Below are 142,231 nucleotides of genomic sequence, written 5' to 3'. Positions count from 1 at the left end.
GCAAAGTGTACCAGGAGTCAATGTGACAAGATGGCCGCCGGCCCGAAGCAGTGGCACCGTGGTCGGGTGAGTTCAGTAGAGCTCGTGAGTTGTTAGTGAGTCCATTGTCCAAGGGCGCAGCCTGTGGCAGTATGTCACGGGTGAACGCTTTGCGCGAGTGCACTGTTTGTCTCCTCAGTGGCGATCGCAAGGTGGCACGCAGTAGCCAAAGTTGCATAGTTTGAGGTGCTCGTGCTCTACGCGAGAGGCGGGGTAGGAGCCGTCAGCGTGACGCTCATTGCGCATGCGCACTTGTGTCTGGCTGAGTGTCAAATGCTGCCATGTTAGGAGTGTGTGGCCCTGCGGAACTGTCAGTAAACATTATGGCTGTCTCGATAGCACAGTTGCGAGGGGTAGTGGGAGGTACACACACAGAGGCTCGATTGCTTTGATTGCAAGCAGATTCGCCGCACTTACTGACCTTGCATTGTCCATGCTGTAGTGTCTGTAATTCCTTTGCTGCATCGGAGAGCTTGAGCTTTGTTTCATGGAGCTGGAGGGAGAGCTCGAAGTTTTTTATGCATAGGCGAGTGACGTGTTCAAGCTCGACAAGGCACTTGCGCGTGGTTTCTTGTAACATCGTTGACAGAGACGAGCATGTACGGATGAGATGAGTCCGGACTAATGTGTCATGGGGGGTGGGGAGTGGGGGGAAGGGGGGGGTGTTGCTTGACGGAGCAGTTGAGCGTGCAAGCCGATGTAGAACTGTATTTTTGCCTAGAGTGTACCGGGTAGATGAGTCCAGAGCGTCGACCAGGTCAGCAATCAAGTCCTCCTGGTTGTGCAGGTGGGTGATGAGGCACAGAAACCTGGTTGACTTGTCGAGTTTGTAACAGTCGAACACTTCATCCACAATGTTGAACCAGGTTGTAGCTCTGTCGGGATTAAATGGTGGCAGCGTCGGTAAGCGTTGTAGAATGTTCGGAAGAACAGGTTGAGTTGAGTTCGTCGGGGCACTGCCTGAATTGAGCTGTTAATGCTGTAGTATTCCAGGAGGGTGTGCCTCCAGTGGGTGTGGTAATGATGGCTGCTCAGGTTGCAGCGTGTAGGTGACATGTTGTGGTTGAGCGTGATCCGTCATGACGCGGAAGGTCGACGTGGGTGAGACACCGTAATGTGTCGATTGCGGTTGCGGAAGCTCAACACATTGTGGGCGTGTTTGGATTGACATGGTGCAGAAGACAAACGCGGATGAGGCACAAAGATGTGCTGAGAACGGTAGCCTAAGCTCAACTGGAGCCGGCGTTGGGCAACAGGTGAGAAAAAGTTCAAAGTTTGAGAACGCATGTTAGTCCGCGGAAAGCTTGACATATGATCTGAGCCGGGGCCACCTGTGTTGGCTGTGGAGGTGCGGGCTGTCCAGAAGCACAGTGTGGGAAATGATGTCGAATGTGGGACGGAGTGTGTGAAGGTTCACTGTTCATAGTCACTCCACTCAAAACGGTTTGCGGATAAGGTGAATGTCATGGCACAAAACACTGAGGCGTAGCAGTGGGACGGAGGTGGAGGTCAGGCACAGATAACAAGTTATTGTTCCTGTTGCAGGCTGAGGTGTCGAAGTAGGAAGGCATGTGCTGATGCTGAACCGAGGCAGGCACGGGCGTGGTCGGATGCTGAGGAGGTTGACCTGTGAATGAAGCTGTTCCAGCCACGTGGCAGGTATCTGTGTGGTACTGCACGGGTTGAGGCATGGCAAATCGTTGTCCTGGCAGTAGTAGGTTGTCTGACAAACCATTTGCAGAAATCGGCATTGGTCCCGCACTGCACGGAGATGTATGAAAGGTAACTGCATGGTAGATGAGGGAGGGCACATGTGGTGGGAACAAAGGCGTTTGATAGCCAGAGTCATGCACACTCCTAACCTCAATTATTGTTGCAGGCTTGAAAACGTCCGGCGAAATCGGCGGACTCATCGAGTGAGAGGCATCGTGTTGCAGTCCTGGCGGGTGTACATCACCCGCAACACGATATGTGTTGATCACAAAATCCGGCGTTAGGCGCTGGGCTGAAGTCATTGTTTGAATTCTGTGTTGATGTAATACATGCGAAAATAACCGACGTGGAGGTCGCGGACACAGTAAAACGGCGAAAACAGAAGATGTTACAACTCGGGGTCACCAGTGTGGAGGATTACCAGGTTGGTTGTACCAATAAGCACACCCATTTAGCAATAGTTCATTTCTTAACCTTAACACATACAAGGATCACAATGAACTGACTTGAACATGGATGAACAGCCAAAGATAATGCTTAGAGTCCAAAGATGAATGCATATCGATGTTGGTGTCTATTTCATAGGAGCCGCAACTGTCTCCTCTCCCATCAGACTTCAGGTAACATATGTTGTAATTTATGTATACATACGTATAAATTTCTGTGTTTCTGATATCACAGAAATGCTCACAGTGCTCACTGTTCACTAAAAATAATTATTACTAATTAATACTGCCGCCGCTCCAGTGTGGGCAATTTCGCTGGATAACTTAGTTATGTATTCCAGCACTGGTTCTAGTAAATTGGTTATACATACACATTTGCTATATGCAAATGGATTGCAAATTGAGCCCTGCCTATGCAAAATTAAGTTACTTTCATCTAAATAAATGCACTTCACTCCAGATTTTGGACATCTTTAGTGCTGTAATTTCGACTATAATCACTATGACTTGAAGAACATATACGTGATGATGCAAGTACATTACGACACAATAATGCTTGCATGTACAGGTTTCCTGTATCTAATCTGACCAAAACAATTAAAATAACTCTACACAATAACAAAAAGCAATGTTACAATGAAAATGATAATTCAACACTAGAATACTGCATGCAGAGGCAAAAAAACTGACTCAGTCAGAGTGACTAAAAATCTGGCCTCTCTGCCTAGACTCACTGGTCATGTGTGGTTGCCTATTTTAGAAGAAGGCATTTGTCCAAAAAGCTCATGTTTAGCAGCCTTTTTATTGTTCCTGTCTGTGACTCAACATCGCCTCTATATGGTGAGTGGTAATCTGTCCTTTTCGTGATATTGTCATCTTTCCATCCTGTATTTTCCATTGTTTTATTCTGACTGGAAGTCTTTACGTTGCACTTCAACTGTTGAATCAGTTACACGTGCAAGAAACTCCGCATATTCGTGAGCCTGAGATCACTAACTGTCTCCCCTAGTGTGTGCAGTGATAATGTAGAAATGTGAGGAGACATCATGCTCTATATTTTATATCTCTTTCGTAAATTATTTCAGGCAGATGCCAGCTTGGCTCCTACCTTAAGCCTCTCCTCTCCTCTCCTCAGGAGTGTTTTGCAGTTGCTTTAGGATTGTGGATACACTCCATGTACTATCCGTCATCCCGACATGTGTATGTCAATAGTTTTTCATGAATATCTTTTGGTTGCCATTCTCGATGTTAATTACTATCATAATCTTGTTATGTAGTGCCTCGGGGCAATGCCTTTGGACTTCACCTTGTGATGTGTGGGTACCAGAATAGAGCTACAATCTGTCCAAGCCACTAAATGACGTGTTGTACAGCTTCGGTTACACTGATGGGTTAATAGGTCTATCCTACTTTATAGCCCACGACAGATTACATTATATACCTGTTTTGCTTTGACAATGGCAATTGAATGAGAGACATTTATTATAATGATTCCTTAGTTGTTTTGATTGCTTATATTCTTGTGCACACCCTTTTTGCTCCTTGAGCTCAAAAGCACTGCCAAGCGATGATTTCCAAAGAACAAATGCTATCACGCCTGCTGATATCTGGAACTGATGTGCCTTACATTTCATCTGCACATACAGGACGAGAGAGCATGCACAGTGGGATGTTTTTCACTCAACACTAACTTAAATTATGTTTTCAACTCTCATGAACATCCTTTGTTAACCTAAGAGGGTAAAAGTTGAACGCATTATTCCAAAGAATCCTACGTTACACCACACCTCAAAAAACATCCTCATACATCAGTATTCTACTTATATGTACACACTAATGGAAAAGAAATTGTAAAACACCAAAAAAATAATTAATGAAGATTAACGAAAATTTGGAAATACATTTGTCTATGTAACATTGCAAGATCACAGGTTAATTTAATATGCATGACAAACCATTGCACATATGAAATGTGGTACATTAATAACCATTGTAACTGCGAGATGTTCATTGCAAGCATGCAGTGACAACATCGGCATCCATGGATGGTCTCCCCAACCTCTGAAAATTGTAGAGCTCTGCCGATTTGCCTTCTGACAGCCTTGCCCTCCGTGACCAGCCACTAACTGTACTTCCGTTGACAGCAGATGCTCCATAGACTTTGCACAAGTGTTTGCGAATATTCCCCATGGTTTCTTTCTCTGCAGTGAGAAATTCAATGACAGCACATTACTTGTAACATACATCACCTACAGATGCCATTTTGAAAGTGTCCTGCAGCTACACTACCTGTTGGAAGTGATGGAAGCTTGGTATGCTCGCTCATTTAGGAGACTTCAAATAATACATAAGTAATGTTTCATATTCATAGCATTGTTTTTGGCTGAGAAACAAAACCTGGTGCATTACATTCTGGGCAACCCTCAGCTAGGATAAGCTGGTGTATTGCCACAGTTATGTGCACTGGAGGAAGAGCAGTCTGTCTGACATTTGGTCTAGTCCTAATTTTTGCTGTAACAGTAATTACTGAATGTTTTTTATTGATTGTGAAGTGTAGGTTCTCACAAATTTGAGCAACTGTAGTAAGACAGAAGTGCCCTGTTTGCTCACAGATTAGCTATTGTCTGGATGTAGATGGTAAATAGCTATCAAAAGAAGAGTGTGAGGAGGCAGTAGCAACCTGGAGTTTAGAGCTAATGGTCATCTGGGGAAATCCTTCCTGTGAGAGGAAGAGAGCAGAGTGAATGTCTCACTCTGGAGCAAGACGTGCACTTTTTTAAAATTTGTTGGTGGATTATATCCATGTGCCATACCAGGACACAAACCCAGAGCCTTACAATATGTGCACAACTGTGACTGACAGACCGCCCTCACAGATTCACTAGTCAGAACTTCCCTCCTGTGATGCACACTTGCTAGTCTAGCACTCCTGGATGGAGGTTACCACAGAGAAATGTCTTGTCCACAGCCTAGGGGTTGTTTCAGATTGAATCTTTTACATTGCAGTGAAGTGTTTATTTATTCACTCCGGGATCATCTCACAATGTAAAATGTAAACCTCGCATTCAGAAGGACGATGGTTCAATCCCATGTCCAGCCATCCTGATTTAGGTTTTCTGTGATTTCCCTAAATCGCTCCAGGCAAATGCCGGGATGGTTCCTTTGAAAGGGCATGGCCGACTTCCTTCCCCATCCTTCCCTAACCCTATGAGACCGATAACCTTGCTGTTTGGTCTCTTCCCCCAAACAACCAACCAACCAACTAAAATGTAGACGTGTGACTAGGGCCTCCCATCAGGTAGACCGTTCGTCGGGTGCAAGTATTTAGATTTGACGCCACTTCTGTGACTTGAATGTCAATGGGGATGAACTGATGATGATTAGGACGAAACAACAGCCAGTCCCTGAGCGGAGAAAATCTCTGACCCAGCCAGGAATCGAACCCAGGCCTTTAGGATTGACATTCTGTCATGCTGACCCCTCAGCTACTGGGGGTGGACATCTCACAATGACAAACCGTTTGTTATCATAATTCAGTGAAAATAAATAGCTCAAGTACACGGATGGGGAAAAAAATTGCAACACCAAGGAGGAGTTGTGCGACATAAACAAAGGGGGTTAGGTGTGTTTCTACATCTGAGACATGATGTCTATTCAAATTTAGTGCCAGACACACAAGAGTGGTGTTAGTAGTGCCACTATGAAGATAAATAACAGGTTTGCTTTAAATACAAGTTGTAATGGTCATAAGCATTAGTTGCCTTTGGAATTAGATGCGGTGAGTTCATGTTAGCCAAAAAGGCCTTGAAGGTGACAAAGACACAGTTGTCAATACTTCACCAAGTTTGTGCGATGTCAAGTAATAGGGCTACGAGAATCTGGATGTGCCTTCTGCAGTAATGCAGAAAGACCTGGTAGGAATGCAGCCACTGTACACAATTGCTGCCAGCGGCCATCATGAGAATGTATGGTCACTAGAAGATCGGGCTATGGAGTGCCACGTGGGACTACTGAGAGAGAAGACCACCATGTCAAACATATGGCTTTCTCACATCATACTACACCTGTGGCAACAATTTGAGCAGCAGTTGGCACCACAGTGACACAAGGAATTGTTGCAAATCAGTTACTTCTAGGACAGTTCCAAGCCAGATTCCCTGTCCCCAAACCATCGCCATTTGCAACTCCATTGGTGTTGAGAGAGAGCTCCATGGAAGACTGGATGTTGTGTTTTCTGATAAAATTTGGTTCTGCCTCAGTGCCAGTGATGGCTGTGTGTTGAGTAGAATGAAGACAGTTCATGATGATGGTGATGATGATGATGATTGGTTTGTGGGGTGCTCAACTGCGTGGTTATCAGTGCCCATACAAATTCCCAACCTTTACTCAGTGTCACGAAAGAGCTCATCAGGAGACTGGATGTTGTGTTTTCTGATAAAATTTGGTTCTGCCCCAGTGCCAGTGATGGCTGTGTGTTAAGTAGAATGAGGCCAGTTGATGATGATGATCATGATGATTGGTTTGAGGGGTGCTCAACTGCGCGGTTATCAGTGCCCGTACAAATTCCCAACATTTACTTAGTCCGATTTGACCACTTTCATGAATGATGATGACATGATGAGGACTACACAGACATCCAGTCATCTCGAGGCATGTGAGGCCAGTTGAGTGACTGCAACCAACCTGTCTCCATGTTAGACACACTGGATCAATCTCTAGAGTTGTAGTTTGGGGTTTGATTTCTTTTGGCAGAAGTAGCACTTGCGTGGTTATCACAAGCACCATGACTGCAAAACTATGCATCAGTCTGGTGATTCGACCAGTTGTCCTGCCGTTCATGAACAGCACTCCACGGGATATTTTCTAACAGGATAACACTCACCCTCATACTGCTGCTGTAACTCAACCCCGATGGTCTACAGAAGTCGACGTGTTGTCTTGGGCCACTCAATCACCAGATCTACCTCCAATTGACTGCATAAGGGACATAATCAGAGCACAACCCCAACATCATCCACAAACAGAAGCGACCATCCCTGCATTGACCGACCAAATGGAACAGGCATGGAACTCCATCCTACAAACTGACATCCGGAACCTGTAAAACATAATGCATATAACAGGATGGAAATTATGTGGAAAAATAGGGTGTATAGATAAAACACCATTCTTTTATGTGTGTAATTCTCATTATGTTCAATAAAGGATTGCTGAAGAAAAATGCAGTACATTACTTTCTGGACAACCCTTGTACTTGTGCAGGATGCAAAAAAATGACTTTTTGCAGGTGAATTCCAGTATTTATTAAACACTGCTCATTGCTTTCTGCAATTTCTTGGAATATACAGTGCAGTCCACAGTGTGACTATGCTGGGAGGTAAGAGTTTACTTTACTATGCTCCTTACATCTTTTAGAATATATTGCATATTCGAAATATGTACACCAGTCATGATAGTGAAGATTACCCTCAGGTCATGACTGTGAAGAAAGTCTTCTGCCTGCTATTATCTGACTCATTAATTAAAACTATGTCACTGAGACAGCCTCTTGCTTTTCCGTTAAAGCACACACAGAGTTTTCTAATATTGAATATTCATAGCAGGAAGTTGAATAAACGCCTGTCTTCCAACTGCTACTAACCCTTGCCGTATTTAATCACTTACAGATACTTGTGGTGAATAGGTGTACTGGAAAAAGCATAAAGGTCCTTGTGCATTTTCAACTTCACTGCATAATGGATAGTCCATTAAATTTTGGGCATGCAGCCATGCAAATAAAATTTCCTCCACTGATATTTTACATGGGTTAGTTCTGTTATTGTCAGAGAAAGAATTCGTTTTACTCATCGGAAGTTGGTCATTGTTTCTGAACACCTATATCATCTGCATTTGAATGTAGTAGCTGTTTTATCTCCTGACTCATGGGACTGGATTGATGGCATGACATGGGCTAAGTCTGACTGGGTTCGCGAAGTGGCTACAAAAAGACAGATTGCGAAGTACAGCCGATTGGACCAGCCTTCACAGGTGGACTCTGTCATTCAATGTCCTCTCATAAATTTGATGGGTAAGGATCTGGATGAAGCTACGTTATCTGTCTTAAGTAAAGGGCTAAACTTTGCCCCTATTCCAAAGACTTTGCTGACATCATCTTTCATCAGCACCATTGAAGAAGCAGTCCGACTGATATCAGAGGATTCTGCTGAAGAAATCAGATGTGAAACCTATCAAGCAATTACGAAACATTGTCCACAAAGAAGTAATCTTTCCAAGGAAGAGAGATGTGTGATACGAAAGCTGCGTGAGGATACTGACACAGTTGTTCTGCGTGCTCATAAGGGTAATGCTACTGTCCTTTCGCCTCAGGAAGCCTACAAGGAAAAGATATGTGGTCTACTTAGTTCTGGTGCATACCGGAAGGTTAACACAGACCTACCAACAACATCTACATCTACATCTACATCTACATTTATACTCCGCAAGCCACCCAACGGTGTGTGGCGGAGGGCACTTTACGTGCCACTGTCATTACCTCCCTTTCCTGTTCCAGTCGCGTATGGTTCACGGGAAGAACGACTGTCTGAAAGCCTCCGTGCGCGCTCTAAACTCTCTAATTTTACATTTGTGATCTCCTCGGGAGGTATAAGTAGGGGGAAGCAATATATTCGATACCTCATCCAGAAACGCACCCTCTCGAAACCTGGTGAGCAAGCTACACCGCGATGCAGAGCACCTCTCTTGCAGAGTCTGCCACTTGAGTTTATTAAACATCTCCATAACGCTATCACGGTTACCAAATAACCCTGTGACGAAACGCGCCGCTCTTCTTTGGATCTTCTCTATCTCCTCCGTCAGACCGATCTGGTACGGATCCCACACTGATGAGCAATACTCAAGTATAGGTCGAACGAGTGTTTTATAAGCCACCTCCTTTGTTTGTGGACTACATTTTCTAAGCACTCTCCCAATGAATCTCAACCTGATACCCGCCTTACCAACAATTAATTTTATATGATCATTCCACTTCAAATCGTTCCGCACGCATACTCCCAGATATTTTACAGAAGTAACTGCTACCAGTGTTTGTTCCGCTATCATATAATCATACAATAAAGGATCCAAGGTGACAATAAAGAATGCTGCCTTGCTGAACGCTTCATCACTACCAAAGGAAGTCATAACAAGTTTAAAAGTTCGAGATGCAGTACCACTGAGATTTTATGGGCTTCATAAAGTTCACAAGATGGATAAGGATGAGCGTCTAGAGGACTTGTCTATGAGGCCTATAACGAGTACCTTTAAAGAAATCTTTATCTCTTATTGGCCACCATTTGGTAAGAACATTACGGCCTGATTTGAACATGTGCTTTCATCATCTTGTATTCAGTTTAATGGTGAATTTTATGAGCAGATTGATGGCGTTGCTATGGGAAGCCTCCTCTCCCTTCTGGTATCTAATTTATTCATGGAAAACTTTGAGGACAAGGCACTGGACTCCGCATGTTTTAAACCAACCGTGTTTTGGAGGTACGTGGGCAACACATTTGTGGTGTGGCCACATGGGATGGATGAATTACATTGATTTCTTGAGCATTTGAATTCTATCCATGCTAGTATCAAATTTACTATGAAAATAGAAAAAGATGGCTGCCTCCTCTTTTTGGATGTTGTCAGTCGCCGTACAGTTGATGGCACAATAGGATATGGCGTATATCGGAAACCAACACACACAAATCTATATCCACATACCAGTAACTGCCATCACCCTTCACAGACCTTGCATGCACTGTATATCCGATAAAGATAATTTGCAAGAAGAGCTCACATACCTCGGGACCATTTTTAAAGTGAATGGATTTTCTCCACAACAAATTCATAGCGCATTTAATGCAAAACCTAGAATGTAAGTATGTGATGGAGATCAAGTGCATTTTTGCCCTATATGTGTGCTCTTTCCTTGAAGATAGGCCGTATTCTTGAGAAACGCTGTGTTAAGATGATCTTCTGGCTACCCACGATGACTGCAGCTTCACTTGGCTCTGTAAAGGATGATTTACTGCTTCATAAAGTGGGTGTGTATCAGATTCCTTGTGCAAATTGTGAGAAGTCATACACAGATCAAACAACACACACTGTTCATGAGAGATGTGTGAAGCATTGAAGACACACATGCTTATCACAGCCAGACAAGTCAGCTGTAGCTAAACATTGTACTGATACAGGGCATTCCATGAATTACAGTGATGTGAAGATTTTAACATCCACCTCTTCCTTTTGGGAGTCTGTCTTCAAGGAAGCTACAGAGATTAGATTAGCTAATAATTTAATAAATATAATTGTTCTAATTTGGACAAAGTATGGAATCTGGCTCTTGGGGTAAGTAAACTACAGAGAAGTCATCGTGGTATCACGGACTCCGAACATACACTGATAAGCGAATCAAATGTCTGTGCACCTCCGCCACAGGCGGCGCATGTGTAAGCATGTTTCTTTGCTGCTGACAAGCATTTGTGACTCACATGTGCAGGGCTGCCATGGTGGAGCACATAAGGCCATGCTTGGCATCTTGTCGTCAGTCTTGTGACTCACTCTGAGGATGGCTGGATGATATGTGGCTGAAATATCACTGGAGGAAATTTTATTTTGGCAGCTGCATGCCCAAAATTTAATGGACTATAAAGGACCTTACTTGATGGCTCACCATGTGAAAGTGGAACAAATGTGCAACCAAAGCAAACATTAAATCTCTAAGATGAGAGAAGGCATGCACTGACTATCATCAGGTATTTATGAGTGGGATGAACTATTTCTGTTTGTCTTATTGAAGTGTGTTTGAAGGGAGGTGTCAGCTATAACTGCCTCTTTTATGTGTTCTCCATAACAACTTCTGACAATGGAAGCTTCAGTAGAAATATCATCAATGTAGGGAAAGACAGATTACTACTTATTATAAAGAAGACACATTAAGTTGCAGAAAGGCACAATTACAAGTCACTTGCATAAAGCTTTTGACTACAGCCTTTCATTAGTAAATGAGAGACACACAAAGCATTCATATACACAAGCAAGTACACCTCATGCACAAATGACTGCCAACTCCAGCATTGGCATTCCAGCCTGAGATGCTGGAGATGTGTTCAAGAGGTGTGCTTGCTTGTGTATATGAATGGTTTACGTGTCTCTTGTTTACTGATGAAAGGCTGTAGTCAAAAGCTTTATGCAAGTGACTTGTAATTGTGCCTTTCTGCAACTTAATGTGTCTTCTTTATAATAAGTAGTAATCTGTCTTTTCCTACATTGTCCATAATAACTTCTTTATCAAATATCAACAATTTACATAGGCATGTGGAAATTAGAAACACAATACAGGATACTGAAAATTATGTCCACCAAAACTGTCATCTATGTTCTTTTGTCCTGAAATTCTTGTCCCACATCTGTCTTAAAGTGCTACAGACTGGCACTGATTGTGAATCATGTAATAAGTCATGCAGAATAACATTTAAAATGAACAAATAAAAGTTGCAGCATTTTTAAGAACAGTGACTCCCAAGGTAATGTGTTTGTAATGGGTGAGCTGCTTGGTGGCTCAGATTGTCAGTCATGACTACAGAAAATTATGTATAGACAAATGTGAAAAATATGCAGCAAAAAATATAGAATATGCCACCAATCCAGTTATTAACAACACCAGACAGTGAAATATGCTGTAGTCAGGTGAGCTCGATCAAGGTTCTGCTCGCAAATGCTTCTCCTGCTAATCAGTGGTCAACAATCCATGTGATACTGACATCTATATTCCTATAAAATGTAATAAAAGCAGTTAATGTACATACTTGATAATGTATTTACATATCAACTGTGCAAACTTCAATTGTATTTGTGTGTTTTTTAAATGGTTTGTTTCATATTTAAAAAAATCACATGTAATTCTCGTACCTCTGTGACTACTGACAGTGGCCACACCTACTAGATGCAGTTTATTGTGGAGTCTATTTCCACTCACATAGATGGTGTACTGTGGAAACCATACATCTTCACATTATTCCGTGTTAAACATCACAATAATGTTGCACTGTAAGAACGAAAGGGAAACATGCAAAAAAGTTGGTTAAATTATCAAGTAAGAAGAAATCTTAATATGATTTAATGTAAAAAGGCCAATGTATACTTATGAAAGGGCCCTGTAAATATTGCTAAACACAAGGTTTTTGCATACGATGGAATCCCAGCACAATTGTTCAAACCAAATGTAAAGAATGCTGTGAAAGCCTTGCACTCAATATTTCTGAAAATATGGAGAATCCAACAGTGGCCAAAAGGCTGGGAAACTTCTGTATTCGTTCAGGGTGTAAATAAGGGAATTTATATCGAGTGTTCAACCCACCAAACAGTCACACTTATCTCACATGCTAGCAGCGCTGTGTTTAAGATCTTACAAAATAGACTCTGCCAGTATACAGATCAAGAGCCACCTGAAGAGCATGCTGGATTTCATACAGAAACAGGGCTCAGAGATCCATTTGCAAGCATTCAGTGGATTATGGAGAAGGCAAGAGAATTCTAGAGAGATGTGAACTTTTTTTTTTTTTTTTTTTTTTTTTTTTTTTTTTTTTTTTTTTTTTTTTTTTTTTTTTTGCTAAAGCATTTGACTGCAATTAACTATGGTAAGTACTCAAAAACATAGGAGTACCAGATCACCTCATTTATCTCATATGGAATTTATACTCTGACCAAGAAGCCACAGTCAGAACTATATATGGAACAATGAAATGGGTCAAGATTCAGAAAGAAATACAGCAAGGTTGAATATTGTTTACGTCTACATCTAAATCTAAATCTATATCAATATTCAACAATCCACATTATGGCATTTGCTGGAGGGTACCTTGTACCACTACTAGTCATTTTCTTTCCTGTTCAACTCGCAAATAGAACAAGCAAAAAATGACTGTCTGTATGCCTCCATGTGAGTCCTAATTCCTTGCATCTTATATCCACAGTCCTTATGCAGCATGTATTTTGGAGGCAACACAATTGTTCTGCAGTCAGTTTCAGATGCCAGTTCTCTAAATTTTCTCAATACTGTTACTCAAAAAGAATGTCACCATCCCTCCAGGCATTCCTATTTGAGTTCTCAAAACATCTCGATAACACTTGCGTGTTGTTTGAATCTAACGGTAAGAAATCTAGTAGTCCATCTCTGATTTTCTTCGGTATCTTCCTTCAATCTGACCAGGTGCAGATTGCAAACACTGAAACAGTACTCAAGAATATGTTGCACTAGTATCTTATATGCAGCCTCCTTAACAGATGAACCACACTTTCCCAAAATTCTGCCAATAAACTGAAACTGACCTTTCACCTTTCCTACCGCAGTCCTCACATGCTCATTCCATTTCATATTGCTTTGCAACATTAAGCCTAGATATTTAATCAGTGTAACTGTGTCAAGTAGAACATTACTAATGCTGTACTCAAATATTACAACTGTTTACTTCCTGCTCATTGGCATTAACTTACATTTTTCTATTTTTAGAGGTAGCTGCCATTTAAAACACCAACTAGAAATTTTGTCTAAGCCATCTTGTATCCTCTTACAGTCATTCAATGATGACACCTTACTGTACACCACACATCATCAGCAAGCAACTGCAGATTGCTGCCCACACTGTCTGTGTATCTATATGGAGAACAGCAACAGTTCTATCACACACCCCTGGGGCACTTCTGACAATATCCTTGTCTCTGATGAACATTTGCCGCCAAGGACTGCATACTGGGTTTTATAACATAAGAAATCAAACCACTCACATATCTGTGAACCTACTCCACATGCTCATACCTTGTTTAACAGCCTGCAATGGGGCACCGTGGCAAACACTTTCCAGAAATCTAGAAATATGGAATCTGACTGTTGTTCGTCATCCATAGTTAGCAGTAAATCATGTCAGAAAGGGGCAAGCTGAGATTTGCACGAGTGATGCTTTCCAAAATCATGCTGATATGTGAACATAAGCTTCTCAGCCTCAAGGAAATGTATTACATTCGAACTGAGAATATGTTCAAGGACTCTGCAGCAGTCCGATGTTAGCTATATTGGTCTGTAATTTTGCAGGTCTGTTCTTTTGCCATTCTCATACACAGAGTCACCTGGACTTTTTTCCAGTCATTTGGTACTTTGTGCTGGGCAAGAGATTCACAATACATGTAACCTAAATAAGGGGCCAATGCAGTAAGTACTCTTTGAAAAACTGAATTGGGATTCCTTCCAGTCTTGGTGACTTATTTGTTTTCAGCTACTTCAGTTGTATCTCTATGCCAGTGACCCTATTACTATGTTGTCCATACAGGAGTCTGTTTGATGGTCAAACAACAGTATGGTTGTAAAATTCTCCTGTGTGAACAATTTCTTAAATGTCAAATTCAAAACTTCGGCTTTCATTTTGCTATTATCAACTACCACACCAGACTGGTTAACAAGTAACTGGATGGAAGCCTTAGACCCACTTAGCAATTAGCGATTTTACATAGTACCAGAATTTTCTCAGGTTCTCTGCCAGATCTTCTGCTAAGGTATGGTGGCGGTAATTATTGTATGCATCACACACTGATCTTTTAACAGATGGACGAATCTCTACTAACCTTTGCTCTTCATCATTTGCGCATTCTTTTCTGTACCAAGAGTGGAACAGCCTTTGCTTTGTCAACATTTTCGATACCTTGTTATTAAACCAGGGTGGGCCTTTTCCATCCTCAATCTACTTACTAGGCACATAGTTCTTGAGACTGAGGTTTAAAATCTCCTTAAATTTTGCCCTTAATTCCTTTACATCTGTCTTACTGGATCTACGTGATGACAATTCACAATTCTAACTGAGATGGTACAAACTGCTTATCTGCTCTTATTAGCAGAAACTCTATCCTAGCCTTTTTGACTGATTTATTAACTTTTATAATCATAGTTGCTATAGTAACATGATGATTGCTAATCCCCATTTCTATACTGACATTGTCAATAATATCTGGCCTATTTGTTGCTACAAGGTGTAAGATATTTCTGTAGTGTGTGGTCTGCCAAGCTAGCTCCTCAAGCCAGTTCTCAGAAGACATGTTCAAAAGTATTTTGCATGACTGTCTGTCTGCTCCCCCCCCCCCCCCCCTCCCTGCAATGAATAGACATCCCAGTCTATACTTGCAGCAGATTAAACTTGCCCGAACTAGTACTGCAAGATCTGGGTATTTATGTGCTGCTGACCATAGACTTTCTTTGAATGTCTCTAGAACTGTCACAACAGAATCAGGTGACCAGTAAGAACATCAAGCAATTAACTCGGATTCACCTACACTTGTTATCCACAACCAGGTAAATTCACTGTCACACTCAACTTTGACCTCAATAGAGATAATATTTTTGTCAACTGCAATGAAGACTCCCCCTCCTGTGGCCTCTAATCTGTCTTTCCCATATGCATTCCATCTTGTTTATTCCGTCTGTATGCAGAGCACCACAGATACCATCCTGGAGGCAGAAAGTGAAGGAGGTTTGAAGATCCTCTTACTGAACATGAAAGAAGAAAGTGCAAAGGCTGGTCTAATGCTGAGTGTCAACAAAACAAGAATTGATACAAACGAAAATGACACAACTGCAGAGATTTTATTGGTCTCATACAGATACAATTTTATGTGTGTAGGTTGAAGTAGCAAGTGAAAATTTGTACCAAGGTCAGGGTTTGAATTTACACTAGACTGGGGGCGGCAGTGAGAATTTGGGTCAAGGAGGGAGCCTGCCAGGATAACCCGTGCAGTTGTGTGAACCGTTCTACCAGGGTGGCTCAGTGGCCTCGTAAGCAGGAGACCTGAGTTCGATTCCCAGGCTTGGTAAAAATTTTTACTCACTGCTTCAGTGCATATAAATAAAGCAAGAATTATTGCAACTACACTTATCACTTCATGTCATAAAAGAGGAGAAACAGTGGAGGTAGTTTCTATGTTCAATTATCTCCCAGATTTCTCCTGTTTCTTCTGATGGTGACTGCATCCACAAAATCAAGAGACGCTTGTTGCTTGGTAGAAAGGCAATGTCCAGTCCTGACAATGTTTGAATTGAATTGAATTGAATTTTATTTGATCCTGTAAGATTACATTGTGTACAGTAAATTTACGTGTAATATAGGACATGTCAAAGTATTAACATTCATTATCACTTATTTTTCTAAACCTTTAGCTTACATTTTTACATCATTGCTAATGAATAACAATATCTACAAATTTAATGGCATAAGTATTCTGCAACACTGTAAAACTCTTTTTCAATGAGATAGTCTTTAAGTTTCTTTCGAAAGTCATTGTGAAGTACACTATCATGCAGGTTTTTAGGCAGACTTCTTAGTAGTCTGATATCAGAGTACTGGGGTCCTTTTTCTAGCATTGCCAGTTGGTGGGGTATACTCTGTACTTCATTCTTCCTTCTTTTATTGTGGGTGTGTACACTAGCATTTGTAATCCAGTCCTCACTACCTTTTGTGATGTACATTATTGTTTTGTATATATACAATGATGAAAAAGTTAAGATACCTAAATTCTTGAAACTGTTTCTGCACATTTCAGAGGTCTTTCTTCTTAAAATGGTCCTAATTGCTTTTTTTTGTAATGTGAACACTCGTTTTGTCTCTTGTTTGTTTGAGTTTCCTCACACAGTCATTCCATACTGTAAGTATGGTTCGAAAAGTCCATGATACACTGTACACAGAAGGTTCTTGTCTTAATACTGTGATAGCTGCATCATTAAGAATATGACAGAGCTCAGTTTCTTACAGACATTATTAATATGTTTTTTTTTCCATTTCAGTTCATTATCCACAAGAATACCTAAGAATCTAGCCAATTCTACTTCTTCCAGCCTTGTTCCATCACTCTCCAAATCCATGTCTACAGCCTTTTCCTTGTTTTTAAACACTGCATACATAGTCTTTTTTAGATTTGTAACCAGTTCATTTTACAACAGCCATTGAGCTGTGACATTTGCAGATATGTATGCTCTTCTCTCAAGCTGTTCTATATTTTGGTCACTATTTAGTATTGTCATGTCATCAGCATACAATATTTTCTTTTCTTCCTCCTCAACACCTATATCATTAACAAACACCTTAAATAACAATGGCCCCATTACCGAACCCTGCGGCACTCCGTATTTGATGGATTTGGTTTCTGATTGTTATGAGTTTCCTAATGATACATACTGCTTGTGGTTGCGCAAGTATGATTTTATCCATTCACCTGGTTGCCCTCGAATGCCATAGTTGCTTAATTTTTTTATCAGCATTTCATGGTCAATGGTGTCAAATGCCTTTGAAAGATCCAGAAACATTGCAGAGACAATCTTTTTCTCGTCTAAGGACTGTAAAATGTATTCTGTTAGACTGGCAATTGCTGATTCTGTAGATTTACCCTTTCTGAAACCATGTTGTGAGGGTATGAGAATGTTATGTTTGTCCAAATAGTTAACTTATCTGGTATACATAAGCATTTCTAGGATTTTTGAGAAACCTTATATCAGTGAAACTGGTCTGTAGTTGTTGGGATCACCCTTATACCCTTTCTTGTACACTGGCACTATCTTCGTTATCTTCAGTTCTTCTGGAAAAACTGCATCTCTGAAAGAACGGTTTGCTATGTTCAGCAGTGGTGTTATTATCTCCTCACTTACCAGCTTTATTACATGATTTGATATTTCGTCATCACCAGGTGATTTCTTGGACTTCAGTTTCTGTATAGTTTTCCGCAATTCATCTTCCGTGACTGGTCTTAAGAAAATAGTACTGCATGATCTTTTTGCTACCTTAATGCCCTTCTGTCTTTGACTATTTCTTTCGAATTTTAAGTTTTCTACTACACTGATATAGTTATTATTCAGTATGAAGGAATAGAGACATAGCTTTAACAACAAAGATCTGTATAGTAAGGGCTATGATCCTCTGTGTTGTGATGGATGACAGACCTGGACTATAAGATAGGCTGAATGGCATAGTTTAAACCCCTTTCAGTTGTGGTATTGTGGGGGGGGGACTGCTTAGCATTCCATGGACCACAAAGAGAACAAATAGATCAGTATTACAGCAAATAAAATCAGACTGCTCCCTGGAAGGTCTGATAGTGAAACAAATACTGACTACCTTGGGCACATCATGAGAAGACATGATCTGCTGGAAAATATGTTGGGGAAGATCGAAGGCATGAGGAAAAGAGGGCAGCAAAGGATGAGATGGATTGACTGTGCCATGTAAGTAGTGGATTGTGACCTGGAAGGTCTGTATGGGCTAGTGCAGGACAGAGGACATTGGCATGCTTTAGTTCATGGAGTTATGGAGATCCTGAATCAACTAAACAAATAGCAAGACAGAGAGAGAGAGACATCCTGTTGAAATAATTCAGTAGATTAATACCCAAAGAATACAACTTACTACTAAAAGTTATTCGAACCTTTAAAGAAATTAGTATCTATGTCTTGCCAATAATTTCAGTGTTGCCAAAATGTCTTAAGAAGAGCAAAATAAAGGAAGAGAGTAGGATTGTCATATATAGTCCCAAAGACAAGGAAGTCCCTTGAGACAATGCACGAATGCATTTAAAGACACAAATGGGGAAGGAAACATGCAGTATCATTTCCCAAGAAACACTCTGTAACTTATCTCAAACAGCTTACAGAAACCATACAAACATAAATCGGGATGGTCGTTCTTGACTTCGCAGTGCCACTCAGGTCAGTTGGCTAACACGCAGTGTACAGATAACAAGCAGGACACCGCCACAAGTAATTTAATCAGTTTCAATTTTTGTCATCAAGTAGGTTAACTGTTAGTACAAACTAATGAAAAAGAAATATTTCTTACACACAGTACAGAGTAAAGAAATATTTTCTCTCTAAACAATGCAGTCGTGACAGCATCGCTATGAGGAAATTCTGTTCACAATACTCACCACAAATTGACATCACAGCATCCATTAACATTAAGACATTAGCCAAAGCTGACAGCTAGTAGTGCAGAATCCTCCTTTATGGCACAATATTCCATGACCAATTATGCTGAGTGAAGGAACTGATTTCTTAATACACAGAGTTCTGTGTCATGATGTGAAACACACTGAAACAAAATATTTCATTTCAATTTTGCATATCCATTTATTGAAATCATTTAACAGATTATTGTCACCAGTAATCATGATATGGGTCAAATTATTATTATTATTATTATTATTATTATTATTATTTCTTTCCTTTCTCAGACATAATGTGTGGTTAAAAATGGAAAGGGATGTGTACCTTGATCAAGCGTGACTTCCTTTTAACTGTACAGTATATGTTACATTGCATTTAGGAACTTTCGGGTAATTGAACATGTATCAATAATTACAGATTTCTATAGTTGTATATATACGTTTGGATGTAGATGTATTGCGTTGAAGTACTTGTGGATATTGTATGGTATGCCTCCTGTAGTTGATAGTATAATTGGTATAATGTCAACTTTATCCTGATGCCACATGTCCTTGACTTCCTCAGCCAGTTGGATGCATTTTTCTAATTTTTTCTCCTGTTATCTTCTGTATATTTGTTGTATTGGGTATGGATATTTCGATTAGTTGTGTAAATGTCTTCTTTTTATTGGTGGGTATGATGTCAGGTTTGTTATGTGGTGTTGTTTTATCTGTTATAATGGTTCTTTTCCAATATAATTTGTATTCATCGTTCTCCAGTACATTTTGTGGTGCATACTTGTATGTGGGAATGTGCTGTTTTATTAGTTTATGTTGTATGGCAAGTTGTTGATGTGTTATTTTTGCTACATTGTCATATCCTCTGGTGTATTCCGTATTTGCTAGTATTGTACATCTGCTTGTGATGTGATCTACTGTTTCTATTTGTTGTTTGCAAAGTGTGCATTTATCTGTTGTGGTATTGGGATCTTTAATAATATGCTTACTGTAATATCTGGTGTTTATTGTTTGATCCTATATTGCAATCATGAATCCTTTGTCTCACTGTATATATTGCCTTTTCTTAGCCATGTGTTGGGTGCGTCTTGATCGATGTGTGGCTGTGTTAGATTATACGGGTGCTTGCCATGAAGTGTTTTCTTTTCCCAATTTACTTTCTTCGTATCTGTTGATGTTATGTGATCTAAAAGGTTGTAGAAGTGGTTATGAAATTGCAAGAAATTGCAATGGTGTAGCCGATGTATGTATATGAGTGATTGGTTTGTGTATTTTGCTAGTTTCTGCTCGTTCTATAAGGAATTTTCTTAAATTGTCTACCTGTCCATAATGTAGGTTTTTTTATGTTGATAAATCCCCTTCCTCCTTCATTTCTGCTTAATGTGAATCTTTCTGTTGCTGAATGTATGTGATGTATTCTATATTTGTGGCATTGTGATCATGTAAGTGTATTGAGTGCTTCTAGGTCTGTGTTACTCCATTACACTACTCCAAATGAGTAGGTCAATTTTGGTATAGCATAAGTATTTATAGCTTTATTATTATTATCTTCTTTCCTTTCTCAGACGTTAGGTCTGGTAAAAAATGGAAAGTGATGCGGACCTTGATCAAGCGTGACTTCCTTTTAACTGTACGGTATGTGTTACATTGCATTTAGGAACTTTCGGGTAATTGAACATGTATCAATAATTACAGATTTCTATAGTTGTGTATATACGTTTGGATGTAGCTGTATTGCGTTGATGTACTTGTGGATATTGTGTGGTATGACTCCTGTAGTTGATAGTATAATTGGTATAATGTCAACTTACCCTGATGCCACATGTCCTTGACTTCCTCAGCCAGTTGGATGTATTTTTCAATTTTTTCTCCTGTTTTCTTCTGTATATTTGTTGTATTGGGTATGGATATTTCGATTACTTGTGTTAATTTCTTCTTTTTATTGGTGAGTATGATGTTAGGTTTGTTATGTGGTGTTGTTTTATCTGTTATAATGGCTCTGTTCCAGTATAATTTGTATCCATCATTCTCCAGTACATTTTGTGGTGCATAATTGTATGTGGGAATGTGTTGTTTTATTAGTTTATGTTGTATGGCAAGTTGTTGATGTGTTATTTTTGCTACATTGTCATGTCTTCTGGGGTATTCTCTGTTTGCTAGTATTGTACATCCACTTGTGATGTGATCTACTGTTTCTATTTGTTGTTTGCAAAGTCTGAATTTATCTGTTGTGGTATTGGGATCTTTAATAATATGCTTGCTGTAATATCTGGTCTTTATTGTTTGATCCTGTATTGCAATCATGAATCCTTCCATTTCACTGTATATATTGCCTTTTCTTAGCCATGTGTTGGATGCGTCTATTGTGTGAGCTAGCTGAAACCGCTGTTGCAGCGCTCTCTCTTAGATCACACAACAACGAACTTCAGGACAGCAATGAAGCCCCCACTAACGCTTCACTACCGTGCGAGCCAGGCTCACAGATGCTCGTAAGCATGTCGCCCAGCTGTCACACATGACCACGCCCCCCAACCCCTGCACTGCTTTCTTGCACCTGACACTGATGCTGCATCTCGTTTCTGTGGTGTCACCGCCAGACACCACACTTGCTAGGTGGTAGCTTTTAAATCAGTCGCGTTCCAATAGTACATGTCGGACCCGCGTGTCGCCACTGTCAGTGATCGCAGACCGAGCGCCACCACAAGGCAGGTCTCGAGAGACTTACTAGCACTCGCCCCAGTTGTACGGACGACTTAGCTAGCGATGCAACACTGACGAAGCCTCGTTTATTTGCAGAGAAGATAGTTAGAATAGCCTTCAGCTAAGTCAATGGCTACGACCTAGCAAGGTGCCATAGCAATTGATAGTTATCGTATGAAGCATGTCTCATCAAGAACGATGTATAGAAATGATGGATTAAAGTTAAGTATTCCAGCAGCTACGTACTTTTTTTTATAGCATTCATTACGTATCCTGTTTCAGACCTCACGCCATCCTGCGTGAGCTTATAGCATGCATTTCGGCCTTCCCTAGCTATATAACAGTTTCTACAGCTGGGCAGATGCTGTGCCCATGACACTATCAAGTACCCCACCGAGCTCCACGACAAGGACTACCAGTCGATCACCGCCACTGCTGCTGATCCACCGGCCGGGGACACACAGGCACGTGCATTACAGGTTGGTCATACTGCATCAGGTGTGGGTCCATCATCCCCATCAGTGTATGTGATCAACAACGGTACTGTCAACAGGATCAATACTACAAAAGGTCCACCAGTACATGCAAAGACTAGGTGTTCAAATCTGGAAAAACTTAAACATGCCAAATCCATTATTCAGGAACTTTTGGATAGTAAGACTATTTGCCATTTCTTCTAGTAATTGGTCGTCAACCATTCATTTAGTACCCAAGAAGGATGACACTTTCCACCTCTGCGGTGACTGTCAGGTGCTTAACACCAGAACAATTCTAGACAATCATCCCATTCCAAATATTCAAGACTTTGCTTCCCAACTGCACGGGGCACAAATTTTCAGTGTAATCGACTGTCATAAGGCACACCACCACCAACTGCCAATGGCACCAGAGGATGTTGGGAAAACCGCTATCATCACCCCGTTCAGGCTTTTTGAGTATTTGTTTATGCCGTTCAGCCTTAAAAATGCTGCACAGATGTGGCAACATTTCATCGACTCATTGATTGAAAAACTGGACTTTGGATATGCGTACCTGGATGACTTGTTAATTTTTTCTTCCTCCCTCAGAACTTCATTTAAATACAGTGCTCCAACTATTAAAAGCAAACAGTGTCTCAGTGAACATTGCCAAGTCACAACTCCACTGCACTAGTGTCACTTTTCTGGGCCACGGGGTTTCTGCCGACGGCATCCGCCCCCTACCTGAACGGGTCATGGCCATTAGTACGGGGCCTTTGCTCAGAAGATTTTCAGGGCCTCCACCGCATCCTTAGAATGGTAAATTACTACCGCAAACACATCCCCCATGCTGCCAACATACAAACCCCACTGACGGATGCTTTCGCAGGAAAAAACATGTCAGGGTCTCAGGCGGTCATGTGGACTCCAGATATGTGTCGCGCATTTGATAACCTAATGTCAGCCTTACAGATGGCTGTTACACTCGCTCACCCCATTCCTGATGCCCCCATCTTGCTTACTATAGATGTGAGTGATACAGCAGTGGGGGCAGTACGTCAGCAATTTGTGGGTTCTGTTGTACAGCCGCTCAGATCTTTCTGCCACAAACTGTCCGCTTCCCAATGCAAATGGTCGACCTTCAACTGGAAACTGTTTGTTATTTACGCTGCTACCAAATATTTGCAGGACAATATCGAAGGTTGCCATCTCGTGGTATTTACTGACCATGAGCCAGTGGTATACACTTTCCGTAACCCAGGCAAGGACTCATCCCTGAGATGTTTTTGACATATGGACCTCATATGTCAGTTTATGAATGACATGCATTGCTCCATACCGAGTGAGGTGGCGCAGTGGTTAGCACACTGGACTCGCATTCGGGAGGACGACGGTTCAATCCCGTCTCCAGCCATCCTGATTTAGGTTTTCCGTGATTTCCCTAAATCGTTTCAGGCAAATGCCGGGATGGTTCCTTTGAAAGGGCACGGCCGATATCCTTCCCCATCCTTCCCTAACCCGAGCTTGCGCTCCGTCTCTAATGACCTCATTGTCGACGGGACGTTAAACACAACTAACCTAACCTAACCTAACCATGCATTGCTCCGAAGGGCAGACAATGTCATTGCTGATTTTCTCTCTCATGCGTCAGTTTTATCTTCACAACTAGACCTCAGTGAAGTCCCTAATTTGCAAACAGAGGATACTGAACTCACTGCATTGTGCTCCGATGTTAAAACAGGACTCAAACTAGAGTTACAGACACTTCCTGGGTTTTCATCACCCATCTGGTGCAACATTTCAACAGGGTGCATATGTCTGGTGATTCCTGCACCTCTCTGCTGGGACATTTTTAATAGCATCCACGACTTGGCACACCCTGGCATTCGCGCCACCGCACGTCTGGTATCAGAACATTTCATTTGGCCTGGGATGATAAAACAATGTCGCAGTTGGACGAGAGCGTGTGTGGCTTGTCAGTGCACAAAAGCAGGACGTCATGCATAACCCCCCACGGAAGAAGATTCCAGCACATACACATCGATATTGTCCGGCCCTTACCCCCGTCGGGCCCCTTCCATTACATACTGTCCACCATTGACAGGTTTACCCACTGGGTAGAGTTAATTCCTCTCACTACTATCACAGCCGACACAGTGGACCGAGCCCTTTTATTAATGTGGATCTCGTGCTTCAGCTGCCCAGTTTCTATCGCCATTGACCAGAGCCACCAGTTCGAGTCCGCCCTCTTCTGACAGCTTTGCGAACTGTGTGGGGTGAAACGATTTAGGACTGCAGCATACCACCCCCAGAGCGATGGGCTCATCAAACACTGGCACCGAATGCTTAAAGCTTCCCTGATGTGCCACAGAGGTGAGTGGTCTGGCGCCTTACCACAGGTAATGTTAGGCATTCAGGCCGTGTACAAAGAGGACCTCGGTGTGTCCCTGGCAGAAGTACTGTATGGAGAGCTCCTCACACCCCCACCAGAGCTAGTCAAGCCTTCACTTCCTCCAGATCAAATCTGCAACTCGACATTTGTCGGACATGTCAAGGAGCCAATCACTAACATTTGCGTGCCTCCACCTCGACCACACTCGCCCCCCTCCTGTATTTCTGCATAAGGACTTGGCGTCGTGCACTCACATCGTGGTGCACGATGACACCATCCGACCGACACTCAGACCTCCATACTCGGGCCCGCACAGAGTCATATCGCAGCGTACCGACACGTTCGAAGTGCTCATTAACATCACACCTCAAACAGTATCTGTCTGCCACCTCAAATCAGTGTGGTCTCTGGGAGAACTGCCCGATACCCCACCCAGTCAGCCTCCACCCCCTGCTACACCCACCTCACAAGACGGTCTGCGGATGAGTGGCGCCCATTCCCGCACTTGTGACATTACCCACTCCCAGTCGTGTGACGGTGCTACAGGTGCATGTGACATTCCCATACAGAGTGATGCGTGTGATGACTCCCACTCTAACAGGCAGCCCCCCACCTCTCCCCTGTTAGGATTTAGTGACGTGCCGGAGGGCAGCCTCGGAATGTGTGATGTCGCTGACGACGACTTGTGTGGAGATTCTGTCAACCCGTATACGGGAGTGGTAGTGAATGTCAACACAGATTTTATTTGCAGCTCTAAAGTGTTTTTTTGTTATGCAGCCAGATAATGTGTGTGTCTTCTGTGAATGAGCCAGCTCCCCCAATGACAACTTAACTCACATACATCTTGTCCAGTCTGTCCCCTTGCCTGTTGGTACTGACCCATCAACGGTAAAAGTCCTGCGTACCACAACAGGCATTCAGGTACGCTACCCCGGCTCCTCACAACCCACCATCCCCTTCCCGGATCCCTCGACTGCTTTACGAGGATTCGCCCAGTCAGGCAGGACCATCCAGCCCCCTCGATGGCTCGAAGACTACAGTTACTAATGTAATGTCATGTAAGGTATGGTTTTGGTTTAAACACCCTCTCCCTCCCCCCTGGGTGTTTCCTTGACATGCATGCCCCAATATTTATGTTTTGTGTGCCACATTCTGGGGGGAGGGGGGGGGGGGGGGGCTACTGTGGTGACTATCGACCAAGTCACATGTAATATCTTTGTTTTGGTAAGCTCTTTGTGACAAGTCTGCAGCCGCGCGTGAAACACTACACAAGTGCACCGAGAATCAAGAATGTATGTAACTGTATATGTGTGCTTCCGAGTAGTAAAATAGTGCTTATTACAGGTGGTATAGTGTGCATCGTTGGATCTGGCAATCCTACAACACTAAACCCATACATATATAGTGTAAATACAGTAGTGGATAGAAACATGAAACATTTAATTTAATACTCTATACTGGCAGATTAACTAATTTTTGTGTATACATAAAAATGAATAAATTACACTACACTATTCATATCATATCATAGTCACTGTCATAAGCAGCACTTTATGTCACTGCAGGTTATGAACAATGAACTTCTGTAGTAACCTGATGCATCAGCCAATCAGTATACCCTTGACACATGGCTATTTGTAACTTGAATTATAAGTGTAGGCCTAATGACATTCTGAAAAATCATGTAATCACTTACACTGTAAAAATCTTAATTTTATTACCGTTTTTTAAGCTCATTTTTAAAACTGCCCAACTTTGGTATCCTTTTAATTCTTAAAGGAAGAGCTCTAAAAGGAATTTTGGGATGATATAGTGCTCTCTTGTGGTACTGGGTTTTCTTACATACTTCTGTATGAAAGTCAAACCTATACAGTGAATGGTGTAATGCACCTCTTTCTCCGAGGGCAAATATTAATTATTATCAGTAGTAGTATATTAAGCTACAAATTATCATTTTAAACCTGTGTGGTCTCCCTGGTGTGCCTAGTCGACCACAAGTCCCTGTCACACTGTTCACTCTAACAACAGAGTACATACAGGGTTGAAGACATGGAGAAAGAAATGTATCATCGCAATTTGAATTTAGAGTAATATTAGTTTCTTACCTTTATTGGCCGTTGTTGCACGCTCGTGGTCCAGTGATGAATCTCGCCATCCGCTGTTTGTTACATCAATTTGAGGTCCATGGTGTGTATTCTGCTGCGTAAGAACTCACACATATTTAAACTTCCAACTTTTATTTTATAAATGCTGACCATGATGATATTCAATAATTTTCAATGTAACAGCTTTTCAATACATCATTTCATTCCCTCTATCCTTGACGTTCTCAAAGCAAGCGTATTACAAGACGTCTCAACACCAACTGCCCATTGTCTACACCCGCCTACCACCGGTTCCTCCTCACAGAGCTTACAAACTGTGCAGCATTGCCAACCTTGGTTGTATATCAATATTTTACACATCGCACGTATACATATAAGAAAAACATAGTACAAAAAAATGAAAAGTGTTTATAATATATTTCTGTAGCAATATACCTCATGATTGTCCTCATATTAATAGTTTTGTAACAAAATAATAATATGTTCATATTTACGTATTTAAAGTTCACTTGCTCCTTCAAGTTGATTGTCGGCACTGCACACCTCGCCAGCCAGTGGCATCAGTAGTTTCAGTAGTCCGTTACATTACAATGGGCAACCATGACTGTACATATTTACTCAGAATAGTGACTACAGCACTAACCTTTCTTATCCTTGCAGACCATGATAAGAGGAAAATTGCTGCATATTAAAGTAATTAATGCTCATTAAGTCCTTAACTAGTACTGACAACCTAACAAGAAGCTCTTCCATGCTTAGTTTCAGTAACCACTCAAAATAAATATCTGAAATACGTAAATGCATGACCAGCCTCACTGTGTTTGTAGTGATCAGCAATCGCACGAAACTGTTCCCTGCCCAAGATAACATGCTGAGTCCTTCCTACCAAAGCTGCCAAAGCTGATCTACATCTACATCTTTACTCTGCACACCACTGTGAGGTGCATGGCAGAGGGTATGTCCCTTTGTACCAGTTCTCAGGCCAGGCAAATGTTGGGATGGTTCCTCTGAAAGGGCACGGCCAACTTCCTTCCCTAAACCGATGAGACCGATGACCACGCTGTCTGGTCTCCTTCCCCAAACAACCAACCAGTTTTCAGGGTTCCTTCCGGTTCCATTCACATACGATGTACAGAAGAATGGCTGTTTGAATACCTCTGTGCATGCTGTAATTATTCTAATCTTATCCTCATGATCCCTCTGTGAGCGATACATAAGGAATGTAGTATACTCCTACAGTCATCATTTAAAGCCAATTCTTGAAACTTTGTTAATGGACTTTCTCAGAATAGTTTACATCTCTCTTCAAGAGTTTCTTCAGCATCTCTGTGACACTTTCCATGGATCAAACACACCTGTGATCATTCATGCTGCCCTTCTCTGTTTACATTTAATATATCCTGTTACTCTTATTTGGTGTGGGTTCCACACACTTGAGCAGTATTCCTGAACTGGTTGCATGAACAATTTGTAAGCAATCTCCTTTGTAGACTGATTGCACTTCCCTAGTATTCTACCAATAAACCAAAGTCTACCACCCTCTTTACTCATGATTGAGTCTATGTGATCATTCCATTTCATATCCTTACAAAGTGTTACATCCAAGTATTTGTATGAGCTGGCTGATTCTGACAGTGACTCATTGATATTATAGTCATCGAATACTACATTTTTTCATTTTTGAAGTTGCAAAGTTTTACATCTCTGAACATTTAGAGAAAGCTGCCAATCTCTGGACTACATTGAAATCTTATCAAGATGTGACTGCATATTTATGCAGCTTCTTTCTGATAGTACTTCATTATAGATAGCTGCATCATCTGCAAAAAGCCTCATGTTACTATGACTACATCTGCAAGGTCATTAAAGTACATCATGAACAGCAAGGGTCCCAACACACTTCCTTGGGGCACACCTGAAGTTACTTATGCTGTGTCTTACCTACCAAAAAGTCCTCAATCCAGTCACAAATTTCACTTCATACTCCCATACAATCACACTTTTGACAATAATTGTAGCTGTGGTTTCTCAGATCAATGCTTTTCGGAAATCAAGAAATACTGCATCTACCTAATTGCCTAGGTCTGAAGCTTTCATTATGTCATGCACGGAAAGTAAGAGTTGGGTTTCGCATGATCCGTGTTTTCGGAATCTGTGCTGCTCGTCATGGAGGAGGTCATTTTTTTCAGGATATCTCATTAAGTTTGAGCTCAGAATATGTTCTAAGATTCTATAACAAATAAATGTCCAGGATATTGCTTAGCAGTTTTGTGGATCGCTTCCACTTCCATTCTTGTAGATGGGTGTGACCTGTGTTTTCTTTCAACTATTGGGCACGGTTTTTTTGTTCAATAGATCTACTATAGATTATAGGCTAAATCTGCCGCAAATTCAGTGCAGGCTTTCCATTGGGCACTGGAGCTTTGTTGAATTTTTACGATTTCAGCTGTTTCTCACCACCACTGGAACTAATACAGATTTCACTCATCTTTTCAGTGGTACAAGAATTCAACTACAGCAATTCTTCTGGAACGTCCTTTGTAAAGGAATATTTGAAAATGGAATGAAGCATTTCAGCTTTTACTTTGCTACCCTCAATTTCAGTTCCTCTCGCATTCGCTAGGGATTGGTCACCAACTTCATTGCCACTAACAGCCATAACATACAACCAGAATTATTTGGGTTTTGTGAGAGAGAATTGGACAATAACCTGCTGTGGTTGCCATTGAAGGTTTCATGCATTGCTTTCTTGACATCTATATAGGTTTCATTGAGCATCTCTCTGTCTATAGCCCTATGTTTTATTTTAAACCTATTGTTGTGGATTGGCAAGACAGCCAACCCACTAGGAGGAAGCCAAAAGGCACGCGTTTAAGCTCATGCAGACTGGCGTGAGGTCTGGAACAGGACACGGAAATGAGACTAGTAAAAAAGGTACGTATCTTCTGGAATACTTTAATCCATAATTGATGAACATCGCTCTTGACGTCGTAGCAAATGACGTAGCTGAAGGCTATGCTAACTATCGTCTCGGCAAATGAGAGCGTAATTTGTCAGTGAACCATCGCTAGCAAAGTCGGCTGTACAACTGGGGTGAGTGCTAGGAAGTGTCTCTAGACCTGCCATGTGGCGGCGCGTCTGCAATCACTGATAGTGGTGACATGCGGGTCCGACGTATACTAACGGACCACGGCCGATTTAAAGGCTACCACCTAGCAAGTGTGGTGTCTGGCAGTGACACCACACTATTATGTAGTGGTCCCTGTTTTTTTTAAGATGTTTCTTTACAGTGACTGTATACCATCGAAGATCCCTCCTATTATGAACTGTTCTATTGGACATGTATCTATCTAGGGCATGGTCAACTATTCTTTTAAACTTGAGCCACGGTTCTACATGCCCCTGCCCTGTGCCGAAAATTTGTTTCCACACTGAGATATGACGCTACCAATTTTTTAAATCTAATGTACTGAACATATATTTCTGCTTGTTTTAGTTGTCCTTTGTACTTTGATAATCACTGTTGCTACAAGTGTGTCATGGCTACTGATATCAGTTTCAATGTGGACGTCCTCAAAGAGATCATTTCTCTTTGTTGCCATTAGATTCAATATACGTCCATCATGAGTGGGATTCCTGTCTGTTCTAGGTAGTTTTCAGAGAAGCCATTTAGTAATATTTCACAGGATCTCTTATCACATCCTCCACTAATAAAACTGTAATTCTCCCAGTTGATTGAATTTTCAGGCTTTCCCAATAAATCTATTGCAAATACTCTTCTCTGGTTTGCCACTGGATCGTGTTATGAAAATCGCACAATACTTCATCAATATAACTGTTTGACATCTCCAGGTGCTGGGTAACTTCTGTTGTCACTGCTACAAGGCATGACCAATGATAATTACATGGTGGCATCAAAATTTATCAGGCCAGGAACAGGCAATAAGCAGACACGAAAAAGCTCATAGTTGTAGGAAAGCAGCACCCATAGTGTCCCTTGATGGAAGCCACAGAAAGGCCTTCTGCACATACTTTGGGCAGTGGGTGTGCTGCCATATGTTCCTGTGGTTGGGAGCTGAATTAAATCTCAGCACTATGCCACATCAAGCCATGAATCAGAAGTTCTTGCTTCTCCTTTCCTTATTTAATGGCAGCCAGTGCTGGATTCAGTTTGAAAATTGAATCCCAGTGATGAGATTGCCCACTGTATGAATATATGTAGCCTCCTTAAAAACACAGTCTCAGAAAGATGACCCTGACGATAAAACTTCGGTCTTCTCGCAAAATGTGATGCCCCATGTCAACGCAATGTTCTGCAACAGCTGATCTATTAGCTTGGTCTAGACGTGTCTGATGATTGTGTTCAACACAATATTCTTGTATGGTTTGGCATGTCTGTCCAATATAAGATTTTCCACACTGTCATTGGGTCTTATACACAGCACATTTCCTAAGGCCAAGTCCATCTTTGACTAAAAACACACTTGCTATCATGCCTCTTGAAGATTCTTTCTATTCTTGAAGATTATCATCAGTTGTGCCTAGTGGCAGTGACTACAGCATCTACCCAGCACCTGAAGATGTCAAACAGCTATACAGACTAAATACAGGGTGTACTTTACGTACACTCTGTATTGTGGAATTTACACAATATGATCTGTTGGAAAACCCAAGAAGAGTATTTCCCAATTGATTGTAGGATGATTAAAGTCTCTACCGATGATTATAGTGTGACAGGTGAAGTAACATACAAGCAACCTAAGGTTTTCTCTAAAGTTTTTGGTTAAATCATGAGATGAGTGTGGTGGGCAATAGAAGGATACGGATACAATTTTATGTCCACCCCTGATACGAGTCTCATCCAAACAGTCTCACATACAGCTTTAGTTTCTATCTTGGTGGATATGAGTTTCTTGTCTACTGCAACAAATACACCACCTCTATTTCTGATTAGCCTATTCTTTTGATATACAATTACATTTTCCCCAAAAATCTCACTGCTGTCAATTTTAGGCTTCAACCACCTTTCTCTACCTAGTATTATGTGAGTGTCACTACTTTTCAGGAGCAGTTCTGTTCTAGCTCTGGCACTTTGTTGCATCGGCAGTTGACCACTAGGATTTTAATACTCTCACCTGTGCGAGGCCTTCTTTCAATCTTACACTGATACTCCTGGGCTTCCTGCAACTATTGTTATTTGGATTGGATGAATAGTAGGCTAACCTAAAAAACCCTTGTGTGGACCCCACACACAGTCAGACACCTGGATAGCCCACCTGACCCATTTAGGAGAACCTTAAATTTGGCAACCCTATGGCGCAACTCCAGGAAGTCACAGCCTAGCTTGTCACAGAACCTATGAAGTCTCTGGTTCAGTCCTTCCCCTCGACTCAGAACCAAAGGGCCACAATCAGTTCTGTGATAATGCTGCAAATTGTGAGCTTCACTGAAACTCTCTACACAAGGGTGGTTGGCTCAGTGTTTTCTGCCAGTCATTCAAGTACAACCTTGAGGCCCAGATGACAGGAATCATTTGTTCCAATGTGTCCACAATCTGAGTTAATAATATAGTATTAAAGGCTGGCTTGTAAAACATTAATAACCGACAGGAAGTAGCTAATACATTTAATAACTATTTTATAAATGTAACAGAGAAACTACTACAACAGACCTCTAATAGAAAACAGCATACAGAAACAGGGAAAAAAGTCTCAAGCAGATCAATGTTTCTGTACCCAACAAATGTAGAAGAAGTACAGGTTGCAATAAAAAGTCTCAAAATGAAACACTCTGCAGGTGTAGATGATATACCTGATTTCATTATAAAGAAGTGTCGGGACTTGATTACTGAGCCCTTAACCCACCTATGTAACCTATCTTTTGCTACAGGAACTTTTCCTTCATGTTTGAAAATAGCAAAAGTAAAGCCATTATACAAGAAAGGAAACAAAGATGATATTTCCAACTACAGACCACTGGCACTTCTGTCTGTTTTCTCAAAAATATTAGAAAGGCTTTTCAATAAGAGGCTAACAGAATTCTTAGAGGATAGTAGCATTCCGTCAGAATCTCAACATGGATTTAGAGCAAACCGTTTGACCGAATCAGCAGTTCACTCCTTTCTATTAGAGGTACTGATAGCATTAGACAACAAAAAACATACCATGGGCATATTTTTAGATATTTCAAAGGCATTGGACACCATAAATCATGACAAATTGCTACACAAGCTAGAAAATTTTGGCATTAGGGGAACAGCTAACAACTGGCTCAGCTCTTATGTTAAGAACAAGGAACAATATGTGGAAATGGCATTAGGAAATATAATTGCAAGTTACTGACTGTTAAATATGGACTGCCACAAGGATCAGTAATGGGTCCCGTTCTGTTCTTACTCTGTGTAAATGATCTAAACATAAGCAATGATGGCAGTAAAATATTTCAATTTGCTGATGATACAAGTGTTCTAATTACAGGAAACTCTGAAGAAACTCTTGTAAAAAATGTAAAAGAAGCCACTGACAGGCTAACATGTTACTTTGATGACAGTGACTTAATAATAAACACTGAAAAAACTGTAGCTATGGATATACACACAGCACAAACAAAAAATTTGATATCACCCAACCTAGAGCTATATGGACAGACAATTGCCAAAGCAGCCTGTAATCATCTGCAAGGCAACTTGAAATGGAAAGCACATGTTGAGCGAATGAACAAAAAATTAAGTACTTATTGTTTTGTGTTACATACATTAAAAAATTGCACCAGCTACAATACCCTTCAGTGTGTATCTTATGCAGTTATCCACTCTCACCTCTGGTATGGGATTATGTTCTGGGCAAATTCTGGAGATGCCATCAAAACATTCAAAATTTAAAAAAAAAATTAATAATAATGGAAGGGGTAGATAATTGCAAATCATGTAGACCATTGTTTCAAAAAAGGATGATCGTGCTACTTCGTTGCATATATATACTTGAAAATATAATGTATTTAAAGCAAAACTTACATTCAAAAAGACCACTCATCACTCAAAATCACACAATACACAGCTATGATACAAGACAAAACTGGGATGTACATGTTCAAAGCGCCAACAAAAAGTTATTTCAAAACGGGCTTATCCATCCTAGTATCAAACTATAAAATGCCTTACCAGATACCATTAAACACATACAAAACATCGGTCACTTCAAATCTAAATTGAAGTCCTACTTGGTTGATCACTGCTTTTACACAGTAAATGAATACCTACAGAACTAAATTTTTTCTGTGTTAACCCAATGTAGTCTCATCCAGAAGAACATTTGTATTTTATCTCTCTGTATATGGCATAACAACATTTATTTAAGTATTCATCATTAATTGATAATATTAATGTATGTTATTATGTACAAATTAATGATATGGTTATAATAGAGGGAAACATTCCACGTAGGAAAAATATAGCTAAAAACAAAGATGATGTGACTTACCAAATGAAAGTGCTGGCAGGTCGACAGACACACAAACAAACACAAACATACACACAAAATTCTAGCTTTCGCAACCAATCGTTGCTTCATCAGGAAAGAGGGAAGGAGAGGGAAAGATGAAAGGATGTGGGTTTTAAGGGAGAGGGTAAGGAGTCATTCCAATCCCGGGAGCGGAAAGACTTACCTTAGGGGGAAAAAAGGACGGGTATACACTCGCACACACACACACACACACACACACACACACACATACACACACACATATATATATATATATATATATATAAATATAAAAAATAGAGGGAAACATTCCACGCAGGAAAAATATATCCAAAAACAAAGATGATGTGACTTACCATACGAAAGCGCTGGCAGGTCGATAGACACACAAACAAACACAAACATACACACAAAATTCTAGCTTTCGCAACCAACGGCCGCTTCAACAGGAAAGAGGGAAGGAGAGGGTGTCTGTGTATGTGTGGCCGGATGCGGGGGGGAAGGAGGGACAGGTGTGCACTCGCACGCACGCCCGTATCCGGCCACACATACACAGACACCCTCTCCTTCCCTCTTTCCTGTTGAAGCGGCCGTTGGTTGCGAAAGCTAGAATTTTGTGTGTATGTTTGTGTTTGTTTGTGTGTCTATCGACCTGCCAGCGCTTTCGTATGGTAAGTCACATCATCTTTGTTTTTGGATATATTTTTCCTGCGTGGAATGTTTCCCTCTATTATAGATACATATATATATGTCTGTGTATGTGTGGTTGGATATGGGTGTGTGTGCGAGTGTATACCCGTCCTTTTTTCCCCCTAAGGTAAGTCTTTCCGCTCCCGGGATTGGAATGACTCCTTACCCTCTCCCTTAAAACCCACATCCTTTCATCTTTCCCTCTCCTTCCCTCTTTCCTGATGAAGCAACCATTGCTTGCGAAAGCTAGAATTTTGTGTGTATCTTTGTGTTTGTTTGTGTGTCTGTCGACCTGCCAGCACTTTCATTTGGTAAGTCACATCATCTTTGTTTTTAGATGTATTATGTATAAAGGTATATTATAAGCAAAATTGTTAATATTGACATACAAATCCAAATATCTTTTGCACATTGTGCAGCTGTAGATGAAAATGGTTCAATAAATCAATCAATCTGCAATTGTTTGCATCCTGTGTCATCAATACCTGCTGGAATAGCCTATTTAGCACGTTGAACAAGGCCTCCAGTCATACACACTGAGTGCACTTGGTGTCTTCTCCAGTCTCTCCCTGCCATTTCCCCAAGATCGGTCACTCTATGTTTGAGCCGCCGATGATTAATAGCCCCCTATTCTTGCGTCCTTGACACCAGACAAAACAGGATTCCCTGAAACAGGTGAAGGGCAAGGGCACCCCACTGGCTCAGCTTCAGTTTCAGTGAAAAACAGCACCTCAAACTTGTTGGTGAGGGGGATCGGTATAACCTGAGTCCTCCTTGGTTCCCATCCACTCTGTAAAGGATGCCTAGGTCTACCATTGAAACACTACTTGCAGTGAAGTGGATGAATGATGACAGATCCCATACTTTCGCCAGAGGAGATAGGCTCTGTAGGAAACGATAGTACCTTTGTCACTGGTACCACAGGTACATGACTCTTGGGACCTCTTCCAACACATTAATCACAGCAGCTGCCAAATACTTTACTGCATTCAGGCTGATTTCTATCTACTTATGCACATCAACTGACTCATCCCTTCTGCAAGAACAGCATGCACAGTGGGGTTGCATTATTGCTGACATACAATGTATTACAGAACAGCGGGCAAATAACTTTAAACTAAGCCTGATGGTTATCATTTGATTTGTTGAGGATTTGTTGAGCTATATCATTACTAATTCCTTATAAGAATTGAAGGAAATGCACAAAACGAGATTCCTATTAAGCCAACAGAAAAACCTGTGGTAAAATTACTAGTTTCCTACTTTTTGGGGTTAGTTATAGTGGTTAATGAACTCGATAATAGAGTTACCTGGAGTTGATATGGCTACACTATCCAGCGCATTCCTCTGTTTTCGATTGTTGTTCTGGTCTTCAGTCCTGAGACTGGTTTGATGCAGCTCTCCATTCTACTCTATCCTGTGCAAGCTTCTTCATCTCCCAGTACCTACTGCAACCTATATCCTTCTGCATCTGCTTAGTGTATTCATCTCTTGGTCTCCCTCTACGATTTTTACCCTCCATGCTGCTCTCCAATACTAAATTAGTAATCCCTTGATGCCTCAGAACATGCCTCTGCCAACCGATCCCTACTTCCAGTCAAGTTGTGCCACAAACTCCTCCTCTCCCCAATTCTATTCAATACCTCCTCATTAGTTATGTGATCTACCAATCTAATCCTCAGCATTCTTCTGTAGCACTACATTTCCAAAGCTTCTATTCTCTTATTGTCCAAACTATTTATTGTCCATGTTTCACTTCCATACATGGCTACACTCCATACAAATACTTTCAGAAACGACTTCCTGACACTTAAATCTATTCTCGATGTCAACAAATTTCTCTTCTTCAGAAACGCATTCCTTGCCACTGCGTCTACTTTTTATATCCTCTCTACTTCGACCATCATCAGCTGTTTTGCTCCCCAAATAGCAAAACTCCTTTACTACTTTAAGTGTCTCATTTCCTAATCTAATACCCACAGCTCACCCGATTTAATTCGACTACATTCCATTATCCTCGTTTTGCTTTTGTTGATGTTAATCTTATACCCTCCTTTCAAGACACTGTACATTCCGTTCAACTGCTCTTCCAGGTCCTTTGCTTGTCTCTGTCAGAATTACAATGTCATCGGCGAACCTCAAAGTTTTTATTTCTTCTCCGTGGATTTTAATACGTATTCCGAATTTTTCTTTTGTTTCTTTAACTGCTTGCCCAATATACAAATTGAATAACATGGGGGAGAGGCTACAACCCTGTCTCACTCCCTTCCCAACCACTGCTTCCCTTTCATGTCCCTCGACTCTTATAACTGCTATCTGGTTTCTGTACAAATTGTAAATAGCCTTTCGCTCCCTGTATTTTACCCCTGCCACCTTCAGAATTTGAAAGAGAGTATTCCAGTCAAGATTGTCAAAAGCTTTCTCTAAGTCTACAAATGCTAGAAACGTAGGTTTGCCTTTCCTTAATCTATCTTCTAAGAAAGTCGTAGGGTCGGTATTGCCTCACGTGTTCCAACATTTCTACGGAATCCAAACTGATCTTCCCCGAGGTCGGCTTCTACCAGTTTTTCCATTCGTCTGTAAAGAATTCGCGTTAGTATTTTGCAGCTGTGCTTATGATTCGATTACGTGTAGGAAATAACTTTGAAACTGTGTGTTCTCGTCTTTAAGTTTACTGAAATATATAACGAGAAATGATTACTGTTGACTAAACTGCTTTATAAACACCATTTGAGGTGCCTCGTCGCACCGTAGGAGTTCCGTAGTATGTGTATTTCCTCCACTGGTGTAAGTTTGTCTTTTTATTTGTGATCATTTGGTATGTCATGAAGCAGTTCCACACACTTCAAAACTGCCACGTAAATATTTGGATACGGCCTACGGCCATGTGATTGGCCGCTGTTGATCATGGTACATAGAACGCCGATCTCTTGTCTCGTCTCACATAAAGTATACTGTACAGCGAAAATATGGTTACATAGCATGTCATTAAAAGTTCTTTATTCCACATAGTGATTTATCTGTTGTCAGTTTTGTCTTCTAATAGCATGTAAAGTTAACATATTATTGTCGCACTTACTCGTGATATGACATGCTTTAGTGTATTCTTGATCTTTATTTTATTGCTTGCTTGTTTTTTACTTCGTGACAAGTGTCGATGGTTAAGTGAAGTGAAGTTCTAAGTTCCATGATGAACAAGAGACAATCAGCCAGAGAAAGCAGACGTCCTGTCATGGTGGGAATGTTTATGTGTACATTGACGCGATCTTGAATTTTGCAGAAATACATGTGTCGTAATAATAATAAAAAATAAAATTACAAGCTGACGCTGATAGTCACATATACACTTATCTCAACGTTGTAAACCCGAGAAATAGTTCGTGATTATTCGTAAAGGGATTTTATCAACATCGTGCATTTTTGGTCAACGTAACGTCGAAAATATACTGTTTTGATCTTGGCTCAACGCGCTCCAAAGTAATCGTAATCGTCAATTATGGTGGTTGAATTAGTGTTGACAGTTTCGATGTATAGGACAGCTAGCTGATATGTGATTGTTATATTTACCAGTACAAACAATTCTAGTTTCACTATGCATCTAAGTATTTTAGATAGGCCTCCGTTTTCTTTAACCATCACAAATTACGCGTATTGTGGTGCAATTAACTGGTGCAATAATGATTTAAATAATGAGTTCTTAACTGAAGTAGCGGTTATAATACTGCATATGGCTGTTGTACTGTGTTGTGTCATGTGAAGAACAAACAGGTTTGTACTCATTTTTATATTGGAGATAATATGTAAAGTCAAAATCTTCTATTCAACCGAGCAAATATATATACTCTGTGCATGACATAAGTGTTTTTAGAGGACGACAAGGCCTATATTACTCCAAACTGCTGTTGCTTTTTCGAATATATAACTCAATCATTGCTTTACCGCTACATAATTGAGTCATGGCACTAACTTGTTAAACAATTTCAGTAAACGCCACGATAGATAGGCCCAGTGCATTTCGCGTGTCTGCCCAAATTGTGAGTACTAAGAAATTACATCTTTAATGCAGTATATTTTTTTTTTTTTTTTTTTTTTTTTCAAAATTAGTGTCCATCCATACAACAGGTGTGTGTGTGTGTGTGTGTGTGTGTGTGTGTGTGTGTGTGTGTGTTAGATCTTTATATGAAGATTACATCTTTAATGCAGTATTTTTTTTGTTCAAAATTAGTGTCCATCCATACAACAGGTGTGTGTGTGTGTGTGTGTGTGTGTGTGTGTGTGTGTGTGTGTGTGTGTGTGTGTGTGTGTGTGTGTGTTAGATCTTTATATGAAGATGCAGGTAATTAACTCTGAATTGTGTGCATATATAATTAAAGAAGTATTTTATAGTGTTCAGAACGTATAGACTATTCCCATTATAGAAAATAATTATTTCAAATAAGTGTTATGTTATGAAGGTTTTTCCAGCCCTGTCTATTTTTTTATTGTGCTTTCGGCAAAGATAGGCATAAAATACTAATTTGCTTCTCACAGTAGTACAAGAAATTAGATTCAGGTAGTTTAAAGTAATTGGTTTGTTTCCAGGAAACTAGAATTGCAGCAGCTATGGAACATGAAGCAATTGGTTGGGTGAAAAAAGAAGTGATGCAATTGGAACCTAGCTCCGCGGTAAGCAATTTTCATGAGTTTCTCCTCTATACAGTTTCCGGCATTACCAAAGCGACTGATTCTACCCACATGCTTTGACGCATGACGTCAGCAGTATTGCTGAAACGGCCACTTCTAGCGTATACAAAATGACGACAGTAACAGCTCTACATACACACGCCAACAAACACGAACAAAAATACAAATGATACAGTAATGTCTCACTCCAAAAATAAAGTGAAACTAATGGAACAACCACGGAAAATGGAGTGTTTAGGGCGGGAATGAGCTAAATATACAACAATAAAAGACCACCGCTACATCCCAAAACAAAATATTAAAAAAATTTCATTTACAGCATTCAGCTACACCAACAAAACTATAGGAATCGGACACTTCCCTTGACCTGTATAGCTCAATCATAGCTACCGTACCAAAAAACCACCTACAACTCCAAAAACCAGAACCAAAACCCCAACAACTTGAAAACCCAAATACCGCATATTCACTACACCTTTTAAAACACAACTGACCAAAACATCACTGTTACTGTAGGAAAAAAACCAAAGCAAAAATTACTTACCAACAAAAGTTTCCCTCCCACAATACCACCTAGATGCATGCACGCATATGCACTGAGGAAACCACATGTACTTGTCACTGGCCCAAACCTCCAGAGCTCTCGTCTATGTTATGTTGTTGCCACAAACGTGACATCTAACATATTCAACAGGAAGACCAAACATCTGCAGAAGCTATATGACAGACATCATATCATCTCATCTCCATCTCCGACTGTAATGATACTCTTGTGAGCTTCACTGTCATATCCATGCCTTAAAAAAGGGCGGGGGGGGGGGGGGGGCAATCACAAAAATTACACTTCTTCCCACATAACAAACACCAGACTAATCAGACCTAACAAAAACATCAAACACTCGCACAAAAAAAATTCTTAATAACTCACTGAAAATGCTTCCATAACCCACATTATCACACCAACTACCTAAGCTCAAAATTGTGGTAGCATGATTACAACCAAAACTCAAATGAATCTGATACCAGATGTTAAACTCAGCACGCCCATGTCCACAATAGGGTGCACCATCAAGTACAACAACACGACATGCAAACACAACCAACTCAAAAACTGAGCCTAGTTAATCCCACACGACACCACTATTATGTCACAGTTCAAACCGGACAGATGGAATAGGACACTTCTGTTTGACCCGAGTAGCTTCCTATAAGTTACTGCAACATGCTGTCTTAGGTAACTCAGTTCAAATTATGCTGGCCTATGAGTAAAAAGCTGAGCTGAGATGGGCTGAAGGGGAGGGGGGGGGGGGGAGAGGTGTGCAGAATTGATTGTTTTGAAGTACACTTTGTTTGAGATAGCACTCTCTTGTGTTAAATTACAGCAGGAAGGAGTCTTAAATAATTTCTAAGTTGTATCGAGAGATTTCTTCTATGTCTTTGGTATGTAGGGTAATTGCCACAGATTCTAATGTGATATGATAGATTGCTACTCTGCCTGGGGAGGGGGTGCTGAGAGGCAGACACACACATTTAAGAGAATACTTAAGTATCAGAGTCCTAATTCATATTGTTTTTATTCGATCTTCCATTTCAAGTAGTCTGAAATGTTAGATGTCCCATGTACCATATCTTTTCTTCAAAAGTGTGGTGCATTGACCGCTTATGTTAATAGTCATAAATGCTGAAATGTAGGAAAATGATGAATGTTTTGGCTGGCTGCACCAGCAAAGGAGTTTTTGTGGTGGCGTAAGGAAGACAGCGTAGGAAGACTGATTTGCAGGGACAAGTGGTTTGAAAAATTAAGGTGTCAAGTTTGCTAATTGTTTTTTAACCTGTCTTTTTTATCATCATTTTTGTGTTTGTCTCTGTGCCCTTCTGTAGGCAATATGGATTAGAATTTGGCTATCTTGGTCGATTCCAGATGATATTGAGTTTAGTGGTATTTGGGGAGTTTTGTGATGTCGGTTTTTTTCATCGTTTTGTGTGGTTTTGTATGGGGGTTGACAGAAATGACATGATATGCGAGCAAAAAATATGTTCTAAAATTCTTCAACAGATTGACGTCAGAGATATAGGTCTATAGTTTTGTGCATCTGCTTGACGACCCTTCTTGAAGACTGGGACTACCTGTGCTCTTTTCCAATCATTCTCTCCTACTGACTGTATTTGTTTGAATTGCTTTGGTGGCGGTGACCAGAGTGACACCACTGACAAGATTGTTGTTTTGTTCGGGGTAATAATGAAACACCCACGTTTCATCTTGCATGACAATAGAGTCCAATAACTTCTCCTTGTTGCCTCCACCCACACATTGTTGAAGAAACTTCCGAGCACAGTCAAGGCGTTGCTCCGTGTGTCCATCAGTCAGCATCTGGGGGACCCAGCAAACACACGCCTTGCAATAACCCAACGTTTCTGTCAAAGTTCTTTCATTTGTGCTGTGGGAAGCTTTAGGAATGCATTCAACAAGTTCACGGACAGTGACCCTCTGATTTCTGAGCAGCTCACTGTTGATCTTCTGGACGATCACATCTGAAAACGGTGGTCTTCCACTCCATTCTTCATCGTGAACTTCCGTGCGACCCTCTGCGAAAGCCCTGCACCATTTTTGGGCAAACATGCACTCTTCACCATGTCAGTTGCTGATGATTCTCCATGGGCGGTAACTTCCTTGTGTGGAGAAACTGGATTACTGCTTGAACCTCGCACTTGGTCCATCTCTGACGGCTGCCAAGCCAACACTGCGACATAGTGAATTGCGGACAGATGGGCCCGAGAGTGGGGAACCACTGTGCACGGCACTATTGTCGGATTTTGCCTAGCACCTTCCCTTATGGCTGTAGCTCATTGGGAACCACACTTTCGGTACATCCCCCGTAATACCAATTTTGTTTCAGAATTAGTGTTTTATATGTTTTCATTTATACCTTTTTTTTGTGCTTGGGTCTACAGTAGATTTCAGTTTAGCTAAGTTAAATCTAGGTATAACAATATCAAGTTTTTAGCGTTTTTGGGTTGTATTATATGAGCAGTGTGTCCTCAACCAAACTGCTGCACTTTACATGGATGTCATGTTAGTACTTATTGGTTTATAAACTATTTTGGGGTCGACAGAAGCGTCCAATCCCACGCGTCGGCTTTGACCCGTGACGTAAGGGTGTTGTCGTGTGTGACGTCATGACGGCGCGGAGTTTGGTTTGAGTGTGGCTGTCTCCAGTTCTGTTTTATCTTATTTTCTTTAATTTTCTGATCTGTTCGTTCTATCTCGTGAGATTTTTTTAAAATTTAAAAACACTTATTACTTATTTTAATTATCTGTTTCCTCCAATTTCTATTTTAGTTTATTATATTTATCTTTCTGATCTGTTCGTTTTATCCCGTGAGATTTTATTTTTAAAAAAGACAAAAAACACTAATCAGCTACTGAAGCATCTTTATCTTCTATGGGTTGCAGGGGAGGTGGGTGGGTATTCATGCATGGCTGTCTTCACTTACACAATGTAGCTACGCAAGGCGTCTAAATTTGTTTATATTTAGTTTGCCCCCCACCCAAAACACCCCATTTCCCGCGCTTGTCCGTTTAGTGTCATTAGGCTTATTGTGGAAAGTGTGTGTGTTTGTTTTTGTTTCCGCCATATTTGTGACGTCATGGGTCAAAGCAGTCGGGCGGGATCGGACGCTTCCGTATTTCCCTATTTTGAACATCTGTATGTTGTGCGGTTACTGTGTGTGTGTGTGTGTGAGAGAGAGAGAGAGAGAGAGAGAGAGAGAGAGAGAGAGACATAGATATAATTGCTGTATTGGATTTAGGTGAGCTGCTTTTGTCCACCATTTTGATGACATCATAAATTAAAACTGAAGTCCTTTTACGAACAATGGAGGAGTATTCCCCAATTTTCTGCAGCTGTGAGTGCTATTCTGAAGCACAGAAAAGCTTTGCTGTTATATTTGTTACAAAAGTAGAGTGTATTATTAACCACAAAGAAGACACATCAAGTTGCAGACAGGCACAATTAAAAGACATGTAAAGCGTTTGGCCTTCATCAGCAAAAGAGAGACACACACAATTCACAGACACAAGCAGGCACATCTCATGCACACATGACCACATCTCACACACATGACCACATCTCAGGCCCGAGATGATGGAGTTGGGGTTTGTGTGTGCAGGAGGTGCGCTTGCTTGTGTGTGTGAATGGTATGTGTCTCTCTTTTGTTGATGAAGGCCAAAAGCTTTATGTGTCTTTTAATTGTGCCTATATGCAGCTTGGCATGTCTTCCTTACAGTGAGTAGCAATCTGTCTTTTCCTATGTTGTTGATATTCCTATCTGGAGTTTCCCTTGTTTAATAGTGTGTGTTATCTGTGTGTCTAGATTTTATCCAGTATGGCAGACTATACGAGTGTCAGCCAGGCTGTATTTTGGGACTGGTGTGTGATTAACATGGCAGTTATAATCGATATAACACTCTAATTTGTGTTTAGCTGTTCCATGTTCCTTGTAAATGTTTTGTATGAGTAAACAATAGTTATTCTGAAAAACAGAATACAGTTGCTGTTTATCACCTGGTGTAAAACACACAAACTGCACTTCAGTAGCACAAACCGCAATAATTAGTAGTGTGTGCTAGTTTCATTTGCATGTAATCACTAATAATTGATAATAGTATCTGCATGCCACCTTGTAGCTTACAGACTATGTTTTTATTTGGTTATACATTTTTCCAAATGCCAGATGCTAATGTAGTGAATTAAGCAGTTTATGCTTGTGTGTAATATACACTCACTGCTGATATTTCTTTGTGATTACATGTGACAAGGGGGTTACTATTTTGAAAGAAATAGAGTTTATTTAACATTGTCTGTGAGTAACATGTTTTGAGGGAAAACAAAATATTGATCATACGTCATGTTTCTGAAAGCGTATATTGGTTACCTCACTGCATCATGTGGTAATTTGGTGCAGGGGTTACCACCATTTTCTTTTAAATTGATATGTCCACTGTAGAGCTCTTAGTAAATTCTGAGAAAGAAAATTCCCTTGTGTTATTGATGCTATCCCATTTGACCAGTTGCAGTGGGGTTTAATTAAGCAGACATGTCAGAAATCAAAATGAGCAGATTGTGGTACGAGGGTTGACCGAAAAGTAATGCCTCCATCTTCATAACTCTTCAACAATTGGCGGCATTGGTATGCCGCAGGTACTGGCTTGTTCCGTAGCCTCTTCTCTACAGCTCCAGTTGGCAGGAAGCTTTAGCATTGAGCAGTTGTGTTGTTACAGTGTAAAGTATGGAACCCTGCACTGACAGTCGGTCAGTGCAATTTAAGCAATGTGCAGTCATTGAATTCTTGTCAGCAGAAGGTGTCACCTAAAGGAGATTCAACAGAGAATGAAAGCAGTTTATGGCGGTTGTGTTGATGTGAGTACTGTGCATCGTTAGGCGTCACCTACATTCTTGTAACACGAGAGGAGTTCCTGGCAAATTTCAGATCTGTGCACTTTCATTTCAGGAATCAGCATCTGGGGCACCTGTTGTGCACAGATCTTCCAATAAGCAAGCAAAGCAATAATGTGACCCACACGTTCTTTTGAAATGCCGATTGTGCTTGCAGTTTCTCTCTGAGTGATACGACGATCGTCCTGAACCAATCTGTCAACATTTTGCTTGGGGAACTCGGGTGGTTGCTGTCACAGGATGGTCCAACTCTTTGTTTATCAAGCAGGTCAGATGTTCCTGCCTCAACATCTTTAAACTTACTCGCCCAACGATGCACAGTACTGGGATCAACACAATCACCATAAACTGCTTTTATTTTCTGATGAATCTCCTTTGGGTTAACACCTTCTGCTGTCAAGAATTCAGTGACTGCACTTTGCTTAAATCACATTGACGAACTGTCTGCCCAGGGTTCCATACTTTACACTGTAACAACACAACTGGCTTCCCGCCAACAGGAGCTGTAGAGAAGAGGCTACGGAATAAACCAGTACCTGCTGCATATCAATGCTGCCAACAGTTGAAGAGTTATAAAGGCGGAGGCATTACTTTTCAGTCAACCCTTGTAAAAGTAAGAATTGCAGTAGGACTGTCAAGCAAATTTATTTGCAGGTTAATGTTGGCACTGTATGTGATCTTTGATTAGAAAATGGTGATGTAAGTAGATGGCTAGTCTTAAGCAAGCAGTTAGATAACACATGACAGAAGTCTTTGTTTAAAACGATGGAAAGTTCTGATTGGAATATCAACAATGGTATGAAAAGTATAAATTGCTACTCATCATGAAGGTGGCATGTTGATTTACAGATGCCAGAATGAAAAGACTGTTACATATTAAGCTATTCTCCCATCTGAGTTACCTGAAACTGTTTTCCCATTGACTAGGCAGAGCTGGGGTACTGTGGAATTTAGGTGCTGTGGAGGAAAAACATTCTGGATGGCACTTGGTCTGCTCTTAACTTCTGCTTCTGTAGTAATTTCAGAGATTTGTGCAATCACTATGTAACCTTGTTTGTTGGAGAAAGAGAGTAGGATAAATGTTTCAGCAATAATTTATTTATTCACTGGTCTCCATTGGCCAAACAGGAAGAAATTGCAACATTTGTTCCTGGAGACACATGGATGCTTGTCATTTAAAAAACATAAGAAAATCCACATTTGCCCTGTATGTAGCTGAAAGTGGACATCAAGTGACAGACATACCTTGTGACAAACAAATACTCCAACTGGCAACAAAGGAAAAAGAATAAACTTACTTGAAGAATTGGGCCTACAATGAAATAAATGTCTTCAAAGGACATTGTAAGTAAGGTTCCAGTATCACTGTGTAAACCAATTACTGATTATTATGACAGCTGTTTTGGAAGATTTTCTTTTTCAAGGATATCTAAATTGTTGTGATGTATATATAACATCTGGTGTGACTATATCTGTGGACTGTTCTCATTATACTTCACGTGAAGTTCTAAAATATCAATTTCACATTGATTTTGTGCTGTTTTATACAGTGTGGTGTAATATTTTGTTATAATACTGTAGATATTTCCTGTACATTTTTGGCAGTGCACACCAATAATATGTGAACTGTCAAGAAATTACTACAGCACCAGGGAGGGGTGTGCCATCTCCATCTCTGCGCCATCATCAGCAGGCAGGTTCCAGCGTGGAGGAAATGGGGCTTGACCCACCGGCGATGAAGGTCGGGGCCGGTACAGGTGGTCCAAACGGAACAGCAGGCTGTGACAACAGACCTGACGCCTGAGACGGATCGGCACCTGGCACAGGGAAGCTGGAACCCTATGTTGCTGCACATGGAGGATACAGCCAATGGGATGGGGGCACCTCCCAGCAGGTGGTGATGGGCCTGAGGCAGTGGCCGGTGGGAGCAGGTTGCAGCGATGGGGGCCACACCTGCAAACTGGTAGCTTCCAGCAGAGAGTGGAGCCGCAACTGATCAAAGTGTCCCATCATGATCCTGTTGGCCATACGGATGTCACAAAGACAGCATCCCCGGCAGTGGACAACAGTGGTCAGTATCCACTTGGTCTGGTGACCAATCCTCACACCCATACCGACAATCCTGGCATGAAGCGGCAGAATGAACCCGACTACAGCGGGTGCGGCACAGGCTACAGAAGGTGGAGGAGTGCGCGTGGCTGGTCCCCCGTAGGCATGAAGCAAAAGTTGGTCAGCAAACAGAGATGAGTGTCATCCGGCGAAGAATCTGTGACAGCCTTTTTCATTTGGGACTTCAATGTATGCACTAGTCATTCCACATTGGCCCTTGATTGAGGGTGGAACTGCGGACGTGTGCCATGATGGGAACAAAACAATTGGAAAGTGTGTGAGAAACGAACTGGGCCCCATTATCAGAAACTAAGGTGCAAGGCAACCACTCAATACAAAAAACCCTCAAAAGCATATTAATTGTGACCTACGCCAAAGTTGACACACACCAGAGACTGTAAGGAAACAGGGAAAGTACATTCACAACCAAGAGCCAATAGGAATTTGAGAAGGGACCCACAAACTCTACACAAATGCGTTCCCATGGCTGGCATGGAGCGGACTAGGGGAACAGAGACACTGTGGGAACTGCCTGTTCTCGGGCACACTACTGACAAGTTGTGACAAAACGGACAATTTTACTGCCAATCCCTGGCCAAAAACGTGTCTTTTAGCTGACAGTTTAAAGTGTGAAACTTCCCAATCGTCCTGGTGGAGAAGGCATAGAACCTCACACTGTAACACGGCGGGAATGATTGTTCTGGGAGAGAGGGGTTCTGTGGACAATAGCAAAACATTCATAAACAGAGAGGTGATACTGTAAGGAAAAATAGTTGAGCAAGGGGTCTGAAGCCCGACCCGGTGGTTTATCTGGCCAGCCCCGATGAACAAACTGAACCACCTGATGGAGAACCAGGTCAGCAGCAACAGCAGCTGGTATGTACGTGCTCGTAATTGGGGCACACTCAACCACAGCCTGTGTTTCAGTACCAAGATGGAAGCAAAGCAATTCTTCATGATCAAAGTTGGGATCAGGACTGAAAGGAAGGTGGGCCAAAGCATCCGTATTGGCATGTTTAGACATGTGCACATTGACGTGTTTAGACATAGTTCGAGAATGCATTTCGTAATTGTAGTGAGACAAGAAGAGTGCCCAGCATTGTAGACAGTGTGTGGGCTTTTCAGGGAAAGAAATCTGAGGGTTAAACAAGGAAACCAAGTATTTATGGTCAGTAATAAGGTGAACCTTGGAGCCATAAAAAAAAAAATTCTGAAAAGCATAGACTAGGTACGAGCCTCTTTTTCCACTTGAGACTAATGCTGCTAGGCCAGAATGATACATTTAGTGGCAATAGCAACAGGTCATTCAGAGCCATTGGCATATCGGTGCGTTTGGAGGCTGTACTGTAAGGCAGCCGTCGTCAGAACTATGTGCTGGTCTGGAGAGAACGTAGCTAAACAAGGGGTCGAGAGTAGTTTGGATTACAACATTTGAAAAGCACCTTTGTAGTCTGGGCTCCAGCAAAAAGTTACATTCTTGCATAACAAGGCATGAAGTGGATGGGTCAATGTGGCTGCCACTGGCAGGAATTTGTGGTAGTAAACTATCTTCCCTAGGGTGTAGAAACCTATGACAGTAATATCACCCAGATAATTAATGCAACCCAGGAGAGGCGTGGTCAATTGGTGCCTGACCGGACGCAAGATGAACTATATTGGTGATAAAAAATCAAAACGCCTGAAATGCATCCATCCCGAATGTGTTCTCAACACCCGAATCAGCAACCACCAAAGATATAATGGAATGAACCACTGACTTGTAATAGGCAGATGCCACAAACTGTCCCAACAACACAATGTTCTGTTTACTGTAACTGAACAACTTATGTGTGACCAGTGTCAATGGCGGTGAGCCTAAACTCACATAGGTTTGAGAATTCAATAACATCACTGCAGCATCTGCATCGACCTGCAGCCGGAGTACTTGGCAACAAGTGTTTAACTCGATAAACAACTTGGGAGAACTCACAAGCATTGGAGTTACAAGTTTCTGTCCGTGTTCCTGTTCTGAGCAACCTTCAGCGACAGCACATGTAGGCAATGTGGAATTTATTCTGGCACACATTACAGTAGCCCAGCACTCAGGGCATGCCGAATGTTCATGCTGGACAAAACATAAAGGACAATACAGAAACAGAGAATGCTGATGCTGGCACTGTGGCGGCCTCGGTTTGCTCGGCGCTGGGCCCACATGTTTACCACTACAACTGCTACTTCCTCATGCAAGCTATCTGTCATCCTAATGGCCGCGTCTTTTGATGTTACTGCCACATCCCTCCATGCGTCAATTTAGTTACCAGCTACCTGAGAAACTTCAAAATATTGTGCTATTTGCAAAACTTCTGCCAACAGAGAGTTTTCTGGCGCACCTCCCTGTCTGGAGCTAAACAGATAATTGCATCACGCACCATAGATTGCGCACAAGAGTATTATGGTATTGCTAATGAATTAACACTTACAGATAAGGCTGTGAAGTTCAGCCGCCCTCACACTATATGACAGGTGTGGCTTCCTGCTGTATCAGTAGAATTCAACTCATGCTACTGTGATGTGCTTTCATTTCTGGTGGTATTTGGACAATAAACTGGACATGTGATCAAAAATAAGAGTTGCCATTTCTTGTAAAGGGGCAAGCTGTTGCAGTACATGATACACCTTAGGTGGGATCTGTGAGAGAAATAAGACTTTTCATAAATTTGAGGCTGTCACACCGTAAGCCAAAAACTGCTGTCTGAGTCTTTTTTTCATAAGCTTCCCAACCCTCGACTGAATCATCATACGGAGGAAAAGTGTGGATAGACTGGTGGAACCATACCCTGTCTGTTAATGGAAGCTGACAAGGTGGTCAGAGCCAAAGTAAGCCGTTCAGTGTGGGCTGATAGCATGGTGCACATAATGACTAACCTGCTTAAACCTGGTGCTCTTCACTGGACCTGCACATTTACCACTGCCACTGTCAGTTCCTTGTGCAAGCTATCTGTCATCCTAGCGGGCACATCTTGTGACACTACTGCTACATTGCCCCATACCTCAATTTGGTCACCTGCTGCCAGAGAAACTTCAAGAGATTGTGCTATTTGCAAAACGTCTGCCAATGGAGGGGGGAGGGGCTGTTTCACAGACAAAAACCTGGTGGACTTCGTTGGCCAGAGCTAAACAGATAATTGTGTCATGTACCATAGAGTTTGCCTAATAGTCATTATGGGCGTTAGTGATAAATTGACACTTACGGCTAAGGCAGTGAACTTTTGTTGCCCTGTATAACAGGTCGGGTTTCTTGTGCAGTGTTATGTGGCTTTATGCTTAATTACAGACTTACTATTTTATCAGTTGATTTGTTTTCACCACGTAACGCCCACTGTTTATGTCCCTCTTCGTTGCTGAGTGATGTATCACTTTTCGTTCTGACGCCACAACTCTTCCTTTCCTATATCTTTACAACTTTTTATCTATACAAATGATGAACTATGGGTTTTGCCATTTAACAACTTTTTAATAACTGTGGAAGTATTACAGGCATCGGATCCCACCTAATGTGTCACCCGCCTATATGTTTTACGTGAACCTTTCAAGGCTCTATCGATCTGTTTACAAAGAGATAGGAGAATATCTCTTCCTTTGACGTGTCCCCCATGGCTCGCGGTAGTTTGCAGCATTTGTTTTATTCCTCGCCCACTTGCCGCAACGTCGAGCTTTCGTGGTGATCGTTGGGCAATGTCCCCCACGTTATCTGCAACATAAATAAACTTTCTTCCCACAGTATTTCTGAAAACCCAAAAACAAACTTAAAGAACATGGTAATAATAACTGTTCTTACAATTATTTGTATAAGTCTTGGTTGATTTAATGAGGGGTAGGACAGGCCTAATCCTTGTGACACCACAATTGCAACATCGGTAGCATTCAAGGTGTGCCACTACAATGTATGTTCGTTTGCGATGGTAACTGAACAATAAACTGCAGGTGTGATCAAAAGTAAGAGCTGCCAGTTCTTGTAAAGGAGCAGGCTGACACAGTAAATGATACACCCAAGGTGGAATCCACGAGAGGAATAAGGCTTTGCAAAAATTCAAATCTGTCACACTGAAAGCCAAAAAAAATACAGTCTGAGTCTTTCTTATGTAAGCTCCCCAATCCTTGACCAAATCATCGCACAGAAGAAAAGTGGGTGGGTAGACCAGTGGAATTGTATCCTATCTGTCAATGGAAGCCGACAAGGTGGTCAGTGCTGAAGTCAGCCATTCAGTCAGGGACGGTAGCACGGTGTCCATAATGTCTACACCTGATGAAACTACACTTAAAGACTGCACACGCGGGAACTGTTCAAATCTCGTTGCCAGTCGTGAGTAACTGAGTAATAGATGAAACCAATCCAGGTATCACAAATATGACTCTATTCATAAACCTCTGAACAGTAAGAATAGCAAGCCTCTCGTGACTCCACACATACCAAGATGAAACAATCCTACAGAAGGCGCAGCTTAAGTGATACACAGAACAACTTATGTGAGTGATACAAACTAAAACATAGTGAGGCTAGGTGAGCATTGCTCTGCATGTATATAGATGGTGTGGCAGAGACCGTGCCTGGTGCAGGTATCCTACAGGTGGCCTCTAGTGTTCGGCCTGCTCCGATACAGTTGGCAGTGGATTTAAGTACACACATGTAGCGGCCTGCCAGAGTCGCCGTGCGGTTCTAGGCGCTTCAATCCGGAACCGAGTGACCGCTACGGTCGCAGGTTTGAATCCTGCCTCGGGCATGGATGTATGTGATGTCCTTAGGTTAGTTAGGTTTAAGTACTTCTAAGTTCTAGGGGACTGATGACCTCAGCAGTTAAGTCCCATAGTGCTCAGAGCCATTTGAACCAACACATGTAGCGACACTACGCTCCGTCCACACACACACACACACACACACACACACACACACACACACACACACACACTAGTAGCAGGATACAGCAAGAATATAGAAAGCTTGTTCTGTCACCTCTTCTATTTCATTATGGTTTCCACCAATCCACCTCGTAAATCACATCGTTATAACACATACAGGGTGTATCATAATTAATAGTGTAAAAGCGTATAGTCAAAAGTACGCAATACTAGATGCTAAAAAAGTCTCAGTAAACATGCAGTAAAATGCAGACCTTAAGAGCTAAGAGTGCTTCATCATCAATACTCTGAAACAAATATTTTCTACTGAAAGCTCTTTTCTTTCCATATTTTCTGAGGAGCTACTATGGACCAAAACAAGAAAAATAGTCCAGTAAACATGCACTCTTAAAGTGCATACCTAAGGAGCTGTATGAGCACTTCTATTAAACAAGTGGTCATGGCTCTTAAGGTACTGGTATGCATTTTAGAGCCCATGTTAACTGAAATGTTTTTGCTTGTAATATTGTGTACATTCAACTCGTGATGTTTACACCATTAATTATGGTACGTCCTGTACAGAAAGGTATAAACAGCTTTGAGCACTTCTGTATCTACACTCATGCTCATAAATTAAGGATAATTGCAGAATGTGGTGCCACACAATGTGACACTACACAAAACTGTCACTAATAGCATAGACACATAGGGAACACACATGACACAAATGTGTAAGTCCACGGTATTGGTGATAAGTTAAGAAAACTGTCCCGAAACACATGTGCTACAAAATGCCACTGTTTCCTGCGCATGTATCCTGACATCAATACGTGATATGATCACCATGCACACGTATACAGGCCGCACAATGGGTTGTCATACTCTGGATCAGGTGGTCAAGCGGGTGCTGGGGTATAGCCTCCCATTCTTGCACCAGTGCCTGTTGGAACTCCTGAAGTGTCCTAGGGGTTTGAAGACGTGCAGCGATACATCGATCGAGAGCATTCCAGATGGGGTTTAGGTCTGGAGAACAGGCAGGCCACTCCATTCGCCTGATATGTTCTGTTTCAAGGTACTCCTCCACGATCGCAGCTCGGTGGGGCGTGCGTTATCATCCCTCAGAAGGAAGGTGGGACGCAGTGCACCCGTGAAAAGGTGGAAAATGACGTCCCGATACACCTCACCTGTTACAGTTCCTCTGTAAAAGACGTTCAAGGGTGTATGTGCACCAATCATAATCCCACCCCACATCATCAAACCATGACCTCCATACAGGTCCCTTTCAAGGACATTAAGAGGTTGGTATCTGGTTCCTGGTTCACGGCAGATGAAAACCTGGCGAGAATCACTGTTCAGACTATACCGGGACTCGTCCGTGAACATAACGTGGGACTGCTGTTCCAACGACCATGTACTGTGTTCTTGACACCAGGCTTTACGGGCTCTCCTGTGAACAGGAGTCAGTGGAATGCACCTTGCAGGTCTCCAAGTGAATAATCCACGTCTGTTCAGTCATCTGTAGACTGTGCGTCTGGAGACAGCTGTTCCAGTGGCTGCGAGGCTACCTGCAGTACTCCGTGGCCGTCTGCGGGCACTGATGGTGAGGTATCAGTCTTTTTGTGATGTTGTACACTTCGGACGTTCCATACTGTTGTGCCTGGACACGTTTCCTGTCTGCTGGAATTGTTGCTATAATCTTGAGATCACACTTCGTGGCACACGGAGGGCCCGTGCTACAACCTGCTGTGTTTGACCAGCCTCCAGCCGCCCTAGTATTCTACCCCTCATAACGTCATCAATATGTGTTCTTTGAGCCATTTTCAACACACAGTCACTGTTAGCATGCCTGAAAATGTCTGCACATTTACTCGGTGCACTATACTCTGACATGCGCCAACACACCTCCGTGTCCCCCCAGGGGGACCCCAAGCTAATGTGGCCCTCCTTCCTTTCCGGGCTGCATACCTTCCTTTTCCGCATCCTTCCCTCTCCCCCATCTTCGCCCCTCCTCCCCTCACCTTTGGCTCTTTCCTTCCCTTTCTCCCCCTCTGGGAGTATGGTTTGTGCCTACGTCCGGAGACGGACGCTCGTAAATGTACCGCATTTTTCGCCTTCTCTGCTTGTATGTCTTCATCCTTCCTTTGTCCTTCTCTTTTCCTTACCTCTTCTCTTTACCCTTTTCTCTGCTGCGGCGTTTGAGACCTCTTCTCTTTCCTTTCCCTTTCTTTGTTTTTCCCTTTCTCTTTCTTCCTCCCTGTGCGTGTCTGAAGGCCGACCCACGCATTTTTGTGCGTAGCCGGTGATGGGGTAACGCGTAATTCCCCGCCCCGGGTAGACAGGTAGGACACGTACGTACCCCCTGGTAACGGCCAGGCCCAGGGAGGGGTGATTACCCGAGCTGATACCTTCCGCAAGTGCCGATTGGTCCCTCCGTCCGTTTGTCGGGAGTTGTGACCTGAGCTGTGAACAATCACCTAAGGCGGGATTGCCCTCAGAGAGGACCCCCACAAGGGAGGAGCGCGCCATCGGAGACGCCGGTAATCATGGGGGATTCTTCTGCAATGGTTTCCTCACCTTCCACTATGTCTGCTCATAAGCGTAAGTTCAGTGAGTCTCAGCCACAGACAGTTCTTCCATCATTGCCACAGTTCCTTGTTGTTTCTCGGTCTGACGAAGGTCACGACTTCTCCACGGTCAACCCTTTCATTATTCAGAAAGGTGTCGATGCAATTGCAGGTCCTGTAAAGTCTTGTTCCAGATTACGGAATGGCACCTTGTTGTTAGAAACAGTCAGTGCCCTCCAGGCACAAAAATTGCTGCGTACTTCTCTGCTCCACCCCTTCCCTGTCCGGGTTGAAGTGCACCGCACTTTAAATTCCTCGCATGGAGTCGTTTATACACGCTCCCTCGATGGATTGTCTGACGAAGAAATTCAGCACTACCTGTTTGACCAGGGCGTAACGGCTGTTCATAGAGTTACGAAAAGGGTTGACACGAACATCATTCCAACCCGCACTGTCTTCTCGACATTCGACAAAGTTCAACTCCCATCAAAAATAAAAGCAGGCTATGAGATAATTTCCGTTCCCCCTTACGTCCCAAACCCTACGCGTTGCTATCGGTGTCAGTGGTTCAATCACACCAGCCAGTCCTGTTCCAATCCGGCCAAATGTGTTACGTGTGGCAATGATGCCCATGAGGGTGCTTGTCCACCTCCATCCCCTCGCTGCATCAACTGTATGGGTGACCACACTGCTTCCTCTCGAGATTGCCCCTTTTTTAAGGACAAAAAGCTCATCCAGGAAATCAGAGTGAAGGAAAAGGTGTCGACCTTTGCTGCTCGAAAATTATTCGCCAGTCGACAGCCCACTGTGCCTCAGACAGGAAAATACAGCACTGTCCTTGCTTCTTCTCAGCCAACAAGAGAGGCGGCCACGCAGACTTGCGACCTCACCTTTAGTGCCACGGTCGTCAGATCGGCTAGCGCAAAGATCGCCCGTTCAACCTCACCACTTTCTCCTGCCCACTCTCTGGCTCACCCTTCGTCGGGTTCTGCTAAATCTCGAGCCCAAAAGTCAGACACCAAGACTTCGAAAAAAGAGCATACTCGTGAAGAGTTTTCACGTACCGCAACTTCCCAACCATTGGTTCCTCCCTCATCTAAACATCATACTTCCAAGAAGGCTACAAAGAAACCCAGTTCATCTCCTTCTCCACCAAGGCGTGTCTCATCTACAGCACCACCTGGTGGAAATCGCCCTCGGCCGTCTTCTGTGTCGCCGAGGCGCACTGCTGGCGGCCGATCAACCGGCCGATCGCTGGTGGCAGGAGCTGCTCCTGAACAACCTATGGATCAGGATCTTCTGCCTTCGGCTGAATGCCATTCCATGCTGTCGGTCGCAAGCTCTGAGCAGTCGTTGAGTTGACAGCGACCTTGGTCACATTCCTCCATTTTCTGTTCACCCTATGTCCATTATCCACTGGAATATCCGCGGCATTCGAGCCAATCGGGATGAATTGTCGATCCTCTTACGATCCTACTCGCCGGTCATCTTCTGTCTTCAGGAAACAAAGCTGCGTCCCCATGACCGCTTTGTTCTCCCTCATTTTCAGTCCATCCGATATGATCTCCCCTCTGTTGAAGGCACTCCAGCACATGGAGGACTCATGATTCTTCTCCATGATACTCTCCATTATCACCCAATCCCCTTAAACACTTCCTTCCAAGCTGTCGCCGTCCGTCTTTCCCTTTCCAGATACACGTTCTCTCTTTATACTGTATACATTCCATCGTCCACACCAATGGCACGAGCTGATCTCCTTCATCTTCTTGGTCAGCTTCCACCCCCCTATTTGCTGGTTGGGGACTTCAATGCCCACCACCCGCTTTGGGGATCTCCACATCCTTGTCCACGTGGCTCACTATTGCTAGACGTCTTCCACCAAGCGGATCTAGTCTGCCTCAACACTGGGGTCCCCACATTTTTGTCTGCCTCCACAACAAATTTATCTCATTTGGACCTTGCGGTCGGTACTGTTCCGCTAGCTCGGTGCTTCGAATGGTTCGCCCTTGATGATACACACTCGAGTGACCACTTTTGTGTGTCCTTCGACTGCAGCCGCAACTGCCACATATGCGCCCGTGACGCTGGAAGTTTGCCCAAGCTGATTGGACACTTTTTTCGTCTCTAGCGACATTCGATGACCGTCACTTTCCCAGCGTTGACGATGAGGTCACACATATTACCAACATTATTCTTACAGCTGCGGAACGTTCAATACCACGCACCTCCGAATTGCCCCGGTGCCCCCCAGTTCCTTGGTGGAACGAGGCATGCCGTGACACAATACGTGAGCGGCGACGTGCTCTCCGCATTTTCCGCCACCATCCTACTTTGGCCAACTGTATCCGCTATAAGCAGTTCCATGCGCGATGCCATCGTGTCATCCGCGATAGCAAGAAGGCAAGCTGGAAATTCTTTATTAGCTCATTTAACACCTTCACTCCCTCCTCGGAAGTTTGGAGTCGGCTTCAACGGTTCTCAGGCGCGCCTAGTTTCTCCCCGGTTTCTGAACTCACTGTCGCGCATGATACGTTAGTGGACCCCGTCGCAATTTCTATCTCGTTGGGTCAGCACTTTGCTGAGATTTCAAGCTCTTCAAATTACCCGCCAGCGTTTCTCCCGAAGAAACGTGCAGCAGAAGTGCGACCTCTTGCTTTCTCCTCTCAAAATCGCGAAAGCTACAATACTGTTTTCTCCATGCGGAACTCCAACATGCACTCTCTTCTTCTGGCTCCTCTGCCCCAGGACCGGATGGAATCCACGTCCAAATGTTGCTGCATTTATCAACCCATAGTCTGCGTTACCTCCTTCGCCTTTATAATTTGGTCCGACAGTACTTTTCCCAGACGATGGCGGGAAGCTATCGTCGTTCCTGTTCCGAAACTTGGAAAGGACAAACATCTCCCCTCTAGCTATCGCCCCATTTCTCTCACGAGTAGTGTCTGTAAGGTTTTGGAGCGTACGGTGAATTACCGTTTAGCATGGTGGCTGGAATCCCGCAGTCTTTTAACACCTGCCCAATGCGGATTCCGAAAGCATCGTTCTGCAGTTGACCATCTTGTTGCTCTCTCCACTTATGTTGTGGTTGTTGTTGTGGTCTTCTGTCATGAGACTGGTTTGATGCAGCTCTCCATGCTACTCTATCCTGAGCAAGCTTCTTCATCTCCCAGTACCTACTGCAACCTACATCCTTCTGAATCTGCTTAGTGTATTGATCTCTTGGTCTCCCTCTACGATTTTTACCCTCCACGCTGCCCTCCAATGCTAAATTTGTGATCCCTTGATGCCTCAAAACATGTCCTACCAACCGATCCCTTCTTCTAGTCCAGTTGTGCCACAAACTTCTCTTCTCCCCAATCCTATTCAACACCTCCTCATTAGTTACGTGATCTACCCACCTTATCTTCAGCATTCTTCTGTAGCACCACATTTTGAAAGCTTTTATTCTCTTCTTGTCCAAACTGGTTATCGTCGATGTTTCACTTCCATACATGGCTACACTCCATACAAATACTTTCAGAAACGACTTCCTGACACTTAAATCTATACTCGATGTTAACAAATTTGTCTTCTTCAGAAACGCTTTCCTTGCCATTGCCAGTCTACATTTTATATCCTCTCTACTTCGACCATCATCAGTTATTTTGCTCCCTAAATAGCAAAACTCCTTTACCACAATAAGTGTCTCATTTCCTAATCTAATCCCCTCAGCATCACCCGATTTAATTCGACTACATTCCATTATCCTCATTTTGCTTTTGTTGATGTTCATCTTATATCCTCCTTTCAAGACACTGTCCATTCCGTTCAACTGCTCTTCCAAGTCCTTTGCTGTCTCTGACAGAATTACAATGTCATTGACGAACCTCAAAGTTTTTACTTCTTCTCCATGAATTTTAATACCTAATCTGAATTTTTCTTTTGTTTCCTTTACTGCTTGCTCAATATACAGATTGAATAACATCGGGGAGAGGCTACAACCCTGTCTCTCTCCGTCCCAACCACTGCTTCCCTTTCATGCCCCTCGACTCTTATAACTGCCATCTGGATTCTTATATCATGAACAATTTTCTCCGGAAACGCCAAACAGTAGCAATATATTTTGATCTGGAGAGAGCATACGATACCTGTTGGAGGACAGCCGTCCTCCGCCCACTGTTCTCTTGGGGGCTTTCGAGGTCGGCTGCCCCTTTTTCTTCGCGAATTTATGGCAGAGCGCACATTTAGGGTGCGGGTGAACACTACTCTCTCCCGTACTTTCTCCCAAGAAAACGGGGTACCCCAGGGCTCCGTGCTGAGTGTTGTACTGTTTGCCATTGCCATAAATCCAATTATGGATTGTCTCCTTCCTGATGTCTCGGGCTCCTTCTTTGTGGACGATTTTGTGATCTACTACAGCTCTCAACGGACCAGCCTTCTTGAACGACGTCTTCAAGGATGTCTCGATCGCCTCCACTCTTGGAGCATCGAAACCGGCTTCCGTTTTTCTCCCAGTAAGACCGTTTGTGTTAATTTTTGGTGACGTAAGGAGTTTCTTGCGCTCTTCATACATCTAGGTCCTGTCAACCTTCCGTTTTCAGACGTCGCTAAATTCTTGGGTCTTATGTTTGACAGAAAACTGTGCTGGTCCTCCCACGTTTCCTATCTTTCGGCTCACTGTCTGCGATCCCTCTACACCCTCCGTGTCCTGAATGGTACCTCCTGGGGAGCGGACCGAGTGGTCCTGCTCCGCCTCTATCGCACCTTAGTGTGCTCGAAATTGGACTATGGAAGCATAGTCTACTCCTCTCCACGGCCGTCTATTCTTCGGCGTCTCGACTCTATCCACCACCGTGGATTACGTTTAGTGTCTGGAGCTTTTTACACCAGCCCTGTGGAAAGCCTTTATGCTGAGACTGCTAAACCTCCGCTGTCCAATCGGCAAGCAGACCTTCTGAGTCGTTATGCTAGCCATCTGTCTTCCATGCCTGCTAATCCAGCCCATGACATTTTTTTCGACGCCTCCTTTGATGTAGGGTATGCAGGCCGCCCCTCCTCCCTACTACCACTGGGAGTCCGCTTCCGTCAACTGCTCCATTCAACTTTCCTACAACCTTCTTGACAACTTGGGGTACAGCACCGCCTTGGCTCTGTCCCCGGATCTGCCTGCTCCGTGACCTTTGTCGATTTCCGAAGGATGGTACCCCTTCACTTGTTTATCATTGGGCATTTGCTGCTCTATGTGCACAAATGACGGACGCCACATTTCTTTACACCGACGGCTCGAAAACATCGTTAAGTGTAGGGAGTGCCTATATTGTTGGCGACACCCCAAATCACTTTCGGCTTCCCGACCAGTGTTCGGTTTATACTGCGGAGCCTTACGCTGTTCTCCAGGCTGTCCATTACATCCGCCGCCATCAGCGGATACAATACGTTATCTGCTCAGATTCCCTCAGCTCTCTCCTCAGTCTCCAAGCTCTTTATCCTGTGCACCCTCTGGTCCACCGGATTCAGGACTGTCTGCGCTTGCTCCACCGGGGGGGCGTCTCGGTGGTGTTCCTCTGGCTCCCGGGACACGTTGGTATCTGTGGAAATGAGGCGGCCGATATTGCAGCCAAGGCTGCAGTCTCTCTTCTTCGGCCAGCTATTCAATCGATTCCCTTCGCCGATCTACGGAGCGTTTTATGTCGTCGTGTTGTTCATTTATGGCAAGCGCATTGGTCGACACTTCCCCATAATAAATTGCGGGACGTGAAAGCTCTTCCTTGTGCTTGGACCTCTTCCTCCCGAACGCGTCATCGGGAGGAGGTAATTTTAACTAGACTCCGGATAGGGCACTGTCTTTTTAGCCATCGACATCTTTTAAGCGGCGATCCTCCCCCACTCTGTCCCCACTACTCTCAGCTGTGGACGGTAAGACACCTTTTAATTGAGTGCCCCTATTTTAATCCGTTACGCTCCCGTCTACAGATATCGCCTGATATATCGTCGATTTTAGCGGATGACACGCGCTCAGCCGACCGCGTTCTCAAATTTATTAGTGCTAGTGAAATGACATCAGTCATTTGAAGCTTTTTTTGGGGACAACCAACCCCTTTCTGTAGTGGATTTTTAAGCCTTCCTTCTGCTTTTAGTTTCTCCAATTTTATGACTTTCGTTCCCATTGCTGCTGGTTTCCATTTTCGGTTTTTTACAGTTTCCTAAGTCACGGACCGGGCGCTAATGACCATAGCAGTTTTGCGCCCTAAAACCAAAAAAAAAAAAAAAAAAAAAACGCCTCTGTGTATGTGGACAGCTGCCACCGTGCGACGACCACAGGTCAAATGCACCACATGGTCAGACCCCGAGGTGATTTAAACCCGCAAACTGCCCACGAGAGCATTGTTTCACCATGTAGCAGCATTATCCTTAATTTATGAGCATGAGTGTCTATCTACGTCTATACTCTTCAATCCACCATGAGGTGTATGGCAGAGGGTAGGTCCCATTGTACCAGTTATTAGGATTGCTTCCTGTTCCATTCATGTATGGAGCTTTGAAAGAATGATTATCTGAATGCCTTTCTACATGCAGTAATTATTCTAATTTTATCTTCATGGTCCCTGTGTGAGCGATACATTGGGAGTTGTTGTATATTCCTAGAGTAATCATTTAAAGCTGGTTCTTGAAACTTTGTCAATAGCCTTTCTCAGGATAGTTTACATTTGTCTTCAAGAGTCTTCCAGTTCAGTTCCTTCAGTATCTCTCTGACACACTCTCACAAACCTGTGACCATTTGTGGTGCCCTTCTCTGTACATATTAAATATCCCATGTTAGGCCTATCTGGTACAGGTCCCACACACTTGAGCAGTATTCTAGAACCAGTTGTAAGCAGCCTCCTTTGTAGATTGATTGCACTTCCCCTGTGTTCTACCAATGAACCAAAGTCTACCACCTGCTTTACCCATGACTGAACCTATGCAATCATTCCATTTCATATCCCTACGAAATGATACACCCAGGTGTTTGTAAGATTCCAGCAAGTGGCTCATTGATATTACAGTCATAGGATACTACATTTTTTTTCACTTTGTGAAGTGCACAAATTTACATTTCTGTACATTTAAAGTAAGTTGCCAATCTCTATACCACTTTGAAATCTTATTGATATCTGACTGAATATTTATGCAGCTTCTCTCAGATAGTACTTAATTAGATGTAACTGCATCATCTGCAAAAAGCCTGAAGTTACTATTAATATTGTCTGCAAGGTCATTAATATACAACATGAACACCAAGGGTCCGAACACATTTCCCTAGGGCACACCTGAAACTACTTGTACATCTGACGACAACTCTCTATCCGAGATAACACGTTGTTTATGATATCTTACTTTTGCTGTTTCAGGAAGACCCCGCAGTATTCTCAGTGTCTGACGTCAGTATAAAGAAAGTTACAGATCAAAAATTTGGACTGGTTGCAGCTGAGAATAACATAACAACCACATCAGTGTCCTTTTTAGATGTGGGTTGATAAAAAGGTCATTGGCTAATCATAAATCTAATAGGCACATTCAAGTGAAAGAAACATGAATTGTGAGTTTTTTAAAACTAGACAGGCACTAGTAGTAATCTAGTATCCATGCTCTATTCCAGAAGTACCTAGCTTTAGCGGTGTGGGCGGTGGTAATGGACGAGCAGGCGAGGAACAACCAGACATCACTGCTTCTGTTAAAGAACTGGTTTCTACATAAAATTTGAGATAACTGGTTTGCGTTCCACACTTATTTTCTATTTCCTCTACCTACTCAGTCACTTCAGACTTCACTTGAATTAAATTATTACATAAAATTTCAGTAATTAATGATTGATTCTTGCATGCTACCTCACACGAATCTTTTGTTTTAAAATTTCATCTCTCAGTAAATAGATGGCTTCAGCTTGTTCTTTTCTCATGTTAGTCATAGCATTAGTGGTGTCAACACTGAAACAATGCACCTTTTTACAAGCTACATATAAACCCTCTGTGATGTGATTTTGTTACTTGGTAGGATCCAAGCATATAATGAACCTTGTGATGTTTTTGTTATTCAGTGTGTTGATTATACAATACAGTGACTAATGGGTACAGAGCATTTAAAATATTTCTTTTACAGAAGCAGTGATACCTGGTTGTTCCTTGGCTTCTTGTCCATTATCACCGCCCACATCACTAAGGTCAGGTACATATTTCCCTAGCACTCCAGACTACTGTGATCACATATCATTCCTAATACAACAGTTTCCAAAACAATTAGCACACAGTTAATTTCCCCTAGATCTAAGCTTATCTTACCTATAGTACCCTCCGTCCAAAATTGGTTCTCGAAAGCTGCTTGTAATTCATGAAATATAAATCCCAAGTGTGCTGCAACACCTCTTATAAATAATCTACAGCAAATATAATTTTTCATTCCTCAGTCCATCCTTTTGGGAATACATCCTGGAATGACTTCAAAAATATTACAGGATGCAAATGCCCAGCTAAACTGTAGGGAACAAAATTGTGTAGTTTTAATTCCTCTACCTCTAAGGTGGTATCTTTAACTACAATAATTTAATTTAAAATGTGTTTCCTAACTTGATTCAGTTGCTTTCTAATCCCTTGTTTAGTTAGACATGTAATGTTTTCTAGAGAAGGTATAGCAGGTTCCAATATCTTTACCCTTCTGTTAATTCTTATTGTGTTCCTTGAGTTTTACTAAAATTGGTTCCTACACAGGATTTGAGCTCATCAGTTTGCATTACACACTTATTTTCTATTTCCTCTACCTACTCAGTCACTCCAGACTTCATTTGACGTAAATTATTAGATAAATTTTCAGTTACTACTGATTGATTCTTGCATGCTGCCTCACATGAATCTTTTGTTTTAAAATTTCATCTCTGAGTGAACAGATGTCTTCAGCTTGTTCTTCTCTCAAATCAGCTATAGCATTAGTGGTGTCAACACTGAAACTATGCACTTTCTTACAAGCTACATATAAATCCTCTGTCTCTTTCCTTACGTTTTACAAAATTATCTTGAGTTTTATTTATTACCTCCAGCCCAGTCATTTCAACCTCATGTTGTAATTGACTAATATCAGTTTTAATATCTTTTCTTAATTGACTATTTTCTAATTTTATTTCTTAATTCACTAGTACGAAATTGTATATCAATTTTAATTCCATATAATTAACTTATCTTCTAATTTAACAAATTTAGATTTTAATTCATTATAATCATAATTGAATTTATCAAGATTAGCTCTCATTTCTGATATTAATTTTCAGTTGTAAGCTTGTGATTAGTCATATTTGAACAAATACGCTATACCCAACTTGGTATTTTTTCATTTCATGACTCACTACCATATGTACTAGATTCCTCGTCATTTCATCCCACACGTACCTTGTCAATTACAGTTTTGTTACTGTAACTTTCTACAGTTCATGATCTTTTTAGAAAACTTTCTATTTTGTCAAACAAAGTGAACAAATCCTCCTTGTAATCTCCTTCACAGTCTGTCATATACATGTGGCCTCCTCGATTGCAAAACAGCCGAACAAGTTATTGGAAGATCCCTCGCACATAGGGTTCAGAGTGTGAAGCCACCACTTGCTTCTGGCAACAAGTGTCAGTGCCTCACTTGACAAGAATTAGAGCAAGTACTGTGTCCTCTCATGGTAGGTTCTGAATACACCAGAGACAGCACGACGTTGTTTGGACAGCCTCAACAAAGCTAGCTAGTGTTCTCACTGTGTGCTCTGCAAGGGCGACAGTCCCGCCGCCTCGAAGTCAGCACCGTTGAACCACACACCTTTATCTGGGCAGCTGGCACTGTGAACTCCACTCCAAACTTGCTAAGAGTTCCAGTGGATGCAGTGAGAGAGGAACTGAGCCACACTTGATGTAGATATGAGCTTGCGACGGATTTTTTACGTGCGTGCGTGCGATGCACCAATTGCGACGGATTATTACGTTGATGCTGCAATGCAATTTCTTTTATAATTTTTGTTCACCTACCTCTTTGCAGCGGTAGATCTTCGCACGTAAACTCCTGACTGCAACTACTTACGAGATCACAGAAAAGCAGTGTTGAGGAAACTGTAACCTCATAGCTACACGCCGGAGGCCGCTATAAGTAAAATTTGCTGAAAATTGTCTATGTATTTTAAAGAAATGATTCGGAAAGGGGATGTCACTCATACTTTAAACATGAAGTTCAAATTTAAACCTTCAATAGATCTTTATTGCCGTTAAGCAAGATCATCAGCCCACATTACGAAATTACTAAAGTTTCTGCTCACAGTTATCACCATACCTAAAAACAGCCAGAACTTTTACGTTCCCAAATTCCGAAACCAATTACTTGTAACACAGTCAATGATCAGCCAATTACTTCTGCACACGATATTCAGTGGTTGTCTTTAGTAAAAGTTTATGCTTGTCATAAAATACTCAGTAAGAATATACTCAGTACCGCCACGCTATATAATTCAAAGTTCACTCGCAATTTTTGTCAGAACGAATTATCACAACACTCTAAAGTTTTCATAAACAGTTTCTGGTCACTACCAGATACCATTAACACTGGACCATAACACGGAAGTCATCCCAAGACTTCATCTTACACATAATGCGAAAAGTCACATCCAGCATAACCGCCTCCAATCGAAGCTAGCTCGCGACACCCCTCTCACTCTCCCACACTCAAAACTATATCTCCTCACTAGGCAGCCAACCATCTTGCTTCTCATTGGCTGTCAGCACTTACAACCAATGAGAACTCACTTTTAGGACGCGGCTCGCGCCAAAATCTAGCAAGCACCAATCACTTCTCTAGGCTCATTGACGTCATCAAATTAAGTAACACAAAACTCTCTAATTAAATAAACAAAACAAAATGAACTATAAGCTTTACTCTATATCTGGAAATTTATTATGTAGTCGCGAATGTTCTGGCTTTCTTATACATAAGCATACATACTTGGACATCCGACATTCACTAGTAGGGGAACCACTAGTGGATTCGTTCCCACGTTACAGAGTTGGAACACTTGCCAGTTCCTGTAGAGAATTACATGAATGATTTTTAATAATGCTGAACGTCCCACATACTCTCACGCACGCATTCTCATTCACACGTACCCTAACACATAATACACATATTTACTTAGAATTCTTGGAATTATTATTATAGAAAAGTCACAGAAGTTTTCTGAAACTAAAAACTTTCCAAATTTATATATGTACACTGAAAGTGTTATCAGATCATTGTACATAGTCACTGAAGGTGAACTATTACATCACTTTATTTATTTAAATTCTTGACTGTCGGAAAATTACGTTTTTTTTATGGAATTTTACTAACTTCCAAAATACTACTATTTTTGATCTCAGACTTTGACATATTATTTGTTTTCACAACAGAAGGTTGTACATCAAATATGACGTTCCTCAGGTTATTCCTTTATTAGTTATTAATATTTTTAGTTTCATATAATGTAAGTGGCCTGCCAGCGCTACTCCACTGCTTTCACACGCGCAGCTGCAACAGGTGGTCGTGACGTCAGTCTGATGGACACAACTCGTCCGTTTCTGACCGTATAATACTCTACCGGCTTACAGTGCAGCCCACATACATTCTGAAGCAAAGCTTTTAATAGACAAATGGGCGATCGCGCACTAGTTGCGACGCCACAAGCTGAGTAGCACATCCACTGTCTCACATACAGGTTGAAGTCCTCATACTGCCACTGATCACCTCGCTCGTCCATTACAATTTGTGATATCAATCTAATGCCAGTAAGATCCTGGCAGGATTGCTAGTGTGGCATTTCTGGTGTTTGTGGGCTGTGTTTAATTAACTGCATGTCAGTTCCCTCACTCCTATTTCCTGTGTACTCAAAAAATAATTCAGTTCTGATCCAGGTCCGTCAATATGGAGCCTAATATTCAAAATCTACAATGGATACACAACGGAAATGCACTGGGCCCAACAATGTTCCAGGCCTTGATCCCATCTCAAAAATGAGTTTCCTCCAGGCCTACAAAATAGTTGTCAACTCCGGCTATCATTCTTCATTTGAAGTGAATGTTCGTCCATCAAGAAAAATTTTCAGTTTTCAGAAGAGATGGAAGTTGGACGGAGCTGTATCAGGTGAATAAGGCGGGTGTGGCCACAATTCACACCTTAATTCGTATAATTTTGCCTTGGCCGCAACATGCAGTTTTGATCCCATGTAAGAGACATGGCACCCGTCTTGCAGATATTTTTTTTTTCATTTCTAATTATTCAGTTAAAATGTGATAAACCTTTTCGGATGACATCTGGCAAGCATGAGCAATTTCACTCACTTTCAATTGGTGCTCCTCCATGACCATTTTGTGCACTTTTGCAATGGTTTCTGGAGTAGTGACAATCTTGGCTGACCACTGCGCGGATCTTCATCTGAGCTCTCCCGCCCAAATTTAAATTCATTTGTCCCCTTGGCAACAGTTGAATATGAAGGAGCAGAGTCCCCCAGTGTATTCAGGAAATTGCCATGAATGTCCTTTGCTTTCATACCTTTCTTTACGAAGTACTTAATCACTGCTCGAATCTCGATTTTTTTTTTTTTTTTTTTTTTTTTTTTTTTTTTTTTTTTTTTTTTTTCCCCCATCTTCACAAAACACTATGCGGGAACAACAGAGGCATGTCACCACCAAGAGCACTGATGTAGCACGTGTTTACAGGCAACAGTCTAATGAGTATCACATGAAGAACTTGTTGTGCTAGTGCTGTCCTCTTGTGGTGATTCAGATGCTTGAATATCTGACTTCATTGTTGGATAAAAGTCTGAGCTATGGCAAAAGAGTTTCTAGTACTCCAGTTCATGTAATATTCTTCACATTAAATAGAAGTTTGCAGAATTATTGCCCTTCATCAGTCACACTTGGCTAACTTCAATCTACCAATGACAACCACAAAATATTGTTGGGTAAAACATAAATTTGTCTATATTCTGAAACTTTTCCATATATGTACGAGGTCTGTTCAAAAAGTTATGGGACTTTGTACACAGAATTTTTCTGTGCTTACCATTTACTACTTATTGTGTATGCCCCCCTTTGAAATACTTTCCTCTGGAATTGATACACTGCTCCCAGATCCATTTCCACTTTTGCAAGCAGTCTTGCTGGATCGTGCAGAACGTCATCTCTGAATTTCCTTTTACCTTGTCTATCATTGCAATTCTTCGTCCTTTCATTGGGGTTTTCAACTTTGTAAATAAGAAAAGCCCACAGCGACCAGTTCGGGAACGTTTGGAGGATGAGGCAGCACAGTGATTTTATTTTTTGTGCAATAGTCACACACCAACACGAATGAATGTGCATGTGTGTTATCGAGATGTAAGAGCCATGAATTGTCTCACCACATTTCAGGTTGTTTCCTTCTCACATTTTCTCACAGGCTCAGCAACACACCTTAGTAGTACCATCAATTAACAGTTTTCCCCAGTGGCACAAATTCATGATGAACTAATCCTTCAAAGTCAAAGAAAACTATCAGCAGGACTTTCAAATTTGACGTGACCTTGTGAGCTTTTTTTTGGTCTCGGAGAACCTTCCTGGACCCAGTGTGAAGACTGAATCTTGGTCTCAACATTATAATCATAGATCCACATCTCATCAAAAGTTATGATTCTGGTAAGGAAAATCTCAATCTCATTTGCACGATACAAAAGCTGTTCACAGATTGTGAGGTGAAGATCTTTCTGGTCTTGACTCATGATCCGTGCGACGAACTTGGCAGCAACATGATGTATTCCAAGATGCTGTGTCAGGCTTCCATGACATGATCCAACTGATATATCACATTCTTATGCAATCTCTCAGACGTTCAGTCTTCGACTGGCACAATTTTGTTGATGCTCCTCACGAGTGTCGTCGGTAGATGTTGAAGGGCGGCCAGACAGAACTTCTGTCTGGGCATTTTTAAACCATTTGTCACACTGATTATGGCTGAAGCACTCATCACCATAGGATTCCTGCATCATTTGGTGTGTGTCTGTAAAGGTTTTCTTGAGTTTCGCGTAAAATTTAATGCAGATGTGTTGCTCCTCTAACTCTGCCTTCTCAAAATTCACAAACTGTGCAACACAATGTTCTACTCAATACTCCACTGAACAATAACTAACATACATACAGCAATGAAACTTCCAGCAGTTACACATTAAACACAGGCATATGCAGGGCCGCCAACCGCATTTCACTCCAACACACCATTGGTGCTAAATTATAAATGTGCCTGAATTTTTTGAACAGACCTTGTGTAATGCACTGTGCATTCCCTAACTATTTTCAGATATTCAGATCGTTTTAACATTCAGTTAAGTAGATAATGTAGCCTGTGTCAACATAGAACAATACATCAGACTGTCAGGTATACAATATAATGCCTTCACAAATGAAGATGAAGTAAATATTCCAGAATTCGAATTGAGAACAGCTGCCAACATGAGTAACGTAGAAGTAAATATCCTCGGAGTAGGAAGCAACTTAAATGACTTAATAAAAGCAAGTCTTCTTATCCAGACTGTATACCAGTTAGGTTCCTTTTGGAGTATGCTAATGCATTAGCTCCATACTTAACAATCATATACAACCGTTCGCTCGACGAAAGATCTGTTCCCAAAGACTGGAAAGTTGCACAGGTTACACCAGTATTCCAGAAAGGTAGTGGGAGTAATCCACTAAACTACAGGCCCATATCGTTAACATCAATATACAGCAGGATTTTAGAACATATATTGTGTTCGAACATTGTGAATTACCTCGAAGAAAATGGTTTATTGACACACAGTCAACATGGGTTTAGAAAACATTGTTCCTGTGAAACACAACTAGCTCTTTATTCACATGAAGTGTTGAGTGCTGTTGACAAGGGATTTCAGACCGATTCCATATTTCTGGATTTCCGGAAGGCTTTTGACACTATACCACACAAGCGGTTCATAGTGAAATTGCGTGCTTATGGAATATCGTCTCAGTTATGTGACTGGATTTGTGATTTCCTGTCAGAGAGGTCACAGTTCATAGTAGTTGATGGAAAGTCATTGAGTAAAACAGAAGTGATTTCTGGCATTCTCCAAAGTAGTGTTATAGGCCCTTTGCTGTTCCTTATCTATATAAATGATTTTGGAGACAATCTGTGCAGCCGTCTTCAGTTGTTTGCAGATGATGCTGTCATTTATTGACTAGTAAAGTCATCAGAAGATCAAAACAAACTGCAAAACGATTTAGAAAAGATATCTGAATGTTGCGAAAAGTGGCAGTTGGCCCTAAATAACGAAAAGTGTGACGTCATCCACATGAGTGCTAAAAGGAACTCGTTAAACTTTGGACACACGATAAATCAGTCTAATCTAAAAGCCGTAAAATCAACTAAATACCTAGGAATTACAATTACGAACAACTTAAATTGGAAGGAACACACAGAAAATGTTGTGGGGAAGGCTAACCAAAGACTGCGTTTTATTGGCAGGACACTTAGAAAATGTAACAGACCCACTAAGGAGACTGCCTACACTACGTTTCTCCATCCTCTTTTAGAATACTGCTGTGCGGTGTGGGATCCTTACCAGGTAGGACTGATGGAGTACATCGAAAAAGTTCAAGGAAAGGCAGCACGTTTTGTATTATCGCGAAATATGGGAGAGTGTGTCACAGAAATGATACAAAATTTTGGCTGGAAATCATTAAAAGAAAGGTGTTTTTTGTTGCGACTGGATCTTCTGACAAAATTCTAATCACCAACTTTCTTCTCCCAATGCGAAAATATTTTGTTGACACCAACCTACGTAGGGAGGAACAATCACCACAATAAAATAAGGGAAATCAGAGCTCGTATGGAAAGATACAGGTGTTCATTCTTTCCACGCGCTATACGAGATTGGAATAATAGAGAATTGTGAAGGTGGTTCGATGAACCCTCTGCCAGGCACTTGAATGTGATTTGCAGAGTATCCATGTAGATGTAGATGTAGATAATGACTACAGGTAAAGCATTTCTTCAATGCCGGCAGTGGTGTCCAGATGCACCTTAGCTGCCAATCCATTGTTGTCTTGCTGCCACTGCATATTCTTCTAACAAGGGAACCTCCCCATCGCACCCCCCTCAGATTTAGTTATAAGTTGGCACAGTGGATAGGCCTTGTAAAACTGAACACATATCAATCGAGGAAACAGGAAGAAGTTGTGTGGAACTATGAAAAAATAAGCAAAATATACAAACTGAGTAGTCCATGTGCTAGATAGGCAACAATAAGGAAAGCGCAAGTGCAGGAGTGCCGTGGTCCTGTGGTTAGCGCCAGCAGCTGCGCAACGATGGGTCCTTGGTTCAAACCTTCCCTCAGGTGAAAAGTTTTAACTTTTTTTTCAGTTTATGTGACAAACGCTTATGTTTTCATCACTTTTTTGGGAGTGATTGTCACATCCACGAGAAAACCTAAATTGGGCAAGGTAGAAGAATCTTTTTACCCATTCGCCAAGTGTACAAGTTAGGTTGGTCGACAACATATTGCTGTCATGTGACGCACATGCCGTCACCAGTGTTGTATAGAATATATCAGACGTGTTTTCCTGTGGAGGAATCGGTTGACCTATGACCTTGCGATCAAATGTTTTCGGTTCCCATTGGAGAGGCACGTCCTTTCGTCTACTAATCTTACAGTTTTGTGGTGCGGTCGCAAAACACAGACACTAAACTTATTACAGTGAACAGAGACGTCAATGAACGAACGCACAGATCATAACTTTACGAAAATAGAGAAAGTAAACTTTTCAGCCGAGGGAAGACTTGAACCATGGACCTCTCATTCCGCAGCTGCTCACGCTAACCACGGGACCATGACGCTCCTGAGCTCACACTCTCCTTGATGTTGCCTAACTTGCACATGGACTACTCAGTTTGTATATTTTGCTTATTTTTTCATAGTTCCACACAACTTCTTCCTGTTTTCTCGATTGTTCTGTGTTCAGTTTTTCATAGCCTATCCACTGTGTCAGCTTATAACTGAATCTGAGGGGGGTGCGATGGGGAGGTTCCCTTGTAAGTGTGCCAGACTACTGCATGGTAGGATTTTATTCTTACTGTGACAGTTTTCAAAACAGTTAGAACACAGTTAATTCCCCACTTGTAACATAATTCTGTCACTCAGCAACATTTGCTTCTCATCTCCCTAGCCTTATTAATTAGGAGAGGCAATGAAACAGGTATGTGAATGACCATTACAGGCATACAATTAGAACCTCTCCGATTCACACACCATACTGATATGGGGTTTTTAACAACAACCAAGTATTGTCACTGCTAGTTACACCTGTTGATGAACACTTCTCAGTTTTCACTGCTGTAACACAAAATAGTTGCTGTAGTGAGTCTTAATTTTGAATGTTATTTGTAGGTCAGTGTTCCAGGCCTGATAGTCTCCCTCCACTTATGTCACTGTGTAATTCCAGAAATACATGAGGTGGACACTTTCAGAGCGGCACATTTTTGAAACTTCCTGGCAGATTAAAACTGGCGCCGGACCGAGACTCAAAGTCGGGACCTTTGCCTTTCGCGGGCAAGTGCTCTACCACTTGAGCTACCCAAGCACGACTCACGACCTGTCCTCACAGTTTCAATTCTGCTAGTTGTACAAGGTTCGCAGAAGAGCTTCTGTGACATTTGGAAGGTAGGAGACGAAGTACTGGCAGAATTGAAGCTGTGAGGCTGGGTTGTGAGTGTGACGCTGGGTTGTGAGTTGTGCTTGGGTAGCTCAAGTGGTAGAGCTCTTGCCCTAGAAAGGCAAAGGTCCTGAGTTCAAGTCTTGGTCTGGCACATAGTTTTAATCTGCCAGGAAGTTTCCTATCAGTGCAGACTCCACTGCAGAGTGAAAATTTCATTCTTGTCACATTTTTATTTGTAAGCCGTAGCATTCTTGTCTATTTCTACTTAGCATGACTGCTTCAGCTTTCTCTTGGCTACACTTTAGTGTTCCACTACTACCAATTTGTGGTTTCACTGTATGCAATGAGGCTCTTAGATCCAGGTTCACCTAATGTGCTCTAGTGAGTTTGGGGAAAAGTGAATGTAGGAAGTCTATTTGTATGTACTTTACAATATGGTTGTAATAAAAACAGTATATGTCATTTGTAACTATTAGCTAAATGCCTGTATGCTTTCACTACTGCTTACATGTCTGCACTGAGGAGTAAAGTGGATAGGGAGAAAGCATTTCCAAAATGTTTAAAGACTCCATAGAATAAGTCATTAGAGAAATAGTAGGGTAAGATATTTTTTTGACTGGATAGTGTTGTTGTTGGTGATGATGGTGATAAATTGCTCAGGTTTATAGCTTCCTGTGTAAAATGTTAGCTCAACACAGATATCCTTCCAAGAAACCACACTTTGAAGCATGTGTATCAAGCCATCTTGTCACACAAACTGAGGTTTATATTGGTGCTCTGAGGATTCTTGCAGTGTATCCGTACAATTACTGTTGTGTGGTGGTTCCATCTTAACCCTCTGTTTAATGGGTTTTCTTTAGGAAACCAATTCTATTGAAAAAAAAAAAATATCTGTGGGTAACCGGCTGATCATAGAAATTTTGATTTAAAAATGTCTTAGATTTGTTGGTGTATGACAATGAACTGAAAATATTGATTAATTATTAATCAGTCACTTACAGGGATATGGAAACATAATCTCTGCTGTCGCTAAGCATCATTCTATTTACCTTAAAAATTTAACTAGATATGAACTAAGAGGCAGAAATAATTCACTCTTTCAGCTGTTGTCACGCATGTTTACGCCCACTCAGACTTCAGCAACATAATTGTGCTAACCACAGCCTAGCTCAATCCAGCCAGACCGTGTCTGTGCCAGATGGCAACATCGTGCTTATAACACTATACATAAAAATATGGTTTGTTGCCAGATAGCAACACCACATAATACATGATTAAGTGTCTGTGGCTATGGACCTTTTAGTATTTTACATTTGTGATTATTTCCAGTGGTATTTTGCCAGTGATTTACTTTAAAAGTAGAGGGCTATTTCCTCATATTGCCATTTCTGTATTTTGAAAGACAGCTCAGCCACTCTTTAAACCAGGTGTTGATCCTTTGCAGGTCTTCTTACATTCTGCTAAAATTTCCTCACTTTGCAACTTCCCTTGGAATAGAAAAGTTTTCAAGGGTCTTTTGACATTATTTAATGGTTCATATGATGTTGCAGAATGATAATGAATTGACAGTAATTTTGATCTTTGCATCAGCCATTTGGCATCTGATGATCTCTCCAAGTTGAGGATGGCTTACTCGGTTCTGTTTACTGGGATATCTTCAGTTCAGTGACAGACCTGTTCCAGTTTTCGAGAAGCTTGCATTTTGTTCACTAGATGACAGTGCAGAAATGTACTGAATTGTGAATTGTGGTTTATTTGTCTCATAATGTACATAATCTAAATCTGTTGATTCAGTTACAGGAGCCACATCAAATTGTGATAAAATTTCCCCATAAACAAAGAACAGCTGATGTTAACTGACAGCATCATAATAATAATACAATTTTGTTATACATACATGCATACATACAATAATATCTAACACTTAATTGCCCCTTGCTCAAATGATCATTTCACCCTCTGTGAATTCTTCTGTTGAATAGTAGCATTTCTCCCACAGAATATGCTGTAGCTTTGTTTTTCAAATTTCTCTGGCCGGCCGGAGTGGTCGTGTGGTTCTAGGCACTACAGTCTGGAGCCGAGCGACCCTACGGTCGCAGGTTCGAATCCTGCCTCGGGCATGGATGTGTGTCATGTCCTTAGGTTAGTTAGGTTTAACTAGCTCTAAGTTTTAGGCGACTGATGACCTCAGAAGTTAAGTCCCATAGTGCTCAGAGCCATTTGAATCATTTTTCAAAATTCTGGCTTCATATTAAATATGTTTTTGCCCATTAATTTGTTGTATATTGTCATCACCATATGCTGTGGTGTATGTGCATATAATTTCAACTTGTGTGTGGGTAGCATAAAATTATTTTTGTTTCTTGTGTTATGTGTATGGTTAAAATAATTCTCCTCAAATAACTTTTGCCTGTTGTGTAGGAAGATTATAATTTCATAGATGTATATGGAGAGAACAGTGAAGATTTGCAGTTTCTGAAATAATGGGCAACAAGACTCTGCTGTGCAGTACACATGTATTGGACAATTTTCGTTTGCAGTTTCAGTATTCAAGATTCCCCCAGAAAAATATCCCATACCTAATGACAGATTTGAAGTTCCACACATTTCGAATGTTTGGTTTTGAAATGTAACAATTGGGTTTTGCAATATTAAGTGTCTACCCATTTAACTGGAACAAGTTTTCTAAGGTATCCAGTGTCCTTATTACAGAACTCAGAATTTTTTTCTGCATCATCATCTTCAATTAAAACAGAAGTATCATCTGCAAGCAGAACTGATGGGGAATTTATATTTAAAGGTAAGTCATTTACATAGAATAGGAACACGATTGGCCCCAAAATGGACTCTTGAGGCACACCTTGTGATACTGTATTCCATTTAGATTAATAATCCACTGCATCTGAGGCAATAGTTTCCCTTTGTTTTCTGTTGTGTAACTATGACGTTAGCCAATTTAGAAAATAGTCCTTAACCTCATATTTGTCTAATTTGTAGATAAGCCACACATGGTTCATGGAGTCAAATGCTTTTGTGAGATCATAGAAGATACCTGCAACTACACTCCTCTGACTCAGTGATTTGCCCATCTTTTTAATAAAGTTAGTCACTGCATCCAGAGTGTTTTTTCCTGGTTGAAATCCAAAGTGGTTACTTGTAATAACATCATATTTTACAGTAAAATTTTTGATCTGTTTTGCAGCTACTTTCTGTTGCAATTTTGTCAGGGCTGGATGAATAAAAATATGCTGATAGTTTCCCATGTCTTTCCTCGACCCTTTCTTGAACAAAGGTCTGACTTTGGCATACTTAAAAACATCGTAAAATCATTCCTGTTCAAAAGACTGGTTGAATATTTTAGATAGGGGAGGTGCTATTATGCCACATATTGTTTTAATCACTTTAGTGGGTATCCGATCCCACTCAGCAGTTTTTTATGCCTTCTAGAGTCAGGAAATGTGGTGTCATCTGAGCTACTACTAAGCATGGACTCCTGGTGGTCATGGATGCATGAAGAGAGCTTATATTAACACATTTTGCTGTAAAATCCATATTGGTTCCTGCAAGCAGGATACTTTCTTTTCAAGAAGATAATCTGACATGAGCATGAAATGTGTTGGGTTATTTCACAACAGATGACCATTAGCAATGTAGGTCAGTAGTTGTATGCACCAGTGAGACTAACATTTTTTAAAATGGTAGCCACTAGCACCGTTTTCTGACTTCTTTGAATGCTTCGTTGGCCCAGTTACCTGCGTGTTCCTTTGAGTAATCTATACAGAAGTGAACTAGTGTGCAATCACACTGAATGGCATTTCCTCTATTGCATTAACTTTTTTTCAATTTTATACTTTCTTGTATCTATATCTGTCATTTAGACTTATGATGCAACCTATAGTAAAGTGAATGTAGTGTCAGTTATGGACAAAGCTTATTACCAAGACTGGCAGGGCTGGTATTTTATGCCTTGAGCTGCAGAACCGTGTAAACAGATAGTCTCAAACTGCAATGACAGTCACTAAATGGTTGTACATAACTGGGAACTGATAAGATTCTGAGCAGTAGTTAGTGATGTGTAGAAACATCATAAGAAGACCCATGTCTACAGGGTGTCTCAAACCTTTTGGGTCAGATTGGAACAGTGGGTCCACAATCAACTGTATTGAGACTGGAACCAATGGTTGGAAATGGATATTTATTGTGTTGTGGGCATATACAGTGTACACTGCAAAACAATATCTTAGCTCGTTGTAATTGTTCAAAGTGATGGCCAGCAGTGTCAACACATGCACGGTAATGGCACGTAAAATTCTGCCGCACTCTCTCAAAGATCCCTGGTGTCTCTTGTACTAGGAGACATACAGCTTGGATCCTAATAAGCAGGTGTTCATCTATTTCTACAGTGCTTTCATACACCAACATCTTGATATAGCCCCAGAAGAAAAAGTTTAGAGATGTGAGAACTGGTGATCACGCTGGCTGTGGGACAGGGTTGCCCCTTCGAATCCAGTGGTGAAGGTACACATTGTTCAGGTGCTCAGAGACATTAATATCGATGTGAGCCAGTGCACCACCATATTGAAACCACATCCCTTCACAGGTAGCAAAGGGTACAGTCTCAATGAACTGTGGCAACAAATCTCACTGCAACAACAGGAAAGTTTGGGCCAGTCAAGTGGAAAGGCAACAAACTAGGTCCTATTAGGTGATGTTGGACAGTGCCCACCCATACATTGACAGAAAATCATTGCTGGTGGCCACTGATGTGGGTGGCGTGGGGATTGTCCTCACTTCAGACGTGGCTGTTGTGATCGGTGGAAACACCATGATGGGTCAATAAGTCCTCATCTGTGAACAACTCAAACTGTATGAAGTTTGGAACTACAGCACTGCGGGGACTAATCCATTGACAGAAGTGAACACGGGGCTCAAAATGTGTTGGTTCCAGTGCTTGTGCACGTTATTTATGATAGGGGTGTAATACCTGTTCACCGGTACTCTCCACACTTTATCCTTCAAAGTGTGTGTTTCGCAGGCAAGATGACAGATGCTTGTTGCTGGGTGGTCAGCTATGTGATCCAACAACATCTTTGGTAAGTCTGGTGTTTAGACATCTCTTTGGCAGGAACCGTGACTGGTTTCCCTGTGGCGTGAATAACCATGTCTTCATAAGTTGATATCCATGGAAATAAACTTCTTCCAATTAGGATGATGTCTATTGGGAAAATGTTCTGTGTACACTCATGCTGCTGTATGGGCACTACATCTTGCCGCACCATACATTAAATGCCTTTTGCCAACTTTCATGACAAGTAACATTCCATCTTTGACTACGAGTATGCACTGAACACAGTAAAGCACTTAACTGTCAACAAATCTTGAGCTAACTGATGCAAGAGACAACTGACACCAGGAATAGTGGTGTGCACGTGCGTGTGTGTGCGCGCGCGTGCGTGTGTGCGTGTGTGTGTGTGTGTGTGTGTGTGTGTGTGTGCGCGCGTGTGCGCGCATGGGGCACAGGTTAATGCACTAGTGTGATGCATGTGGTCGTCGTTACACGTCATGAACCAAGTTGTGTACAGTATGTTTATTTGGTGATCAGAGGTGTACGCTGTTTCTCACCCATTACCTGTTCCAGTATACAACTCACCCAATATGTTTGCGAGATTGTGGCAGAACTGAATGCGCCATTGTCATCTATGCGTTGACACTGGCGGTCATCACTTTGAACAGTTACGATGTTGTTGTTATGTGGTGTGTGCTGTGTATGTCTGAAGCACAATAAATATGCATTTCCAACCATTGGTTCCCTATCTCAGTATAATCAATTATGGACCCACTATCACCTGTTTCATTTTGATCCAAAAGGTTTGAAACACCCTGTATATGCAGTGCAGTACAATGGCCTTCTCTTTATTAACATCTTCTAATGCATCACTGTGTGAGTGGTGACTGACAGAATTTGATGTGTAAACTTACTTTGTATATAACTAAAACTCCTTTTTCTTCAGTTCTATATACAGTGTTATGAGTTTAACTTTATTGAACAGTTGTACTACAAAATTTTCAACTCGTATTTCACAGATATCTGTCATGAGATGAGAAACACTTCACCCTCACATTAGTGTTTTTGGGATTTACTGTATGTGGCTTAGTAAATGAAATATCAGTCTCTCACACACACACACACACACACACACACACACACACACACACACACACACACACACACACAAAGAGGCAGAGCTGGGAAAATTGCAATGGTAATATTACATGACATGCGCAAAAAAGGCTAATCAGATGCAATTCGTGATTGTAATTTTTTTATTGATTCATTAAGACAACTACATGAAATTTAGCCAAGATTAGTATGTTAACCAAGCTCAATCTGATGGAATATTTTAATATTATACAAATATATTTTTCTTTGAGGAAGCAGTCGACACAAGAAAGCTAACTAGCCATGTTATTAGGAAAAAATCAATAAATATATAAGCTTTATGGAATTTTCAAAATCTTAAAGGTAGAAATAACAACAAATTAAGTCAGTTTTTAATATCAAAATTTGTGGCAGACATGATTCTTCCAAAAATTTATAAGTTGATTTTTTTGTTTTATTTTCAGCTCCTAGAAGAGCCATCAGGAATCGCAACTTCAAGTGGTGATGTAAAAATGGATCCAGAACTAAAAGTAGAAGTGACTGCTAGTGAATGGAATGTAAGTATTTAATTAAAAATTGTAGTCAATGTCAGTGAAAATGAGGTATCTAGATAACTACAAAACAAACCATATATGCTAAAGTCGAAGAGTGGAAAATCCAGGATGGAATGTACCAATAGAACAAAAAGGATAGTCGCTACTAACCATATAGCGGAGATGCTGAGTTGCAGAAAGGTGCATTAAAAAGACTGTCAGGAAGTTAGATTTCAGCCAACATGGTCTTTGTCAAAAATAGAAACACACACACACACACACACACACACACACACACACACACACGCAAATGCGAGACTGCGGTTGTGTGTGTGTGTGTGTGTGTGTGTGTGTGTGTGTGTGTGTGTGTGTGTGTGCGTGCGCGCGCGTGCGCGCGCGTGCGCGCGCGTGCGCGCGCGTGCGCGCGCGTGCAAATTAGTCAGTAACATATGTCTAATCTAAAACCATGCTGCATTCCAGGTTTTCCAAGACTAAGGCTTTTCCTTTTATCACTGGCTTAGCTTCCTTCTCTGCATACACCAACTGTATTCCTTCTGTCCAATAGTCAACTGTATCTCACCTTTCCTGAACCGCATACCAATATCTATACAGAGAAACTGAATTCTGTGTAATACTGATATGTGTGCTGTAAGAAGTAGTGGTCAGTTCCTGTTGTGGGAAACTTTTTACCTACCACTATATGTGTGAGCGTTACATATACCCTGACGTAAACACTGCAAATAATTGTAGTGGCCCATTGAATTGTGCTATTTTTCATTGCAATTGTCATATTCCATGGACCCAATGGAAAGTGGTCTTCGGAATGTGAAAGGAAGTCAAGAATGTACATTTATTTTAATTTAAATTCAAGACAATGAAATGACTTTAAAATAATGCAGTACAGTGCTAATTCTAAATATACATTAACGTAAAACTTTAAATTTAAGAATTTCTGTGACCATATTCTTTAATGGTCTAGGAGAAGTTGCCCAATAGAAAGATTTTTAATTCTGTCATAAGCTCTGATAGGCTGCTGACTACACGTGTACCAATGTATCTGACTCCTTTCTGTGTTAATGGCAAACCTGTAGGAGATCTTTGCAGTGGTTGTTTTTTGTCCTAGTGTTTATTATTGTGTCACTATTTCTTGTGAAATGACAAAGAACAGTAATGAATATATTAATTGTGGAGTAGTTGTCAGTTACCAAGTTGTTTGAAAAGGTTTCTGTAGGATTTTCTTGAATTAACATGAGAGATAATTCTTATAATGTGCTACTGTTTTCTGAGGATACTGTCCTTGTAACTGGAATTTCCCCAAAAATGATTCTATAACTCATTAATGAATGGAATGTGCAGAATAAACTTAATTTTTAACTTTCCTGTAGCAGTAATCATGCATAATGTGAACATAGTTGAATGAAGAAACTTTCTACAATTGAGATTTTCATTTTTCTGGAACTTAATACTTTCTACTTCTTGTAGTTCATTGCTTGAGTAATGCATTTTTTAGCTTGTGGAACCTGTGAGAAGTACTGAATTGTATATACTGAGATTTCTCACAATTCAGTGATAATTCATTGGCCTTGAACCATCTGTTGATGTTTTTGAATATCTCATTAGATGCCTTTTTAAGTTAGGGGCTGATACTATTACTTATTCCTATACTTTTATCATCTGCAAAGGGTACAAAATTTGTATTTTCTGGAACTGCAAGTGGAAGATCATTTATGTATTTGAGGAATAACAGAGGAACCAGTTTAAAAACTTTTGATACTCCATGTCTGACGGCTTCAAATTCTGAGTGCCTATTGTTATGTGATTGAGACGACATGGAAGCACATTGCTCTCTGTCATTCATATAAGACAAAAACCATGAACCTTCTGTGTCTACTAAAATATATGGAGGAAGGTCAATAAATAAGTTGCAAATGTCTACTTATCTCATACTGTGTTTAAATTATGTGCACACATTTTGCCAGCATATATGCATTCTTTTCATAGAGCCGGTGTTTCTTTGTATGATAGCCAGTGCAAGATGATGGATGCTGCATTAGAGTACACCAGTAGAAAAGCATGCACTCGTGTAGTTTTTGTGGTCCAAAGAACTGTTGACAGAAGTGCATCACAAAATGTGTCCTAAGCATGGTGACAACTGTTTATCATGGAAACTTCTGATCAGTTGCATCCAGGAGTTTGCCACTCCTTGTTAAAGAATCATAGATTGGGTGTGTCTTCATTATCCTGTGACGGTGGCAGCAGAAACCACAGTGCAATATGTGGGACACATCATTCGTAATGATCAGCATGTGACGATCAAAAGTGTAACGTGTGCTGTAGGCTGTTCACATGGAGCTGCTTACATCATCACACATGACCAGTTGAGATTTGTGTACTTCCAGTCTCATAGGTGACCCAAGTGTGTCTCAAGAACAGCTGCCACTTAGAAGTAAATATCCTCAGAGTAGTGAAGCAGCTTAAATAACTTAATAAAAGTAAGTCTTCCGGTCCAGACTGTATACCAGTTAGGTCCTGTCAGTGTGTGCGGATGCAATAGCTCCATACTTAACAGCCATATTGAGTTGCTTGCTCACTCGATGAAAGATCCATACCCAGAGACTGGAAAGTTGCACAGATCATGCCAATATTCAAGAAAGGTAGTCAGAGAAATCCACTAAATTACATGCCCATATCATTAACATCAATATGCAGCAGGATTTTTGAACACACATTATGTTCGAACATTATGAATTACTGTGAACAAAATGGTCTATTGACACACATTCAACACGGATTTAGAAAACATCGTTCTTGTGAAACCCATCTAGCTCTTCACACACACGAAGTGTTGAGGGCTGTTCATAAGAGATTTCATAATGATGCCATATTTGTAGACTTGCAGAAGGCTTTTGACACTGAACCACACAAGCAGCTTTTAGTGAAATTGCGTGCCTATGAAATATCATCTCAATTATGCGACTGGATACGTGATTTCCTCTCGGAGAAGTCACAGTTCAAAGCAGTTGATGAAAAGTCATTGAGTAAAACAGAAGTGATTTCTGAGATTCCCCAAGGTAGTGTGATAGGCCCTTCGCTGTTCCTAACCTATGTAAATGATTTAGGAAACAATCTGAGCAGCTGTCTTAGGCTGTCTGCAGATGATGCTGTCATGTATGGTCTAGTAAAGTCATCAGAAGATCAAAACAAATCACAAAATGATTTAGAAAATATGCGAAAATTGGCAATTGACCTTACATAAGGAAAAGTGTGACGACACCTACATGAGTTCTAAAAGGAATTTGTTAAACTTCAGTTACACGATAAATCAGTCAAATCTAAAGACCTCAAATTCAACTAAATACCTAAGAATTACAATTATGAACAACTTAAATTGGAACGAACACATAGACAATGTTGTGAGGAAGGCAAACCGAAGACTGCGTCCACATCTACTAAAGAGACTGTCTATACTGTGCTTGTCCGTCCTCTTTTGAAGTACTGCTGCACAGTCTGGGATCCTTACCAGTACATCGTGAATGTTCAGAGAAGAGCAGCTCCTTTTTTATTAATGCGAAATAGGGGTATGCCCTGTTCAAGAGTGGAATAAGGAAGAATTATTGCGAAGCCTCTGCCAGGCACTTAAGTGTGATTTGTGGAGTTTCCATGTAGATATGGGAATGAACAGAATGGGTCTCTTTTTGCAGCATCTCATTCAGTACTTTGAGGAAGAAGAGGACTTTGTGGAATGAATTGCTACAGAGGACAAGGCTTCAGCTCACCACCTTCACCTGGGAACAAAACAGCCATCCACAGACTGGAAAGATTCCACTTCCCCAACAACAAAAACTCCAAGACCATTTCATCAGCCTGAAAAATGATGCTCATCATTTTTTGGGACAAGGGAGTGGACAAACTGATGAAATTCGAGCCTTGCAGGAGACTGTGAATGCCAAGTTTTTTTTTTTTTTTTTACAGCATTGTGTGGAATCTCTGATAAGCAACTAGCCACAAACAGCCTGGGCCACTGACAAAAGGGGTGATTCCTCTGAATGACAATGCCTGCCCTCACACAACAAGACATACGCAGAAGCTGTGTCGTTGGAAATACTTGGAATATCTGCCGTACAGTCCGGACTTAGTCCCTAGTGACTTTCATCTGTTTGGGCTCCTAAACTCTTGTTTTGGTGAGTGATGTTCTGAAAGTGAAGAAGCTGTAGCTGATGACACTACATGTTGGCAGCAACAGCAACAAAAGGCTTCTTTGCTTTTGGCTAACAAGGGACTTTTGGCCAAATATACAGGGTGAATATGCAGAAAAGTGAAATAAATTTCAAGAAGTAACATCGATTATTATTGCTTCTATTCTATTGTGAAACTTATGTATTGACTTACCTTTGTAATATTTTAACTTTTGCATTAGGATCTCATGGTCACCACAGTCAAAAGCCATAGTCAACTTAACAAAACATTGTCGAGGGTATGGCAGTGAATTCTGATTGATTCTAGTATGTCACCTGTCAAGGTAAATCTAACCTGTTCAGTTGACAGCCCTTTCTGAAGTCCAAACTGTTTGCTGCTGAGTGCGTTTTCCAGTACTATGTGTGTATTGAGTCTGTTGTATGTTATCTTCTAAAATATGCTTGAAAATGCTGGCGAAAGTGCACAAAATGGTCACAGAGGAGCACCGATTTAAAGTGCGTGAAATTGCTCACTCTTGCCAGATGTCATCTGAAAGGCTATATCACACTTTAACTGAAGAATTAGAAATGAAAAAATTATCTAAAAGGTGGGTGCCACGACTCCTGAAGCTGGATCAAAGATGTGTGCCGTTGTCACGGCAAAATTACATGAACCAAGATATGAATTGTTGCCACACCTGCCTTATTCACCTGATACGGCTCCATCAGACCTCCCTCTTCCCAAAACAAAATTTTTCTTGCTGGACGAAGATTCACTTCAAACAAAGAATTGATAGCCGGAATTGACAACTATTTTGCACGCCTGGAGAAATGGGATCAAGGCACTGGAACATCATTGGACCAAGTGTATTAATCTACAAGGAGACTACATTTAAAAATTTTAAAAAAGTTTCAGTGATGTAAGTACTTTTTTTCTACTCCATTCTGAGAACTTTTCAAACCACCCTCGTACATGAGGAGTCCAGCATTGGTAGAAATTTGCCATTTTGGATCACACACACACACACACACACACACACACACACACACACACACACACACACACCAAAGTGTTGGTGTCAGTCGTATTTCTGCTGGATGGTTGCAGTTGGTGCATACATCTAAGGAGGTTGGATGCTATAATTTGGTAGAGAGCTATCTTTGTATGAGGTATGTAGTGACTGCATGACTATTACCTGCAGAATCACAATGACTAAAATTAGTTTCACAAAGTGTGATTTATTTTTCTGGTTGGGTTGTTACAGGTTTATCCACTTGCTGTTGATGCACTTTCCAACTGTGATTTACGGAGCATTAAGAAAGAGGTATGAAGCTGCTAAATGTGAAGTTCTGTTAATATTTTGCTTGTGCTGGTAATGTTATTGGCTGTTATATAGTTCCAAACTACTTACAGGGATCAGTGAATTGTCAGTGGATGGACAGAGCTGCAGTACTCCCCACACCATATCCAGAATTAAGTAAATGGGCAGTAATGTGCTGGAAATTGTGATGATGAATGTTACAATAATGAATATTACATGATTTTAATGATAAACAGGAACGGAGAAAGGCAATCACACATATCTAGTCACATGTCTGTAGCATGTAGAAACACGTAACAAACCTAGAGCCATTTTTATCATTTTTAGCTGCTTGTCTGGTTCCAGAAAGCTCTGTTTCTGGCATAAGTACCCACTCTTATGCACACTAACACATAAATAAATCAACATCTCACCACCGAGCAAGGTGACACAGTGTTTAGCACACTGGACTCACATTTGGGAGGACGGCAGTTCAAACCCGTGTTCGGCCATCATGATTTAGGTTTTCCGTGATTTCCCTAAATTGCTTCAGGTAAATGCCAGGATGGTTCCTTTGAAAGGGCATATCCAAATTCCTTCCCTATCCTTCCTTAATCCGATGGTGCTGATGACTTCGCTGTTTGGTACCACCCCCAAACCAGCCATCCAACCAACCTCTGGCCACGTTCCTTCACAGGAGACATGAATCATGTCTGCTATCCAACTGAAGAGGTTCAAATTTCTTTTTACTATCCAGTATTTAGTGGACTTGACTTTCAACTGTATTTCTATTTCTGTACCAAGGTAAAGCTATTAGCTCAGAGAAAGCTTTGTTGATGTACCAAGAAAAGGGATTGTACAGAAAGTTTACAGTGCATTTTCTTCGGAGTGAGTTATCTTGCCAACTATGTTGAATGAATTCGTTTTTGTGCATGAGCTGATACTAGTTCAAAATAAATGGTAATTTTACATGACTGGGCATCAAGATATATATAATAAAGCTTCAAAATTTATGGAAAGTTCTATTTGAGAATTATGAGCTGTTTAGGAATAAAGGAGACGACTCACCAAAATGCAGAAGCACTACATAGTCTATACGCATAGAACCAAAAGGTACAGAGCTTTTTCTAGCTTTTGGAATGAACTTCCTTTTGAAACTTGTAGGAAAAACAGAAACACCCTCTCTCTCTCTCTCTCTCTCTCTCTCTCTCTCTCTCTCTCTCTCTCTCTGTATTGGGTAGGGGTGGGGGTGGGGCAGCAGGACTGCAAGTTACCTTAGGTTTATGTCAGGAGGGAGGTTACGGGAGTGAAGGAAGTACAGCTCCCATCTGTGCAGCTAAGAAAAGCTGATGGCTGCTGGTGGTGGGAAGGATACAGATGGCATGGGTTGTGAAGCACTCACTGAAATCTCACATGTTGTGCTCTACTGCATGTTGTGCCACTGGGTGGTCCACCTTGTTTCTGGCAAGAGTTTGGCAGTGGTCATTCATTCTAGTTGACAGCTGGTTGGTTGACACACCAATGTAAAACACTGTGCAGTGGCTGGAGTAGAGCTGATATGTAACGTGGCTGCTTTCACAAATGACCCGGACTCTGATGGGGCAGGGTAAGTCTAGATTGGGCAGGTCTTGTATCTGGGTCTTCCACAGGGATATGATCCCTGTGGTTGGGGATTGGGGGTGGGAGTGGCATAGGGATGGGCTACGGTGTTGTGGAGGTTGGGCGGGCGGCAGAACACCATTTTGGGAGGTGGTGGAAGTATTTTGGTGTGGATGTCCCTCATTTCAGGGCATGCTAATAGATAATCAAAGCCCTGAAGAAGAATATGGTTCAACTCTTCCAGTTCTAGGTGGTATTGGGTGACAAGGGGGGTGCTTTCTTGTGGTTGGTTTTTGAGATGGATTTGAGGATTAGGTGTGTGTGTGTGGGGGGATATGGAATGGGAGATCTTTTTGTGAATTAGGTCTGGAGGGTATTGACTGCTTGCAAATGCCTTTGTGAGGCCTTCAGTATACTGGGTGAGAGGTTTCTGATTGCATTGCACTAGATGTGTTTGTCACGGGTGGCCAGGCTGTATGGGAGGGATGTTTTGGAGTGGAAGGAGTGGCAGCTGTCAGAGTGCAGGTACTGTTGCTGATTGGTGGGTTTGATGTGGAACAAGGTGGGGATGGAGTCATCTGAGAGGAGGAGATCAATATTTAGGAAGGTGGCATGATGGTTGGTGGAGGCCCAGGTGAGGTGGATGGAAGAGAAGGTGTTGAGGTTGTGGAGGAATGAGGATAAGGTGTCTTAGCCTTGGGTCCAGACTAAAAAGATGTCATCAACAAACCTGAACCAGACCTGAGGTTTAGGGTTTTGGGAAGCTAGGAATGTTTCCTCTAGTGGCCCATGAAGAAGTTGGCATAGGAGGATGACATGTGGGTGCCCATGGCTGTGCCACAAATTTGCTCGGATAATACCCATGGCCCTACCACAATTGAACACTACTTCTGCCTAAGCTATGCAGATTCCAAACCTACCACTTCGTTCCTCGTACACTCATAACTACTGCACCTTTGAAGGAAAGGCATACAAGCAAATTCATATGGTACAGTCAAGGGCACCTGTGTGCACCTCCCTATGCCAACCTCTTCATGAGCCACCTAGGGGAAACATTCCTGACTTCTGAAAACCCAGAACCTGCATCTCCTGGTCTGGTTCAGGTTTATTGATGACATCTTTATAACCAGGACCCAAGGCCAGGACACCTTATCCTCATTCCTCCACAACCTCAACAACTTATCTCCAATCCACCTCACCTGGTCCTCCTCCACCCATCTTGCCACCTTCCTAAATATCAATCTCCTCCTCTCAGATGGCTCCATCCACACCTTGTTCCACATCAGACCCACCAATCAGCAACAGTACCTGCATTCTGACAACTGCCACTCCTTCCATTCCAAAAAATCCCTCCCATACAGCCTGGCCACCTGCGGTAGACACATCTGCAGTGATCAGAATTTCTTTGCCCAGTATGGTTAAGGCCTCACAAAGGCCTTTGTGAGCAGGCAGTACACTCAAGACCTAAATCGTAAATAGATGTCTTGTCCCATAACATCACACACACCTGATCCTCACAACCATCCGAAGAACCAACCACGAAGAAGTGCTCCCCTTGTCACCCAATACCACCTGGGAATGGAACAACCGAACCATGTTTTTCATCAGGGCTTTGATTATCTGTCATCATGCCCTAAAATGAGGGAAATCCTACCTAAGATACTTCCAACACCTCCCAAAGTGGTGTTCTGCCACCCACCCAACCTCCACAACATCATAGTCCATCCGTATGCCACTCCCACCCCCAATACCCAACCGCAGGGATCATACCCCTGTGGAAGACCCAGATGCAAGACCTGCACAATCTACCCCACCCAACACCAGATATTCCAGACCTGTTGTAGGCTTATCCTACCCCATCAGAGTCATGGTCAAATGTGAAAGCAGCCATGTTAAATACCAGCTCTGTTGCAACCACTGCACAGCATTGCATTGCATTGTTTTGGTATGACAACCAACCAGCTGTCAGCTAAAATGAATGGCCACCACGAACCTGTTGCCATAAACAAGGTGGTGCACCCAGTGGCGCAGTGTGCAGCAGAGCACAACATGCGAGATTTCAGCAGGTGCTTCGCAACTCATGCCATCTGCATCCTCCCCACCACCACCAACTTTTTTGAGCTGCACAGATGGGAGCTATCCTTACAGCACATCCATCGCTCCTGTAATCCCCAGGCCTAAATCTTATATGTTAAACTTGTTTGCCTCCTTCTGTTCCAGGTTAATTTCAAACATTTTTCATTTCTTCTTCACCAGGAGGGAAGCACATTCATGTTTAATGTGTAAAACACCTGTAAAGGGTTTTTTTCCTGTGCCATCCCCTTGTAATTACATGTATGGTAGCAATTTTAACCACTGGCATACCATGGCACAAAAATTTATTTTAACAGTTTGTATCATAAACATGTGTTTTTGCTGTAGAGAGTGAGCCAGAACTCCGCTGACAAACGTTCAGAAGTTGTTAAGGGACACTTTCAGAGTTTTTTGGTATAAGGGACCCATGGCCTCTGGAGGCTCATTACAGAGTCATTGGATTTCTCTTTTATTCACATCCCAGTTAGCTTTGTATCTTGTATTACACTGAAAATAGTGCACAACAGTGCAAATGTCAGCAATATGCATTTTGTGTCTTATGGGGAAACAAACTTGTTCCATTCACTCACAGTAATTGCTCTTGACAACAATAATGCCCACATTACTCTTCACCCTCAAGCTTGCATTCAGTATTGCGCATCTCCGTCTTCAGTTTGTTTTTCTGGCAATGTTACTTGTACCTCAACAGTGATACACAGTACTATGAGTAGGTTTACTGATGAAGACTTGACCAATGTGCACTCTGTGTTCAGTTCCACTGAATGCAGTGGGAGAGTGGCACAGTGATGCCTATACCAAGTTCTTCCTGCAGTAATGACAGTGCTTTTGTGTCTATGCTTAGACTACTACAAGAAACTGGATGTGTTATACATTTTGGTGATTGGCTATTACAGTTCTTTTGCATTGTTATCATGGTATTTGAACAGAAGTGAAGATAGCTGTGGTAATAAACTGAATGAATCATAATTATATTACACTGAGGTGAAAAAGGTCATGGGACAGTGATAATATCTGTACAAGAGGTATAAAAGTGTAGTGCGTTGGTGGAGCTGTCATTTGTACTTCAGGTGATTCATGTGAAAAGGTTTCCGACGTGATTATGGCCCCACAACAGGAATTAACAGACTTTGTATGTGGAATGGTAGTTGGAGCTATATGCCTGGGACTTTCAGTTTCAGAAATCATTACAGAATTTAATATTGTGATATCCACAGTGTCAAGAGTGCGTCGAGAGTACCATATTTTAGGCATTACCCCTCACCGTGGATAACACAGTGGCTTACACCCTTCACTTAATGAATGAGAGCAGCATCATTTGCATAGAATTGTCAGTGCTAATAGGCAAACAACTCTGTTAACATCACAGAAATCAATCAAAGTATCTGTTAGGACAGTGTGATGAAATTTGACATTAATGGGCTGTGACAACCGACGACTGCCACAAATGCTGTTGGTAACAGCACGTCATCACCTGCAGCACCTCCCCTGGCCTCATGACCATATTGGTTGGAACCTGCACAACTGGAAATTTGTGGCTTGGTCAGATATGTGCCGATTTCAGTTGGTAAGAGCTGATGGTAGGTTGAGTGTGGTGCAGACCCCATTGAAGCCATGGGTGTACCGTATTTACTCGAATCTAAGCCGCACCTGAAAAATGAGACTCAAAAACAAGGGGGGGGGGGGGGGGAAATTTCCCGAATCTAAGCCACACCTGAAATTTGAGACTCAAAATTCATGGGGAGAGAGAAGTTTTAGGCTGCACCTGCAAATCGAAACAAAGTTGGTCCATTTAATATGAGACACAATTTAGGTCGAATGAATGACGATACAGCTACAGCAGTTTGGATCAAGTCGTAAGCTTAGCAGTTAAGCTTTACCAGGTAGCCATTGCTATGCATCAGGCTCTCCGTCCGTATTTATACGGGTACCCTTCCTTTTTTGCATGCTTCGTCTGGTTTGAGTTGATTGCTTATTTTTCTGTGATCTGATAAGTGCCGTTTTCTTTGTTATAGGTGTTTACGTCACTCTAAGCTGAAAATGCATTACTGTACTGTGTCATGCACTGTTTGTCGCATTCTGATAATGAGTGTTTACGGCCTGTCGCCGCTCGTGGCATGGCTTGCTTTTGTGCGCGCTACCGTGGCTTACAATAAAAAAAAGAGAGGAATTGTCTCATAAGCGAAACAATGGCAAGAGACTGCTATTTGTTGTTACTTACCCTGCTGCTTTCTTTGATAATCATCAACAAGAACCAAATAATAGACTGCGTGTGATAGAAGATGATAGAAGATGTTCTGAGTGAGAGTTTAGCGAAAAATTTTCTGTGTTTGAAAATCTTTGCAGACGCCTCTTTAGTACATTACATTCTGCACAGAAATTAGAGTCAACTTAGATTCAAAAATCTAGTCAATTGCCGTGCTTCAGTTCTGACTGTATCACTATTAAACATAAGAATAATACGAATATAAACGTGACATGATATGTATATTCTTCCGCGTGTGCTGTTGTCTCACTCTAGTTTCGTAGTTTATTAGGCACACAGGATTTAAAAGAGTGCAGCAAACACGAAAGAATACATGGCAAAATGCTTATATTTGTATTATTCTTATGGTGATGAGAATACTGAATGTGATTCACAGTTCATAAAATTTCTTACTAGCAACCATCTCTTCTGACAGCTAGGAAAAAATTCAGAACGTACAGCTGGCCATATTGACAAATATCCCAAACAGTCTCGCCAGTTGGATTTTTGTAGTACATTGAAATGCTGCTACATTCGAAGACGAACAATACAGAATTTGTATCTACTTCATTGGAAATGCAGTGGTCGAAACTCGGGGCGGAGAAAAAAAAACACTTCTTCCACCTTTTTTTTTTAATTTATTTGCTGACGCAGAGGTTTTGGTGCCAGAATTTATCTTTGTGCCTGAAAGTATTCGATGGCAGAAGTTACACTTGTGGCGGCACCTACCAACATTTTTCAGAACTTCTGCTTACTTTGCACTCGATTCTAAGCTGCAGGCAGTTTTTTGAAATACGAAAACCGGAAAAAAAGTGCGGCTTACATTCGAGTAAGTACGGTTAGTTGTCAACAAGGCACTGTGAAACCTGATGGTGGCTCCATAATTGTGTGGGCTATGTTTACACGGAATGGACTGGATCCTCTGGTCCAATTGGACCAGTGTTCAGGTACTTGGAGACCATTTGCAGCCGTTCATGGAGTTTGTGCTCCCTAATGATTTTACCACCCAGATCACCTGGCATTAATCCTATCAAACATTTATGGGATGTAATTGAGAGGTCAGTTTGTGCACAAAATCCTTCACCTGCAACACTCAACTTATGGATGGCTGTAGGGGCTGCATGACTCAGTATTTATGCAGGAGACATCCAGGGACTTTCTGCATCCATATCATGTTGAGTAGCTGCACTAAGTTGGGCAAAAGGAGGTCCGACACAATATTAGGAGGTATCCCATGACTTTTGTCACTTTAGTGTAATACTCTGTAATGAGCAATTGGAGACCGTGAGTCTGTTGTACCAAAACACTCAGAAGGTATCCTTGAACAACCTCTGAAATTTTGTTGATGGAGTTCTGGGTCACTTTCTATTTAATGTGACAGTGCTCTGAAACAGGAAATTTCCGTAGTCTGTAAATTTTCACACAAAAAGTATCTAGCCCTTTAGCTTAAGTTTACCATATTTGCAATACAGCATCAGATTAGTAGTACAGCCTGTGATGCAGAAACTGATCTTGCATCATTGTAGTTCATATTTTGTAGCATCATGAATTCAGCCCAGTGGAATCACAAAACTCATTCCTCTCTATGTCCTCATTAGCTTTCACATTCCATGTGAGGATGCCTTAAGAATGTACAAAGATTTTAGACAAAAGAACAGGCTGTCCTCAGGTAAAGATGAAGAATTACTGAAAAGAAGTTGTAATAATGCTGGAATCATATCTTTATATTGTTTTTTCCTATGATAATTGTGTCTCATCCTCTTCCCATGAAATGAGAGTGTAGTACAAGGATAGTAAAAAAGTTCTTGGAATGAAATAAAAAGGAACTACTTACATAAGTAAAACTATTCTATTGGTAAATGAATTCTACTTGTACACTAATGCTCATGGTCAAGTTACATTCCATTCACTTAATCCAATCTCAAAAATTAGATTCTTCCAGGTCTGCAAAATATCCATGAACTTTGGCTGTCAATTCTTTGTTTGAAGAGAATCTTCATCCACAAGAAAATTTGGAGCTTGGGAGAAATGGAAGTCTGATAGAGCCAAATCAGCCAAATAAGGTGGGTGTGGCAAGGGTTCATATCTTACAAGGAGAGGTCCTCAAGGGTGGGATTTACTTTTTGAAACAATCTGTATGGTTGTGAAGATTAGGGTGCCAAGTATCACACACTGTAGCCATTCATCGCAGTGAGCCCTCGTTTCTGAGTAATCAACAAAAAATATTTCATAATTTCCTGTGAGGCCCTAGGACTTTAAAAACTGTAGCGTCACAGATTGGCAGTCTAGGATAATGGGTAATATGATTAAAATTATGTGAATTAGAAATATAAATAGAAACATTACATTAAAACTAGTTACCTGAGTAAAAATCATTCTGATAAAGATAAAAAAATAAAAAATTTCAAAGCATTTGATGAGATTCGAACCCATAATCTTCTGCAAATGAGGAAACCACCTTAACCATTATACTACACCACTAGTCTTTGCAAAGGCTCCTATTTTATTAAATTATGAATTTTTTTTGTTTTTTTTTGTTTTTGGATTGCTCTCAAACTAGGGTCCATCAGGGTAAATGAAAGCAGGGTGTGATACCTTGGACCTTAACCTACATCACTGTATAGATGGTTTCCAAAAGTGGATCCTACCCTTGGGGATCTCTCATTGTCAGTTCATGTTCTTTTGCTGTGGCAACGAGATTTGTGTAAGTTCTGTTTTGATGAAAAGTGACTTTCTTCCTTGCAAACTTTGTTTTTTCCCCCCCATATCTGTTGTTGCAGTTGGCTAGGAGGTTAGCATAGTAGTGTCCTCCAATTGTTTAACCACTGAGAATATAATCTGTGTGCAGGACCTCTTTTGCATCTCAGAAACTGATACCATTGCTTTTCCAGCCAACTGTATTGCCTTTTCTGTCTTTGGTCATGGTTCATCAGCATGTTTTGTCTCTGAATCCAAGTTTCATCTGTGGTTATAGACTGTTGGAAAAAATCTTTTTGCTTGCACTGAAAATAGGTCAAACATTGTTTGAACATTTGCATTGTGATGCATTTCTCATCATGTGTTGATAGTTGGGACACCCATCTAGCACATAAATTTCTCATATCCAGTTCCACTGTAAAAATATGATATGCCTATTCAGATGACATCCATAGAGCTTCAGCAGTTTCTCGCAATTTCAGTTGGTGATCTTGCATAGTGGCTCATCTTGGCTGACCACTACACAGATTATCATCCAAGCTCTCCCAATAAAATTTAAACTAATTTGTCCACTTGGTAATAGTTGAATATTGAGGAGCAGAGTCCCCCAATGTGTTCTGAAAATCGGCGTGAATTTCCCTTGCTTACTTACCTTTCTTTACAATGTACTTAAATCACTTTCTCATTTTCTTCTGTGTGGGCTTTACAGCATCAATAAATTTGAAGAACAACATTTTTTCAACAGACTGTATATAAGTTTCTTTATTTTTCATACTACTGGTTTTGGGCATTGTCCATTCTCAAATGTGTGTCTAGTAACACACACAGCTACATTGTCATCATTAATTTTAAATTAATGATGATGATATGTTACTAGAGACACACTTGAGAATGGATAATGCCTGAAACTGATAATGTGAAAAATTGAAAGTTCTTCACAGTCTGGTGGAAAAATGTCATTCTTCAAACATAATCATGGCTTGAATTTTGATTTCTTTCCATCTTCACAAACTACTAAACAAGCACAACAGCAGAGAGATGTCTGCATCACAGATCTCTACCCAGGGCACTGATGTGTCACCTGTTTACACATAAAAGATGACCTTTTGGTATGTGGGAACTTCGTTGCACTGGCCCTGACATCTGGTGGTGATTCCATGAAATTTTCGAACTGCCTTCATGACGCATGAGGGAATGTGCTTATAGCTTCAATTACCTCCATTTACTTTGCTTTTTCCAGGTTCCTGAAGAGCCATTAGCAGTCTGAGAGTTCACTAGCTGCATTAAAGAGGAACCAGACCTAGATTTAGGGATCGACACAACTGACAGTAATGTAAGTATTCACATATATGTCAAAATCCTTCTCATATTGTAGTTGTGGCAGTTAATGGTTATTGTGTGAACAATTTTTGTAAATTACATGTGCCTCCTGGATAGTTTCAAGTGGCAAGCATGGCTAGCAACCTGGACAGTGACGGCTGTGGGCTGGTGCTAGTCAGTAGTCCTCAGTAACCATAAGCTTCATGCATACTTTGGAGACAACCATACAGAGCTGTGGGTCATTAAGTTTCCCAGGAGCGGAGATTTCCTCTTAAGCTGCAAAAGGATTAAGAGCTCTACAAGAAATCTCGACCTAAAGATCTTCAAAAGTGTGATGGGGTGGATGGCTCTTGAAACAAATCTGTGGTTTGTGAGCCTCTGTGGCACCTAGCACATCTACATCTACATGATTACTCTGCAATTCACATTTAACTGCCTGTCAGAGGGTTCATCGAACCACCTTTAAGCTACTTCTCTACCATTCCAGTCTTGAATAAAATGCAGGAAAAATTAACACTTCAATCTTTCCATGTCAGCTCTGATTTGTTTTATTTTATTCTGATGATAATTTCTCCCTATGTAGGTAGGCACTCACAAAGTATTTCCACACTCTGAGAAGAAAATTGGTGATTGAAATTTCATGATAAGTTGCTGCTGCAGCGAAAACTGCCTTTCTTATAATGACTACCATCCTACTTCAAGTATCATATCTGTGGCACTCTTTCCTCTACTTTGCAATAGTAAAAAACAAGCAGCCCTTCTATGAACTTTTTCAGTGTATCTGATGTGGATCCCACACCACACAGTAGTACTCCAGAATAGAGCAGACATGTGTTGTGTAAGCAGTCTCTTTAGTAGACCTGTTAAGTTTCTAAGTGTTCCGTCAATAAATTGCAGTCTTTGGTTTGCTTTCCACATGACATGATCTGTGTGATTGTACCAATTTAAGTTATTCGTAATTGTATTCCCTAAATATTTAGTTGAGTTTACAGCCTTTACCTTTGTGTAATTTATCATGTAACAGAAATGTAGTGAGTTCTTTTTAGTGCTCATGTGGATGACGTCACAATTTTCATGATTTAGACTTAGTTGCCACTTTTTGCTCTATGCAGATATCTTGTCTAAATCATTTTACACTTCATTTTGATCGTCTGATGACTTTACATAGTGGTAAATGACAGCAATGCACACAATCTAAGAGAACTACTCAAGATTGTCTCCAAAATTTTTTATGTAGATCAGGAACAACAGAGGACCTTGGGGAATGCCAGATATTACTTCTGTTTTACTTGATAACTTTCCATCAATTATTACAAATTCTGACTTTTCTGACAAGAAATCACAAATCCAGTCACACAACCAAGACAACTTTCTATAGACACACGATTTAATTAGAAGTCCCTCGTGAGGAGCAGTGTTGGAAGCCAGTCCCTCATGAGGATGTTTCAAAAGCCTTCTGGAAATCAAAACATATAGAAACAATTTGATATCTCCTGTTGGTAGCATTCATTACTTTGTGAGAATAAAGAGCTAGTTGTGTTTCAGAAGAGCAAGATTTACTGAATCCGTGTTGACTATTTCTCAATAAATCGTTTTTTTTTTTTCAAGATGATTCACAATGTTTGAACACTGTATTATCAAGTGGAGTGCGCAGCATAGTGGACCACATGGCCAAATCAGAACGGAATTTTCAAATGGTGAATTGCATAAATAGGACGACAGAAGAAATTACAAAAACACCATAAACAGCAGTCTACATTGTGGAAGGTGCACAATACAACAGTAGTAGTTTAAGATGACTGAATGTTTTGCGACAAAGTGCTGCAGTATAACTGTTGAATGAAACAGTCATATTTCTGGTGTGTGGAATAAAGGGTGATGATTCAATCTGAATTGTGTTAGAGCTGTTCCTTATGTGTGTGGCCAAAATGTTACAATTAAACTATTAAAAAATACCCATCATGAATGCAACTGGAGATAATGTTAAATGCAGTGACATGCCTTCTTCAGGACATTGACGAAAAAATAGAAGAAAGATCAATAGGAAAAAGAGGCCTGATGCTACGAAGAATCTGAAAAATGTTTGGAACTAATGTTACGCAAGCCACTAGAAGATACAGATAAATGTGAGGCTTTAGAAACTGACAGTCAAGTAGGAACTTCTGAACTGGATAGAGAGCTACAAAAACAAGACCAAACTGAAGCACCAGCAGATACAAAGTGAACAAATCCACATGAGCACAGATTTAAGTCAGCAACATTGTTTAAAAGAAAACAGTATATACAAGCAGAGGATGATAGTCTAACCAAAGTAGAGGAAGAAATGTATACTATGAAGATCTTATTAGCACCAAATTCATGTGTGGATGGCATATTAGGTACAGGCTGGATATGGAATATAGAGTAGAGATCAGTTTTAGTGACAATGCCGGAAGTATTGAGGGGGCAAAAGAGAACATATGCTTAGGTATAAAGAGAAGAAAACTATAGAGAACACAGAAGCATTTATAAGAATGTATTGCACTATGCTAGGAAAGGGCCAGGGGAACCAGGAACAAATGGATTGTGTGTCATACTGCAGCAGCTAGAAGAGGAAGAAATACCCACTGAGGAAGAGGAAACTGCCCAGAAAATCACACAGAGCAATACCAAAACCAAATACCATAACAGGAAAATGAACAGAGAAAAGGTATGGTGAGGAAGGAAGAAGGAAGTGAAGATGAAATGGGAAAGCCAAGTGAGATGGAGTACTTAGTTATTTCATAACCTTGACACAGGTGCAGTGAGAGAAGAAATCAAATGCATGAGGAAGAACAGTAGAAAGAAGAAGAAAGACAGACTGCAAGCTTAATAGTGCTGCAGAGACAGCCGGGATACAGTTGTATGTCAAAAAACACTTTACAAGTATAACTTAGTTTCCCACTGTTCAAAATGCTTTCTCTGAGCTGACACATAGATGCTGATTGTTTTTCTTCAAGTTTACAGTGTGTCAGGTGTCAACAGAAACAGGAAATCCAGACACCAGCACAGCTCTGGGCAGCCAACCTCACCATCACTGGAGTCTCAATTTTCTATGGTTTTGGTATCACTCTCTGTGATTTTCTGGACACTTTCCTCTTCTTCATTCAGATTTTCTTTTTCTTCTGGATGCTGTTTCAAATTGCAGTGACACATAATCCATTTGTGCCTGCTTCCCCTGGTCTTCTACTGCATTGCAAAATGTTCTCATAGGTGCTTCTGTGTTCTCTATAGTTTTATTTTCTTTGTTGTTGTTGTTGTTGTTGTTGTTGTGGTCTTCAGTCCTGAGACTGGTTTGATGCAGCTCTCCATGCTACTCTATCCTGTGCAAGCTTCTTCATCTCCCAGTACCTACTGCAACCTACATCCTTCTGAATCTGCTTGGTGTATTCATCTCTTGGTCTCCCTCTGTGATTTTTACCTTCTACGCTGCCCTACAATACTAAATTGGTGATCCCTTGATGCCTCAGAACATGTCCTACCAACCGATCCCTTCTTCTAGTCAAGTTGTACCACAAACTTCTCTTCTTTCCAATCCTATTCAACACCTCCTCATTAGTTATGTGATCTACCCATCTAATCTTCAGCATTCTTCTGTAGCACCACATTTCGAAAGCTTCTATTCTCTTCTTATCTAAACTATTTATCGTCCATGTTTCACTTCCATACATGGCTACACTCCATACAAATACTTTCGCAGACGACTTCCTGACGCTTAAATCTATACTTGATGTTAACAAATTTCTCTTCTTCAGAAACACTTTCCTTGCCATTGCCAGTCTACATTTTATATCCTCTCTACTTCGACCATCGTCAGTTATTTTGCTCCCCAAATAGCAAAACTCCTTTACTACTTTAAGTGTCTCATTTCCTAATCTAATTCCCTCAGCATCACCCAACTTAATTCGACTACATTCCATTATCCTCGTTTTGCTTTTGTTGATTTTCATCTTATATCCTCCCTTCAAGACACTATCCATTCCGTTCAACTGCTCTTCCAAGTCCTTTGCTGCCTCTGACACAATTACAATGTCATCGGCAAACCTCAAACTTTTTATTACTTCTCGATGGATTTTAACACCTACTCCGAATTTTTCTTTTGTTTCCTTCACTGCTTGCTCGATATACAGATTGAATAACATCGGGGAGAGGCTACAACCCTATCTCACTCCCTTCCCAACCACTGCTTCCCTTTCATGCCCCTCAACTCTTATAACTGCGATTTGGTTTCTATACAAATTGTAAATAGCCTTTCGCTCCCTATATTTTACCTCTGCCACCTTCAAAATTTGAAAGAGAGTATTCCAGTCAACATTGTCAAAAGCTTTCTCTAAGTCTACAAATGTTAGCAACGTAGATTTGCCTTTCCTTAATCTAGCTTCTAGGATAAGCCGTAGGGTCAGTATTGCCTCATGTGTGCCAATATTTCTCTGGAACCCAAACTGATCTTCCCCAAGGCCGGCTTCTACTATTTTCTTTAAAAGTAAGCCAATGCTCTCTTATTTTGCCCCAATCCTTGAGATGTTGCAGTTGCTGCTAACATCCAGTGTGGGGAGGGAGTGTCGACCTCCAGGGCTTGTGTCCCACTAACTGCTATTATTTGTTGACCAGACCAAACTATGAGGGTCACTCCAAAAGAAATGCACACTATTTTTTTTAAAATCCATCTTTTATTCTAGATGTTTGAAAGTTTTACAGTGTGTAGATACATCCTTTAGGAAAAATATTTTCATTTCTCCCCACAATTTCCATCCCTCTCAACTGCCTTACGGCATCTTGGAACCAGCACCTGCATACCTACACGGTAAAATTCTGGACCAACCTGTTGGAGCCACTGTTTGGCAGCGTGCACAATGGAGTCACCATCTTCAAACCTTGTTCCACGGAGAGAGTCTTTCAGTTTTCCAAAGAGATGATAGTCACATGGAGCCAAGTCTGGACTGTAAGATGGGTGTTTCAGTGTTGTCCATCTGAGTTTTGTGATTGCTTCCATAGTTTTTTGACTGACATGTGGCCATGCATTGTTGTGCAACAGCAAAACATCCTGCTTTTGCCGATGTGGTCGAACACTACTCAGTCGAGCTTGAAGTTTCTTCAGTGTCATCACATATGCATCAGAATTTATGGTGTTTCCACGCGGCATGATGTCCACAAGCAAGAGTCCTTCAGAATCGAAAAACACTGTAGCCATAACTTTTCCAGCAGAAGGTGTGGTTTTGATTTTTTTTTCTTGGGTGAATTTTCATGATGCCACTCCATTGATTGCCTCTTCATCTCTGGTGAAAAATGATGGAGCGATGTTTCATCACCTGTCACAATTCTTCCAAGAAATTCATCTCCACCATTCTCGTACTGTTCCAAAAGTTCGCTGCATGCCATTTTTCTTGTTTCTTTGTGAGCCACTGTCAACATTCTGGGAACCCACCTGGCACAAACCTTTTTTAACGCCAACACTTTCAGTATTCTGCAAACACTTCCTTCCCCTATCCCATCGTAGTGTGACAGTTCGTTCACTGTGATGTGTCTGTCAGCATTCACCAATTCGTTAACTCTCTGCACATTGTCGGGAATGTGTGCAGTACGAGGCCTTCCACTGCGAGGACAATCCTCAATATTGCCGTGCCATCACATAACCTGCTTGCCCACCGACTAACTGTACTGCGATCAACAGCAGCATCTCCATACACCTTTTTCAACCTCTTGTGGATGTTTCCCACTGTCTCGTTTTCACAGCACAAGAATTCTATGACAGCACATTGCTTCTGACGAACGTCAAGTGTAGCAACCATCTTGAAGACATGCTGTGACGGCGCCACTCACAGGAACAGGTTGAACTAAGTTTGAAAACAAGTGGGAAGGATGTATCTACACACTGTAAAACTTTCACACATGCAGAATGAAAAGTGTATTTTTACAAAAATAGTGTGCATTTCTTTTGGAGTGACCCTCGTAAATGTGCCAACATGCAGATGGTGCGCGGGTTGTTTCCGCCATACCATGACGGACAGTGAGCAGCATTCCAACAATGCCTCTAATATAAGTCAGTACAGCAAAAAACCAGTCCACAGTTACAAATGTCACCTTTTTTATTCACTCGATGACTAGTTTTGGGCTGAGACCCATTTTCAAATCATCGTAATATAGTTGAGTTTGAAAATGGGTTGTGGCCCAAAACCAATCATCAAGTGAATAAAAAAGAAGTGAAATTTGCAACTTTGGACTGGTTTTTTGTTGTACTGATTAAAAGAAGTTGCTGACCCACAGCTACTCCAGCATGCTGGAAGTTTGTAAATAGAAATGGCGTTCAAAAAGTTTCGCACACTCATCTCCAATTTTTTTTGTAGAAGGAGAATGAAATTTTTTTGTGAACATACTGGGAACATTTAGCTACACATTGAGCCTACTCAGTGTAGCCTCCATCAGCTGTGACGCATCTGGCCCAACATTCTGTCCATGATTGAAATGCAGTTTGGTAAAATTCTGGGAATTGACTTTTACACCATCGCTTGACACAGGAAATAAGGTCTTTCTCACTATACCATATTTTACCGTGCAGATGGGCCTTCAGATGACCAAAGAGGTAAACATCAGACGGAGCCAAGTCAGGACTGTAGGGAGGATGAGGAACAATTTTCCAACCCATTTTCCTGATTTTCTCCTGCGTCATAAGGGGTGTATGGGGTCTGGCATTGCCCTGGTGTAGTCTGATGAGCTGACCCTGAAACTGTGGTCTGTGGGTCTTGATGGCATGCCGTGTCATCAAACATCTGTCATTTTGGATGATTTGATCAGTGGTCTCCTTATTCACATCACTCACTGCCGTCGATGGTCTACCGCATCGTGGATTGTCCAGTAGAGAGAAATCACCTTCTCTAAACCTCTGCAACCACCACTGGATACTGCTGCGATCCACTGTGTCCTCCCCATAAACAGGAAGCAACTTCTTGTGAATCAATGTGGCAGAGTCATCGCCAGTCTTGAAGAGGAACTCCATCACCGACCGTTGTCGCAACCTGACATTTACTTCACCTGTAAATAAAAGAAAATACTTTTATATACCAACTTATAGCTAAATATTCCAAAATATTTCGTTCTCCTCCTGCAAAAAATAAAAAACTTTGAGGCAAGTGTGCAAAACTTTTTGAACACCCTTGTAACAATGACACTCACGTCCACAGCTCGTGGTCTAGTGGCTAACGTTGCTGCCTTTAGATCATAGGGTCCCGGGTTTGATTCCCGGCCGAGTTGGGAGATTTTCTCTGCCTGGGGACTGGGTGTTTGTGTTCTCATCATTTCATCATCATCATTCGTGACCATGGCTAGAGTGGACTGTGTAAGAAAATTGGACTGTGTAAAAATTGGTACTTCGTACGGGGCACTGGTGATTGTGCAGTTGAATGCTTCACAAACCAACCACCCCCATCATCATCATCATCATCATCATCATCAACAACAACAACAACAACAACACTCACAGTGGTGTACTTCAGAGTGTTCTGGCAAATTGTTGTTTCCATTTCGTATGCAGTACTTCAATGAGCAATTCGGACGTCCTCTTCAGGTGACGCAAATTTTGCTGCTACACTTATGAACCAAAACATTATGACCACCTGCTTAATAGCTTTCTTTTCTGTCTTCGGAGTGAAGTATATCTCTGATTCTGGTATTCAACTGTTTGTTGGTAGGTTTGTGGAGATATGTAGCACAAGATATCTAAATATCTATCGACAGGTCATGTAATTAGTATAAATAACAGGCCACCCAAAGTGACCCAGATGGGTTCCATAGGATTATCCCGTCCTTCAACGAGTACACACAGAATTTGTATACATTTCTATCTCCCATATGTATGAATATGGCTGACATTATTTATGAAAAGCTTCAGTCATTATCTTTCACAGCAGATTCAACACCCCCGAGAAGGGATGAAGGAATACTGTTGGAATTTTGTCATTATCTAACTGCAAATCACCATGCAATCCCACTGATACTGTTTACTGATGAAGCCACTTTCACTCATGACAATAAAAATAACCAATATAGCAAAAACCCAGTCCAAAATTGCAAATTTTACTTTTTTTATTAAATCAGACTAAGAACAGCCAACCAGTTGCAAAGGATAAAGTAATCTTTACCTAGGTTTCAATAGATATAAATCTATCTTCTTCAGAAGACGGCAGTATTATAACATGAAGTGATATGTCCTTATCGTTTAGGCAAACATCTGCATAGTTACATTAATCATATAAAATATAGCCCTGAATGTTCTTGATTTTGGTGTTTTTCAACTTCTTCTTCTTCTTCTTCTTCTTCTTCTTTTTTTTTTTTTTTTTTTTTTTTTTTTTTTTTTTTTTTTTTTTTTTTTTTTGCCAAATTTGAAAAAGAAGCTGGCAGGGGGATGTGAGGTATATGCATCTCAGTTTTATTTTATCAATGCAGGGAGACAGAAACAGCAGTGGTCTTAGCTCACTGTTGCCTGCATCAAAACTGTGTTTATTGCACATTTTGGTTCCCTGTGATTTTAGTAAAATCAACTGGTACCATTAAGAAGTAGTAGGAGACCCTTTCCTAGTTCCTTGTGAGACACTATTTCTTCATGCTCTACCAACCCAAATATTCTGTCTATTGCCCTACAGAGCTTTGTATTGGAAGATGAGATGTGGTGGGGTTTCATCCTCCTCACCACATAGCAAACACTTAGGGGCTTCTTCATCTACATTCATCATGTGTAGGCGTTTCTTAAGAAGTTCCCTGAGTGAGTCATGAGCTCTACCATGAGTTTAATCTGTTTCTTCTTCAAGCTAGGATTACAGGACTTTGCAATCATTACCTTGCCATGTTTTTGATTTTTTTTTTAATCATATTCCAGTATTCTGCATGCTGCCGCATGATCTAGCTACATAGTTTTGCATTACCTTCACCCTAGTGATAATTAGGACAGGTGCCAGTCCAATAAATGGCATCATTACATCTGTGCTGGCCAGTCTGTCAGCTGTTCATTGCTGTTAATTCCTGAGTGACCTTCGACAACCTTGCCCTCCTGGAGGCGGCTATACAACAAGCTTTCCTCTGCCGCCATCACCTTCTAGGTGTATTTTTCGACATCGAGAAGGCCTACGATAATACTTGGAGGCGTCTCATCCTGGAACAGCTTCACGAATGGGGTTTTCGTGGTTGTCTTCCTCTTTTTATGCAGTCTTTCCTCTCGCCACGATATTTTAGATACCGAATTGGTGACACCCTGTCTGATCGCTTTGAGCAGGAGAATGGTGTCCCTCAGGGTAGCGTTTTAAGTTTGACTCTCTTTGCCATCGCTATTAATAGCATTATGTCCATAGTGAAAAGTCCTGTCCAGTGTTCTTTGTTTGTGGATGATTTCTCTTTGTTTTGCTCTTCTTCAAGCCTTGCAACGACAACTTGTCAGTTGCAACTTACGATTAGGCATTTGGATGACTGGGCGCAGAAGAGTGGTTTTCAGTTTTCCACCGAGAAGTCTGTCTGTGTTCTTTTTAACTGTTCTCATTCGATTTTAACCTTTCCTGAGTTGCGGTTGAGGGACACTAGTCTTACTTTTAAAGACACGGTGAGATTTCTGGGGCTCATTTTTGACTCGAGGCTCACGTGGTTACCTCATCTTAAAGACCTGAAACGGCGGTCGCTTCAGGTTTTAAGTATTTTAAAATGTCTTAGCCACAGTACATGGGGAGCTGACAGGACTTGTCTGCTCCAGTTTTACAGGGCGTTTGTGCGATCTCGGCTCGATTATGGGTGCACGGTGTATGGGTCTGCGAGGCCTTCTTACTTAAAGATTTTGGACGTTGTCCACCATGAAGGGCTTCGGCTGGCCACTGGGGCATTCCAAACTAGCCCCATACCAAGCCTCTGTGCAGAGGCTGGTGAACCGCCACTTCATATGCGGCGACGGCTACTTACAGTGTGCCAGGCGTATAAAACTTTGTCCACACCATACACCCCTGCATATCATACCGTTGCTCAGCCTCCTCTGGCACGTTTGTTTCATAACCGGCAACGTGCGACGCAGCCCTATGGGATTCACACACAGGATTGCCTCGGTGCGATGTCTATGGCTGGTCTTCGTGTTTTACGTCGCGGTTGGAGCAGATCTCCATCTTGGCTCCTCCGGAGACCCAAACTTATTTTCGATTTGACTAATTTTCAGAAAGATGGCACACCAGATTTTACGTTCCAATCTCTGTTTTTTAACATTTTAGATGTGCATCACGGTTTCACTGTTGTTTATACTGATGGCTCCAAACAGGAGAATTTCCTTGGCTGTTCTGTGGTGTTCCCTGATCATGTTACCCGGATTCGCCTCCCTGCTGAATATACCGTTTTCGCAGCGGAGTTCCACGCGATCCTGAAGGCACTGGAGCACATGCATCGTGTTCGGGGCGATCGATTTCTTCTCTGCTCTGATTCTCTTAGTGCCTTACAATCACTGCAGAACCTCTACCCGACTGAGGAGATGGTCCAGCTGATACATGACCAACTGTACTTGCTCCAACGGCGGGGTAAAGAGGTATCCTTCTGCTGGGTGCGTGGTCCTGTCGGCATATGGGGCAGTGAACAGGCTGATCGGGCTGCCAAGGAGGCCTGCAGAGAGCAGGATGTGGTCCAGTGTCCTATCCCCTTGCAGTCAGTAATCGCTGCACTCCACAGGAAGTGCATGGAGATGTGGGAGGACGAATGGCTGGCGGTGACGGCCAATAAACTGCAGTTGGTGAAGTCAACAACTCGGCCGTGGCGTACCTCCTGCTGGGTGCTCAGGCGGAAAGAAGTGACCCTCACACGTCTTCGGATCGGGCACTGTCCTCTGACGCATAGCTATTTGTTACGGCGGGAGGATCCTCCGTTTTGTGATGCTTGTGGTGTGCCAATCTCTGTCCGGCACATTTTAACAGACTGCATTTTATACCTTGATGCAAGGGCAGAAGCACAAGTTGATGGGGATCTGCCTTGTGTTTTAGCTAACGATGAGACGTGTGTGTCTAGGGTTTTTAAGTTTTGTGATGTGTCTGGACTCTGCCCTACACTTGTAGGCTGGGGGTTTTAGTGTATTGCAGAGTGGCTGACTCCTCCCCTTTTTCCTTGCGGTCAGCCAGCCACTTCCATCTGCTACATTGTTTTAGCTCCCTCTACCTTTTTCTTCCTGTGTTCTCCATGTTTTACTGCTGACGCCCTGCTTCATCCCACGCTTCGGTGTGGGTGAGCACATATTTTTCAATGATTGTTCCCCGTGTTTTATGTTCCGTTTTATGTAAATGTTCTGAGTTTTTTTTTCTTGACACCCGTCTCACTATGATACTGAACGGGCGCTGAAGACCTTGCTGTCGTGCGCCCACCAAACCCTTCTACTACTACTACTCCTGAGTGACCAGGGACCCACAACAGATGTGTCGCATTGCTTTCCCCTAGTCTGTCAAGGGATTCATGACATTTTGCTACAGTACTTGATCTCATTGCAGGGGTTAATAGAGATTTCAGATCTGCTTGCCTGTCTCAATAAAAATGCCAGGTGATTTTTTTCCTACCATGTACAAATTCTAGGGATTGATCGATGAGAGGATACAGAACAAAAAAGGCCTAACGAGCGTATGTCTGGAAATGCATGGTTTCCATACTAGAGACCATTTATTCGATCATACATTGTTACAGAGACTGCGGTCTAGTACACGCTGCACCATGCAACCACTGTTACAGTATATATTGAAAATGGCTTCCATGTGCTTCAACACATGTGAATGTGTCGTAGCATGTTCTGTCCTACATGTTTGCATCAGCCAGGCTGCATCCAGACAGTGTCAAAGGCAGCGTGAATATGCTGCTCCAGTGTCTCCACATCTGGAATGGGCCATGCATATGCGATACATTTTAGATGGCCCCATAACCAGAAATTGCAAGGGTTGTGATCTGGTGAATGAGCAGGCTATGCAACTGGACCCCCTTGTCTGATCTGTCGATTGGGGAAGACACCTTTGACATGAATCTGAATGTTAACAGTGAAGTGGGCTGGAACAACATCATGTAGCAGCGACATAACCCTTCGAATTGTCAACGGCACTTCTTCCAGCAGAGGAGGCAAAATCACCCGCAAAAAACGCCGATAGTTGTGACCTGTTAGGTGACGTGGAAGGGAGACTGGTCCCAAAATATGGCTGCCAGTTATCCTGGCCCATACATTCCAGCTACACCGATGCTGAAGATTCACTGTCACCATACCATGGGGGTTCTGCCTACTATCTAGCAGATGACTGGCTGCATGGTACAGCGCATGTTAGACCACAGTCTCTGTAACAAAGTGTGACTGAATAAATGGTCTCTAGCATGGAAACCATTCATTTCTGCATATAAGTTCGTTAGACCACTTTATTCCATACCCTGTCATTGATCAATTCCTAGAGTTTGTATATGTTGGAGAAAATAACCCTGTGGATGCTAAAATCTTTGTAGCAGCTTTGCAAATTCTCCTTCATGCAAGCTTTGATAGTAGATACACTATCTGATAAAAAGTATCCGGACACCTGGCTGAAAATGAATTACAAATTCATGGCACCCTCCATCAGTAATGCTGGAATTCACTATGGTATTGGCCCAAACTTAGCCTTAATGACAGCTTTCACTCTCACAGGCAAAAGTTCCATCAGGTGCTGGAAGGTTTCTTGGGGAATGTCAGCCCATTCTTCATGGAATGCCGCACTGAGGAGAGGTATCAATGTCAGTCGGTGAGGCCTGGCATGAAGTCGGCGTTCCAAAACATTCCAAAGGTGTTCTATAGGATAAGATTCAGGTCAGGGCTCTGTGCAGGCCAATCCATTACAGGGATGTTATTGCCATGTAACCACTCCGCCACAGGAAGTGCATTGTGAACAGGTGCTCGATTGTGTTGAAAGATGCAGTCGCCATCCCCGAATTGCACTTCAACAGTGGGAAGCAAGAAGATGCTCAAAACATCAATGTAGGACTGTGCTGTGATAGTGCCACGCAAAATAACAAGGGGTGCAAGCCCCCTCCATGATAAACATGATTACACTATAACACTACTGCCTCTGAATTTTACTATTGGCACTACACGTGCTGGCAGATGATATTCACTGGGCATTCGCCATACCGACACTCTGCCATGGATCGCCACATTGTGTACCGTGATTCGTCACTCCACACAACGTTTTTCCGCTGTTCAATCGTCCAGTGCTTATGCTCCTTATACTAAGTGAGGCATTGTTTGGCATTTACCGGCATGATGTGTGGCTTATGAGCAACCACTCAACCATGAAATCCGTTTTCTCACCTCCTGCCTGTCATAGTACTTGCAGTGGATCCTGATGCAGCATGGAATTCCTGTGTGATGGTCTGGATAGATGTCTGCCTATTACACATTATGACCCTCCTCAACTGTCGGCGGTCTCTGTCAGTCAACAGACGAGGTCGGCCTGTATGCTTGTGCTGTATGTGTTCCTTCACATTTCCCCTTCACTATCACATCGGAAACAGGTGACCTAGGGATTTTTAGGAATGTGGAAATCACGCGTACAGACATATGACACAAGTGACACACAATCACATGATCACATTCGTAGTATTTGAGTTCCACGTAGTGCCCCATTCTGCTCTCTCATGATCTCTAATGACTACTGAGGTTGCCTATAAGGAGTACCTGGCAGTAGGTGGCAGCACAATGTACCTGATATGAAAAATGTATGTTTTTGGCGGTATCCGGATACTTTTGATCACATAGTGTATTTCCACTTAGAATACTGTGGTCATCTTCCATAAGAGAGCCATGTTGTCCAGGTGTGTTTTGATACGGGTTTATATATCACATTTAATGAACAGAGATATGGAAAAAGATGTATATACAAAATTTCAACAACGTTTGAAGTGAATAATTTTGGTTTGGGATCTCTCCATATCCTACATGTAAAATTGTCTAATTTGATATGATATGTTGGATTATTTTTCCATATTATACCTTCTGTATATTCTACCCTTGCAGACATGGTGTTTTACATATATGAATACAAGTCACAGATGTTTATAAATATGACCTTAGAAATAACAAAAGGCATAGTATAGACTCTCTGACCTGTCAGTTCCATGTTTACACTATGTGACGGTTATGTCAGATGTGTCGACAAATTGTCGCTTTCTATGATACGACAGCAGTAACATACACAGCAACCTTTATACTCTGAGCTAGGACTGAATTCATATCGTATCATATTAACATAGACATGGTTGTAATTGGGTTATAGGTATCCACATAGTTATTTGCTTTCTTGATGCACATCAAAGTGAACACCACAAAGAATTTATAACTTACGTGCATGTCATTGATATAAAGATCCGTAATGTAAGCAGACTTATGTATCTGCTGTTATATATACAGTTGCCATGTTGGAGAAATTGATGTACATAGTTGTTTGTTCCTCTGTATCAGATGCCACTGATGATGATGGGTTGTACACCTGGAAACCGGTTTGGCTAATAAACATTTTAAGTGCAGCTCATGGTGTTTAGAAGATTTTCATAATCAGATATCTAGAAGGTTAGAGCACCAACCATTCAGGAGTTTTGCATTGCTGTTATATCTTTGCACTAGTGTAAACTTTGAGTAATGGAGTTGAATAGAAGCTAGTGCACCGAAAGGTGGTTGTTCCCTGGAGTGGCAAGATGTAGTGAAATAATTTGGAGGTATATGAATAGCCAGAGCCTAAGTGTTTGTATTTCTGATGTGCAGAAGAGCGGTTTCCATTGTAATAAATTGTGTTCTGAACCAACTGCTTCGTATGAAGAATTAATGCATTCAGATGATTGGTATATTATTTGACTTGGTACTAGTTTGGCTTGTATGTATTTATTCCCTTGCCACTCCAATTATAGCCTTACAGTAGTCTGAAATTGTGTTCTCTGTATAATGAAGTGTTCTGGACAGAATGCTTTTGAAGTGGATGGTAGGAACTCGACTCATGTACATAACAATTTGTGTGTGTCAGATTTCTGTACACAGTATGACTCAGTTGTCCATTCAATTTACTTCAAAAAACGTCCAAAAAGGCAGCTTGTCTCCTGTTTCTACTTCCATAGTAAATTTGATGTTCAGATGTATGGAGTTTATACATCCCATGATTAAAACTTTGTTGTCCACGTACCTAGAAAACCAAGTTGTGTGGATAGGGGCAGAATGTTAAGCTGGTTCATCAGAACCTACCGTAAATAAGTTAGCTATACCTATAGTTCGAGAACCCAGAACCATACCTCACCTATTTCATAATACAGACATCAAAAAAGTTTTGCAGCACCCTGCTTCCCAGAACTCATGAAGATATTGTATTACAGACACAGTCCCTTCAACTGTTCAGAGATGTCACTAGACCTGCCCAAAGATGTAAACAACCTTGCATGAGCAGTGCCTACTAGATTGAAGTCGTTTACTACCCCTCTAATGGCCTCAAAATGTTCATTGCAAAACAACACAGCTTCAGCCCACGTACCCTAACGAGTTACTACTGGTTTGGGAGATAAAGGCAAGTGTGGTAATTTTTCTTACTAGGTCTTGATGCGTGCAGGAACCTTTAGAAACACTTTCGTTGTGGATCAGATTAGATTAGATTAGATTAGATTAAATTAATACTTCTTCCATAGATCATGAATACGACACTTCGTAATGATGTGGAATGTGTCCTGGTTAATAAAAGATATCACATTACACAAAATATTGCATGACACTAATGTTTAAGTTCCCCCCCCCCCCCTTACTTTATATCTAAAAATTCAGCCAATGAGTAGAAGGTGTTGTCCTCTAGAAATTCTTTTAATTTATTTTTAAATGTTAGTTGGCTATCTGTCAGGCTTTTGATGCTGTTTGGTAGGTGACCAAAGACTTTTGTGGCAGCATAATTTATCTCTTTCTGTGCCAAAGTCAGATTTAACACTGCATAGTGAAGATCATCCTTTCTCCTGGTGTTATAGCTATTACTTTTGAACTGGGTTGGATTATTAACAACAAATTTCATAAGTGAATATATATATACTGTGAGGATCCCTAGATCCTTAAATAGATGTCTGCAGGATGATCTTGGATGAGCTCCAGCAATTATTCTGATTACACATTTTTGAGCAATGAGTACTTTTCTACTCAACGATGAATTACCCCAGAATGTGATGCCATACGAAAGCAGTGAATGAAAGTAGGCATAGTAATCTAATTTACTGAGATTCTCATCACTAAAATTTGCAATAACCCTAATAGCATACGTAGCTGAACTCAGACGTTTCAGCAGACCATCAGTGTGTTGCTTCCAGTTTAACCTCTCATCAATGGACACGCCTAAAAATTTTGGAAATTCTACCTTAGCTACAGACTTCTGTTCAAAGTCTATATTTATTACTGGAGTTGTGCCATTTACTGTACGGAACTGTATATACCGTGTTTTATCAAAATTTAAAGAGAGTCCGTTTGCTGAGAACCACTTAATAATTTTGTGAAAAACATCATTTACAATTACATCACTTAGTTCTTGGTTTTTGGATGTTATTACTATACTTGTATCATCAGCAAAAAGAACTAACTTTGCATCTTCGTCAATGTGGAATGGTAAGTCATTAATGTATATCAAGAACAGTAAAGGACCTAAGACCGAACCCTGTGGTACCCTGTACTTGATAGCCCCCCAGTTTGAGGAATCAGCTGTTGTTTTAACATTACATCTACCACTTATTTCAACTTTCTGCATTCTTCCAGTTAAGTATGAATTAAACCATTTGTGCACTGCCCCCCTCAAACCATAGTGATTTAGCTTATCTAAAAGAATTCCATGATTTACACAATCAAAGGCCATTGAGAGATCACAAAAAATACCAATGGGTGATGTCCGGTTATTCAGAGCATTTAATATTTGATCAGTGAAATCATATATAGCATTTTCAGTTGAAAAGCCTTTCTGAAAACCAAACTGACATTTTGTTAGTACTTTATTTTTACAAATATGGGCGGCTACTCTTTAATACATTACTTTCTCAAAAATTTTTGATAGAGCTGTCAGAAGAGAGATTGGGCGGTAGTTGTTGACATCCGACGTATCCCCCTTTTTATGCAATGGTTTTACAGTGGCATATTTCAGTCTATCAGGGAAAACACCCTGCTCCAAAGAGCCATTACATATGTGGCTGCGAATCCTACTTATCTGTGGGGAACAAGCTTTAAGTACCTTGCTGGAAATGCCATCAATTCCGTAAGAGCTTTTACTTTTCAGTGAGTTTACTATTTTACTGATTTCAGAGGGTGAGGTTTATTTACATTCAGAGACATTGAACATGCTTTTTCAGCAAGGCGATGTACTCCATAAGCAAAGCAAGTCACATGAATCAAATTGGCATAAAATACTCAGAGGGCTTTTCTTGCTTTGATCATGCAGGGAGCAGTATTTTAAATGAACACAGACACCCTTTCATCTGCAGAAGGTTCTGGAAATATTTTTCTAATACTCTCATTCACAAACCTGGCGATCGTAGAATGATTTACTTTTTCAAATTCTTTGCAGGCCACTAAATAGGAAGAAGAAGGCTCTTCTTTTAAAGCACCAACAATTAAATTTGCAATGTAAAGGCCACAAGTGTCTGTAGTTTTGTCAACTGAAATCCGGAGAATGCCGTCCTTCACTTGATTGTATATTTCTTCCAGAACATTTTTGTAAATTATAGGTATGTAATTTTTACACAGTGTTGATTCATGTGGTATATTTTGATTTAAGCAATATTTGTGCAGAAAGCCTTTGAGGGTTGGGTTTGTAAGTTTGTGAAGAGGAATGTTGCTTGCAATGAATTCTTCTCATAGATCCATGGTAACAGACTTTTTTTGGTTATCTTTAGCCAAATCACTGCTACTGCAACTTGCTACTGTGAGATGTTGTTGTCATGGTCCTTTTTTCTGCATTCCTGCCATATGAAGACTTGTCTTGACATGCTGGTGTATCTGAAACTTTTTTTGTGCATGAAACGTTTTTCTTGCAAACTTGACAATGTAAAAGAATTCCATCATATGTAAATGGTCCAGGATGGCCAGCTATCCACGAAATGACATTTCTTTTTCTGGGTGGCATGGTGAACAACACACTACACATCATAAACGCATTCAGCTATGTACGAGTAAATAGAAAGCTAAAGTGAAGCAGTGGTCATGCGACTAAAAGTGTGCGTAGTTTAATTGTTGCTGATGGATACAGTATGACAATGGAGGGGATTAACTGGGGTGTGGGTGCAGGAGTATTGACTGTCTGCCATTTCCTGTTCATCTTCTGCAATGATTTGACTATGCAGTGGCCTATGGGTTAGTGATAGCACATAGTTCTAGGTCGCGGTCAATCTGTGAGACATCAAAACTAAATCGAGCTAAAGACTTCCCATCTAAATTTCTATAATATTGTAAACATAGAATGAAAATATGCATCACTAGTTTTTAGTTAAAATATGCAAGAACTGTTGAAAAGGAACCAAATATGCAAATGCATATGCAACATGGAAATGCATATAATCCAGTCTCTAATCATCAGTATCACAGAACAAGAAGTTACAGCTGCAACAGGCCACAACCCTGGCACTATCAAATCATGACACATGCTAGTAGACATTTATTCTTCTTACATGAGGCATAATGTCTCTGATATCTGAGTGAGAAGTGAGACATGTGCTGCATAATTTTTCCTCCATACCTTGTACATTTGCACTGAAATGCTAATGATGTGCATGCCCAAGCATAAATTATGCTTCATTCAAGTTTGAAATTTCTTGCATTGTGCTACAGTTTCAATGCCTAGCAGTGCTTTATGTACCTAGTGTATTACATGAATTGATTTTCCTGAAACAGTGCCTGGACAGTGAATTAAAAGTTTGTGTTCTGGGTGTAATGCGTTATAATGTGACCATGTAATCGTACTTGGCAGCTATATTCTGCAATGCAAATTTATGTGACAGTTAATGTATCATTGTATAAATAATATTGACTTTATCTGCGTATGTATTATCCTCTGAAAGTCGGTATGATAATGCTAACATTATACGTTTATTGTATCAGTGACCATGTTAAATTCCGTGTCTTTTACATGGTGCACTATAATACTTACCGCATGAAGTACAAGTGTGTGTTGGATAACTTAATAACTGTGTGCTTGGGCTTATGAGTATCTTTTTTTGTAAGAAGTCTGGTGGCTACAAGATTTTACAGCCTGAAAATTTTTTCGATTCTACCATGAACTGTTTTTACTGTGTTCAATTTGATTAAAATCTTAAATTGTAATGTTACAACAGTTCAGTTTTATTATGATACGTTATATGTTAGTTTTGTGTGTGTGTGTAATACAGACACAGAAATAGGCCAATCTTGCACACATGAATTTCAAACCTACTTCTTACAAACATTTAAAGTGTGATATACCCTGTGATACATGTACAAAGTTGTATGTAATTGAAACATTGAGTGCCATTTCAGTTACATTTCCACATTTGATAATTTCCTACCATAAATTAGGTAATTTGTGACTGAGTGTGTAAAGTAGCCAATATTGATATATAGAACCACGGTTCTGATGTATATTATCTTTGTTTTTTAAAGGACCAGCTTAACTCCATACCACTAACTGTATATTACACCTACTTTTCAATGAGGGATGCTAGGTATATATTGTTTCAAACTTTAAACTGTTTACCTGTATTAAGCAAAGGAAAATCAAGATGGCACAATGACAATATTACACAACAACTCACAATATAGAGGGTACACTGAGTTGCAGACAGGCACAACAGAAAGACTACTGTGCATTTGACCTTTCACCTAAAAGGCCTTCTAAAACATAAAACACACATTCACAGATGCACAACTCTTACACACATGACCACTGTCTCTGGCCACTGAGGCCAGACTGAATGCAGTAACTGTGCGTAATGGGAGAAGCAATTTGTTGGATGGTGGGGGTAAGGAGGAGGCTGTTATAGGGAGATGGAGATAGGAAAGAATAGCAGAGTAGGGGTGGGCAAAGTTGCAGTGCTGCTTGCGGAAGCATGCAGAGACAATGTGGGGGGAGGGTAGGGTTGCTAGCTGCAGTCAGGACATTATATGGATGGTGGGGGGGGGGGGGGGGGGGAGGAGCAGAAAAGGAGAGAATTAAAAAGACTGTCAACGCATTAGTGGAACAGAGGGCTGTTAGTGCTGGAGTTGAAACAGGAAAAGGGATTGATAGTTGAAGGACAATGACTAATGAAGCTTAAGAGCAGGAGGGTTATGGGAATGTAGGATATATTGCATGAAGAGTTCTCACCTGCACAGTTCAGAGAAGCTGGTGTTGGTAGGATGTATCCAGATGGCACAGGCTGTGAAGCAGCCGTTAAAATGAAGAATGTTGTGTTGGGTGCCATGCTCAGCAACTGGCTTGTCCAGCTGTCTCTCAGCTAAAGTTTAGCGGCGGCCATTTGTGCGGACAGACAGCGTGTCAGTTTTCATTCCCACATAGAACACAGCTTTGTGGCTGGCAGCTTAGCTTGTAGATCGCATGACTGGTTTCACAGGTAGCCATACATTTGATGGGGTAGATGATGACTGTGGCCAAACTGGAGTAGGTGATGGTGGTGGGAGGATGTGTGGAACAGGTCTTGCATTTAGGCCTTTTTGGGGATATGAGCCATGAAGCAGGGGGTTGGGAGCAGGGGTGGAGCATTGGCAGGCAGGGATATTGTGTAAATTGGGGGGGGGGGGGGCAGTGAAATATACTGTGTGAGAGGGATGGAAGGGATAGTGGGTAGGATAGTCCTCATTTCAGGGCACAATGAGAGGTAGTTGAAACCCTGGCAGAGAATGTGATTCAGTTGCTCCAGTCCTGAGGTGTTACTGAGTCACAATGGGAAAAATCCTTTGTGGCCAGACAGTGGGAATGCTGGGTGACTGGAGAGATAAGGGAAGCTTGGGAAGGTAATTTCAACCTGTGAAGGCCTCAGAGAGGCCCTTGGTATATTTTGAGATGGACTGCTCATCACTAAAGATGCTGAAGGTGGCTATTCTGTATGGAAGGCACTTCCTGATATGGAGTGAGTGGCAGCTGTTGAAGTGGATGTATTGCGGGTGGTCGTTAGGTCTGATATGGACAGAGGTACTGATGTAACCATCAAGGTGGAAGTCAACATTGAGGATGGTGGCTTGTTGGAGCAGTTGAAGCAAATGGGGGAGGTTCTGGATGAATGTGGATAATGTGTGCTCACCCTTGGTCCAGATCACAAATATGTCATCAATGAATTTGAACCAGGGAGGGTCTTTGGGGTTCTATGTGATTATGAAGGAATCTTCTAGATGGTCCAGGAATAGTTTGGCATTGGATGGTGCCATACAAGTGTCCATTGCCTTACCATGGATTTGTTTGTAGGTGATGCCTTCAAAGTTGGAGTAATTGTGGGTGAGAATATAATTGGTTATTGTGACCAGGAAGGAGGTTGCAGGTTTGGAGTCATTTGGACATTGGGAAAGGTAGTGTTCAGTAGCAGCAAAGCTGTAGACATTAGGGATGTTAGTATAGAGGGAGATGCTAATAACATTGATGAACTGGGTGCGTGGTAACAGAACAGGGTCTGTGGAGAATTGTTGGAGGAAATTGTTGGTATCAGACTTCACCTAGTAGGTCATCCTGAACCCAACAAGCCACCTTCCCTGACGTTGACCTCCACCTCAAAGACGGCTACATCAGTTTGTCAAACCTAGCAACCATCAACCCCCACTTCAACAGCTAACACCCGCCCCATCCATAGAGCCTAACCACCCATGGCCATCGCATCTCAAGTGACAAGGAGTCCATCTCAAAATATACCAAGGATCTGACTGGGGCCTTCACGAACCTAAATGACCCGCCCAAGCTTGTACAGGAGCAGATCTCTTGTGCCTTTTCTCTGCAGTCACATATGACCTTCCACATTCCCAACGTCTGGCTACGAAGGAGCATTCCCCTCATGACTCAGTACCACTCAGAACAGGAGCAACTGAATCACATTCTCCATCAGTATTGTTACTACCATCATCATGCCCTAAAATGAGAAATATTCTACCCACTATCCTTCCCATCCCTCCGACAGTGATATTTTGCTGCCCTCTGAACTTACACATTATTCTTTCCCATCTCTACACCATCCTTGACCCCAACCCCTTACTTCATAGCCCCTATCCCTGCAATAGACCTACATACAAGACCTGTCCAATACATCCTCCCACCACCACCTACTCCAGTCCAGTTATAGGCAGCACCTATCCCATCACAGGCAGGGCTATCTGTGAAACCAATCATGTGATCTGCAAACAAAGCTAAAACCACTGTGCTTCTTTCTACAAGGAGATGACCACCAACAAGCTGTCTGTCAGCAAGAAAGACTAACCGTCAAACAGTGGCCAAGAGACAGCTGCACCCCACAGTTGCTAAACATGCTGCCCAGCATAACATGCTTCACTTTAATGACTGTTTCACAGCCTGCACGATCTTTGTTCTTCCCATCAGCACCAACTTTTCCGAACTGCAGGGAAAATTCCCACCTGCGCAATACATCCTACATTCCCAGGTAGACCCCCAGGCCTGAACCTTTGCTAGTCCATGTCCTCCACCAATGTATTCCCTTCCCTGCCCCCACTCAAGCACTACACAGCCTTCTATTCTGCCAATACACCCACTAGTCGTTTCCATCTGCCCTAGTTATCTTCTCTATTTTGGCTCCTCTGCCACCCCCCTCCTCCCCCACTAAACGAAAAGACCTGACTGCAGCTAGCAGCCTCACCCTGTTCCTGTCATGTGCCAGCATGCTTCCAAAACCAGCACTGCACGTTTGCTCAACCCCTTCTCACCCCAGCTTCCTCTTTACCCCCACCACCCGCAGCTTTCTTTACACGCCAGGCACAGTTGCTGTGTGCTGGCCTCAGTAGCTGGAGGCAGTGGTCATGAGTGTGTGAGTTGTGCTTGTGTGAATATGTGGGTTCTGTACTTTACACCAAGAAGGCCTTTTGACTGAAAGCTCAAAGTATAGCAATCTTTCTGCTGTGCCTGTTGCAACTCAGTGTCTCCTCTATATAGTGAGTAGGAATCTATCCTTTTATAATATTGTCATAATTCATCTCCCAGGGTACACATTTCTTAGGGCAGACAGATCAAAAAAGCGAGGTGGCGGGGTCGGTGTGTGTATATGAACAGATCTCAAAGCGAAAGTCTTATGTACGTCAAATCCTGCTGAAGAAAAAGAGGCTGAATTCATGTTCATTGAAATAAATATACAAAGTCGGAAATTCTTGACTGGCGTCGTGTACAAGCCGCCAAAAATAAGCTCTGTGAGTTCCTTCCAGTCGGAATTACATTCACTTCAGTGTCAATACGAACATGTCATCGTAATGGGTGACTTGAACATAGACCTGCTAAGAGACACTCCCTCCGCAATAAACCTAAGAAGACTGTTTAGTTGCAATAGCATGAACATTCTTCCATTGCAACCTACACACCATGTGGCGCACAGTCATACTCTTATAGATGTAATCGCAACGAAACAGACTGACAAAGTAAGAGATGTTGGTCAAACATCGGCCCCTGGCCTCTCAGCACATGATGTAATATTCCTGGCCTACTCTGTGCAGCCCCCAAGGATCAAATCGCGTTACATAACTTGTAGGAACATGAAACGTATTGACCTTGACACTCTTAACAACCAATTGCTCAGAAATCTCATGGCATCAAATAACCAGAGAACCTTCAATCGACGGCAAAATTAATGAACTTGGTGATAAACTCACTGCCCTCTATGACAAACATGCACCTGTGCGCACAATCCGTGTAAGAAAATCTCCTGCTCCATGGCTGACAGCTGAATTACGTCAAATGATGACTAATAGGGATGCTGCCCACAGGCGTTTCAAGGCAGATCCGAAACACGAGCGTTTCGAAGAATATAGAAAGCTATGGAACAGAGTGAAACAATGCATTCGCAATGCTAAAATCAGGCACACTCGCTCCCTTGTATGCAGCGATCTGACGCCCACGACTCTATGGAAGAATCTCCGTAGCTTGGAGGTCAGAAAGGCAAAATCGGAAACTACTTTTCATGTGTCAGCTAACGAATTAAATGAATTCTTCTCTGCACCTCTGAATACCCGCACGGCTGATAATTACCATCCACAAGAATCCCCAAACAGGATAACTAACAACGATACCTTCCATCTAAAACATGTAGCAACAAATACGGCAAGAAAAGCAATAATGAGAATCTCTTCTAATGCAATAGGCAACGACAGTATCGGTATAACCATGATCAAGAATGTTGCCGATATCTTAGTACCTGTCTTAACTGACATATTTAATTTTTCCCTCGTGAACGGAATATACCCCACTGCATGGAAAAGAAGCATAATTCGACCCATCCCTAAGATCGAAAACCCGCAACTGCCTAGTGATTACCGACCAATTAGCATACTGCCTGCTGTTTCCAAAGCACTTGAATATATTGTTCATGACCAAATCACTGAACACTTGCATGAATTCAGCCTATATGACAAATTTCAATCCGGTTTCCGTAAACATCACAGCACTAACACTGCTCTAATTAAAGTAACTGATGACCTGAAATATGCCATCGACAATCGAAAGTCAACAACATTGACACTACTGGACTTCAGCAAAGCTTTTGTCACTGTTAACTTTGACATATTGCTCGGAAAAATGCAACAGCTTAATTTCTCTGATAGTGCAATGAGATGGTTTGAAAGCTACTTAAAAGACAGACAGCAATGTGTTGTCTGCGTAAATGAAAAATCTTCCTGGAAACATGTTTCCTCGGGCGTGCCACAAGGATCAGTCTTAGGACCAATTTTGTTTTCTTTATATGTCAACGATATTTCGTTGGTTCTGTCCTGTAAACATCATTTCTATGCCGACAACCTCCAGCTCTACCTAAGTGTCAGACCTGAAGATGTAAACACTGCAATCGCTCAGATGAATGATGATCTGTCTTCAGTAGTGACATGGGTGAAAAACCTGGGGCTTAAACTAAATGCAAAAAAGATGCAAGTCAGAAATTAATAAGTTCAGATTTCCGCGAACGGCTACCTCCTATTCTGCTCGACGGTACTCCAATACCATATCAGAAAACAGTGAAGAACTTGGGTGTAACTTTGGATGAGCATCTCAAATGGGCGGAGAATACAGTCGCAGTGTGCCGAAAGACGTCTGCTTGTCTCTATGCTCTCAAAAAGTTTCGGAACATGTTTCCACAGGACTTGAAACGCCAGCTCGTGCAAGCACTCGTTCTACCGAACCTCCACTATTGTGACGTGATTCAACAAGGCATGAGTAGTGAAAACAAAAGACGGCTAGAGCTAACCATGAATGCCTGTGTGCGTTACACCTGCAACATTTGTCGATATGATCATGTTAGTGCTTCATACTCCGAGCTAGGGTGGCTGCGGCCGGACAAATTGCGTGACTACCACACTCTATGTCTACTTCACTGACTCCTCGTCGCGCAAGCACCCCAGTACCTTGCTTCAGAGATTAAAAACCTGTCATGCCATCATAATCGAAACATGAGGTCACTCTTATTTGGTATCCTAACTGTGCCCACTCACAAAACAAAAACTTTTGCAAACTCCTTCTCAGTTGCCGCTGTCCACCTCTGGAACAAATTTCCCCTTACCTTGCGCAAAATCCAATCTCCCGCTGCTTTCAAGAAGAAGTTGAAGCATTTCCTACTATCATCCTCATAAAGTTCTCCACAAAATTAATATACAAGGCCAATCCTCTCATCTGTCAAATAGCAAAGCTAGCATATCCTATCTTGCTCCTGAGATGCCTTCCTCTTCATCTATCTTTATTAGCCACGCAATCTTCTTTTCCTTTATATTTCCTTAATTATGTTTCATCATGTCTCTCTATTCTTCTCCTCCCTTCACCGTGAGTCTCCCTCATACTCCCTGCTGCCAGCACTCCTATATAAAATCTGTCTCTTCAATAATGTCTAATTATAACAGTACTTATGATCTACGAATATAAACTCTATGTTGTTGTTGTTGTTGTGGTCTTCAGTCCTGAGACTGGTTTGATGCAGCTCTCCATGCTACTCTATCCTGTGCAAGCTTTTTCATCTCCCAGTACCTACTGCAACCTACATCCTTCTGAATCTGCTTAGTGTATTCATCTCTTGGTCTCCCTCTACGATTTTTACCCTCCACGCTGCCCTCCAATACTAAATTGGTGATCCCTTGATGCCTCAGAACATGTCCTACCAACCGATCCCTTCTTCTGGTTAAGTTGCGCCACAAACTTCTCTTCTCCTCAATCCTATTCAATACTTCCTCATTAGTTATGTGATCTACCCATCTAATCTTCAGCATTCTTCTGTAGGACCACATTTCGAAAGCTTCTATTCTCTTCTTGTCCAAACTATTTATCGTCCATGTTTCACTTCCATACATGGCTACACTCCATACAAATACTTTCAGATATGACTTCCTGACACTTAAATCAATACTGGATGTTAACAAATTTCTCTTCTTCAGAAACGCTTTCCTTGCCATTGCCAGTCTACATTTTATATCCTCTCTACTTCGACCATCATCAGTTATTTTGCTCCCCAAATAGCAAGACTCCTTTACTACTTTAAGTGCCTCATTTCCTAATCTAATTCCCTCAGCATCACCCGATTTAATTAGACTACATTCCATTATCCTTGTTTTGCTTTTGTTGATTTTCATCTTATATCCTCCTTTCAAGACCCTGTCCATTCCATTCAACTGCTCTTCCAAGTCCTTTGCTGTCTCTGACAGAATTACAATGTCATCGGCGAACCTCAAAGTTTTTATTTCTTCTCCATGAATTTTAATACCTACTCCAAATTTTTCTTTTGTTTCCTTTACTGCTTGCTCAATATACAGATTGAACAACATCGGGGAGAGGCTACAACCCTGTCTTACTCCCTTCCCAACCACTGCTTCCCTTTCATGTCCCTCGACTCTTATAACTGCCATCTGGTTTCTGTACAAATTGTAAATAGCCTTTCGCTCCCTGTATTTTACCCCTGCCACCTTTAGAATTTGAAAGAGAGTATTCCAGTCAACATTGTCAAAAGCTTTCTCTAAGTCTACAAATGCTAGAAACGTAGGTTTGCCTTTCCTTAATCTTTCTTCTAAGATAACTCGTAAGGTCAGTATTGCCTCACGTGTTCCAGTGTTTCTACGGAATCCAAACTGATCTTCCCCGAGGTTGGCTTCTACTAGTTTTTCCATTCGTCTGTAAAGAATTCGTGTTAGTATTTTGCAGCTGTGACTTATTAAGCTGATAGTTCGGTAATTTTCACATCTGTGAACACCTGCTTTCTTTGGGATTGGAATTATTATATTCTTCTTGAAGTCTGAGGGTATTTCGCCTGTCTCATACATCTTCCTCACCAGATGGTAGAGTTTTGTCAGGACTGGCTCTCCCACGGCCGTCAGTAGTTCCAATGGAATATTGTCTACTCCGGGGGCCTTGTTTTGACTCAGGTCTTTCAGTGCTCTGTCAAACTCTTCACGCAGTATCATATCTCCCATTTCATCTTCATCTACATCCTCTTCCATTTCCATAATATTGTCCTCAAGTACCTCGCCCTTGTATAGACCCTCTATATACTCCTTCCACCTTTCTGCTTTCCCTTCTTTGCTTAGAACTGGGTTTCCATCTGAGCTCTTGATATTCATACAAGTCGTTCTCTTATCTCCAAAGGTCTCTTTAATTTTCCTGTAGGCGGTATCTATCTTACCCCTAGTAAGATAGGCCTCTATATCCTTGCATTTGTCCTCTAGCCATCCCTGCTTAGCCATTTTGCACTTCCTGTCGATCTCATTTTTGAGACGTTTGTATTCCTTTTTGCCTGTTTCACTTACTGCATTTTTATATTTTCTCCTTTCATCAATTAAATTCAATATTTCTTCTGTTACCCAAGGATTTCTACTAGCCCTCGTCTTTTTACCTACTTATGTATGTATTTTTCCAGGTGTACCTTTCTAATTGTTTATTTCACTTTTTGTACTAGATGTAGTTTAACATGCCTACTAAAACATATGAATGTAAAATAAGTAGAATGCCTGATTAGATGTAAGAGAGGGCCTCATGGCCCTAATCTTGCCAGGTTAAATAAATAAATAAATAATGATATATTAACATTGTAAAATTATTTATGTCCTTTAATTTGAAAAAAAAGTGTACTCTTATTATATTCAGATCTGCTGGATGATTAAATATCGAAGCTACATGCAGCGGTATTAAGTTTTATAGCATTTTTTGGTGGCATATATAAAACTGAATTTTATCAAATACTTGAACACTATTTGAACAATGTCTTATAGTAATAGTATTGATTATATTACTTTTGATACTACATAGACAGTGTATAAATATGTGTAGAAACAGTACCTTTTCTTTAGACTAGAGCATTTGTTTCTCTCATTATTTTCATATTAGCACAAGTAAGAACAAATAAATTCTAGTAGTTTAGTTGTTGATAATTTTGAGTTATGTGCGCAGCATTAATTTCTGACAACTTCTTCTCTTTCAAAAGCTATAATCCAACTTAATCCATGTTCTTGGAGATTTCTTTCAGACTGGAATTAGTAATTAATCCAGGAATGGTGTAATTTATCCACAAACATTAGTATCATAAATATGTTTCATAAAAGGAGTTCTTTAAACACTCATACAGATCTTCTCTGCTTCAGTTACTGAGTGAAAACTTTTAGCGGTGAATTTCCAAATGATTTACTACCCTTCAACAAAACTTGCACCTAAGTAGTCAGCATAAATATTTTCAGCTTTGTCCTTTATGTTCGTGTGTAACTACATCTTCATCAATTTATCTAGCAGTTATTAAATGAAATTTTGATTCGATTGATTATCGTGATGTTTCAGGTCATCTCAAATGTCCAATGGAAACTACATGCATCTTCCTTCTGCAGTGCAAGTAATATGAGCATGACGGGGAATAACTGTGGTGACTTCACCTGTAGTACATGCCTACAAAGATTTTCATCAAAATACAGCCTCATAATGCACGTGTTCATTCATATTGATGCTGTGGATGTGCCATCACATGTTTGTAGATGTTGTGGTGAAGTGTTTCACAGTGATAATTGTCTGAATAAGCACATGATGAAAAAAGAGGAAGATAGGACTCTAATTGCTCACCCACTTGCTGACACAAGGAAGTTACATAAATGTAGTGGTATGTGTTCATGTGGGCAGTTTACAAACATTGATCATATATCACAGAGGTGTTATAGTGAACCCGATAACTACTCTCTTTGTCGAAACAACTCTAAATTAGTTTCTACATGCACGGTACACACAAAGCCACATAAATGTGGCAAATGTTGCAAATCCTTTGCTTATGCTTCTCGTCTCCAAGCCCATGCTGTAGTGCATTCTGGAATAAAGTCATACAAATGCGATGTTTGTGGCAAACTGTTTGCAAGATGTGATCATCTTAAAAATCACAAATTAGTGCATTCTAAAGTAAAGTCATACAAATGTGATGTTTGTGGCAAACTGTTTGCTAGAGTTCATAATCTCAAGAATCATTCTTTAGTGCATTCTGGAGTGAAATCATACAAATGTGATACTTGTGGCAAATTGTTTGCTCGAGTTCATAATCTCAATGCCCATGCAGTAATGCATCTTGGGGTGAAATCACACAAATGTCATGTTTGTGAAAAATTGTTTACTAGAATTGATAATCTCAAAAGCCATATCCTTTTGCATTCTAAAGTGAAGTCACATAAATGTAATGTTTGTGGCAAAATGTTTGCTAGAGCTGATTATCTCAAATACCATGAGGAAGCACTGCATCCTGGCATGAAGCCACATAAATGTGATGTTTGTGGCGAATCTTTTGCTACCCTTCGTGATGTCAAGTACCATTTATTAGTACATTCTGGGGCATAATCACGGCAGTGTAATGTGCATCATAATTTATTTACTGGAGTTGGTGTACTTATTGTCCATTTAGTAGCGCATTCTCATATCAAGGAAATCTTTTGCAAGGATTTCTTTGTCTCAAAATTCATATGCTAGTTGCATTCTTAAATTAAGAGACATGTAGCTTCAGATAAAATAATGAAAGATGCTCATACTAGTTGTGTGCACACAAAGTTTGCACTTAGTTAATTGTTTGAACATTATTGTGAGATTTGCCATGGGAGTTTTATTTGTGTGTGTGAATCTGTCCTCCTTTGTCACAATAAATATCCATATTTTTTGTGACACATATGTTTTGTATGTGTAAGCAGACGAAAGTGGATATAAAAAAGATAATCTCTGTTGCTGTAGTTTTGTTCCATAACTTGTTTATAGCATTGATGTGCAGCTGTTCGAAGATTCTGGCAAGCGTGCTTAAGATTAATATTTGAGTCCTTTTATTTGTCTAAAAGGATAGAAAAGCATGTGTGCAGTGGGAGAGTTGTACTGGAATGTGTAGTTAGTTAAAAAGTACCATATAATGTTAAAATTCAGTTCCAGGACTGACTTTTGCCATGCCCAATGTTTCTTGTAATACGTAACGTACATAAATACCATTTCTGGTATAAACTCCATGGTTTTCTGTACTTCATCAAATTTGGCCTTTTTTCTTTATTTTTATATATAATTGTTCCTAGGACCAGTAGATACGCTTACGTTATTTAATTTGTGGATGACCTAACACTTGAACTGCAAATATTTTGGAAATGGAAGGTGCTGTCAGTATGCGGATTACACAGAACTGAATTGCATGCGTATTTGCAGCTTATACACAGATTTTGAGACGTTTATGAAAGTACAGTTATTTGCAACGGTTACAAATTTTTAAATGGGACTGTGTCCATTGACAATAAAATCCGAAAAGTAGTGTAAATGAGAATGTCTACAGTGGTTTTGCAGGAAGCTAATTCAAGTAGTTTACAAGTTATTGTTTTGTGAATGCTGGTGGTGGTGTAACTACCGGCAGGGCCTCCCAAGCTGGACAGGTCTACATAGAGGATCCAGACAAAGTGCCCAGACAAAGTGTGTCTCACAACGTCCCGTCTAGTGTCCTGTCCTATCCTTTTCTGTTCTGTCCCATCCTATACATTCCCTCCCTTTCCTTTTCCTCCTTGTGATTGTGTGGCAGCAGACACAGTCCCCTAATGTGGACAGCGGAAGATCCTTGGAAACCAGGACAACGTTGATACACATAGGCCTTACTGCGAAGGGATGGATAGCGTTCTGTAGTAGTGGTGAAGACAAGCTATCTAAGGGGTAAGGCCCTGAAATAAAACCTTGGCAGGTCTCCAGGCCATGAGGTGGCAGCCCCACCAGGACACTCGGGGGCTGTGTGATGATAACCCGCACCACCAAAAAACACATATCACAGAAAGTAAAAGGAGAAACAGCCGGATGGATCTTTAGGATATGACCTTTGGCCTGAAAACGGAAACCCGTATCGGTTTTTGGAATGTAAGGACGTTGAGAGAGGCAGGGAGGCTAAGACAGGTTGAAAAAGAGATGGAGAACTATTGACTAGATATATTGGGACTAAGTGAAGTAAGGTGGCCAGAATCTGGGGAATTCCAAACACAAAATGGTGGAGTGTTGCTGTATGTGGGTCAGACAGGTGAGGACGCGATGCACAGGAATGGTGTTGGCTGTTACTATCTAAAAGTAGCAAGAAGAGCTTACTGGAGTGGAAACCAGTCTCAGAATGGATAATAACCGCACGCTTTAAAACAAATGTGCGATATGTCTCTGTAATTCAATGCTATGCACCTACTGAAATAGCTAAAGGAGAATTAAAAGATGCATTTTATACAGAGCTTAACGGAGTCCTTAGACAAACAAATTCTAGGGACATAAAAATTTTAATGGGTGACATGAACGCAAAAGTTGGTTCAGAAAATGAAGGGCTTGAACATATCATGGGCGTGCATGGCATGGGGATCAGGAATGTAAATGGTGAACTGTTGATAGATACATGTGCTGAACATGATTAGTCATTGGAGGCACATTGTTTCCACATCGTAACTGCCATAGGATAATGTGGGTTTCTCCAGACCACGTTACCGAGAATCAAATAGACCACATAGTCATAAGCCGCAAGTTCTGACTCTCTCTGTTAGATATCAGAAATAGAAGAGGGGCAGACGTTGGAAGTGACCACCACCTAGTTTTGGCGGAATTCAGACTGAAGATAGTGGCAAATAGGACCAAGCTCAATCATAGGTGCAAGGAAATAGAGGTGGCAAGATTAAAAGACCAACAGATCAAAGAAACATTTGCCCTTGAACTACAAAACAGATTCCAGGTCCTCTCTGAAGAAAACTTTATGGAAGAGGGAATTGAAACATGCTGGCAAAAAATCAAAGACAGTTATTTAGATGTGGGAGAAAAAATCCTAGGATTTAAGGCGCATCAAAGGAAGGAATGGATCTCCGATGCTACGTGGAATGAAATCAGCCACAGGAAAGAACTAAAACTTAAGTTAATTTTTGCAAGACAAGAGCGCAGAAGAGCGAAGCACATAAGGAATACATGGAGGCGAACAAAAAAATGAAAACATTGCTACGTCGAGATAAAAGGAAATGGGTAGATGAGCAAGCAAAATTAGCAGAAGAGGCAGCATGACAAGAAAATATGAAAGAGCTCTACAACATTACCAAACGGTTGTCAATGAAGAACTTCAGACTTGAAGGACCAGTTAAGAACAAGAATGGTGTGATGCTTACAACTCAACAGGCACAGCTACAGAGATGGGAGGAGCACTTCAGGGAACTGTTAAATTGTGAAGACAAACAAGAGGAACAGGTAAGAGATGTTCCAGAGGAAGTCGAAGAAGATCAAGATATAAATTTGCAGTGCCCACAATGGACGAAATTAGGATTGCCTTGAAAACACTAAAAAATACAAAGGCTCCAGGCCTAGACAACATAGCACCGGAGCTCTTAAAAGCCGATATTGAAAGTGCTGTTAAAATGCTCCATTCTTTGCTGAAGCATATTTGGCTTGAAGAGAAATCTCCAAAGGAGTGGAAAAATGGCTTGGTGGTAAAGGGAAATTTGTCAGACTGTAACAAGTGGCGTGGTATTACAAAGGTCCTCACCAGAATTATTTTAAACAGAATTAAAGAATCCCTTGAAAAGCGACTGTTTAAAGAACAGGCCGGTTTTTGGGCACAACACAGCTGTGTTGATCTTATTAACACTCTTAGAATCATCTTAGAGCAAAGCAAAGAATTCCAAGCAACCATGTACCTGGCATTCATTGATTTTCAAAAGGCCTTCGATTCTGTGAAACATAAAGTGCTCTGGCAGGTGTTGCGGAAGTATGGCATACCACAGAAGATCTTAAACAGCATAAAAGATCTATATGATGGCTACGAAAGCTGCATACTCCACAAGGGAAATATGACAGAGCCCATAAAAGTAACAACTGGAGTCCGGCAGGGTCGCATTTTGTCACCAACACTTTTTCTACTCATTGTAGACTGTTATGAGAAGAGTCACAGCAGGCAGGAGACGAGGAATCCAGTGGGGGATCCACGAACGTCTGGAGGATTTGGATTTTGCAGACGACATAGTTTTATTAGCTCCAAGGCTGACTGATATGCAAGCTAAATTAAACTTGCTGAAAGAAGATGCAGAGACTGCTGGCCTCAAGATAAATGCAGGCAAAACAAAGGAAATGAGAGTAAATTCAGGGAACATGGAGGTGCCCCTGTTAATAGGTGAGCAGTGAGTGGAGATTGTCAACTCATTCCTGTATCTGGGTGGTTTAGTGGCAGAAGATGGTGGAGCTGGAGATGACGTGAAAAACCACATTAAAAAGGCAAATGCTGCCTTCATAAAATTGTATCCAATATGGAAAAATAGAAATATCACATACAAAACAAAAATCCGTCTTTTTAATACAAATGTGAAGGCTGTCCTCCTGTATGCCAGTGAAAGCTGAAAATGGATAAAGAGATAACAACCCAGTTACAAAGCTTCATAAATAGATGTCTTCAACGCATCATGAATATCTGGTGGCCAGAAAAAATATGTAATGAGGAGTTCTGACGAATAACAAACCAGATACCTATAGAAGACCAGATACGAGAGAGAAAGTGGGGCTGGTTGGGGTACACCTTGAGAAAACCAGATGGAGCCATCGAGAAAAAAGCATTGGAATGGAATCCCCAGGGAACAAGGAAGAGAGGAAGACCAAGGGGCACATGGAAGAAGACAGTGGAAGGGGAAGCAAAAAGAGTTGGCAAGACCTGGGCAGAATTGAGGCAAATGGCCAAAGACAGAGACGGAGGCGAGTTCTCCTGGATGCCCTATGCCCCCATAGGGGCCAAAGGAATTAAGTCAAGTCAAGCTTTGTGAATATTGTAAACACCAACAGCTGGTTGTTCCATCCTGTTCCTTAGATACTAGGTGACGATGTGTTTGTTTACATTGTGTTGTGTGTACACTGTAATTGCATTGTGACAGTCCTGCCAGTTATTGTGTGATACTGAATGCAGCATGACTTGCTTGAAAGGTGGTATCTCCCAATGTGAAATAGTGGACATACTAATGGTTTTTGGTGATTGTAGGAAGATTATGATTCGTTCGTATACCATGTTCATCAAAAACTATTCCAGTAGATGTCAATCATTGTGACAGTTATTTGTTAACCTCTTCAAACAATATTGATTGCAGTGTCACCTGCTTGGAAGATGGCATTTTCCAGTGCAGAAAAAGTGGACATGCTTATGGTTTATGATGACTGCAGGAAGAATGCTGTTCATTTGTGTGTCATGTTCATCGAAAAATATCTCAGTAGATTTCAACCATTGTGACAGTTATTTGTAAACCTTTTCAGACAATTACCTACAAGTGGTAGTGTAACCCCTAAAATATGTAACAGAATGAAATGTGTGACTGGAGAGGAGGGTGAAATAAATGTTGTGGTTGCTGTAGGAGTAGATCTGCAAAGTAGTTCCCATGTAATTGCATGAGGACGTGACATGAGTCATGCAAGTGTATGTACTACACGTTCTGCATCATAATACACTCCATCCATATCACATATCTCTCCATAAAACACTGCATGGAAATGATTTTGTGAATCGTGAACTTTTGTACATGGACATTAAGACATGATACTCTGTACATGTCATATTGCTTGTTTATATATGAAGCAACATTTACTAATCATAGCCAAGCAAGCCTTAAAAGCATGCACCACTGGGTTGTTGACAATCCCCATTTTCTTCGTCTGGTGGAATGTCAGCATCCATGGAGTTTAAATGTGTGGTGTGAAATAGTGCACCACCACATGATAGGCCTGTCATTCATAGAGGGAACACTGGATTTACATAAGTATCTCACCTCCTAATGGACCATCTTCTGCAGATGTTAGAAGACATTCCCCTTCAGACTAGAAGGAACCTGTGATATCAACATGTCAGCTATCTGGTCCATAGTGCATGGCTATGATTGTGTGTCTGAAGGGATTGTTTCCTGAATTGAGAGACTGGACAGGAAGGACGTGCACCTTGGATGGCTCATTTCCCAGATTTGATGCCACTGGCATTTCTGTGGCAGAACCTGAAAGACACTGTCTACAAGGTCATACCAATTACACCAGAAGATGTGAAATGGCGTATTGCTGCTTCCTGTGCTGCAATTTCCACTGAAATGTTAGAACATTTGCAGCAATCTTTGCATAGCAGACTGCAAGCTTTTACTGATACCAGTGGTGCTCATGTGTAGGCTTTGATGGTAGAGTGTTTCTTCACATGTCAGACCCCGCAGTGGTACTGTATTCATCTTTGTTTGTCCTAGGTATTGTTGCATTTAACAACATGACACCTCTGGAGATGTATTAACATCTGAATAGGGCTGCACAAATGCACTCATGTCTGATTCACATTCATTTGAGCCACCACATGGTTCAAACAACTGTTCAACTTTACAATATTCAAACTATGATATCTCATAAACTATTGCTCTAGATTTCTGCAATAAATATGATTGACATTCTAATTTACTCTATGTACTTTTGGTTGTAGTACTGTCAGTAGGCTTTTTTCCATTGAAATATTTATACCTTTTGTAAATAAACACATTTAAAACTAATAGTACTGTGTAGAGGCTGCAAAGGTGGGCCCCTGAAATCTGTATATCAATGGTGCCTTCCACTGCCAAAATATTTGCAATGAAAGTTTTAGGTGATTCACCCTGTATTTACTTGTCATGTAGAAGGCCTGAGTTTGCATTTTGCATCTGTAATAGTTCAAATTATGTAAATGTAGATGTGTAGCAGAAATTAAATAATTAGAAAACTTTTGCTCAGTGATACTATGATGTGAGACTTCCTGACAAATTAAAATCTGCGTGTTGGACCAAGAATCAAACCTGAGACCTTTGTGTTTCCTGGGCAAATGCTCAACTGACTGAGCTACACAAGGTCTTGGGCTTGATACCTAGTCCAGCACAGAGTTTTTAATCTGTCAGTACAAAAATTCATTTTTGAAACTCTTTGATGAATTGTTTTGTAGATTGTCAGGCTAGTTCACTGTTGAAGGGATATCAGGAACAGTGACAAAAGTAATGGACATTCAACATACAGTAAAGGAAAAATGTTATTCAATAATGCAAACTTATGTTCATTGTAACCTCTAAGTGTGTAGGAATGATCCTTGGAGAAATAGATGCAGTAGGCAGACACAGATAAACATAGTGCACACTCCTTTAATAACCACAGACAGGTACAGTAAGATTTGATTGTACAATACAAAAGTGGCCTAAGGCAAGACAAAGAGAACTATATAAAATATATATCACACTTCACTGTTGCAGTAACTTGCTATTTTCAACACCTAGTCCACCTCAGCAGCCCCTTCCCCCCTTCGTTTTTTTAAACAAAAAAGACCTTCAGCCCCATGAATTTCACAGAATCGGCGTTTGAAAACTCATCTGCCTCATGTCCTGGTCAGTGGAAATTTCTGGATGGCTGGCTTTACAATCCCATGCTTGCTATTCGAACTGGTGTCACCTGTGTCTACTGTATGTGCATTGTCGACTGCTGGGTGAAGCTGGCCCAGAGGTATGGAGGTGGTGTCCATCGAGTGTCCATATCCAGATGAGTCTCTTTAATCTGTTTGATAGGCACAAATTCTTCATATCTGTTCCAGCAAAGCTTGAGTTTGTGGGCACCGCTGCAGCACTTTGAATGGTTCCATGTATGGAGGCGATAGGGGAGGGCTAACAGATTCGTCACAAAGCCCGTGCACGAAGATGGGTTTATCTCCTTGAGGCTTGGGAGCGGTTGACCAAAGGACACCCATAGTCTCACAGAACTGTCTGCCAAACTAAATACCGACTCCATTGAAGAGATGCATGCCGGCTAGTCTGAGATCAATTCGGCTGATAAATGTAATATTGTGCCATAAACTAACTGTGCCTGTGTGTGTTCCATGTCTTCTTTAAAGGCTGGCTGTGACCCTAACAACACAGTCAGTAAAGCCTCAGTCCATGTAACCTAACTACACGTCAGCACTGCCGTCTGACTGTGGTGAATATTTCCACTGGCTCATTGCTGGCTGGAACTCATATGAATGTTGATGCAGCCGCACAGATGAAACAGCTCCTGGAATAATGTGGACTCCAATTGTTGGCTCCTTTGGGTTATTATTGTTTGGTGTGTGCCATCCTGCAATCCAACCAATGAATAGTGCCCTTGCCATGGTTGTGGCAGTGATGTCAGTGAAGGGGAAGGTCACACCTAAGGCCATCTCATGAAGCAGTCTACAGTGGTAACCAAATAACAGTAGTCATTGGTGTATGGTAGTGGTCTGACCAGAGACACAAGGATGTGCCTAAACAGTTCTGTAGTCATGACAATGGATCCTGTTGGTACAGATTCACTTTGCACCTCTGGCAGTGATCGCACTGCCGTGCCCATTTATGACAGAATTTATTGATTCCAAGCCACACCACCTTTTTAGTCAGCAGCCATACAGTGGCTTGTAATCCTGGATGCAACAGTCCACGGAATGTATCAAAAACACCACGCCTAAAAAGCCTGGCTATGAAAACTTTTGTCATGCCATGCAAAACCTCGCACCACAAAGTTAAATGGCCTGATGGCGTCATCACTTGCTTGGAATGTCCTTGCTCCTGTAGGTTACATATCTCTGGTTCAAGTGCTTATGCACATGTAATGTTGCCCCACTGTATGGTCTTCACACTTGCACAATATCTTGATAGAAAGTCAGAACTGTTTTTGCTGACTCTTATGCGGCACACATTTATGTGGCAAACATTTATGTGGCAAACATCTGTTGTGAATTGCAATATGTAGTTCACTTGTCTAATCAACCTAGGCAAGACATTTGGCACTTTTCTGGAATAGTGCTGTAATCAGTGCATGGTCTGTATAAATTATGAAGGCTCTTCCTTCGATCAAATCTCTGAAGTGCTGGACTGCTGCATAGAGCTCTCTGTCAGTAGCACTCCATGACATTTGCACATCTGTAAGTAGTTGGGGAAAAAAAAACATAAAGGTTGCCAAGCCACTTCAATGAATTGTTGGAGTATTGCCCCCACAGCCATCTGACTTGTTAGTCGTGAGAGTCAACAGTGCCTTAAACTACTGGCGCACCAGCAGGACTGCCTGCACAGCATACTCTCTTGCTTTCCCAAACACTGTCCCTTCTTCCAGATTCCCACATACCTTTTCTGATCCCGTCATGTGTTTTCCTTTGTGCAGATTTGTTAATGGTGGCAGCAATATCACAGCCTGGAGTAAGTGCCACTGATAATAGTTTAGCATTCCAAGGAATCTTCTTAGATCTTTGAATGTTTTTGGCCTAGGAACATCCTGAACGGCCATCAGCTATTCTGCAAGTGGTGTGAGCTCTCCCAGTGAAACCTCAAAATCCATGGATTTCACTTTGGCCTGACCGAAAATGCATTTGTGATTGTTCACCACTACACTGGCATCCCACAGCTGTGTAAAAACTTGCAGTAGATGTTCCTTATGCTTGTCTTGCAACTGTGTACAGTATAGAATGTCATCCATATAACAGAATAAGCAGCTGAGTCCATGGAGGGATGGGGTGAGGTGGCACAGTTGTTAGCATACTGGACTCACATTCAGGAGGATGACAGTTAAAACCCATGTCCGGCCGTCCCGATTTAGGTTTTCCCTAAATTGCTCCAGGCAAATGCCAGATTGGTTCCTTTGAAAGGTCACGGCCAACTTCCTTCCCTAACCGGATGGGACCACTGACTTCACTGTTTGGTCTCCTCCCCCAAATCAACCAACCAACCAATCCACAGAGGACCTGGTGAATGACACAAAAATATTCAAATAACCCAAAGGGTGTGGTGACTGCCATCTTGGCTATGTCAGACAGTGCCACCGGAATTTATGAGTATGCGCAGGTGAAATATGCAATGGAGAAGATTGTTGCACCTACCACTGAATTGTTTGCATCCGTAACATTTGGTGTAGGATACTGATCCAGAATTGTCCTCGAATTTAATACCCAATAGTCATGCACAGCCTTTACGTGTCACTGCACTTCTTCACCATGTGCGTAGGTGAAGCCCATCAGCTTTCTGAAAGCCTTTTCACCACATTACTGATGTGCCTGTCTGTATCATTTTTTACTATTGCAAACTTCTCAGGGCTGTGGCATGGTTGTCCTGGCATGGTATGTATGAAATGATGTGTTTTATTGTGAACTGTTGCCTTAGCCTCTGACATAGAAACAATACCTAAGAATTTGTTTAGAATGTGGCACCACCCTTTGTTGGGACTAGTGATTGTGATCAATGCCTTTTAGAGTAGTCCCCTCCTGATGTCCACTACAAAATTCAAATATTGAAAAAATAATCTACCCCCAGGATGGGCTCTGTAATTTTCACAGTGAAAAAGTTCCGTGCTAAGTGGTATTGTAAACTGAGAACTGCTCTATTATGTAATTTTTGGGACATGTAGTGTCATCCATTACTTTCTTTTATCTTGAAGTCACTACTAAATTTGAAATTGTTTTATGATGTAGGCATGTTGTTCCTGTTTTATGGTATTTAAGACTGTTGCCATTTTATGTTTAAAACTTTATTTTTATAATATTAAACATTAAATATTTAGTCACAATCACATATTTATTATCTCTCATACTAATATCCTTGCCAACTTAATACCCATCCTCATGGCTTTCACGGTGAACAGTGTTGCCTCAGTATCTTTACAGCTTGAAGCAGAGTTCAGAGGGATGGAAAGCAGTAGTTTTCTGTGATGTGGGATCAGCGATTTTAAATGTGCTCTGAAGTGAAATTTTAAATTCACACACTGTGAAACTTATCACTATGGAACTGTATCACAGTATGTTAATATTCAACCCTAATCTGGGTTCTCATGGTTTCCCTGAGTTGTAAGGCAAATGTCAGGATAGTTTCTTAATTAGATAGAAATAAAGTGATATGTTAATAGAGGAAGTACTGAATTATTTCTGATACTTTTCTAAGATCCAATTATTTATTTACATATTTTGATTATATGCATTTTGTGACAAAATTGACAAAACTGTATTTAGGTTAACATACAACTTTGTTGCTGACAATAATTTTATAGACAGATTCAGCCATTAATTGGTAATATGACACAAAGCTCTTTTGTCTTCCTGTGCTTTTTCTACAATAGCCTCTGTCATCCATCAAAATATATGATCCACACAGTTGATGAAAACATCTTCAGTACAATTTTTTTTATTTTTTATTTTTTTGCCGGTGGGGGATATATCAAACATACAGGGTGACAATTATTGAACTGTATGAAATAAAATCGTCATAACTTCTGAACGGTTTGCATTAGGATGTTCAAACTTCATGGTTGGCTGCAGTCTTGATGGGAATTACTATGCACTGTATGGTTTATTTTAGTGACAAAGCCTACTTTCATTTGGATGGGTTTGTCAATAAGGCAAAATGGAGCTTTGGGTGACTGAGAATCCACACTTTGTGATTGATAAATCTCTTCACTTACAATGGGTGACTATGTGGTGTCCAATGTCCAGTCACAGAATAATTGGTGCAATATTCCTTGATGACACGGTGACTACTGAACGGGAGGTGAAGGTTTTGGAAGATGATTTCATCCCCATTATCCAAAGTGACCCTGATATTGACAATATGTTGTTCATACAAGATAGAGGTTGACCCCATCAAAGCAGGGGAGTGTTTGATGTCCTAGAGGAGCACTTTGGAGACCGCATTCTGGCTCCGGGGTACCCAGAGGGCACTGCTATGGGCCTTGATTGTCCGCCATATTCTCAGGATCTGAACATGTGCAACTCTTTTTTTGTGAGGATGTATTAAAGACAAGGTGTACAGCAATAACCCCAAAACCATTGCTGATTTGAAAGCAGCCATTAAGGTGGTCATTGACAGCATCAATGTTCTGACACTTCAGTGGGTCATGCAGAATTTTGCTTTTTGTCTGCAGCTCATCATCGCCAATGATGGAAGGCCTATCGAACGTATCGAAACCTAAATCTGAAGATTTGTAGTGATGTTTACATGTTGAATAAAGTGTATGCATGCCGTAGTGTGTAACTAATTTACGTTTTTTTTTTTCATATTGTTCAATAACTGTCACCCTGTATGTTCCTTAAGTTTTTTGTCTTTTAATACCTAGAAAGAGTATTTGTTAAGCTTTAGAATCTGTATAGTTCAGTTTTTGATCAATCACTATAGGTTATTACTTTTCATACACAGTATATATGCTAAATGTGACATTAATGGGTAAATGGAAAGTAGAATCAGTGAAAATTGCTCAAAGACAAGTGTAGTTATGTTCAAATCAATTGCAAGTGATAATCTGTAACAAAAAAAATTGAGAGTACAGAAAGTTAGAACTTTAAATGCACTATACAACTTGAAATAAGTCTTCAGCCTAAATAAATTGCCAATACTGTCTATCTGACTAAATATATTGCCTTCATGATGATGGCATTGATGGTGCTTTTATGATATTAAATATGTGTTCCACTGGAAGCCAGCAAGTATTTTTACTAGACAACCAGTGGAAGCAACTGTCTGGACCAGGGGAAGCATAGGGCTTAACAAGGTATCTTTTTCCCCTCATAGTGAAACTTTACAGCAGAAAATCAACTTTTCAAGCCTATTGGTTTAAAGGAGATCAGAGAAAGCAGAGTTTCCAATGACCCTGCAGCATTTGCAGTTCATGCATTTAAATCAGACAAAGAAATTCCAGCTGTTTCAACTATACTGTGACAGCTGTGGCATTATGTTCCTTGCATGTACGACAATGCTTAGTGGTACTGAAATGTATGTGAAACTTCATTTAAACAAAAAGATGCCTTGGTCACGTTATGTATCCCCATGGTCCTGCCCATTCTTTCCACTGGCCATCTACTAAAGACAATTGCTGGATTCCAGAGTGACACACAATTAAATTCATAAATGCTCCATCAACATCATCATGAGGAAGGCAATAAATTTACCCAAAATCAGAACAAGATGTGTTAGCAATTTATTAAGTCTGTAGTGGAATAGGACTATTCCTCTCATACAGTGTGTTTAAAGTTCTAACTTTCTGGACTTTCATTTGTTTTTCTCTACTTCTTCTTTGAAGTAGACTTGTACACAACTACGCATATATTTTGACTGGCATAAAATGATTTTCCAACGATTTCACTTTGTTTACTCATTAATCTCACAATCAAGTATATATACTGTATATGAATAATAATGATTTTGAGCAATGCTTTTCAGCTGTAAGTAGTCATGAGTAAAAAATTAAGCAATATAGCTTTTGAAGCTCAATGAATATTCTTTCTAGATATGACAAGACAACAACTTAACATACAGTTGAGATATGGACTCCCAAAAATACCAAAAATTTTGCACTGAAAATGTTTTCATCGAGTTTGCAGTTGCATATATCTTGATAGATGACAGGGTATATTGTTTAAAAAGCACAGGGCAGCCCTTTCCTGTTGCCAGGAAGCTTAACTTCACTGTTGTGGGCTCGAAGGGGGAAATTGATTTCCTCATAAAACTTTTTTTCCATATTATACAAAGAGCTGTGAGCATCAAAAGATAATTGCATGTATCCAGATCCATCTGCAAATAACTACGACAGTCGTTGGGTTCACCCTGTAACTCATGAAGCAAATTTACGTGCAAAAACTGCCTTTGGCTAAGCAGCCACTGTCGAGACCATTTAGATAGATTTTTCTGTTGCATGTTTTCTGCAACACAAATTGTCAACATAGATCATAACAGAATCTACTCCATTTATGAATAAGTGAAATGAGCTTTGAGGTTATGTGAACTTAGTCGCATGCCACTGAAATTTCTTTTCTATACCAACAGATGGTGTGTGGTCAGTAAACTGGAACTGTATTGTGTGAACCAAAGAGATAGAGAAAGCAATCTCTTTGGTATGAATAAACCACGTTTGCAGCGATCTGCTGCACCCACAGACATTAGCACAGATATTTGTGCAGAAGGATCGTAGCCTGTGGATGGACTTTAACCTAAAACAATGTCAGGAAGCATGTAAGTTTTTAATGAAGTTAAAGTAAAACAATCCTACAATGAAACATACTGTATTGATTCATTCTTCCAATTGATCATAGGTAACATTCATAATTGTAGCTCCAGTTTGAGGAAAATGCTATAGCAGAAATTTATACACTCACTATACAAAGACTCATATACTGCAGTCCACATACCCTGAAACAACTGAGTAATCATAATTTTGTCGACATCTGAACCCAACTGGGTATTCTTCTTTCTTCCATGCTAAGGAGACCCTCACACATTCAATAATATTGTCAAACCGTCAATATATTGACCATCTGAGGGTGCGTATTGATGCTATTTTACCTCAACTAGAATGAACAACTGTGTGATAGAGCACAGCAAACAATTTTATTAAGCATCAAAACACTCACGGGGTGCACAGATACATATACATTCAACACAAATTTAAGACGGCATCCTATACCTCTCAAAGAATTTTGTACAGCATAATTTCAATGGAGTTAATCAATTAGTCGATATTGCAGTCACCACAGAAGCACTCCTACTTTGAAAAAATGTAGAGCCTACAGTGTGGATTGATGGTGTGTTGTGCCTCATCTGACTTCTGTCCTCCCAAAGGACTTTGGGGGGTGGTGACTAACTCAGTCTGCGGCAGACCGCCTGGGCGGAGGCATGGCTGGGCCATTTCTTGACAAAGATGGAAACAGCAGGAGCTGTAGTGAGCACCTGGACACAAGTTGGCACACAGGGAGGCAGTGCCGTTGGAGTTTCAGAGAGTGAAGTCATCTCACCGCCTCATTTACTGCGCACACGATAGCCTGGTGCACCAGGAATCTCTCGGAATTTTCATTTTATTTGTCTGCCAGTGCGAGTGAATAGTGGTGTAGCAGGCAACAGGACAGGGGTGTCTGCATCCACCGATGAGGGTGTTACTCGAGATGAAGCAGGGAGTGGTGTGACCACAGGGCATGTGGTGCAGGTACCGGAACAGGTGGGTTGCACAGTAGTTCATCTCGGGGAGGAGCAATGAAGGCAGGTTTGAGGTTTTCTACTGATACTGCCTCAGTACCACAGTTACACTGTGTAGCATATGTAAAGTTTGTAGTTAATTTATTGTTCATCCTCATAAGGAATGAGGATGATTTAATACACACTCAACTAACTCTACAGAAGAGTAAATTATTTTACTTTTCATCCATCTTGAAAGACTTTCCACTATGACTCAGTGTACAGCAATGAATGTGGCAAAGAAAGTCTCAAACAAACAACAGTGTTAAAAATGAATGTTAAAAAATACAAAAATTTTTTGGTTTGCAGTATGGTGAACAGTTTGTGGTGGTGCATTTTCAATTTTTGCCTCTCAGCGTGAAACTGAATAATGCAGTGAACAAGGTACAGTGTAAAATGTATATTTAGGAGCTAAGAATTTCAGGTGTGGCATGTATGATTCAGATAAGTAGAAATTCTTTTCTGTCCTTATCATTCTTAATAACAACATGATTACAGACCTCTTGGATTAAATTATACATCAAAATATTCTAAAAATAAGTGCAGAAGCAATGGTGTAGCGGAAGACTGCAAGCTAAAACCTTTTTTCTTCATCTGGAAATTTGAAAACAGGCTATAGTGAACAGTCTAATTTGGTAAATTCACTTTGATGTTACTTACTTTGACTGATCATAATTATTAAGTTAGTGTTCCTCTGAAGAAGATAATATAACCTCTACCATAGTTATCCCAATTGGATAAACTCCAGTTACAAGTACTTTGACAAACTGCAGTGGCAGCAGGCGGTATTGCCAAAGTGTAGTCAGGCTCGCTAGACGAGTTGCTGCATGTATGTACAAAACAGGCAACACAATGAGCATGTCACCATCAAAAAACAATCCGCTTGGATGATGGCTTGCTCGTACCACTCTACTCGCTGAAACATCAGGTTGACAAGGTAATTTTATTCAGAGTGCAGTTTGCCATACACCAGTGATTCATAGAAGCAACAACAATTAATTCTCCTTTGTTTCCATTGAATGTAATTTTGAGATGATATGTTTTGACTCTTTATAACCTAAAAATTATAAATTATTCATCTACACTGCTGGCCATTAAAATTGCTACACCAAGAAGAAATGCAGTTGATAAATGGGTATTCATTGGACAAATATATTATGCTAGAACTGACATGTGATTACATTTTCACACAATTTGGGTGCATAGATCCTGAGAAATCAGTACCCAGAACAACCACCTCTGGCAGTAAGAACGGCCTTGATACGCCTGGGCATTGAGTCAAACAGAGCTTGGATGGCGTGTACAGGTACAGCTGCCCATGCAGCTTCAACGTGATACCACTGTTCATCGAGAGTAGTGACTGGCGTATTGTGACGAGCCAGTTGCTCGGCCACCATTGACCAGATGTTTTCAGTTGGTGAGATATCTGGAGAATGTGCTGGCCAGGTCAGCAGTCGAACATTTTTTGTATCCAGAAAGGCCCATACAGGACCTGCAACATGCGGTTGTGCACTATCCTGTTGAAATGAAGGGTTTCGCAGGGATCGACTGAACGGTAGAACCACGGGTCGTAACACGTCTGCAATGTAACGTCCACTGTTCAAAGTGCTCTCAATGCAAAAAAGAGGTGACCGAGACGTGTAACTAATGGCACCCCATACCATCACACCGGGTGATACCCCAGTATGGCGATGATGAATACACGCTTCCAATGCGCGTTCACCACAATGTCGCCAAACACGGATGCAACCATCATTATGCTGTAAACAGAACCTGGATTCATCTGAAAAAATGACGTTTTGCCATTCTTGCACCCAGGTTCATCGTTGAGTACACCATCGCAGGCGCTCCTGTCTGTGATGCAGCGTCAAGGGTAACCACAGCCATGGTCTCCGTGCTGATAGTCCATGATGCTGCAAACATTGTCAAACTGTTTGTGCAGATGCTTGTTATCTTGCAAACGTCCTCTTCTGTTGACTCAGGGATTGATACGTGGCTGCACGATCTGTTACAGCCATGCTGATAAGATGCCTGTCATCTCGACTGCTAGTGATATGAGGCCGTTGGGATCCAGCATGGCGTTTCAAATTATCCTCCTGAACCCACCGATTCCATATTCTGCTAACAGTCATTGGTTCTTGACCAACGCAAGCAGCAATGTCGCGATACGATAAACCGCAATCGCGATAGACTACAATCCGACCTTTATCAAAGTTGGAAACATGATGGTATGCATTTCTCCTCCTTACACGTGGCATCACAACAACATATCACCGGGCAACACTGGTCAACTGCTGTTTGTGTATGAGAAATTGGTTGGAAACTTTCCTCATGTCAGCACGTTGTGGGTGTTGCCACCGGTGCCAGCCTTGTGTGAATGCTCTGAAAAGCTAATAATTTTCATATCACAGCACCTTGTTCCTGTTGGTTAAATTTCTCATCTGCAGCATGGCATCTTCGTGGTGTAGCAATTTTAATGGCCAGTAGTGTATATCTATATTCTGCAAACCACTGTGAGGTGCAGGGCAGAGGGTAGATTCCTCCTCCTCGCTGTTCCATTCATATATGGAGCATGGGAAGAATGATTGATTGAATTCCTCTGTGTGCACAGTAATTATTCTGATCTTATTCTCATAATCCATATGTGAGTGATACTAGGTGGTTGTAGCATAAATTTAGAGCCACCATTTAAAGCTGGTTCTTGAAACTTTGTTAACAGACTTACTCGGGATAATTTATAGCTATCTTCAAGAGTCTTCTAGTTCAGTTCCTTCAGTAACCTTTGTGACACTCTCCCACTGATTAAACAAACCTGTGACCATTCATGCTGTCCTTCTCCATGTAAGTTCCATATCCCCTTTTAGTCCTATCTGGTATGGGCTCCACACACTTAAGCAGTATCGTAGAACTGGACATGAGTGATTTGTAAGCAGTCTCCTTTATAGACTGAGTACACTTCCCCAGTATTCTACCAATAAACCGAAGTCTACCACCTACTTTACCCATGACTGAACCTGTGTGATAATTCCACATCATATCCCTGCAAAGTGTTACACCCAGGTATTTGTATGGGTTG

At 41.3% G+C, this 142,231-nt stretch overlaps 1 protein-coding gene across 9 annotated transcripts; it reads left to right on the top strand.

Moving 5' to 3' along the window:
• Positions 1-38,246: 38,246 nt before the first annotated feature.
• LOC126427362 (zinc finger protein 708-like) lies at positions 38,247-125,081 on the top strand. 9 transcript variants are annotated; one of them, XM_050089705.1, is made up of 8 exons: positions 38,247-38,784; positions 39,598-39,681; positions 79,030-79,122; positions 84,539-84,598; positions 84,688-84,751; positions 92,442-92,572; positions 94,447-94,539; positions 123,500-125,081. In XM_050089705.1, the coding sequence occupies exon 8, from the start codon at positions 123,557-123,559 to the stop codon at positions 124,529-124,531; it is 975 nt and encodes a 324-aa protein (XP_049945662.1). In that variant the 5' UTR covers positions 38,247-38,784; positions 39,598-39,681; positions 79,030-79,122; positions 84,539-84,598; positions 84,688-84,751; positions 92,442-92,572; positions 94,447-94,539; positions 123,500-123,556; the 3' UTR covers positions 124,532-125,081. The 9 variants fall into 8 exon arrangements, with proteins under 9 accessions (XP_049945662.1, XP_049945661.1, XP_049945664.1 ...); XM_050089704.1 differs by lacking the exon at positions 84,688-84,751; XM_050089707.1 differs by lacking the exons at positions 84,688-84,751; positions 92,442-92,572 and adding an exon at positions 62,822-62,882.
• Positions 125,082-142,231: the final 17,150 nt, after the last annotated feature.

This window comes from Schistocerca serialis, chromosome 11 (genome assembly GCF_023864345.2).
Source record: "Schistocerca serialis cubense isolate TAMUIC-IGC-003099 chromosome 11, iqSchSeri2.2, whole genome shotgun sequence".
Taxonomy (NCBI): domain Eukaryota; kingdom Metazoa; phylum Arthropoda; class Insecta; order Orthoptera; family Acrididae; genus Schistocerca; species Schistocerca serialis.
The sequence above is the reverse complement of the archived record's forward strand: the minus strand, read 5'-3'. Positions and strand labels throughout refer to the sequence as shown.

Coding starts and splice junctions, on each gene's coding strand:
- LOC126427362 (XM_050089710.1), top strand. CDS start 123,557: ATGAGCATGACGGGGAATAACTGTGGTGACTTCACCTGTAGTACATGC.